Source organism: Hemiscyllium ocellatum, chromosome 6 (genome assembly GCF_020745735.1).
Source record: "Hemiscyllium ocellatum isolate sHemOce1 chromosome 6, sHemOce1.pat.X.cur, whole genome shotgun sequence".
NCBI lineage: Eukaryota > Metazoa > Chordata > Chondrichthyes > Orectolobiformes > Hemiscylliidae > Hemiscyllium > Hemiscyllium ocellatum.
In genome coordinates this window covers 62,361,412-62,497,782 of record NC_083406.1, presented here as the reverse complement: position 1 = coordinate 62,497,782, position 136,371 = coordinate 62,361,412, and the positions used below count along the sequence as shown (strand labels likewise).

The following is a 136,371-nucleotide window of genomic DNA, read 5'->3' as shown; positions in this document are numbered from 1 at the left end:
GTAAAGTGCCTGATAACCAACCAAGCAGGGCTGTGATTTCAGATCAGTCTGTGAATTCTTTATATTAAAAGCGAATACTTGTAAAGGAATTTTTCACAAGCTCTTTTTAAAAAAAAGCTGTCTGTCTCTTTAGTAGTGTTTCTTAATTCCCTTCCAAATTGTTTGGAATTTGTTGGTTTGAAATGGGGTGATTTTGTTTGTCAGATCTTGACATCTGAGGCTTGGAACTGTGAATGATAGCTTGCATTTATATTGTGCCTTTATTGTTTCAATATTTACAAAGAGCATTTTTAAACTCCGTTTGACTCTGAGCCACATAGCAAGATGTTAGGGCAAATGCACAAAAGCTTTGTCAAAGTAATTTTAAGGTGGACTGTAAAGGAAGAGAGGGGAATGAAAGCCAGAGCTCATACACTTGGTATCTGTAGGTGTGGTCGTTAATGGTGACAAATTTGAAAGGCTAATACACAAGGTCCTTTTTGGAAAGAGCATTTGCTGAGGAGACCACAGGATAGGGAAGGATGAGACCATGAAGGGATTCGTAAACCGGGATGAGCATTTTATCAAAGCATTAAAACTTAATCTGGAAGAGTGCAGTAGTATGCATGTGGGCACATTTAACAAAAAAAATGCAAGCAAAAGACAGAGCATGACGTTTTTGTGCAGCAATCTACTAACACAACTGCCATGGAATTTTGTACATATGGTTTAGCTAATGGGTGTTGGGTTTTATTTAGGCATACTGTCCTCTAGAACATAGACAAGAACAAAAGGATATTCTCATACCTAGATTTGGTCTCAGAATATGTTTTGGTAGTGTCCAACTACCAAGGTGAAATTCAAATGGTGCATAAGAGCTTCATAAATTTCCAACTTAGAACATCTTAGTCAGCCAGATAGATAAAGAATTGAGGCTCCTTTGAGAGCTGTTAAGTGACATGTAAATTTGCTCGCTAAGCTGGAAGATTCATTTTCGGACAATTCATCACCATACTAGACAACATCATCAGTGAGCCTCCAGTGAAGCACTGGTGGTCTGGTCCACTTTTTTGTTTGTGTTTAGGTTTCCTTGGATTGGTGATGCCAATTCCTATTCTTTTTCTCAAGGAGTGGTAAATGAGATCCAAGTCGATGTGTTTGTTGATAGAGTTCCAGTTGGAATGCCATGCTTCTCTGAATTCGTGCACATGTCTGTTTGGTTTGTCCTAGGATGGATGTGTTGTCCCAGTTGAAGTGATGTCCTTCCTCAACTATATCTAAAGATGCTAGTGAGAGTGGGTCATGTCTTTCTGTGGCTAATTGATATTCATGCATCCTGGTGGCTTGTTTTCTGCCTGTTTGTCCAATATAGTCTTTGTTACAGTTCTTGCAATGATCCACTCTCACTAGTATCTTTACATACAGATGAGGTAGAACACGACTTTGACTGGGACAACACATCCATCCTAGGACAAGCCAAACAGAGACACATGCACGAATTCAGAGAAGCATAGCATTCCAACCAGAACTCTATCAACAAACACATTGACTTGGATCCCATTTATCACCCCCTGAGAAAAAGAACAGGAAATGACGGCACTGCAGGAAATGACATTACCAAGCCAAGGAAACCTAAACACATAAATAAAAAGTGGACTGTACCACCAGTGCTTCATCCAGAGGCTCATTGATTATGTTAACCTAATATGGTGACGAAATGTCTGAAAACAAACCTTCCAGCTCAGCTAGCAAACCTACATCCAGAACCTCAACCCAAACTACAAATCTTCTCGAAACTCACCATGTAATATTTGCATCAGGCAGTGGACCAAATGATTCTAATTAATTCCTGGCCTCTTTAGTTTGTTCCAAAACAGTAGCTTCCACCATTTAGAAGAACAAGAGCAGTGAATGCTTAGAAAATCAACACTTGCAAATCATCCACCAGTATGACTTTGATGCATGTTATTGGTTCTTCATGATCACTACATCAAAATCCTGAAAACCCTGCCTAACTAACAGAACTATGGAACTACAGAGGTGCAGTAAATGGCCTTAGCTTCTCAGGGCAAATAGAAGTGGTAATAAATACCAGTCTTAGCCAATTATTGCCCTGTTACAAATTTTTTTCCACTTGAAAGTTAGGATAATGACATGACATGACATACAGAACTCTGGGGGGGCATGGTGGCTCAGCAGTTAGCAGCCTCACAGCGCCAGGAATTTGAATTCGATTCTGGCCTCAGGTCTGTGTGGAGTTTGCGCATTCTCCCAGTGTCTGCATAGATTTCTTCCGGGTGTTCCAGTTTCTAGGGCGGCACAGTGGCTCAGTGCCACAGCACCAGGGTCCTAGGTTTGATTCCTGCCTGTCTGTGTGGAGTTTGCACATTCTCCCTGTGTCTGTGTGGGGTTTCCTCCGGGTGCTCTGGTTTCCTCCCACGATCCAAAGATGTGGTCAGGTGAATTGGCCATGCTAAATTACCCACAGTGTTAGGTGTGTTAGTCAGGAGCAAATATAGGGTAGGGGAATGGGTTTTGGTGAGTTTCTCTTTGGAGGGACGGTGTGGACTTGTTGGGCCAAAGGGTCTGTTTCCACACTATAGAGAATCTAATCTAATCAAAAAAACTAAAATTTCTATCAGTAATACTGAAACTAACTGAGTTTGAGTGTAATTTATTGTTGTCACATGTATCATGATACACAGTGTTGTAGAATTAGTTTTTCTTCAAATATGTTTAAATATTTCCAATAAAGTAGTAGCAGAAACCTATCATTCAGTTTAAAGAATACAAAGATATGAGAACTGGTATGTGAGTTAGTAAATTGCCACTTAATTGGTAGTTTTATATCACACAAAAAAAAGGAATTAAAGGCAGAACAATCTGGTATCAACTTTACAACACTCGAAGCTTAATAGTCAAGTACCTACCTTGCAAAGATGATCTTCAGTTCAAATTATAGCTCTTGCATCTAATACACATCTTCATATTTTGGATAGAACAGGAAAAGAATTGTAGGACTGCAGGGAATGGATTACTTTCACAGAACTCCAACATGGATCTTTAAAATACAGTTGGTTCTGCTGAAACACATGTTTCTTGAACACAAATTGGCTTTAGTGTGATTGAAGAATTTAGACCATTATCTGTATTGGTTGTAATGTGATTCTGGCCCCATTTGGTGAAATGGTGTGGCTATTGCACAATTTTCTTATAACGCAAGATCACACAAGAACAGAACTATCGTGTTATAGTGAAATGAAAATATGAGAGACTACCCGGGACCTCCTGTTTCCGAGACAGGTGCCTTAACCAACTAAGCCACAGTGCTGCCAAACTCCTGAATGGACAATACAGGCGTAATGGCCATCACCCATGCTGTAATCTTAGACCATAAAACAAAGAATCAGAAGCAGGCCATTCAACCTATCAAGTCTGCTCTGCCATTCAGTGAGATCATGATCTCACCTGATAACCCTCAACTTCACTCTCCTGATAATCTTTACCTAATAACCCTTGATTCTTATACTGATTAAAAACTTGGCTGTGTCAACCTTGAGTATATTTAATGACCCAGCCTTAGCAGCCCACTACAGAATTTCACAAATCCACTATCTTCAGGAATAAGTTCCTCCTCACTACTGTCTTGCGTGTCGCTACTAATTTTGAAATCATGCTCTCTCGCCCTAGGTATTGCCACTAGGAGAAACAATCTCAGCTTCTAGCCTGTCAATCCCTTCAGAATCTGGTACGTGTCAACAAGGTTGTCTGCCATTTTTGTTAATTCCAGTAAGTACTGGCCCAACTTACTTAACCTCTCTTCATAAAGTCCATACTTCATATCAGCCTAGTGAATCTTCTTTGGAAAATTCTATTCTTTGATATGGTTCGCAATATTCCATCTGTAGTCTGACCCGTACCTTGTACGACATTCCATTTACCTTTCCTATTTCCTGCTGAATTTAGATGCTGACTTTGTGATTCATGCACAAATCTCTGTTCTGTAGCTTTTTGCAGTCTTTCTCTATTTAAATAATATTTACTTCCTCTTCTTCCTGAAACAGGCATAACCCCACCTTATTGCATATTATATTCCATGTACCAAGTTTTTGCCCACACACTTAACCTGCAAATACTTCATGTCAGCCTCACCAATTTCCTTTCCACTTATTTTCATGACATCTGCAAATTTAATTATAGTACTTTCAATTTCCTCAAGTCACAATTTATTGTAAATAATTGTGAGCCTGCCTTGATCCCTGTAACATTCAACAAGTTACAGATTGCCACCCTGAAAATGCCCCACTTATCCCTTATTTACAGGCAGCACAGTGGCTCTGTGGTGCCTCACAGTGCCAGAGCCTGAGACTTGATTCTAGCCTCAGGCGACCATCTGTATGGAGTCTACATATTCTCCCTACTTCTGCATGGCTTTCCTCCGGGTGCTTCAGTTTTCTCCCACAGTCCAAATATACATTCCTGCCGAAGAGCTTATGCTCGAAACGTCGCTTCACCTGCTCCTTGGATGCTGCAACCTTGTGCTTTTCCAGTACCACACGTTTTGACTCTGATTTCCAGCATCTGCAATTGTCACTTTCTCCCAGTCCAAAGATACAGCAGTTGGGTGGATTGGCTATGCTAAATTGCCCAGTGTCCAGGCATGTGTAGGTTTGGCAGAATAGCTATGTGAAATGTAGGGTGATAGGCATAGACTTGGTTGGCTGGATCTGGATGGGTCACCCTTCGGAGGGTTAGAAGGGACTCGATGAGTCAAATGACCAGTTCCACGATGTCGGGATTCTTTGATTCTATCCTGACTGTTTTCAATAAGTTAGACAATCCACTATTCATGCTAATATAGAGTCATAGAGATGTACAGCATGGAAACAGACCCTTGGTCCATGCCGAACAGATATCCCAACGCAATCTAGTCCCACCTGCCAGCACCCAGCCTATATCCCTCCAAACCCTTTCTATTCATATACCCACCCAAATGCCTTTTAAAATGTTGCAATTGTACCAGCCTCCACCACCTCCTCTGGCAGCTCATTCCATACACTTACCACCCTTTGGGGGAAAAATTTCTTCTTGGGTCTCTTTTATATCTTTCCCCTCTATAAGGTCACCCCTCAGCCTCCGACGTTCCAGGAAAAACAGCCTCAGCCTGTTCAGCCTCTCCCTGTAGCTCAGCTCCTGCAACCTTGGCAACATCCTTGTAAATCTTTTCTGAACCCTTTCAAGTTTCACAACATCTTTCCGATATGGAGAAGACCAGAATTGCACGCAATATTCCAACAGTGGCCTAATCAATGTCCTGTACAGCCGCAACATGACCTCCCAACTCCTGTACTCAATACTCTGACCAATAAAGGAAAGCATACCAAACGCCACCTTCACTATCCTCTATACCTGTGACTCCAGTTTCAAGGAGCAATGAATCTGCACTCCAAGATCTCTTTGTTCAGCAACACTCCCTACAACCTTACCATTAAAGTGTATAAGTCCTGCTAAAATTTGCTTTCCCAAAATGCAGCACCTCACATTTATCTGAATTAAACTCCATCTGCCACTTCTCAACCCAATGGCTCATCTAGTCAAGATCCTGTTGTAATCTGAGGTACCCTCTTCGCTGTCCACTACACCTCCAATTTTGGTGTCATCTGCAAACTTACTAACTGTACCTCTTATGCTCGCATCCAAATCATTTATGTAAATGACAAAAAGTAGAGGGGCCAGCACCAATCCTTGTGGCACTACACTGGTCACAGGTCTCCAGTCTGAAAAACAACCCCGCACCACCACCTTTGAGCCAGTTCTGTATCCAAATGGCTAGTTCTCCCTGTATTCCATGAGATATAACTTTGCTAATCAGTCTCCATAGGGAGCCTTGTTGAACGCCTTACTGAAGTCCATATAGATCACATCTACTGCTCTGTCCTCATCAATCTTGTTACTTCATCAAAAAACTCAATCAAGTTTGTGAGATATTATTTCCCACACACAAAGCCATGTTGACTATCCCAAATCAGTCCTTGCCTTTCCAAATACATGTACGTCCTGTCCTGCAGGATTCCCTCCAACAACTTGCCCACCACAGAGGTCAGGCTCACTGGTCTATAGTTCCCTGGCTTGTCCTTACCATCTTTCTTAAATAGTGGCACCACCTTTGCCAACCTTCAGTCTTCCGGCAGCTCACCTGTGACTATCGATGATACAAATATCTCCGCAAGAGGCCCAGCAATCACCTCTCTAGCTTCCCACAGAGTTCTCGGGTACACCTGATCAGGTCCTGGGGATTTATTCACCTTTAACAGTTTCAAGACATCCAGCACTTCCTCCTCTATAATCTGGACATTTTGCAAGATGTCACCATCTATTCCCCTACAGTTTATATCTTCCATATCCTTTTCCACAGTAAATACTGATGCAAAATATTCATTTAGTGTCTCCCCCATTTTCTGTGGCTCCACACAAAGGCTGCCTTGCTGATCTTTGTGGGGCCCTATTCTCTCCCTAGTTATCCTTTTGTCCTTAGTATATTTGTAAAACCCCTTTGGATTCTCCTTAATTCTTTTTGCCAAAGCAATCTCATGTCCCCGTTTTGCCCTCCTGATTTCCCTCTTAAGTATACTCCTACTGCCTTTATACTGTTCTAAGGATTCACTTGATCTATCTTGTCTGTATCTGACATAAACTTCCATCTTTTTCTTAACCAAACCCTCAATTTCTTTAGTCATCCAGCATTCCGTATACTTACCAGCCTTCCCTTTCACCCACAGGAATATACTTTCTCTGGATTCTTGTTAACTCATTTCTGAAGGCTTCCCATTTTCCAGCCGTCCCTTTACCTGCGAACATCTGCCTCCAATCAGCTTTTGAAAGTTCTTGCCTAATAGCGTCAAAATTGGCCTTTCTCCAATTTAGAACTTCAACTTTTAGATCTGGTCTATCCTTTTCCATCACTATTTTAAAATGAATAGAATTATGGTCACTGCCCCCAAAGTTCTCCCCCACTGACACCTCAGTCAGCTGCCCTGCCTTATTTCCCAAAAGTAGGTCAAGATTTGCACCTTCTCTAGTAGGTACATCCACATACTGAATCAGAAAATGGTCTTGTGCACACTTCGCAAATTCCTCTCCATCTAAACCCTTAAGACTATGGCAGTCCCAGTTGATGTTTGGAAAGTTAAAATCCCCTACCATAACCACCCTATTATTCTTACAGATAACTGAGATCTCCTTACAAGTTTGTTTCTCAATTTTCCTCTGACTATTGGGGGATCTATAATACAATCCCAATAAGGTGGTCATCCCTTTCCTATTTCTCAGTTCCACCCAAATAACTTCCCTGGTTGTATTTCCAGGAATATCCACCCTTAGTATAGCTGTAATGTTATCCCTTATTAAAAATGCCACACCCCCTCCTCTTTTGCTTCCCTTTCTATCCTTCCTGTAGCATTTGTATCCTGGAACATTCAGCTGCCAGTCCTGCCCATCCCTGAGCCATGTTTCCGTAATTGCTATGATATCCCAGTCCCATGTTCCTAACCATGCCCTGAGTTCATCTGCCTTCCCTGTTAGGCCTCTTGCATTGAAATAAATGCAGTTTAATTTATTAGTCCTACCTTGTCCCTGCCTGTTTGACTCACTTCTGTTCTTAGCTATACCTGGCTCAGATCGATCTCTTTCCTCACTATCTCCCTGGGTCCCACCCCCCCACCCCCACCTTACTAGTTTAAATCCTCCTAAGCAGTTCTAGCAAGATTCCCTACCAGTATATTAGTTCCCTTCCAATTTAGGTGCAATCCATCTTTCTTGTACAGGTAAAGATTCCAATGATCCAAAAATGTGAATCCTTCTCCCATACACCAGCTCCTCAGCCATGCATTCATCTGCTCTATCCTCCTATTCCTGCCCTCTCGAGCTTGTAGGAGTGGGAGTAATCCAGATATTACTACCCTAGAGAACCTCCTTTTTAAAATTCTCCCTAACTCTGTAATCTCCCTTCAAGAGTCTCAATCTTTTCCCTCCCAATGCCGTTAGTTCCAATGTGGACAATGACCTCTTGCTGGCCCCTCTCCCCCGTGAGAACATTCTGCACACTCTCGGAGACATCCTTGATCTTAGCACTATTTTGCTTTTTCTCTGCTAGCCACAGAAACGTGTCTGTACCTCGGACTACAGAATCCCCTAACACAATCAATCTCTTGGAAGCTGACATACCCCGTGTTGCATTTCAGCCAGTATCAATACCAGAAATTTGGCTGTTTGTGCTACGTTCCCCTGAGAATCCATCACCTCCTACATTTTCCAAAACAGCATACCTGTTTGAAATGGGTATATCCACAAAAGACTCCTGCTCTAGCTGCCTACCTCTGTTACCCTTCCTGAAGTTAACTCATCTATGTGACTGTATCTGAGACGTCCCCCCCCCTTTCTATAACTGCCATCCATCACAAACTGTAGCTGTTGCAAATTCCTCATCGCTTCTATTTGTCTCTCCAACTGATCCACTTGATCTGACAAGATTTGCATCCAACAGCATTTATAGTAGATATAATCTGCAGTAACCCTTAAACTCTTTAAACTCCCACATCTGACAAGAAGCACATATCACTGTAAAAGCCATTTTTGCTTCTTCACAATCTACAGACTCTAAAATAATACCATCTTATTCCTCTACCCCAGGTTAAATTAATAGCTATGGCTTATATTTTAAAGTTTTAATTAAGAGACTTATCTCCAAAAACAGAATCCACTGTACCCACTACTGCAGCCTTTCTATTGGACAGACTTAAAACAACAATTAACTTATCTGATTCTGTGCTGTGATACTGGCCTCAAACTTTTATCTGAAGTTGTCTTATAGTATATCAAACGTGTTCTAAATATATTAAATCCACTGCTTCCCCTTTATCTCTCCTGCTTGTGACCACCTTAAAGATCCCAATAAATTTGTCATACATGATTTCCCCCTCATTCAGCCAGATAGAGTCTGTTTAAAAAGGATGTAATAGCAGAGTCAAACATTTAATTTCCCAATAAGAGACATGAAGTACCCCTCGCTACCTGTTTTATGACTCCATTTTCAAAATAAACATGTTACTTTGGCAGTTTTTCAATCTAATTCCAGGATTCCTGGAAGATTACTATCAGTGCAACGACTATCGCTGCAGCTACTTCCTTCAATAACCCGGGATGCATCCCATTATAGAGTTATAGAGATGTATAGCATGGAAACAGATGTTTTCTTCCAACTCATCTATGCTAACCTAACCTAGTCCCATTTGCCAGCACTTAGCCCACATCCCTCGAAGTCCTTCCGATTCATGTACCCATCTTGATGCCTTTTAAATATCATAGTTGTGCCAGCCTCCACCACTTATTCTGACAATTCATTCCTTACACACCACACTCATTTTTCATGCAGAGGTTGTCCATTAGGTCCCTTTTATTTTATTTTATTTTCTCTTCTCACCCTAAATCTATGCCTTCTCGTTCTGGGCTCCCCCACCCCAGTAAAAATACCTTGTCTAGTTACCCTATCCATGTCCCTCAAGGTCCAGGGACCCAATTTTTAGTCTTATTGGTCTCTTTAGAACTTTTTCTCTATTGATAATTATTATATTTATTTATTACAGCTCTTCTTTTTGCCCCTTAATTATTTAGTAATTTCCTTGGAAGATTTGGTTTTATTCTATAATCACTTATTAAACCCTCCTTTTTACACATTTCCAGAGTTAACTAGCCTGATCCCTGTTTGGATGTAAGAACATTACTCTGTGCTTGCTGATAAATTGGCTCCCGGTCTGAAAATACCTCCGTTCTATAGAATTTATTCATGTTTCAAAATTCCTTTCACATCCACTATGTAACCTTCTATGATCCTCCATGACTTTGGCATTTCTACAGTTCTAGCTTCTTGCACCTGCCCCATGTTCATTGCCCCATTACTGTTAGCCAATACTCCAGTTGCCAAGGCTGTAAAGTTTGAAATTCCTATCTTTTGCGTTTACCGCTCTCTTCAAGACATTCCCTTAAACTTTAGTTTTTGACCATATAAACTGCCTTGTATTGCCTTTTGCAGATTGGTGTCACATTTTGTCTAATTATTTCCCATCATAATAAGCACTTCAAACCTTTATGCTTCAGGAGTTATACAAATGAAAATTGGCTGCGTTGTGTACTTAGTCCAAAAACTGAAAGAAAGGGATTCCCAATTAAACATGAGGAGCACAGTGTACTTGGGATTGAGATGAAAATTATAAAACAAAAGTTTAATCTGATCTCTATTTAAAATGAGAATCTCCACCTGGCCTTTAATGCTTGTACAAATTATTAAAGGAAATTTGTTCTCTGATTTTCTAATGTCATGGAAACAATGATCTGTACTTGGAATATTATTTTCTAATAATCACTGAATTCTTGGAGAAGAACCAGAGGGTTATCAATAGGCTATTTATCAGAACCACCAGCCACAACTGTTTATTTTTTCTTTCCTCCATGCCATAATACACCAATCCATATCGAAAGTCTATCAATTAACTCACCATTGGCCAATTATCAAATAAAAGAAAGAGTAAATCCCATAACAGACAAACAAAATAGCAAATGTGTAGGGGGAGTTGATAGGGAAATAACTATTAATGAATACTTCCCTATGTCTTCAAAGTTAGGGTGGAGGGAGTGATGCTGATTATATTAGAGGCATTGTGAAATATTGGATAAGTATTGAGAAATGAATTAGTGTTATTTAAAATTTGATAAGTCACTAGGATTGGATGATATGTATCTATGCAGGGAGGAAATGGAGGATTCTCTTACCATCATCTCTCAAATCCTCACCTGAATGTAGGGATAGCATCAGAGGACTAAATAACTTCTAAAGCTTTTGTTTAAAAATGGAGCAACCAATTTATTCTAGGCCATTATTGGAATCAATGCAGAGAGACAAGATGATTGGTCACTAGAAAGGCATGGATTATCCAAGTACAGTTAGCACAGAGTTTTTAAAGTGAAGATCGTGTCTACCTGATTGAATCTTTGAGAATGTAGCCAGAAGAATTCATGAGGATTGTGCAGTTAATGTAATCCACATGGATTTTGACAAGGTTCCACATGACAGACAATCTTAAAATCCAGGGGAATAAAGCAAGCTGGATATAGAATTGGCTTAAGTGTCAGGGAACAAAAGGGCAATGGTTCACAGAATTGTTATGGTGCAGAAGGTTTAAGAATTAGTGCCATTCTACCATCATCCTACTCTTTCCACATAACACTTCACATTTGATTGTTTAAATAGAAACATCCAACACCCTCGAATCAATTGTTCTTGCCTCTTTCACACTTCCAGGCAGTGTAAAAACACTTTCTCGTAACAACGCATTTACTTTTGCAAATCAGTTTCAATCCAAGCCCTCTTAACCTTTTGTTTTTTTAGGAGCATGAACTGTTTCTTCTGGTCTACTATATTCAGCTCACTCATGATTTTTAAAATTTTAATCAAGTGTTCTTTTGCCCTCCTCTCCAAGAAAAGCAGTTTCTACTTCTCCAATCTTTCTTTATTTACTCAGATTTCTCATCCCGGAGTCAATCTCAGCAGCCTCTTCTGCACTCTCTCCAACATGTTCACATTTTTCCTAAACGTGTCACACAGATCGGACCATTATACTCGAGCTGAAGTTTTAAGTATCTTAGAGGTTTAAATAACCTCCCACTAATATTACTCTGCTAATATTAACAAAGCCGTAGGAATGCCAAAGTCATGGAGGATCATAGAAGGTTACATAGTGGATGTGAAAGGCATTTTGAAACGTGAATAAATTCTATAGAACTGAGGTATTTTCAGACCGGGATATCGTATCCCAATTAGCTATGCTGTCCATCTGTCCTGTTATCTTTAAAAATTTATACACAGATGCACTCATGTATCCCTCCTCCTTCAAAAGTACTACACTTTATACACTTAATCAATGATTCTTATACCAAAGGCATCACATCACACTCCTCCATATTGAACTTCCTCTGTCACCTTTTCCTCTCACTCTACTAACTTGATGGGGTAGTTCTTTCAATTAAAGGAAGGTTAGTGAGGGAAATGTCATCGGTGGGAGTAAACTTTGGCCCCTAAAGAGTTGCCTCACTTTGTCCTGAATTGTCAATAAGGAAGTAATGGAGGCATGTATGTCAGACACTACAACAGTCATTGAATCACACAGCACAGAAATAGATTGTTTGGTCCAACTAGTCCATACCGAACATAATCCCAAACCAAACTAGTCCCACCTGCCTGCTCATGGCCAACATCCCTCCAAGTGTTTCCTATTCATGTATCCATCCAAATGTCTTTGAAATGTTGTAATTGTACCCACATCCAGCAATGCCTCAGGAAATTAATTCCACATGCGAACCACCCTCTGTACAAAACAAATTGCCTCATCTCTTCTTTAAATCTCTCTCCTCTCACCTTAAAAATGCATCCCTTAATCTCGACATTCCCTATCTTAGGGAAATGACATTGACCAGCAATATTCTCTACCTTATTATTTTATAAACTTCCATCATGGGTGATTTTAATCTACATGTTGTCTGAAAAAGTCAGACAGGCGAGGATAACATAGAAGACAAACTGTTGCTTGGAGCAGTGCATTGCAGGAACTCACTATTTTACATCCAGTAATATGGAATAATACAGGATACTAAGAGATCTCTTAAGTGAAGATCCTCTGGGCATAGCAGTCCTAACATGGTAGAACTTAAAACACAGTTAAGGGCAAGCAATTTGTGTATCAAACAAGTATCATCCAAGGAACAGGAAATTCGACGTTTCGGGCATAAGCCCTTCATCAGGAATTTCTGAAGAAGGGCTTATGCCTGAAACGTCGAATTTCCTATTCCTTGGATGCTGCCTGACCTGCTGCGCTTTTCCAGCAACACATTTTCAGCTCTGATCTCTAGTATCTGCAGACCTCACTTTCTTATCAAACAAGTATCCTCAACTTAAGGGGAATTATGGAGGTACGAAAAAAAAGTTGTTTAAAACCAGCTAGGAAAATACATGAAGGGGATTATCAGTACATGAACAGTGGCAGATGTTTGAGCATATATATTTCAAAACACTCAATTTATTTTGAACTAAAAGGGCTCCATGAGAAGAATGAGCCACCCAGGGATAACGAAGGGGAATAAAAATAGGTGTCCAATCAAAAATGAAAGTGTACAACACAGCAACGAGTGGTAGGCTAGAGGACTGGGATTTGTTTTAAAACTAGCAGTGGATGACTCAAAACCTAAAAAGGGAGACAATTGATTATATAAGTAAATTAAAACGTAAAACCAACATTAAGGCCTATATGCTATATAGAAAGTATCTTCAGTGAGAGAGTTTTGGAGGATGCAATAAGGGGAAATAATAATGGGGAACAGAGAAATGGCAGATTATTTAAACCTTTGCATCAATCTTCATATTAAAACATCCCAAAGATAATACAGAACCAAGGTGCTAATTGGAGGAAAGATCTTGTAACAATCTCTGTTGAGAAACAAAGTATTTGACAAACAAATTGGACTAAAAACAGATAAGTCACATGGTCTATATCCGAGGATTTTAAAGAAAGTGTTTGCAGAGATAGTCAAGCCATTGGTGAAATATTCCAGAAATCACTGGATTCAGAAAGGGGTCCATCAGACTGATAACATCTCTAATGTGTTGTATCTGATTATGAAAGCAGACAAAGCTAGAAACTATAGGTCAATTAGACAAAACATTGTCTTGGGAAAATGCTATAGTGTTAAAAATAGCTATTATTTAAGAGAGTGGAAAATTGATTGAGTTTTTGTCCAGAGTCGCTGAAGTATTGATACTATGGAGTTGGATTGGATTGTCCTGATGATTGATGGCTCACTACTGTCTAGTTTTGCATATGGAAGTAAATCTACTTGGCGATGCCAAAGGATGACCAGTAACTAAACAATAATATTAAGTTGTGTTTATATAGCACTTTTCACATAATGAAACATCCCAAGGAGTTTCACAGGAGCATTAAAAAATAAAGTATAACACCAAGCCACACAAAAACAAAATTGGATCAGGTGACCAAATTCTTAGTTCTAACAAAAAGTCACTGAACTCGAAATGTTAATCATTTTCTCTCTGCTGATACTGCCAAATCTACTGAGTTTCTCTAGCACACATTTTGTTCTTGGTTAAACAGTAAGATTTTAAGGAATTTCTTTACAAAAAAGGAAGAAGTGACAGATAGGGAAGAGAATGTTAGATCTTAGGGTGGCCAACTGAAAAGAACAGCCACTATTGATGAAGCAATAATTAGGAAAACAAGCAGCTAGAATTGAAACAACACCTTGCAAGTTTGAACCTTGTGGAGTTTTAAGTAAAAGAAAGGAGCAAAGGTGTTGAAGGAGTTTGAGACAAGAAATGATAACTTTTAAATTAAGGTATTGCTTGACCTAGAACCAATGTATGTCAGTGAGCGTGGCATGATAGGGGCAAGATGGTTTGCTGAGAGTTAGGGCACAGATTTTAGAATGATCTCAAATAACGGAGGGTTGAATTTAGAAAAAAAAACTAGGAGGCACATGAGAGTAATTAAATAGCAGCAACGATTGCATGAAAGAAAGTAAGTATCAGCAGCTAATAAGCAGAGACTGGAGCAAATTCCGACAATGTAGAAGAGGTGACAATAGGCTGGTTTAGTGATGAGAAGGGGATAATGCTTTTAAATGGGAGGAAAAAGATGGAAGTCATAATGATTTTGGCATCAGTCTTTAAATTTAAAAAGGAATCATACTCTTAGCTATTTTTGTGTAATTTTCCCTGGCACTCTGCTTAAAGAAAATCACCAATCACACCACTGGTAGAGTAATATCATTAAACCCCCTTTGTCTTTGTTGTTCAATCAAACCTTTGTCGATATGATCAGCAACTCACTGTGGAACATTTACTTTCCAAGTGTACAGCCAGGCCCAATAATTATCCGAAATAAAAAACCGAAAGAACTGCGGATGCCTTAAATCAGAAACAAAAAGTAGAAATTGTTGGAAAAAGCTCAGCAAGTCTGGCAGCATCTAAGAAGAGAAATCAGGGTTAATGTTTCAGGTCCAGTGACCCTTTCTCAGAATCATGACCTGAAATGTTAACCCTGATTTCTCTTCATAGATGCTGCCAGACTTGCTGAGCTTTTCCAGCAATTTGTTTTTATGACTAATTACCTTAGTGAGCCATGAAGAGCTTTAAACCGTTCTCCATCAAAAGACAAATCTTCCGTGTGTATTAAGTACTTAAATTATGCCTAAATTCATAATATAATGCCTAAAATGCAAAGTTTTGACACTTGTATATTGTAAATAGGTCTTCAATTTCAATACATACAATTAAAACTTGTGAAAAAAAAAGACAACACCAAGTGTGGCAAAAACATTCATTTTGTTCAGTTTTGTTTAACAAAGTAAACATTCTGTTCAAATTAATTATTACAAACTATTACTACGAACATACTGGCAGTTCTTTTATTCCAAATAACAGCACCAATAAGTACACAAGTGAAAGACATTTATGTATTTCTTAGATTACATCTATTTACTATTGGAATTATTACAATACAATATGTATAGTGATCGTTGTACTGATCTACCAGTCTGTGCGTACACCACTCTCAGCACTGCATTTAAAGTTTTGTTGTTGTTTCTGCACTCTTACCTTCAGTGCCATATCAAGAACATTGTTGTGTCAGTGCCAAAAGTAGAAACCAGAAAGTGTCATATAACTCGGCTGAAAAAATGTTCCTTCTATTTAAAAAGCAGGAGACCAACATTTTTGGAATGCCCCATGGGTTTTTAAGTCTTGGTGGGAAATTCTTCAGCAATACATCTCACTAGAAAAATTACAGCCTTTTATGTATTTGACCACATATATGTTTGGAGCTTTGCCATCTCTTCACAAGTAAACAATGTGACTGGATGCACCCAATTTGCTCTGCACATTAACAGCATTGACTGATATACAAATCTGTACTGTTGATGTCGTGTGAAAGATATTGCTGCACGCAGGCAGCATCATAAAATATTAAGCATCCTACCTTCCAGTTAAAAATCAGCAGCGACACCTTCATTCACAGTTGTTTGAGAGATATCAAAAGTTACGTTTTTTTAAAATTCTGTCTTTTCCTGGAAGCTGAACAAGATAATTAGAGTTTGAACAGCTTGATCCTGGTTTTTAAGATAATCTGACAAAAAGGAATGTAACCCTAAGTTATAGTGAACAGCAGCATTTCAATATTAGGCCCAGCATTTCTCATATGTAGCTGGTAGGGGGCAGTGGACAGTAATGAGAAGGAAACCAAGTGTCTGATAATTAACTGATTTTTTTGAATCAATATTAAAAGCATTTTTTTAAAAATGGATAAGTTATTTAACATGTTTATATATTCTTTTAAAATTTAAGCGCCATTCGGAAAAATAATGAGTTCTAATACAAAATAATTTCACCAGAATATTAGCACAACATTCAGGTACAGTTGTCAGGTATAGTCTAGCTAGCTCAGTTTTTCATTTGTCCAGTAAGGAATTAGTTTAAGTTATGTACAACTTTGACCTATATAATTAACATGATATCTAAAACAAATAATGTCAAAACACCTTGTGCAGTTTTTTGCTGATGAGCAAAACAAAAAAAACCAAATAGTCAACAATGAAATGGTTCAAGAAAAAAAAAGACTAATTTTCCCCACTTTAGGGGTAGATAACAAATTTGACAACCTATTTTGTGATACTTATAAGCATATGAAAACATATGAAATCAGAAGAGATTCAGGAAAAAAGGAAAACAAACAAGAACACTATACATTTTTTTTTAAAAAGTCCCATATGGCAGCCTGACAGGAAATGGAAGTAGAATGGAAAAAGGTTAGGACTTGATTGGGGAAGGTGAAAGTGAAGAAATTCCAGAAAATTAGTCTTTAAATTCTCTTCTGACCTCAAAATATTGTCTACAGAATAAAATTGGGAAAAACTTTTAAAATTGCAAACTATTTCATTGAAATCAATAATGATAAATTCAGAATTCATTACTTACTAATGTTATATTAGTTTGCAATTGCTGGACTAAAGTAAAAACTATTACTTTAGTTTTTCTACATTCCAACATGCAAATTGCCACAATTTTAATATTGAAAAGCAATGTTACTTGCAATTCAATAATACTGTATGCAAACTATACCAGAGTATGAGAAAAAAAATCATCTAGGAAATTAAACTTTAATTAATGGCAATGATTTAAAAGATCAATAACATTGGGAAAGTTGTGTGTCAGACTGTTTGTTACAGATATTAGAAAAAGAGTTCTACCATTACATTGTTAAAAATAACCCGCCAACGCTCACATTTGTCTGAAGATGTTCAGCCACATCTCACAGGGGTTGGAGAGTATATGAACAAACAAGCACAGCATTTGCATGTTTATACAAAAATATTTGCTTTTCCCTACAATAACCATTGGCATACTCACCCAAAACACATTTTTGGATGACTAAAATCATCTTGAATCAATGGCAAGCTCTCTCAAGCTCAGGGTGTAAGAAAGATTTCACGTCAATCATTTGGTGTTGAAAAGAAAATCACAATATGACTAAGAATTTTAGAGCTCATCATCCTCAAAATAATATTTATGTATAACAGGATTAACTAATTCACTGTGTTCTCCATGGTGTTTAGTCCTCAGGGGATTGGGGGAGATTTCCAATGAGGAACAATATTGTTAAACTAATAATAAAAAAAATTCTTTACACATGGAATAAAATTTCATTTGTATGCAAAGTTCTGTGACACAATGAGATCCATATCTCAGCTGCATATTGAGATGGTAGAGTGCAAAATTCCAGCATCAAGAGCAATTTGGAACAAGTCAATCCTGGAGCATTCTCACACAGCTTTCATGACCTGCTATCTATTAGCACTGGGAAATTTCCCTCAAAACAATTATTTTCTTTTGAGCAAGGTTAATGCCAGTGGAAAAACTAAAATAAGAGAAAGAAAAGAAATGCAGTGCTGAAGCTCAGGACTTTTTCTTTTAATTAAAATATTAGACTTAGTCAAAAATGTACAGACATTTAGTAACCTGTCTGTTCTACCAGCCAGAACACTTTTGTCATTGTATAAAAGGATCAAAATTCAATTCATTTGCAACTCTCAATTCATTGTAATGAGAATCTGAGAATCAAAACTACCTTTAAGTCTTGAATGATAAGTACATTTTAAAAGTACATTTTAAGAATAATATTCCTTTTGAAGGAAACAAATTTCTGAATAGAGTCATTTACTCCCAAACTATATCAGTATCTAGAAATACATAGTAAATACAACACAAGACAGGGTTGTATTTACTATGTATTTCTGTAAATAGTGACAGCACAACCAGTTTGTCACAATTTTCCCTTAACTGGCAAATAGTTCAAATCCCATTTACCATTCTGTTTTCAAGTTCCTTTGACACCCTTATCAAATGCTCATCTCTCTTTCTAACAGTTTCTGCCTCTAATCCTCAAAGAGTCTCTCAACTCTTCACATGAAGTAGTTTCTTTTGTCTTCAATCACTTGTATTTAATCTTATATTTGTGGCCTCTGTACCAGGCTGAGTTACTAAAGAGACTTTTTATCTAACCTACCCCATCTTGCATAAATTAGAATATCTCAAACATGGAACAATTACAACAGGCAACATTTGCTCTTTGAGAACAATAATATCAACTCTACATCACCAATAGTACTAAATGCAATGATTAAAAAATACACTTAAAAAATACCAAAAGTTACATTGGAAATTGACATTCAGGCCATGTTATTTACAGAAAACCATGAAGGACGGTTCTTATGAGAAAATTGAAAAGGGATCATTTTACTCTTCAATAGACAAATATCTTTCATATGAAAATGGATTTAAGCGGTGTTCCAAAAAGAAACCTATTCGTAGAATACATATTTGCATTTTTAAAATATATATACACACACACACACACACACAACACAAATTTATAGTAGAATGATGGTATTCACCTCAACTAATTTCAGCTCAGATAAAAGCAAATCAATTGTAATCAGAAATCTGTAATGAGTTCAAGTACTTGGCCTGCACATTGCTCAAATATCACAACAGTGACAGTCTAAAAATAAAGCACTATTTTCAACACCAATATTAATACAGGTAAAAACTGCAGTTCATTTCAAAGTACAATTTCAGAAAATTACCACAACAATCACTTCAGAGGAAGAAATAAAATAAACACTGCTGGAAAAGCTCAGTAGAGTCCAGTGTAACTCTTCCAGTTCTGAAGACGTCATATTGCACTTGAAACGTTAGCTGTTTCTCTTTCCATAGATGCTGCCAGACCTGCTGAGTTTCTTCAGCATTTGGTGTTGATTTCAGATGTCCTGCACCTCCAGCATTTTGCTTTTATCAGATAAACAGATGTTAGGTTAAATAATACTTTGGTAAAGCAACACAAGGTGACAAATAGCTGAATCTTGCTCTTAGGTCCCATATTCTCTGTTCTGGCTGCCAATATTTTTGCAAGGAATCAAAGTAGGTCTGGATTCATTAGTTTCCTCATTACTGTCTTCTGCCAAGCTACCACTGCAGCTGTGCTACACACAATGCAAAAGTGCTGTTTCCTTTTTAAAAAAATCCCTTTGCCATCATACATTACAGATATCAAATATAATAAAACATTTTAACTTTGAATGGTATTTTGTGATGGTTTATCACCTAGTTAATTAGTTTATTTTTACATTTAAAAGACCAAAAAGGTTCTGTGGAAAGTCCTGAATGACAGTATCCTATTCAACTTGCAGTGTAGAAGACAGAATGTAAAAAGGAATATAGCTTCTGCCATCAGCACAACTGAGAATACTTCATAATTGTCTACAACACCACAGCATGTAAAAATGATCAGTGTTTGTGAGTAAACTGCTAACATATTAACAACCACATGAGGCTGTTATGCTCAATGTAAAGTGCAATGATATCAAAACAAGTGTTGAGGGTACAAATGTCACTGCTGTGGTTATAACATTGGTAGAAATTGGTGCACAGTGATTACAAAAGTTGTGCTTTGTTTTGTAATGGTCTCCTAATTTCAAATGTATTATATTAAATAAAACCTTTTTTAAAAAACCAAATGCCTACCATTAGTTTCATTAGAAGAGCAAAGAGAGATTGGTACAAATCATGTTACAGGCTTGTAGAATAGATTGCAAACAGTTTTGTAATTAATAACCATATGCTTGAACCACTAATTAGTATATGATTTTCCATAACTGTCTTGGTATTAGAATTCTGAGTTTACTACAAATACACATTTTACTGAAGCTTTACATGTTGCATTAATCAGGACAATTTGCAAGCAACTCCAATGTAAAGGGATGATCTGGGAATGCCTGTGTTAGACTGGGATGGATAAAGTTAGAAATCACAACACTAGGTTATAGTCCAACAGGTTTATTTGGAAGCACTGGCTTTCGGAGCACTGGTTACCTGATGAAGGAGCAGTGCTCTGAAAGTTTATACTTCCAAATAAACTTGTTGAATTATAACCTGGTGTTGTGTGATTTTTAACAATGTAGAGGGAAAACATTTTTATAGCTTGCATACAAAAGATGACTTTCCATTTACATTGGCATAGTTTCCAAATTGTTCTAATGAGTGCAACACAGAAAGCATCAGCAATACGTGTCTTTTTTCAGTAATCCACTTGATGGAGAGATGTAAATATATTAAAATAAGCAAAACATGTGAATTTACCAACATGACCATCCAATTATGGGTACAAAAAAGCAATTGCACTACTCGAGTTGGTCCATCTCTTTACTAAATGGGTAACTTGCTAACATGATAAAATGTAATTGAACTATTTGAGGCATTTCTATCATTTAGAATCCTACTTTGACTAGGATATAAAAAGCCAAGCATAACAGATGAGTTTCCATGGTAACATTTTAAACAATGGTTCAGCATATGTCAGTAATGTTATTGTAATTCATAACTCCATTAGGACGTTTGGTTGAACTGGTGTCAGTAACACAATGGTGTAATTCATTTCTGGTGCTTTTCCTGTATTTTCAATGTTTGACAGTTAATACATTTAAAAATGCTTGAGGTAATTAACATTACAAAATAATTTCCACTCAGGAAAAAATATGGTGGTCCAGTGCTTTCCTCTAACCAAATTCCCACAAAATATTACATTCCATACATTAGAAGTGTGTTAATATTCACATTTAGCCCCATGGCCAGTACATAAATGCGGTTACGATGGCTTATCCAATTTATACAAACAAGGAAAAGTACAGATTTAATGCTTAGTCTGCACTGAGTTAAATCAGCCTCAAGAAGGTGACCTCCAACATTGGGTAAGACATAAACTATTTGTTCCTTCTCTTGGTCACTCTCTAGGATTGCTTCTGATAATCTTTGTGGATATATGAATGTCAGAGAAATAAGGGTGTCATCACACATCACAAATCCTGAAAAAAAAATAGTATACTGATAGTTCATAATCCCCTTTGGGCAAGAGAACATTCTATCAGTGAGAATGTTTCTCAGGATAAATCACTATTTACAGAAAGGATGTGGAACAGTTCAGAAAGAATAACCAAATATAGGGAAGATTTCTATGTATAGAAAACTCAAAATAATTCATTAAATGAAATGTTTTCTTTATCAAGTTAGGATTCTGCTTCATAACACAGACTACATCTTCCCTGATGTCTTGAAGCAAAGGTTTACAGAGGCAGACCTAAAGCTTAAGCTGAAATCAGAACTAAATGGTCACTGTACAATAAAATGAACCATGTAGTTCAATCAATAACTGATGTAAAATGAGTGGAAAAAAAACCAAGTGTTTGAGCCATTTGCATAAATTCTACACAATTGATGAAATGCATTGAGTGTGGGGAAACTGAAGTCAGCAAAATATCCGACAAGGGGCCTTTTAAAAGGGGCTTAGGTGATCACATGCAGTGCTTATAAGAAAATGCACAAATTTCATAAATTCCAGTCACCTCTATTCTCAAATGTCAATTAAAAACTCATCTAGCACCAATATATTATCTGAAGCATGGGATCATCAAGACCAAAAATAGTTTAAACAAATCAAATACAGAATCTACATTTTGTTAACTTTTTTAGTAAACTATTAATACTACCTTCATCAATAAGCAGCAGCAAAATGACTAATTCCGTACATCAAATAAGCATTTGGCAAAGCTACCTCAAAACACAGCAAAGTTGGTGATGATAAATGTTTTCAATATTCTAGATATTGTAGTGTTACTTTTACTTAGATACTCTGGAGCATAAAAGCTTTCTACATTTGTATGTTTTATTTTAAATATCAACCTGCCATGCTGAAGCTCAGGAACCACCTTAACCTTTGGTCAATAAGGTAAGAATTGCAGGAATCTTCTTCTCCATCAGATTACCTCGGCAAACCATCAGCTCTAGTTCATGGCTAATGTTCACATCAAATTAATTAAAATTGCAACAGTTCAAGTAGCTGATGCTTCTGCCTTCACCAGGCAAAGGAGATGCTACATTATTGACCAGCGTGTGCTGCTTTGCCTCTCCTATCAACTGACATGCAAGGTCAAGAAATAGTTTTTCAACATTGTCCGATTCTTTCGCTGATGTTTCCAAGTAATGCATATTCTGAGATTCTGAAAATTCTTCAGCCCTTTCTCTGGATACTTCTCGTTTCTCTGCTAAATCAATCTTGTTGCCTGTGAAAAAGGAAAGGGGTAGTGTTAGAACATAATGGCAAATATTTGTATCAGGACAAAGTCATACCATTTAGTTGAGGTCTTCCGATTTAGTCAATGGTCAGGCCCAAGGGGGTGCAAACAGAGTTAAGCTGGTAAGGAGACCAAAAGGGGAGGAGCACAGGACCAAGCCTCTAATTGTCCAGTAGTTCTAAAGGTTCTTCGGAGTTGTTCAGATGACAGTGCAACTTTAGGGTGGATGAGCAAACTGCCCATGGCACTGTGATACAGGAAATCATTCAAGAGAGGGAGCAGTTAGCAGTGCTGGGAGCTACTACAGTGATGCAGATTAATACTGTTCTCTGCAAAGAACAAGAATACATACTTGCAAAACCTACCCAGTCTCTGTGGAGGATCTAATTGTCATGGTCCATATAAGTACCAATGACATAAGTAGAACTGGCAAAGAGATTCTGCAGATAGGGAATGAGAAAGTAGGCACTGAACTAAAAAGCAAGATCGCAAAAGATAATAGTTCAGACATTATTACCTAAACCTTGTACAAATTGGCATAGGATAAACAAATTTGGAGAGATGAATACATTGCTCAAAGACTGGTGGGGGGTTGGGATTAGGTTCAGACACAAAGTAGACAATTGATAGCATACATTGAAGTAAATAAATGTGATTATGGGTGGCACTGGCTATGGGTGGTATAGTGGCTCAGTGCTAAGCACTGCTGCCTCACAGCACCAGGAACTCGGGTTTGATCCCCGCCTCAGGTGACTGTCTGTGAGAGTTTCCTTCGGGTGCTCTGGTTTCCTCCCACAATCCAAAGATGTGTCAGTCAGGTTAATTGACTGTGCTAAATTGCCCATAATGTTAGGTGCATGAGTCAGGGGTAAACATAGGATAAAGGAATGGGTCTGAGTGGGTTACTCTTCAGAAGGTTGGTGTGGACTTGTTGGGCTGAAGGGCCTGTTTCCATACTGTAGGGAATCTAATCTGAGAACTAGTACAGTGGTGTGGCTGCAGAGCGAAAAGGATTGTGAGGGTATTCAATGTTCAAGAGGAATAGGTAAAGATGGAAGGTTAATATTGTTAATCAATGGAGTAGTTAAAAATGAACTTGTTTCAAGAGATCAGATGTAGAATTAGTGTTGGTGGAGACTATGAATAATAGGAGATAGCAAATCACTAGTTGAAATAGTCAACAAATCCCCTAACAGTAACCACCGATTTTATACACAAAGAAATAATGGGGGCTTGTGATAAAAAGATGGAAATAGATCACGGATGATTTTAATCTACACATAAACAGAGGGGGAAAAAAAAATCAGACTGGCAATAGTAACTCTGAAAGAGGAGTTCATAGAATGCTTGTGAGATGGTTTCTTACAGTAGCATGTTAAATTGACAAGAGACTAGGTTATATTATGTGTGATGTAAAAAGACAGGATGAATTAATGACTAGAGTAACGACCACCCTAAATCACAACCACAATATGATTGAATTTTACATCGGATTGAAAGGGAGAAGATTAGGTCCAAAACGAGCATTTTAAACTTATGGGCACTAATGTCAGTATGAAAGCTGAGCAAGCTGAAGTGAACTGTCATACTAGGATAGGAAATCGATTAATACAGATGCAGTGGCAGATATTTCAGCAGTTTTTCACAACACTAAGACTAAGTGTATTCTTTCTATTAAGGAAAATGGTTAAAAAAAGGACCCATAAGCAAAAATGTTTCGGGAAAGTATCAAACTTAAGGAAAGCAGCATAACTGCACAAAGATTAGTGGCAGGTCAAATGATTGATCAGAATGCAAAGAACAGCAAGAAGTGACTAAACAGCTAATCAGGAAAAAGAAATATAAAAGTGAATAGCAAGATTTTCTACAGTTACTTAAAAAGCAGCCACCTGGAGAGTTAGAACAGAATCAATAATAGGATCAAAGTGAGGAAGTCAACAGAGTTGTTCAATATCTTGTAAAACATGTTTTTGGATATAAAAGCAATATTAACATTTTAAGTAGGAATGTTAGACAAACCAGCTTTAAATCTTTGAATCTGAAGCAAATATTTAATCTAAAAACTGCTACGTTCTGAAAGAAAAACATTACAAACATTCCGCAAGTAGAAATTCCCATTGTCTTCGAGTCTTTCCCTTTATATTTCAATGAAGGTGTCTATATTGCATAGAGCTGATAACATAACATGATATGTTAAGGTGATCTTGCTAACAGTACGGGCTACATGTAAACAACATTGGACAAATGTTTCTGTGGTGCTTCCAACCAATACATCAGTAAACAAGTTGATGCAGTAGGTTCAATACAATTGGGTCAACTTTAACAAGAAGGATTTATCACAAAATTTTACAAAAACACCACTATTATAGAAGTATATTCCTCTTTTAGAAGGACAACAGAATCTCAAGCAAGAATCAACTGATTAATTCCACACCTTCACCCTCCACCCACCATCTCACCTCACCCAGCCCACCCCAGAACTGCAGGAAAATGCAGAAAAATGTAAATGAAGGACACACAAGTTAGCTGGTTTCCTCTCAGTCATAAATTAAAATTTTTGTCACAACAGGCAAGTACAAATTCCTCGAGAACAAGAGGTAAAGAAAACACAGTTTGGGGATCACTGTTGCTTCACAGTGCCAAGGACTCAGGTTCGATTCCAACCTTGGTGATTGTGTGTTGAGCTTGTATGTTCTACACATTTCTGTGTGGGTTTCTGCCAAGTTCTCCAGTTTCCTCCCACGGTCCAAAGATGTGCACTTTAAGTGACTTAGTCACGTTAAATGCAGGGTTACAGGGATAGAGGAGGTGCAGATGTGGGTTGGATGCCCTTTGAAGGGTTCATGCAGACTCAAATGGTCCAAATGGTCTCTGTTACACTGTAGGAATTTTATGATTAAAAAAAACTCAAGAGGAATCATGAACTGGAGTAGGGGTCAACTGTAATCCATTCAGAATTTTTGAAGACCATATGAAAGAGGAGGAGTAGGCCACTCAGCCTATCAGGTCTGCTTCACTCTTCAATAAGATCATGACTGAGCTGACTGTCACCTGAAGCCCACCTTCCTGCCTGCCTTCTGTGACCATCAGTTCCCCCATAGATCATAAGTTAATCATGGGTATATTCAATGATACAATGTCTTAAATATTCAAATCATATGGTAGGAATGTGGAGTTGAAGCCAGAACCAGATCAGCAGCAACCTTACTGAATTAAAGAAAAAACTTCTGCTCTGAAATGTATCTGCCTCAACCTCCACTGCCATGAATTCCAAAGACTAAGGATTCTCAGTATAAATTTCTCCTAATATAAACCTTGAATTAGAAACATATTTTTAAAATTATGCCTGATAACATTATATCTCCCCATCATCTATTCAACCTTAGCAAGAAATGAAGAACAAACGATGCTTTAAACTCTTTAGAAATATGTCAAAAATATTAGATTTAATCAGACCTCAAACAAATAGAATTCCTAACCTTCCTGGAAAGGTCAGGAAGTATTGCATAGTTTACTATTAGTCACATGTATTGTGGTTATGACAAAAATCTACATTTTTGGGGCATTAGTATCACTTTGATCAGTGATGCATTTTCAATTAAACAACATTTGTTACTGGTGCAATCAAACCTCTTCCTATGTCTGGTTTTCTTTCTAATGAATCTTTCCTCTAATGTTTAAATTCCCACCCCTGTACCCCATGCTCTAATTTCCTACACTATTTTCACAAGCATGGCCCTATTCTTGAAATTTGGCATGCAACAGATATTGGCGCAAAATCAACCATTAGAAGTAAATGCAATAATGTGTAGAATTTAAGAGACAGCACATGGCCTTTAATAGAACCAACTAATTCTAGGCATCACCATTGACTAGAAGCTGATCTGACTCAAAACAGCATTTTGACACACGAGCAGGACAGAGACTCAATAGTCTGATGAGTGTCATTTCCTGATCTCTTCAGAGTCTTGCCACCATCAACATGGCTCAAATCAGGAATGTGATCATATTTAAATTTTATTCTTGGACCTTTATTAATATTCATTCTCTACAGCACTGGCATATATTACTGTAGAATATGCAAAACTAAAATTCACTGTAGCAATGTAATAATTTCAACATTAACTCCCTCCCAATGATCTCAGCAACCTAAGCAGTACTGTTATGGGAATCCAACTGCCTCCTAGAGACATACCATTTGGTTTTAGACATGTATCGCTGAGGTGTTACTGGATTGGAATCATAAATTCTCTAACATTGAAAGAATACCATCAAAAGGACTGTGGTTATTCAAAAGAAAATATGTTCCTTTTCAAGGTAGCAAAATGTACATTGCTAATTTGTTCCTTTTGATATGAACAAACAAACCAAGGCTCTCAGTTTTGCCTTATCAAAAAGGTTGATAATTCCAACATAGCTCTTCCTACTTACCAACTAAAACAGTGGTTACTTTATTGCTAGCGTACTGTTCAATCTCCCTTAGCCATTCAGGAAGACAGCGAAAAGATTCTTCACAAGTGATATCATAGGTCAATATTAAAGCATTCGCACTGCGGTAATAGCTTTGTGTGATGGATCGAAACCGTTCTTGACCGGCAGTATCCCAGATCTGGAGCTATGGGAAAAAAAGAAAATAGGAAAACAAATGATTCTCTGGAAAAAGACAACTTTGGACCTCATTTTCACCTAACCGGTCTAGAATGAAGATGAGGAGATTGGGTTGACTAGTTGTTACATTTCCCATTAGATTTGCTATGGGAGTAACTTGATTCAGTTTCTTCCAGAATGTGAAAGGCTAAAAAGTTACTCCCATTGTTCTTCCATTTTCTTTTGTAGGGATTCATATTAAAATGGATTTTCTTTACATGAACTCTTATTCTACACCCCATTTCACCAGAAGCGCTATGCCTTCCCAGTGTTGACTTGTGAAGTCTCCTTACTTCTCTCTACCACCCACACTATGAATCTTATCTTACAACTTAAGATTTTGTGAGGTACCTTGTCAAATGTCTTCTCAACGTCCAGATACCACACATCATGTTAACCTATCTTTCAGAGGAGAAAGAGATATTGGAAGAAGACTACGTTGACGCATGGAATATAAACACCTACAAGCAACTGGAACTATTGAAAGATAAAGCATAATAATAACAACATGAACTGTAGAAAAGGTTGAAAGTAAATAAAACACCCTGTACCTGCCAAACATGGCAGCTAATGATTTGCCAAACTAACATGGATCGTCCAACTCATTAGGGTCGTGTGAGGGCATCTATGAGAATGGGGACTGCAGCACACAACCTTCCTCCACTATAACCAAATTCTTCAGCATAGATTCATTTGTGAAATGTGAATGTCCATGCTAATCCTGCATCAAACTCTTCAGTCATGGGAGAGCCCACAGAAAAGAATAAATTCATTTGTAGCTTGGATATACTTGAACAAGATGGAATCAACAATGCCCAAATATTTATGCAGCGCATGGCTGAACAGTGTAATTTCAAAGTATCTGTCAGTTGGACAAACTTACAAAACTGACTAAATTGCAGTAAAAGGCATGCTGGTTGGTTTCATTTTGTGTTTTCAGACAAAAAGGTGAATGCATAATGCTTGTGGTAAATACTAGGTTCCACAATCAAGATATCACATTTTCTTCACACAATTGCATAATACTGTGAAGGCTGCACTTGCTTTATTTTTGGGGGGTTGTCCGTTACTATCGAAATAAGTTCTAACCAACAAGAATGCCAGATAATTGGCCCTTTGTAACAGAATGCACTGTTAATTCAAAGCAGAATAAATGAATAACAAATTTAATCATTCTTGCAGCAATCTGTTAGTTTAAATTCCCAGCACATATTGCCTGCAGTTTGAGTTAGTGTTCTTGTGCAGTTTTGCAGAAGCCAAATGGCCTCCTTCTGTGTTATATCCATTCCCTGATGATTCATTTTTATTTAATTCTACTATCCTTACAGTTTGAAAAAGTTTTCGTGGGAGGTATAGAGAGACAACAGAGAAGGAAAGAAAGTGCAAAGGAGTTAAAACAAAAACACTGCTATACTCAAACAAATATGAAACGCTGCAGCAAAATATTTAAACCCCTAACATGGCCCCATGCTCATTATGTATTGCAAAAACTTGGACTGGAGGGAAAAATATTAGAGAATAAAGTTATTTCTGAAGTTCCAAAGTCAATATGTAGTAAAGCAAAATTCATCTGGCTGCTCAGCTGGTCAGTGACACATTTCACTTTTACGGATTCAAACTTTTCAAGCACTGTCACTAAACAAGATGTCCTCACTTGAAGTCAGGGCTACAGTCTTGAAATTCAGGGACTTCAAGTGAAACATGTCTTCTCATTGGAATCATTGCTGAAGCCAGAATAAAAAAGGTTCCTGAAGACAATTTTAGCCTGGACAAAAATAATGTAAACAGTAGATTTTATACAGCATTGCTAGCTGAAATAACCTGCAAAACAACAGAAAATTACTGAATATAACAGGAATACTCCACAAGTTAGTATTAGGCAACACTTAAGAAGTGACTGCAGTGTCTCAGAATACAAATGCACATGAACGTCTGTGCTTATGCAAAGCTGTAACTTGTAAAGTTGGCATCAGTAAGCTCTGGCTACATTTTAATTAGGTCTACACAACTTACATACATTGAATTCAGAAGTTTCAGGAATTTACATTTGTAGCCAGTTTTCAACATCTGTGCCTAAAACCTGACTTTTGAGATCAGCTACATCACGAACTACCACAGCGAGTCAATCTAATTGCTAAGTCACTGAGGGATTTCACCTCAGACCAGAAGCTTGCACATTCCAGTCTTTGAGGCGCACTCATTCTAAATTCACTGGAGTTGGATTACCCAATTTTTATCATCAACCTCCCCTTTTCTCGCTGCATTCTCTGGACACCATTTCTTTGTCCACAATAAAAACTAATGCAAAACGTTCATTTCATATTTCTCCCATCTCCTGGGTTCAAAGATGACCTTCTTGATCTTCGAAGGGCCCTATCCCCTCTCTAGTTACCTTCTTGCTCTTAATGTATTTGTAGAATTGCATTGGATTATCCTTAACCTTATCTGACAATGCTATCTCATATCCCCTCTTTGCTTTCCTGATTTCTTTCTTAAGAACATCCCTACACTCTTTATATCTTTCAATTGAACCAAGCTGTCTCTATCTAAAATAGAATTCTCTTTTAATCTTGACTAGAACCTCTACCTTTATTCAACCATTGTTCTTTAATCTTACCAGCCTTACCCTTCACTCTAACAAGAGCATCAATGCCTCTGAACTCTCATCATCTCGCTCTTGAAAGCTTCCCACTTATCAGATATCCTTTTACCTGCTAACAGTCTGTTCCAATCAACTTTTGAAAGTTCTTGTCTTATACCATTAAGATTTGCCTTAATCCAATTAAAAATTTTGACTTCTACAGGAGGCTTATCCTTTTCCACAACTATATAAAAGCCAGTAGAATTATGGTCCTCTCCAATTCTAAAATACGTCTCCAGATGCTTCAGAACAGCAAATTACCACTCTTGGGAAAACAAACTGATCAGTCAAATGGAGGCAACCATTGAAATTTGGTTCAGATGCTTACAAAGACAATCTAATGCCAAACCTGGCAAATCTGACATATTCAGAGGTGGCATAGTTGAACCCATCAACAATGACATTAATTGCCAATTCTGGAAATCCATGCCAAACCTGTTTGGATCCTTCAGCTGAGGGAGAATCCAGAGAAGACTATGAAATGCATACAACCACATCACCCTCAAATCATAAAAGGAATCCACTGTGGAAAAAAATGCCTCGGTCACAAGATCAAACAAAAAATCCATTTCACTAATAAGTCAATATTTTATTTCCTCTCAAACATCCTGGAGTTTCCTTGATCAGGATTACCAAATTCAGAATAATTGTGCTGCAGATGCATGTTCGTTAGGAACAGGTTATGATTGCACAAACTTTTCACCTAATATTTTGATATCCACTCAGATATTCAGGAATGATGTTTTGCTGCACCAACCTACAGCACCTTGTATTGTCAGTGGTTACTCACTGACTGTCAGATGGGAAATAAATTATCTTTTTTCTCTCTGCTTTAAATCAAATTTGAACAGACATCCCTGTTAACAAAAATAAACAAAACTAAGTGACATGAACTTTTGGCTCAGTTTATTGGGCTCAGCTTTCAAATTGCAAAGGAATGCGATTTGTGAAACAGAGCATTCTGTTCTCTAAAAAGATTGTAAAACTGTCTCATGTTCAGCATGTGGCATTACATGACCAGGCACAAGTACAAGTTTCCAAAAACACTATTTTCAGAAACTGCCTCAATTTCACTATACCCTGTGATAGTTAAATCTGGTGCATTATCCCACCAAAATCCTGCAGGTTTTGATACAGCTGACCATGACAACTTTTGCCATTGACAAAACATGGAGCAGATTTTCACAGTCCAGGAAGCTATCCACACCTTTAAAACATAGTCAGCAGTATTTAGAAGCCAAAGTTCTGCCCCCATTTTGATCAGATCAACATTTAGCACAAAGGTGGATAGTATAATGTGAATCACAAAAGGGAGCAAACCCAAAATGAGCAGACTATTTAAATGTAACGCCAACCTTATAAACATCCCATTATAGCTGTTGCAAGGGCCTAATGAAGTGAGGGAATCACACATTGATGGAGGAGATTTAAATTTTCTTTATGGGGTAGATAAGATCTATATATCATGATCAGAAATAAAATAGGCTGAAGTGGTCAGAGAGGCTCTATATCTCGGACCAGAATTCTAAAGTATAAATTAAAAATAAAACATTACTGTCAAGACATGCAGTTTTAATAGAGTTCTTTACTGACACTTCCTCAAGGGCTAGTGTGTCATTATCAATGCTTGTCTGGGTTTCAAAAGCTGCGTTTATATCAGCAGGATTTTAGAGTTCATTGTTTGTGTGACAGTTTAAGAAGAGGTTGCCAAATGACTTGTTGTGTTTTGTATAGGATGGGAATAGAAATCTGTTTTAGAAAAGACAAACCACTTAATATGTAAAAGCTTTAAATGGCTTTCTAGAAATGGAAGCCTTTTTGCACCATGATCAGGTGTGTAAAATCTTGAGCTGTATTAGATAAGTCCACATCTTGTTTGTAGGACTCTGGAGATCCAGCCATAGAGATCATTGGTTAGTGGTTTTGGAGCTTGCATGGAGGGGACGTGAATGTGCTGGGCATGGGAATAATGGGGGTGTATAATTCTGCATGGAGGCAAGGACACAACAACTAACTGGGCAAACAATTTCTAAAACTACTGGGACAAGTCATCCTGAAGAAACTGGCCAAGCCTTCACATCAACCAACCTTGGCACTTGACTATCCCATTGCTAATGAACATCGGTTTCATGATGTAGTGACCCAACACAATCGCCCTCTACCTCACCTGAGAGAAAAAAAAAGGATTTAATGGAACCCTTTAAATAGAAGGCTACTGAGCCAGGAATTTACACAATTTCAAGGTTTCCACTTGACAGAACTGCAAACTATATGGAATTTGTTTAAAAAAAAAAGTCCATATATGAAACATTCCAAGCAGCATTAGTGCAAATGCAAGATTTTTACAGAAGACATCACAAATCAGACAGTTGTTCCTGAAGTCTGGGAAGATGAAGAAATGGAGTGGAACAGAATCACTCAAGTCCTCATGTGACTCAATGTATTTCTTCGGTTTTGCTGACATTGATCTGAAGGAACTTTTGACTCTGGAACTTTGTCAGACAAACAGAGAGATAGAAATGTAATAGCTGTGGAGACAGAAATACAGGCAAATAAACATACTTTGGTGTTATTAGATGTTGTGACATGTAGACAATGAGAGGACCAACAGCAGAGTTCTAGAGAATAGGACAGGATCCATTCAGGAGGGCTCTGAAAGTAGTTGGGCTCATGTTGCATTTCATTGGAACACAAAGAAGCTGATGAAAGAGACACTAGTGAGAGAACAAGATGAAGATTTGAAATGAGGCAGCAGCTGAAAGTTTGGGTGATGCAGCTGACTGAAGAGAGACATTCTTCAGGACAGTCAGTCTTCATTTGGTCTACCCAGTGAAAAGCAAACCAAAATGTGAGTAACAAATTTAGTAGAACACACATTTCCATTGCACCTGTAAAAGAGCTTTTTTCGGCCTCAAGTAGTGAGGAGAGAAGAGAATGGATAAGTGCATTGTCACAGTGCCACATTTAAAAAAAAGGCTAATCCTTCAACAAATCCTAGTCTCATCTTGCAACTCTCCATAAAAGTAATGGGACTGCAGCCATTTCACATTTAGCTCATCTCTCCTCACCGTTCATGCTCAAACACTTCCTTGATAAAGTAGTGACTTACTTATCCTTTCAAACGAGTATACTGGCATTTGTTCACAATACACACTCCGACACTGGAGAGAACTCTTCGCCCTTTGTCACTTCGAGTTCCCAATTAAACTTACAATAAGCTCGAAGAGCATGTCATCTTTAATGAGGCACTTCTCAGCCTTTCAGCCTCAATACAGAGTGCAACAATTTCAGATTTTACCTTCCAATCAACTTTAAATGTATTCTTATTTTCACATTTGAATGGCATCAACTTATCCTACTGTCATTTATATTGGCTTGAGATACATCCTTGGTTTCATTACCAATCCTATAGGCCTTGCACCATAAAACTGGGACATTTAATCTCTTTATTCTACCCTATCACAGACATTTTCTTTTCTCCCCCCACTTCTCCCAGACTAAATTGACTTACAACGTACCAGTTCTAATCCTTCTCAGTTCTGATGAATGGTTATCCACTAGAAATATGAATACTGTTAATCCTCAAAAGATGCTTTATCTATTTCCAATATTGTCTGTTACTTCCAAATCTTTCACTTATTCAAAATCTGAACTCTACAGCTTCACAAAGCAAGCAATTCTAAGAATACAGCTCAGAATTTCACAAAATCTCTGTTTGAATTAACAGATAATAAAATCAAGAATATTTAATTCTTGATTTTGAATATTTAAATCAAGACATGCACAACGTAATCCTTTCAATTTAATCAGATACTTGACACAAGGAACCATGAAGGCAAAAATAGCTGAAGCAAATACTTGTGTGCGCATGGCTTGGTCAGCAGGTTATTGTCGAAAGATACCATACAACAATTGCAACACCACTCATAGCACCACCGTTAACTATGGAAAACAGGCAGCTGCATTTTCATTGTGCAGCACATTAATTTTTTTATAGCAGTTTGAAGTGGGAGAAAATATTATCCACTTCTTTGTGCAGACTAAACAACAGAGTTTGGGTGGTAAAAATAATCCAAGTTTCTACACTTTCTCCTTATACCCACAGCCTACAATTGATCCTGCATATTTATATCATCTGAACATATTACCCTTATGTTTTATTTTATCTCATTGTCATGCTTTTGTCACAAAATGTGGCACTCCCTTGACACCCATTATAATTTCCTCTGTCTATAACTTGAATGACAATATGCAGTTCATCCACCATGTACATTTAAACTACTAAACGATTTCTCATGGCTTAAAATGTCAATTTATTTCTTAGAAGTAATCTCGCTTTTTGGATTGTGTAGTGCTGACATGAAGGTAGGTAGTAAAGGCAGCAGATAATGCTGATATCAGCAAAAAAAAAATGCCCTCTTCAGAAGTGCTTTGAGAAATCTACAAGCAGCAATTTTGTTCATTTTCTTTACAGCACTTGGTTAACATTGCTTCATACTGCTGCCAAAAAAACAGTAATGGATCTTAAGGGATTTGGCCCATTTGAACCAATTCCTTTCATATACTTCAGATACTTCTCTCACTGAAGATCGATTTTATCATTGTGCAAAATGATAAAAGTCAGATTTCACACCGTAATATCTTTTCAGCCTTATGATGTTAAAGATTTTATGGCATTATTCCAAGTACAACTTCTTGCAGCACCGCAAATAATCTGATATCTGCTGTCACATTGGAATGTTTTAATGATCATTGCAGCACGAGTGAAATGTCTGTGAATTTTAGTGAGGCAATGCTGAAGGGCTCAACTCAGCAACGTAGGGAGATTTGAGCAGAGCAAATTTTTTATCCCAAGCAGCTGCTCTTCCATTACACCAAAGCTTCTGTACATTTGTGCAATTCCTACACCCCTAAAACAGGGTGTTGACACTAATGCAGCCTTAAAATCTAATATTTTCTACTTTTAAAATTGATTGACTCACTTCTTCCAGAATCCAGTTGTCAGAAACCAGATATACACTGAAAGATGTGGTCCAGGACCTCTCAGAAGTCCCGATGCACTGACTATACAGTCATTGCCCATGAAGTTGAAATTTCAAAGTTACCCAATGTGCAAACTCCTACAAGACAAGTCTTCAACTCTAAGTTAGAATTGGAGCCTTTGCAGGGTCAGAACTCTCCAATTACACTGACTCCCTCATACTACAGATACTCGATCTCCAGGAACCTGATCTTTCCTACACACTTTGGTTAAACTCCTTGCACCCTATCACAGCCACCCACCTGCCACTTGCACACCTTCAACCTCAACCTGCACAACTCATAACTGCCTCTCACCAGCTTCTCTGCACCTCACTTACTAGTCTAGCCACTCATCTGCCTGCACCTAACTTCGCACCCACATACCTTTATTCAGTAACTGTCAAAAAGTGCTTTGAAACAGATAAAACATTTTATTGACTTGAATGCAACAGCTATTGGCCTGTTTCTACAAATGGTTCATGCTAATGTTACCTGCATGTTTGCTGGATCACATCTGTGGTGATGGATCATATATTGAAGGTCTGGCCAAACAGGCACGGGGCACACGTTGGCACAGGTGCACATGTAGGCAACTGCTCATCTAATTGCCCCTTAGTTAACATTTCCTGTTCCCTAGTTCCATTTGATCTTGGGCATCTCTCCCAGATCATTGTAGATGATGGAAGATTCCTTTTTCATCTTTTCACAAATTAACATACAAAAACAATTATGAAAAACAGACAAAAGCAGCACATGACAACATTATGTTCCTGTCTTTTATCTGAATACGCAAGTTCCAAATGTCCTTTTTGCCAGTATTTAAGTATTTATAAAGAAAGCTTCTTAGAACTTGATTTTTATCAGATAGCTGACTGCTACTCTTCACTAAATTCAATCCTAAAATTCTCCACTCTTCAGCACCTAATTTAAAACTCCAACATTCATACCCACTCTCTCAATGCATCCATCTTATTGCATCTATATTATCCAATAGTGAATTATTGTTGATGTAATATTCAATAGGCATTTCTGACTAATTTTTTTTTACATTTTATTTTAGTGCTTTTGCTGAGAATAGCTGATCTTTTCAGCATTCCATGCTAAAGTGCAACATATACCACGCTTGGCCAGAACAATTTTAAACCCTCCCACAGTTAACAATATATCACAGGATTTACATAAGAAGCATCACTAAAAACAAGTTTCAAGTTTCTGATACATTCCATTATGGAAATTTCAAAACAGCTTCAAACACTTGACATTTTCCAGGTTTTGTCCATCTGAATAATATCTTCCACCTTGGGATTTTTCAATTCTGGGATTCAAACTGATATCTGGCCTCATTTGGGTACTTAATCAATTCAGCTGTCCAACTAAACATTGCAATTCCTCCATTTCATTTATTATCCACAAATCTGAAACATCCACATCATGCAGCATTATGTTTTGTGCTTATGTTTATTACAATCTTGTGAATCATATGGATGTGGATATTTAGTTATACAGTACCTTCACTTTTTCTCCATTTATATCAATAGTTTTAATCATGAAGTCAACTCCAATAGTGGCTCCTTGACCCGGTGGAAATAAACCCTGCAAGAGTAGAAGAACACCTTCAATTATTTGAATTGATTCATTCTAAATATACCTTGATAAGTGCAATACTAGAACAAAAACACTAATTAATAGAGACGTTATGATCCTATATCCAGATACTTATTTCACATCCTAAATCAAGTTGCATTACTTATATAAAAGAAGAGTTTAAAAAATTGAAATCAGATAGAATCTCTACAGTGGTGAAAGAAATATTTGGCCCGTTGAGTCTGCACCAACCCTCCAAACTGCATCCCACCTTAGGCCCAACCCTCACCCTATGCGCGCAACCCCACATTTAGCCTGGCTAATCCACCTAGTCCACACATCTCTGGACACGATGGGAATTCAGCATGGCCAATCCACCTAACCTGCACATCTTTGTGACTGTGGGAGGACACCAGTGCACCAGGAAGAAACACAGAGACACGGAAAGAGTGTCTGTATGGAGTACGCACGGACACCTGAGGCTAGACCACTGAGTCGTGTTGGCCTATCATTAGAAAAACTGAAACTGAGGGCCAAGCTATTGCTCTCTTGCAAATTTAGAGCTATAAATATTTATTAACTAAAATAAATGAACTGAAAATATAAAAATGTACATTTAAGAACATACAAGATACATTTTTCTTGGCGTTGCAATGCTAAAAATGTCCAATACATTGATATTAAATTTATCCATGCTACCTTACTAAAGACCTTGACCTGTTTATTTAAACTAGCTTACCAGCAAAATTAAAAGTGGAGTAAGGAACTTGACAAAAGCATATCAGTTTGGACATGATCAATGGTAATCTCTACTCTAATGGAGTCACTTACACATGATGAAGATTATAAAGCTAATTAGCATTTTTTTTGACAGACAGAATGCTAGAACAGTAGAGGTTTCCCAGATGGTCAAATGAGCAAACACAAAACAGCATTGAGTTCAGTCTGAGAACCAGCTAGTCTAAATGTTGAGCTATCATCTGAAGGATCACAACTGGTCTGAGTTCCCTTAGCATTAATGATATCCTTAATGCTAAAAAGTCAGAGGAAAGAAAGAAAACAAATATAGGAGATAAATAATATCCAGTGTGTCTGTAGGCAGTCCAAATATGTTGAAAACAATAATAAGTAGATCCAATTTATTTTTGGGTTGACTTTGTAATGTATCAGATTTTGTTAAAAAATGGTTGCACACGAGCATTGATTACAGGAGTTGGGAGGTCACGTTGCGGCTGTACAGGACATTCGCTGGGCCACTGTTGGAATATTACATGCAATTCTGGTCTCCTTTCTATCAGAAAAATGTTGTGAAACTTGAAAGGGTTCAGGAAAGATTTACAAGGATGTTGCTAGGGTTGGAGGATTTGAGCTATAGGGAGAGGCTGAACAGGCTGGAGCTGTTTTCCCTGGAGCATCAGAAGTTGAGGGGTGACTTTATAGGAGGTTTATAACATTGAGGGACATGGATAGGATAAATAGACAAAATCTTTTCCTGGGGTTGGCGGGGCGGGGGGGGGGGGGGGGGGGGGGGAGAGGAGGAGTCCAGAAGATGGTGACACAGGAGGTGCAGTGGTTCGCACTGCTGCCTCACAGCACCAGGCTTCCAGGTTCAATTCCAGCCTCGGGCGACTGTCTGTGTGGAGTTTGCACATTCTCCCAGTGTCTGCGTGGGTTACCTCCGGGTTAAGGTGAGAGAGGAAAGATATAAAAGAGACCTAAGGTGCAACTTTTTCACGCAGAAGGTGGTATGTGTATGGAATGAGTGAGTGGTGCAGGCTAGTACAATTGCAAAATTTAAAAAAGGTATCTGGATGGGTATATGAATAGGAAGGGAAATGGGCCAGGTGCTAGCAGGTGGGACTAGATTGGGTTGGGATATCGGATCAGCATGGACCAGTTTTCTGTATCATATATAGAACATAGAAAAATACAGCGCAGTACAAGCCCTTCGGCCCTCGATGTTGCGCTGACCGAAGCCTACCTAACCTACACTAGCCCAATAACCTCCATATGCTTATCCAATGCCTGCTTAAATGACCATAAAGAGGGACAGTCCACCACTGCTACTGGCAGGGCATTCCATGAACTCACAACCCGCTGAGTAAAGAATCTACCCCTAACATCTGTCCTATACCAACCTCCCCTTAATTTAAAGCCGTGTCCCCTAGTAACAGCTGACTCCTTACCCGGAAAAAGGTTCTCACTGTCAACCCTATCTAAACCCCTAATCATCTTGTACACCTCTATCAAATCTCCCCTAAACCTTCTTTTCTCCAATGAGAACAGCCCCGAGTGCCTCAGCCTTTCCTCATATGATCTTCCTAACATGCCAGGCAACATCCTGGTAAACCTCCTCTGCACCCATTCCAGTGCCTCCACATCCTTCCTATAGTATGGCGACCAAAACTGCACACAATACTCCAGATGAGGCCGCATCAGAGTCTTATACAACTGCAACATGACCTCAGGACCCCAGAACTCAATTCCTCTACCAATAAAGCCCAGTACGCCATATGCCTTCTTCACAGCACTATTTAGCTGGGTGGCAACTTTCAGAGATCTGTGTACATGGACACCAAGATCCCTCTGCTCATCCACACTACCAAGTAGCCTACCATTAGCCCAGTAATCCATCTTCTTGTTACTCCTACCAAAGTGAATGACTTCACACTTAGCTACATTGAACTCCAAATATGACATCGAGTTCTTGGGAAAACTGAAGACGAGCATGACATAGCTTATGGCAGTGGCAAGAAAACATGGTCTTGACCCCAGGGTACTAAAGGGGGACTCTAAAATTACTGGATGCATTTATGGTCATCTTCAAGATTCTATTAGATTTTGGAACACTTTCTATAGATTGGAAGGTTACTAATGTAACCTCATTATTTTAAAAAAGGGAGGTAATGAGAAAATTAAGATATAGACCAGTTAATCTGATGTTGGTGATGGAGAAAATGCTGGAGTCCTTTGTAAAAAATTTTAACAGCAGACCAGTTCAAAAACAGTGACAAGATCAGACAGAGTCAAAATGCATCTATGAAAGAGAAAACAAACTTTAAAAATCTGAGTTACATGCTTGAATAATTCCAGTTGAGTTGATAAGGGGGAGTTAGTGGATGTGGTTTGCTTGGACTTTCAGAAAGTTTTCAATAAGATCCCACTCAAGAGACAAGCATGTAAAATTACCGCATGTGGGACTGGTAGATACTGATCTAGATAGAGAACTGATTGGCAGCCTGGAAACAAAATGTAGGAATAAACAGGGTCTTTTTCCAAGTGGCAGGCAGTGACTAGAAGTACCATAATGACCACTGTTTGGACCCCAGCTAAGGGTTTGATCAGAGAACTAAGTTTATAGACCACACAAAGCTAAGAGAAAAGGTGAGCTGTGAGGAGGATGCAGAGAACCTCCAGTGCAATTTGGACAAGTTGAGCGAGTCAGCAGTTAAATGGCTGATGCAGTATAATGTGGATAAATGATATTATTTACTTAGAATCAGAGATGTACAGCACAAAAACAGACCCTTTTGGTCCAATTTGTCCATGACAACCAAATATCCTAAATTAATCTAGTCCCACTTGGCCCATATCCCTCTAAACTCTTCCTATTTACATACCCATCCAGATGCCTTTCAAATGTTGTACCTACATTCACCACTTCCTCTGGCAGTTCATGCACCATCCTTTGCGTGGAAAAGTTGCCCCTTTGCTCCCTTTTAAATCTTTCCTGTCTCGCCATAAACTTATGCCCTCTATTTCTAGACTGCCCCAACACAGGGAAAAGACCTTGTCTATCTAGCCTATCCCTGCCCCTTCATGATTTACCCCTCAGCCTCCGATGGTCCAGGAAAACAGCTTCAGCTTATTCTTGATAACAGCAGAAAGAAAATATTTTTTTTTAAAGTGTCTCACAACTTCATTCGAATAGTCTAGTTATCTGTACAAGTTGAAAACAGCATTTTAAAAAGGTACATTACAACTGTGTAGACCAAGGTAAAGCTGGAGTGCTCTACATCTGGACAGTATTGTGTACTGGATACTCAACTAATAAAAAAAAGTTAAAAGATTTTATTTCCACTGGGAAACTAGCAATGATTCTTAATATCTTAATGTGCATCTTTTCTGATGATGAAATGAATGCAACTGAAACTAATTTGTTCAGGTTATAGTTCTCTTATCCCACCAACGTGCTGGTCAGTAAATTGTGTGTATTAATGATAAATAAGTTTGTGGCTGCAATATTTCAGAGTATCCTCTCAGTACAGTTACCTGAATAGCAACAGGGGATAAAGGCAGTAAGTGGTATATTGGCCTTCATAGCAACAGGATTAAAGCACAGGAGCAAGGCTGCTTCTGGCAAAGGACCTTGGTGAGACCACACCTGGATTAGTGTGTAGAGTTTTGGTCTCCTTACCTCAGGTAGAATGTTCTGGCTATGGAAAGAGTGCAACAAAGGTTTGTCCGACTGATTACTATGATAGCAGGACTGACTTATGAAGAGAGATTGGACTATATTCAATCAAGTTTGGAAGAATTGTGATGCATGGAGAGGGGTGGGAGACAGCAGGTGGGGAGGGCCTTATAGCAATATACAAAACTCTAACAGGACTGTTGTGGTTCTGCTCGCCGAGCTGGAAGTTTTTGCTGCAAACGTTTTGTTCCCTGGCTAGGGAACATCATCAGTGCTGTTGGAGCCTCGTGTGAAGCGCTGCTTTGATGTTTCTTCCGGTATTTATCTTCAATCAGATTCTAACAGGACTAGACAGGGTAAATGCAAGAAGAATGATGGGGTCCAGATCTAAGGGGTTACAATTTAAAGATATACAAAAGGTCATTTAAGACTGAGATGAGGAGGAATGCCTCATCCACAGAGGTGAGCCTATGGAAATTTCTGCTACTGAATGCAGTTGAGACCAAAACATTGATGGGTTGAAGAAGGAATTAAGATTCTCAGGGTTAAAGGAATGAACGTATGGGGGTAAAAATCAGAACAAGATGCGGAGTTAAATGATAAGCCATAATTATACTTAATTTTAGACTAAATTTTAGCTCGAAGGGCCAAATGGCCTACTCCTTTATGTTTCAATATATGTCAAATCAGCAAGTCATATGAACGCCTTATACATTTCAAATGGCATTAAACATGATTCTACCAAAATCAAAAGACATATCAAATATGCTTTTGCCACAAGACAAAGGTGACTCCATTTTTTCCAACTTTTTAATCCAATATTATTTTGATTGTAATATTTGCAAACAAAGCTCAGTCTCCTCTGAGATTTGCTGTGTAAAATGGCACCTTACATGTGCCAGGAACATATCGAAATCTCTCAAAAACAGAATTTTTTAGCAAACGTCCTTTTCAATGTTATAATCTTACCATGTTGGAAGTAGATGTATCCCAGAAAGGCTTGATATCATGACTTTGGAACCAAAGGCAAAAAGCTTGGTAAAATCCCTACGACAACTCAGTGAACTACTCAGCCACAGAATGGGAAACCCTTGATCTAGTTTTTTTTGGAATATGAAAAGGATCTATTCATACCTATTTAGCAAACATTTCATAGTTCATACTGACCATAAACAATTGGAGATCTGTTGAAAATCCCTGTCAAATGTACCTTGACAACTATGTACATTAGTAAAGATCCAAGGATATGTCTGAAGTACAATACAAACCAGGCTTACAAAAATACTTTTAAAAGAAAAGAAAATACTGCAGAGGGTGAATTTGAAGAAAGAATTTGCTGAGTTTGAGAGCGTCACTGGCTGAACCAGCAATTATTGCTCATCTCTAATTGCCCTTAAGATCATGGTGGTGACCTACCTTCTTGAAATTCTGCAGTCAATTTGCTGTAGGAAGACTCACAAAGCCATTTGGAAGAAGTTCCAGGATTTTGACCCTGGAGAAACTCAGCAGGTCTGGCAATATCTGTGGAAACAGATAGAGTCAACATTTCAAGTCCAATCCGAGTCTTCATACAGGACTCAGCAGAACAGAACAGAATAAGATGGAAACAGAAAGGAAAAAGTTAAGGATTCTGGCAAAAGGAAGAACAGGTAGCTGACCCATAGACAATCTACTAAAACCTATTGGAAATACACCTTGGGATAGGACGTCTTGGGATTGAGATTTGCCTACAATTGGTAAGCATATTGTGGTGATGGAATGACATGGGATTAAAACATAGCAAAATGTTGTCAAGTTATGCCTACCATTTGGGAAATTTAACTTGGGATAGTAGGGAAGGTTAAGATGGGGAACCAGATATGCCCTAAGGTGCCATGTAAAAAATCTACAGATGTATTTGACCAGACCTCTGCCAGGAGGTCAAAGGAACACCTATTGCTTGATAGTCATCAAGTTGAGAAGGGACATTTGCAGTTGGGAACTGCACAGCCAAAACTATACCTACATTATCTGCCAAAGAAATAATCCCCCAAGGGGAAGTACACTAGAAATAGAACGGGATCAGTATAGCTTGCCGTTTGTTGATCAGCATTGACATGGTGGGTCAAAGGACTGTTTTTATGCTGTATGACTGACTCAGACTAGGGAATTCATTTGTGGGCAGCACGATGGCACAGTGGTTAGCACTGCTGCCTCACAGCGCCAGAGACCCAGGTTCAATTCCCTACTCAGGCGACTGACTGTGTGGAGTTTGCACGTTCGCCCCGTGTCTGCGTGGGTTTCCTCCGGGTGCTCCGGTTTCCTCTCAGTCCAAAGATGTGCAGGTCAGGTGAATTGGCCCGTAGTGTTAGGTAAGGGGTAAATGTAGGGGTGTGGTTGGGTTGTGCTTCGGCGGATCGGTGTGGACTTGTTGGGCCGAAGGGCCTGTTTCCACACTAAGTAATCTAATCTAATCATTTCACTGGGAAAGTAAAGAAGTTGTAAGCTCAATCCAGCATACTACTACTTTTCTAGGGGTGCCCTGCTTTAGAAGGGATTGCAGGAGAGCTATCATTTCTGTGTTGCCTTCAACAAAGTTCTTACAGTAGTTAAATATCTCCAATTCCTGCTGTCCACCCCGATATTTGGGAAGTACTTCACACCAATGACCTGTTGTTTGGGATTAAACTAGTTTGACAGATGAGTGCGATACAGAAAGGAGATGCAATAGTAGATGATGCACAGACAAATGTCGAAGAAAAGCCAAGTCATTCAGGAGGTAGTTTGCATACATTCAGGCAAGTCAGGGAGGGATAGAAGAGAGGAGCTGGTATCACAACATTAATCAAGAGTCAATCACTACAAGGAGGTATGATATCTTTAAAGGCTTCTCAATTGAAGCCTTATGGGTAGAACTTTAAAACAAAAAACGGCGTGGTGATACAGTTTTGGGACTGTGCTATAGACCACTTAATGGGATGGTAGGGCAGAAATTTAATAACTTAAATTTCACAGAAGTGTAAAAATAATAGGTTAATAATGGTAGAGGATTTCAAAGTCCCTAATATTAACCAAGATGGGCAAAATGTGAAAGACAAAATTCTTTAAAAATGTATCCAGGAGAACTTTCTAAGCCAGCCTGTACTAATTTCTAAAGAGAGGGGGCAGCTCAGGACCTAATTTTAGAAAACAAACCTGACGAATTGGCAAAAGTGTCAATGAAAGCATTTCAGTGACAGTGATCATTATTCAGTAAGAATGAAGGCAATCATGGAAATGAACAAAGACTGATCAGGAAAACAGGATCTGGCTAAAATGGACTGAGCAGCTACTTGTAAGAAAATCTATTTTACACAAAAGAGCATATTAGAAAAGGAGAGAGGAAGTACAGGACATATTCCTGTGAAAGATGAAGAATGAAATCAAAAATTTCAGAGGATTCTGGATATTGAAGATGATACAGTTTTGTAACACAGCAAAAGGTGCAGGGTAGTCTCGGAGGACTCAGAAGATGAGGCTTACAGAAAGTGCAGAGAGTGACAAAAAATAAATTAGGAAAGCATAAAGAAAGCACGATAAAACAGCGGCAGATAAATGAAGAAAAAACCCAACAGTGATTCAGAATTACATGAGGAGCAAGATTACCAGGGAGAGAGTGAAATCAACTAGGGACACAAGTTTCTAATTATGGGTGCAGCCAGAAGACATGACTAAGGTTTAAAATTAATACTTTACATCTGTATTCGAAACAGAGAAGACATAGGTATGGAAATCAAGGAAGAGGATGTTGTATACTTGAATAAATTACAATTGAGAGGATGGTGGTATAAATGGTTTGAGCAGGCTTAAATTCCATAAAACGCCAGGCCCAGATGAGATGTGCTATGGAGTTGTAGGAGTCCTGACATTTCATTTTCAAATCCTCACGTAGCACAAAAGAGGACTGGGAAGGTCAGCTAATGCAGTGCCATTATTCAAGGAGGATGGTGATGGTAAACCAGGAAACTACAGACCAGTAAGTCAGTGGTAAGGAAACTACTGGAAAACTTTGAGAGATCAAATTAATCCCCACTTGGAGAAGCAAGAATCAATCAAGGACCATCAGCATAACTTTGCCAGGAGGAGATCGGGTCGGACAAGCTTAACTGGGTTTTCTATGAAAGCAACTAGATGTGCAAGTGAGCTTAATGCAGTGGATATAAATAAGGCATTTGACAAAGTCTTGCAAAGGAGACTGGTCAAGAAAGTAAGAGCTGTTGTGGTTCTGCTCGCCGAGCTGGAAGTTTTTGCTGCAAACATTTCGTTCCCTGGCTAGGGAACATCATCAGTGCTGTTGGAGCCTCGTGTGAAGCGCTGCTTTGATGTTTCTTCCGGTATTTATATTGGTTTGTTCTTGCCGCTTCCGGGTGTCAGTTTCAGCTGTAGTAGTTTGTATGTGGGGTCCAGGTCGATGTGTCTGTTGATGGATGTTCTTGCCGTTTCCGGGTGTCAGTTTCAGCTGTAGTGGTTTGTATATGGTGTCCAGGTCAATGTGTCTGTTGATGGAGTTTGGGGATGAATGCCATGCTTCTAGGAATTCTCTGGCTGTTCTGTCTGGCTTGTCCTATGATAGTGGTGTTTTCCCAGTCAAATTCATGTTGCTGGTTGTGAGTGCATGGCTACTAGAGATAGCTGGTCGTGTCGTTTTGTGGCTAGCTGATGTTCATGGATGCGGATTGTTAGCTGTCTTCCTGTTTGTCCTATATTAGTGTTTTGTGCAGTCCTTGCATGGTATTTTGTAAACTACGTTAGTTTGGCTCATGCTGGGTATTGGGTCCTTTGTTCTAGTGAGTTGTTGTCTGAGCGTGGATGTTGGCTTGTGTGCTGTTATGAGTCCTAAGGGTCGCCGTAGTCTGGCTGTCAGTTCTGAGACGCTCCTGACGTATGGTAGAGTGGCTAGTCCTTTTGGTTGTGGCATGTCCTCGTTCCTCGGTCTATCTCTTAGGCATCTGGTGATAAAGTTGCGTGGGTATCCGTTTTTGGCGAATACCTTGTATAGATGTTCCTCTTCCTCTTTTCGCAGTTCTGGTGTACTGCAGTGTGTTGTGGCCCTTTTGAATAGTGTCCTGATGCAGCTTCGTTTGTGTGTGTTGGGGTGGTTACTTTCATAGTTTAAGACTTGGTCTGTGTGTGTTGGTTTCCTGTGTACCCTTGTGGTGAATTCTCCGTTGGGTCTTCTCTCTACTAACACGTCTAGGAATGGGAGTTGGCTATCCTTTTCCTCTTCTCGTGTGAATTGGATTCCTGCGAGTGTGGCGTTGATGATTCGGTGTGTTTTTTCTATATCTGTGTTTTTGATGATTACAAAGGTGTCATCAACATATCTGATCCAGAGTTTGGGTTGGATTTGTGGTATGGCTGTATGTTCTAACCTTTGCATAACTGCCTCTGCTATGAGTCCCGAGATTGGTGATCCCATGGGTGTTCCGTTGATTTGTTCGTATATCTGATTGTTGAATGTAAAGTGTGTGGTGAGGCACAGGTCCAGTAGTTTAAGTATGCCGTCCTTGTTGATAGGTTCGGCCTCCTGTGTTCTGTTATGTATGTCCAGTAGGTTGGCTATTGTTTCTCTGGCTAGGGTTTTGTCAATTGAAGTGAACAGTGCCGTCACGTCGAATGATACCATGGTTTCTTCTTTGTCTATGTGTGTATTCCTGATGACGTCCAAGAATTCCTGTGTTGATTGTATGGAGTGTTTGGATCCGCTGACTAGGTGTTTCAGACAACCAGCAACATGAATTTGACTGGGAAAACACCACTATCATAGGACAAGCCAGACAGAGAACAGCCAGGGAATTCCTAGAAGCATGGCATTCATCCCCAAACTCCATCAACAGACACATTGACCTGGACACCATATACAAACCACTACAGTTGAAACTGACACCCGGAAATGGCAAGAACATCCATCAACAGACACATCGACCTGGACCCCACATACAAATCACTGCAGCTGAAACTGACACCCGGAAGCGGCAAGAACAAACCAATATAAATACCGGAAGAAACATCAAAGCAGCGCTTCACACGAGGCTCCAACAGCACTGATGATGTTCCCTAGCCAGGGAACGAAACGTTTGCAGCAAAAATTTCCAGCTCGGCGAGCAGAACCACAACAACGGATACCCGAGCTACAAATCTTCAATCAGATTTTAAAGTAAGAGCTCAATGGATCCAGGGCAATTTGGCAAATCGGATTCAAAACTAATTTAGGGGAGGAGGCAAAGAATATGGTCAAAGCGCATTTTTATGACTGGAAGCCTTGTGTGCAGTGAAATACCATGGAGCTTGATGCTTGGTCCCTTGCTGTTTGTTGAATATATTATTGATCTAGAACAAATATAGGAGATTTCATCACTAAGTTTGCAGTTGGGAGAATGGGTTTAGGAAACTTATCAGCCATGATCGAATGGCAGAGCAGGCTCAATGGGCTGAATGGCTTAATTTCTGCTCCAACGTATTATGGTCTTGATACAAAAATTGATGCTGTGATAAATCATTAGAAAAGCCATAAACTACGGAGCAATATAGTCAGGCTGGATAGTTGGGCATGATGTGGTTATGGAATTTAAACTTGAAAAAGTGTGAGGGGATTCGTTTGGGAGAACTAATAAAAGGTAAGGGAGTACCTTACGAATAGAAGAAGAACTCCAGGGTCAGAGAGACCTAACGAGAGAAGGGACGTAATAGTGGAGCTATATGAAATATTTTGAAACAGTTTGGCCACAGCTGAAGTGCTGCCTGCCGTTCAGGTCACTACACTGCAGTAAGGATGTGATTGCAGAGGAGATTCACAAGGATGTTACCTGGGATAGAGTGTTTCAGCCACGACGAGAGATAAGATAGGCTAAGGGGTTTTCCTTACAACAGAGAAGGCTGAGAGGACCTGATTGAAGTGTACAAAATTATCAAGGGCATAGATAGGAAGAAACTTTGCCACCAGGTTAATGATCCCTCCATGAAGGTAAGGAGCAGGAGGGTTAGATAGGATTTAAGGAAGAACTTTTTCATCTGGAGGTTAGTGGGCATCTGGAACCCGCTTGAAAGTGTGTGAACGGGTTGATTTGATTTGATTTATTTATTGTTGTAGCGGAAGGAACAGACAAGCCCCAGGCTCAGAAGGCCTGTTTATTGCCATTTTATCAGAATGATGGGAATCATCACGACATTTTATTAATATTTAGCTGATTACTGAAAGTATCATAGCATGCAAGGCTACTGGCCAAGTGGTAGAAAACAGGACTAGAAAAGATGGATGCTGGATGACCAGCATAGACATGATAGTCTGAAGGGCTGTAAAACTCTAATGACTTTCGTGACTCCACATGCCCTGCCATCTTCAATTGCCAGGAAAGTTAAGGAATGAATCAGACCCTGAAAGCAGCTTCAGCAAAGGCCATAAGAGATCAAGGGACTATGTGGGCAGATGCACTCCCAAGAGTTCCTGCAGAGCTAAGAGCATAAAACAGCCAAACACATTTATGTTAATGACAAGGAGAGCCATACAGTTGCCACCAGATTGGACTGTTGGGGGCAGATGTAGATCCCACCTATGGGAGTGGCACTGTGGCTCAGTCGTTAGCACTGCTGCCTCCCAGCACCAGAGACCAGGTTCAATTCCAGCCTCAAGCGACTGTGTGTGGAGTTTGCACATTCTCCCAGTGTCTGCATGGGTTTCCTCCCACAATCCAAAGATGTACAGGTTCGGTGAATTGGCCATACTAAATTGCCCACAGTGTTAAGGGACGTGTAGGCTAGATGCATTAGTCAGGGGTAAATATAGGATAATAAAAGGGTAAGGGAATGGGGCTGGGTGGATTACTCTGCAGAGGATCAGTGTGGACTTGTTGGGCTGAAGGGTTTGTTTCTGTGTATTCATCTCCATGATCTATGTATAAATGATATACCTGGGATCAAAAACTGATCAGGATCTGGAAATAGCCATTGCATCTTTAGAGGGATATGAAAAGATAATAGAAGATCTGATTATGAAGGCAAGTAGGGATAATGCTGAACCGTGAGGCCACACACTGGATATAATTTGGCTCTTCATTGATGGTCAGTGATGCCCAGTTCGGAGCTACTAGATTGGATTTGAAATGCTACACTACACACAGGAATATGTTTTCATTGTGAAGAGTGGACTTTGTGCAATCCTTGTGGAGACAGTGATCAATTCTATCAATACAGTCATGGACAGGTGCATCTGTGACAGGTGACAACAAGACCTTCCACTCATCTTCCTCACCAACTGCGACAAGTACATTCTGGTTGGTAAGACATCCAAGACTGGGACAGATCGGTCTTCAGCAGTGTTACCAAGTCACTCAGAGATGGATTTTTCAAATTCTCTAAATCTAAAGTCTATTTTGCACCCGAATCAGTACTGATTCATTGAAGAGATTTCTGCGTTCACGTTGACTGGATCTCAAGACATCCCAGAGGCTGGAGTTAATATTAAATACTCCCAGGGTCTCAGTCTCCTGACCAGATACCACAATGCTGCTACCTCTGGCAGGTCTGTATAGTCAGTGGAATAGGACAAAGGATGGTGATGGGGTAATCTAGAACATTATATGTATGTTATGTTTGATAGAATGTGGCAACTTCATGTTGTTATTTGATTGTTCTGTTAGACAAATAGACAATAGGTGCAGGAGTAGGCCATTTGGCCCTTTGAGCCAGCACCACCATTCATTATGATCATAGTTGACCATCCACTATCAGTATCCTGTTCCTGCTTTATCACCACAATCCTTGATTCCATTACCTTTAAGAGCTCTATCCATCTCTTTCTTGAGGAGAAGTCCTCATTAATTATCCACAAGGGCAGCATTGCTGCCACATAGCACCAAGCAACCAGGTTCGATTCTACCCGAGTGGCTGTCCGTGTGGAGCTTGTACATTCTCCCTATGCCTAAGTGGGTTTCTGCCGTGTGCTCCAGTTTCAAATTTGAAATAAAGCTCCTCCACTTGTCATGGTGATTTGAACTGGTGTTTTTAAACCATTATTCTAGTAATATTACCATTATGATGCCTTTGTCACTCATTCAGTAGTACAACAATAAGATATATGAAATAGAAGCCAAGAGGGAAAAAGACAGCAGTTGAAAACAAAACTAAATGTCAGCTCTGCGGGAGTTCTCAGATGCATTGGGGAATAGGTTCCCCTTTTCCAATTCCCTTCAGAATACATTTCCAAACTTAATGCCATTGATATTGGGTGAATGAGAGAGGCTGAAACTTACCTAGGGAAAAGAAAAAAATGCAAAACAAAGATCTCAAAAGACAAATTACTCCACAACCTAACTTGCAAACACTTCAAAAGATATTTAGGGAGGCGTTGGAGCAGATTACCTCCTCAACAGAGTTTGAGGATGTTCTTGATCCGAGACATAAAAACTAAACTACTTTGAAAGCTGCACTTAAGTGCTGCACCAAAAACTTAACAGAAGGATAATCACAGCACTTGGTACACCACTGTAAGCAAGTAAAATATCTTAAAATTGTATAGAAGCACAAGTTTACCCAGGAGGAATAGAATGCTCTCCTGACAGCAAATACAGAATGACTCACGTGATGCATGATTGTAACATGAGACAAAGGATCTTAGTAAATCAAGAGAACAATGAAATGAGAGAAAAAGAAATACTTACAAGCTAACCACCATATAGATAGACTACCGCAACATAAGTTATCAAATCGATTTCAATTAAGAGAAAGTGAGCACTGCAGATGCTGGAGATCAGAGTTGAGAGTGTGGTGCTGGAAAAGCACAGCCAGTCAGGCAGCATCCGAGCAGCAGGAGAATCAACGTTTCGGGCATAAGCCCTTCATCAGCAGTGAGGCAGGTGAGCTTGGTGGGGGGGAGAGAGGGGTGTTGAGAGATAAATGGGAGCAGGGTGGAGTTCAGGTTGGGAGCAGGGGGTGTGGTGGAGGTAGCTGAGAGTGCAATAGTTAGATGAAGGTGATGGGTTGGAAAGGAGGGTGGAGCAGATAGATGGGAAAGATGATGGACACGCCAGGAGGGCAGTGCAGAGTTGGAAACTTGGGACGGGGGTAATGTGAGGGAAAGGGAAAATGAGGAAACTGGTGAAATCCACACTGAACCCATGTGGTTGCAGAGCCCCAAGGTAAAATATGAGGCGTTCTCCCTCCAGGCATCAGGTGGTAAGGGTCTGGCAATGGAGATGGCCCATGACCTGCATGTCCTTGGTGGAGTGGGAGGGGGAGTTGAACTGTTCAGTCGTGGGGCAGTGGGGTTAGTTGGTTCAGGTGTCCCAGAGATGTTCTGTCTCCCGATGTAGAGGAGACCACATCGGGTGCAACAAATACAGGAGATGACAGTGGTGGAGGTACAGATAAATTTCTGTCCGATGTGGAAGGATCCTTTGGGGCCTTGGATTGAGGGGAGGTGGGGAAGAGACGTGGGTACAGGCTTTGCACATCCTGTGGTGGAAGGAAAATGTGCTGGGTGAAAGCTGGTTTGGGAGGGGGTGGTGGTGGATGATAGGATGATATTACAAGGGAGTCGCAGAGGGAATAGTCTCTCCAGAATGCTGATAGGGGTGGGGAGGTCAATGTATCTCTGGTGGTGGGGTCCATTTGTAGGTGGCAGAAGATGATGGGATGTATCTAGAGGTTGGTGGTGGTGGTGGTGGTGGTGGTGGTGGTGGGGGGGGGGTGGGAGATGAGGACGGGGGAAGGGGGGTTCTGTCCTTGTTGAATTGGGAGGGGAGGGGTTCAAGGGAGGTGGTGCAGGAAGTGGAGGAGTTGCGTTGGAGGGCATCGTTGTCCACTTGGGAAAGGAAATTGCCATTTTGGAAGGAGCTGAAAACACGTTGCTGGAAAAGTGCAGCAGGTCAGGCAGCATCCAAGGAACAGGAGAATCGACATTTCGGGCATGAGCCCTTGTTCAGGAATGAGGAAAGTGTGCCAAGCGGGCTAAGATAAAAGGTAGGGAAGAGGGAGTTGGGGGAGAGGCATTGGAAATGCGATAGGTGGAAGGAGGTTAAGGTGAGGGGGAATAGGCCGGAGTGGGGGCGGAGAGGTCAGGAAGAAGATTGCAGGTTAGGAAGGTGGTGCTGAGTTCGAGGGTTGGGACTGAGACAAAGTGAGGGGAGGGGAGGGGGGGTTGAAGTGTTGAGCCACAGGGTGGTTGGGTTGGTTGATCCGGGTGTCCCAGAGGTGTTCTCTGAAGCGTTTCGCAAGTAGGCGGCCTGGCTCCCCAATATAGAAGAGGCCACATCAAATGCAGCGGATGCAGTAAATGGTGTGTGTGGAGATGCAGATGAATTTGTGGCGGATATGGAAGGAACCCTTGGGGCCTTGGAGGGAAGTGGGGGGGGGGTGGGTGTTGGCACAAGTTTTGCATATCTTGCGGTTGCAGGGAAAGGTGCCAGGAATGGAGGTTGGGTTGGTGGGGGGGTGTGGACCTGACGAGGGAGTGGCCTTTTCAGAACACTGATAGGGGAGGGGAGGTGGTGGTGGGGTCCATTTGGAGGTGGCGGAAATGATGACAGATGATACGATGTACACGGAGGTTGGTGGGGTGGTAGGTGAGGACCAGTGGGGTTCTGTCCTGGTGGCGATTGGAGGGGCAGGGCTCCAGGGCGGAGGAGCGGGAGGTGGAGGAGATGCGGTGGAGAGCTTCGCTGATTACGTCTGGGGGAAATTGCGGTCTTTCAAGGAGGAGGCCATCTGGGTTGTATGGTATTGGAACTGGTCCTCCTGGGAGCAGATGCGGCAGAGACGAACGAATTGGGAATATGGGATGGCATTTTTACAGGGGGCAGGGTGGGAGGAGGTGTAGTCTAGGTAGCTGTGGGAGTCGGCCGGTTTGTAGTAAATATCCGTGTTGATTCGGTCCACGAGATAGAAATGGAGGTCTAGGAAGGGGAGGGAGGAGTCGGAGACAGTCCAGGTAAATTTGAGGTCAGGGTGGAAGGTGTTGGTAAAATGGATGAACTGTTCAACCTCCTCGTGGGAGCACGAGGCAGCGCCGATACAGTCATCGATGTAGCGGAGGAAAAAGATGGGGGGTGGTGCCAGTGTAGCTGCGGAAGATGGACTGTTCCACATATCCTATGAAGAGGCAGGCATAGCTGGGGCCCATGCGGGTGCCCATGGCTACTCCTTTGGTTTGGAGGAAGTGGGAGGATTGGAAAGAGAAGTTGTTCAGAGTGAGGACCAGTTCAGTCAGTCAAAGGAGGATGTCAGTGGAAGGGTACTGGTTGGTGCGGCGGGAAAGGAAGAAGCGGAGGGCTTTGAGTCCTTCGTGATGGGGGGGATAGAGGTGTATAGGGACTGGATGTCCATGGTGAAGATAAGGCGTTGGAGACCGGGGAAGCGAAAATCATGGAGGAGGTGGAGGGCGTGGGTGGTGTCCCGAACGTAGGTGGGGAGTTCTTGGACTAAGGGGGACAGGACCGTGTCGAGGTAGGCAGAGATGAGTTCGGTGGGGCAGATGCAGGCTGAGACAATGGGTCGGCCGGGGCAGTCAGGTTTGTGGATTTTGGGTAGGAGGTAGAAATGGGCGGTGCGGGGTTGTGGGACTATAAGGTTGGAGGCGGTGGATAGGAGATCCCCTGAGGTGATGAGGTTATGGATGGTCTGAGAGATGATGGTTTGGTGGTGGGAGGTGGGGTCATGGTCAAGGGGACAGTAGGAGGAGGTGTCCACAAGCTGGCGTTTAGCCTCAGCGGTGTTAAAAAGGTCAGTGTGCCAAACTACTACTGCGCCTCCCTTGTCTGCTGGTTTGATCGTGAGGTTGGGGTTGGAATGGAGGGAGTGGAGGGCTGCACGTTCCAAGGGCGAGAGGTTGGAGTGGATGAGAGGGGTGGAGAAGTTGAGGCGGTTAATGTCGAGGCGACAGTTGGCTATGAAGAGATCAAGGGCAGGTAAGAGGCCAGCACGGGGTGTCCAGATAGATGGGGTGTGTTGGAGGCGGGAGAAGGGGTTGTCAGAGGGTGGGCGAGAATCCTGGTTGAAGGGGCGATAGGTGCAGGGGCGAAGGTGGCAGAAGAATTTTTCGATGTCTCGCCACGTGTTGAACTCGTTAATCCAAGAGCGTAGGGGAATGAAGGCGATGCCTCTGCCGAGGACTGATCTTTCATCCTCAGAGAGGGGTAGTTCTGGAGGGATGGTGAAAATACAGCAGGGCTGGGAGTTAGGACCTGGTGAGGGGTTGGAGCTGGGGGTGGGGGTGGGGTGGGGTAGGCATGGGGGTGGGGTTAGGTGTGCGAACGGAGGAGGCCAACTGGAATTTTCTAAAAGGTGGAATTGGTCTTCCTGGGCACAGATGCAGTGGAGGCAGAGGAATTGGTAATAAGGGATGGCATTTTTACAGGATGTAGGGTGGGAGTCGGTGGGCTTGTAGTAGATGTCTGTGTTAATCAGTCACCAGAGATGGAGATTGAAAGGTCCAGGAAGGGAAGGGGAGGGAGGTGTCCGAGATGGTCCAGGTGAATTTGAGGTCAGAGTGAAAAAATTGTTAATGAAGTTGATGAACTGATCAACCTTCTCATGGGATCACGAGGTAGCACCAATACAGTCATCGATGTAGCTGAGGAAAAGTTGGGGGCTGGTGCCAGTCTAACTGCAGAAGATAGACTATTCCATATACCTGACAAAAAGGCAGGCATAGCTGGGTCCCAAGTGGGTGCCCAGGGCCACCCCTTTGGTCTGGAGGAAGTGGGAGGTTTGGAAGGAGAAGTTGGTGAGGATCAGTTCAGCCAAGCAGATGAGGGTGTCAATGGAAGGGCACTGTACAGCACGAGAAGAAAAGGAGGATTTGGAGGCCTTCGTCAGAAGCGGATAGATGTGTACAGGGACTGTATGTCCATGGTGAAGATGAAGTGTTGGAGGCCAGGGAAATGAAAGTCTTGGAGGAGGTGACAGGCAGAGGTGGTGTCCTGAATGTAAGTGGGGAGTTCTTGGACTAAGGGGGTCAGGACAGTGTCAAGGTACGCCGAGAGGAGTTCAGTGGGACAGGAATAGGCTGAGACAATGGATCGACTGGCAAGCCAGGTTTGTGAATTTTTCGGTAGGAGATAGAATCAGGTGGTGCAGGGTTCACAGACAATGAGTTTGGTGGCTGTGGATGGAAAACCCCCAGAGATGATGAGAATGTGGATGGTCTGGGAGATAATGGTTTGGTGATAGGAGGGGAGGTCGTGGTTGAGGGGGCAGTAGGAGGAGGTGTCTGAGAATTGGCGCCTGGCTTCAGCAGTGTAGAGGTCATTGCGTCAAACTACCACTGCGTCCCACCCTTGTCTGCGGGTTTGATGGCGATGTTAGGGGTGGAGCGTAGGCAGTGGAGGGCTGTATGTTGTGGGGCAGGAAGTTGGAGCGAGTTCAATTAAGTCTATTTTCTTTCTCCTGCAAGCACACAATTCACCATTAAAACCCTAACTGGTATGGCTTTCTTATATTTAAATACCACTTCATGATTCTGGTTATCACATTTAAGAAAATAATGCTCCCACACTTTGCAGCTCCACTCATTTTTACATACTTCATAATAACTTTAACTATGATGAAATAACCAATAAGTAATAGATCAGGTATGACACTTGCTAAGGATGGTCTACATCTGAACGAGACCGGAACCAATGTCCTTGGGGGAGTTTTTGCTGTTACTGTTGGGGAGGCTTTAAACTAATGTGGCAGGGTGCAGGGAACCAGAAGAGAAAACAATTAGGCAGCAAGGTGGAGACTGGAGATGGTAAGAATCATGAAGATAGCATTAATAAAGGGAAGAGTAGGCAGAGAGCAGATGAATGCAAAAAAAAACTGATGGCCTGAAATGCATCTACTATAATGCAAAGAGTATAGTGTGTAAGGCAGATGAATTTAGGATTGGTGTCTGGGAGTATGACTTTATTGCAATCACAGAGACTTGGTTGAAGGAAGGGCATGATTGGCAACTAAATGTTCCAGGATATAGACGCTTCAGACAGGACGGAGGGAAGAGAGTGGAGTTGCATTGCTGGTCAGGGATGATATCACGGCTGTGCTATGGAGGTCTTTGGTAGTGAGGCATTATGGATGGAGCTGAGAAATAAGAAGGGTGCAGTTACACTGTTGGGGCTGGAATGTGTTGCCAGCAGAGGTGGTTGAGGCAGGCACGGTAGATTCATTTAAGATGCATTTGGACAGATGCAGGAGTAGGTGGGGAGCAGAGGGATACAGATGCTTAGGAATTGGGCGACAGGTTTAGACAGTAGATTTGGATCGGCTCAGGCTTGGAGGGCCTGTTCCCGGGCTGTAAATTTTCTTTGTTCTTTTTTGAGTAAAATGTGAAAAAAAAGTAACATCTGCATCATATACCCATAAAAGATATGAGAGAGATAGGTAGTTTTACTTTTAAAGTAAAATACAGACAGTTTACCTAAAAAAAAATGGACTCAGGGTTGAACATGGGAGCAGTTGTGGCCCTTTGTTATGGTTTCAAATAGGCCTGACTCTCAGTTGGGCACATCTCTGGATAGCCATTAAGATGAAATAATCTTAGCCAGGTCCTGATGATTGTCCCTTTTCATTCTCAATTACAGTGGCTCAGTAACAATAACTGATAGAATTGGCAGCCTCAGAAATGGAAATACACATAAAAGACTTCATCCCACATTGTACGGACAACAGAAACAACATTGCCTTGGTCACATGATAGAAACTGGTTGATGACAGGAAGTACTTTATTAATTCACAAGGACAACCCACAGGAATTTGTCTAGGATGCAAAGATTAAAGAGGAGAGACATCTTGAATCAGAAAAAAAAAAGGACCATTACTCAATCGAAGACTGGTACAGTTGAGAACAGAAGTGAGTCAAACAAACAGTCAGGGCAGGTAGTGGCAAGGCAGGACTAATAACAGCACACAAACCAACAGCCACTATTAGACAACAACTCACCAGGACAAAGGACCTGATACCCAGCATGAGCAAAACCAACGTAGTGTACAAAATCCCATGCAAGGACTGCACAAAACACTACATAGGACAAACGGGAAGATAGCTAACAATCCGCATCCATGAATACCAACTAGCCACGAAACGACATAACCAGCTATCCTTAGTAGCCACACACGCAGATGACAAGCAACATGAATTCAACTGGGACAACACTACTATTATAGGGCAAGCCAAACAGAGAACAGCCAGGGAATTCCTAGAGGCATGGCACTCATCCACTGATTGAATCAACAAACACATCGACCTGGACCCAATATACCGACCACTGCAGCGGACAGCTGGAACTGACAACCAGAAGCGACAGAGACAAACCACTATAAATGTTGGAGGAAACATCACAGAAGCACTTCACAGGAGGCTCCCAAGCACTGAGGATGTCACCTAGACAGGGGACAAAACGCTTGCAACACAAATTCCAGCTCAGCGAACAGAACCACAACAACAAGCACCCGAGCTACAAATCTTCTCCCAAACTTTGAGGTTCATAGCTCCTTGAAAGTGGAATCACAAGTAGATAAGATAGTGAAGGCGGTATTTAGTATGCTTTCCTTTATTGATCAGAGTATTGAGTACAGGAATTGGGAGGTCAGGTTGCAGCTGTACAGGACACTAGTTGGGCCACTTGGAATATTGCGTGCAATTCTGGTCTCCTTCCTATCGGAAGGATGTTGTGAAACTTGAAAGGGTTCAGAAAAGATTTACAAGGATGTTGCCAGGGTTGGAGGATTTGAGCTACAGGGAGAGGCTAACCAGGCTGGAGCTGTTTTCCCCGGCGCATCGGAGGTTGAAGGGTGACCTTATAGAGGTTTATAAAATCATGAGGGGCATGGATAGGATAAATAGATAAAGTCTTTTCCCCGGGGTTGGGGAGTCCAGAACTAGGAGGGCATAGGTTAAGGATGAGAAGGAAAAGATAAAAGAGACATACGGGACAACTTTTTCACAGAGGGTGGTAGGTGTACGGAATGAGCTGCCAGAGGAAGTGGTGGAGGCCGGTATAATTGCAACATTTAAAAAGGCATTTAGATGGGTATATGAATAGAATCATAGAGTCAGAGAGATTCACAACATGGAAACAGACCCTTCGGTACAACCCAATCTAGTCCTACCTACCAGCACCCAGCCCATATCCCTCCAAACCTTTCCCATTCATATACCCATCCAAACGCCTTTTAAAATGTTGCAATTGTACCAGCCTCCCACCCTCTGCATGAAAAAAACAACATACTGGCTAATGATAACTCCCAGTAAGTGAAATGGACGAGCCAAATAAATATTGTGGCTACAAGAACAGGTCAGAGGCTAGGAATCCTATGATGAGTAACTCACACCTGACACCTCAAAGCCTATCCACGAAATACAAAGCACAATTCAAGAATGTGGCAGAATACTTACCAGTTTCCTGGATGAAATCAACTGCAATAAATACACAGGAAGCTCGATACCATCCAGGACAAAGCAGCTCGCTTGATTTGCATCCGACCCACAAATATTCACATCCCCCACCACAGAGAAGCAATGTGTATTATCTACAAGTTGCACTGCAGAAAATTCCTAAGGCTCCTTAGACAGCATTTTCCATATCATAACTAATACCATCTAGAAGAACATGGGTAGCAGATAGCTGGGAAAAGCATAACCTGCAAGTTCCCCTCAGGACCGCATGCCGTCCTGACTTTAAAATGTCCCTTTTCCTTTGGTGTTGCTCAGTCAAAATTCTGGAATTTCCTCCCCAACAGCTTGGGTGCACCTACACCAAATAGACTGTCGAAGTTTGAGGCAGTAGCTCATAGAGACCTTCTCAAGAGCAACTAGGATAGGCCATTAATTCTGACCCAGCCAGTGAACAAATGAGGAAAACAGTATAGAGGTAGCCTTACACATGTTTATAAGATATGATTCACTGAGTATAACTATATTAGGCTGTTACTTGTCTCGTCCATGGGATAGCTTTCTCAAATTTGTCACAAGTCCCCAAATGTTGGCAAGAAGGACTTTGCAGAGTCAAGAGATCATAGTTTGCCATTTTCATTTTAATCATTTCATCAGTCAAGTTTCATTCCTTTATGATTTTTCTGTTTGGTACAATTGAGTATTTTACTGGGCCATTGCAGAGGGCACGTAAGAGCCAACCATATTTTGTAGGTCTGTAGTCATGTAACACAAACAAGGTAATGAAACAGATTTCCTTCCCTCAAAGGCATTAGTGAACCAGATGGTCACCATTATGGGGTCTTTTTGATCCCAGATTTCTAAACTAATTTAAATTTCAGCAGCAAGTAAAATTTCTGTTCACAGACCATAAACCTAAGTACCAGTCAAGCAACACTACCATCTCATGTCAAAATCCCACAAGTGTTTTCACTTCTGGGAACATCTAAAACTAAGGGCTTTAAGTAATAGATGGTCCCCAACAATAAAATAGTCAGGACAATAATTTTAGCTGGAGCACGGTTACAAATACCACATGGAGTACTTGAGGCAATATAACATAGACCCTGTAAAGGGAAGATAGAGCGGGACATGAAAGATTAAGGAATAGGACAAAATGCAGATAGGATTTGATAAAGAAGCATGTGTGGAATTGAATGGCCTGTTCTTCGAATAGCATAAAATTTGTAGTTAATGTAATAAGAACAGCACTGAACAATTATACTCTAGGAATCAACAATCCAACACATGTGGCATTGTGTGAATTATATACAAACAGGTATAAAAATCAATATTGATAAACACAGGAAAAAAAAAGAATATTCTTATGTACAGCTCCAATTTTTTTAGATGACACTTTCTATATTTTACATTTATAAGCAAACCACTTTGCAAGAAAATTAATTCCTCGAATCTTAAAATTATGCCCTAGAATTAGATTGCCTGATTTCAGCAAGATGGTGGAAAAATAAAGGAGAAATAGCAGCTGAGAGAAAATCTGGTGCAGAGGTCAACCAAACTATCCTACCTTGACCTATAATTTAGTCCCCTGGTCTCCAACGTCTTACTACACAAATGATAGCAGAAAAACAAATTACTAAATACTAAACTAATTTGCCTACTTTCTTGTACTGACCTCAACCCAAAAAGACTAAAAAGACAGACTACAGATAGTTGTCCTTTGAATGACTACGATGGCCTGCTGGACCCCTTTAAAAAGGGAGGGGAAAAGGTGTCAAGCCAACATCCATCTCCTTCAGTCCCAAATACACTGTCTGGTCCAAAACCAAAATGAAAATACTGAACACAGATTCAAAGTTATTACGAGTTCAAATTGTGCTCTTTTGAAGTGCTGAAGAGGCATTTCTACATATTCAGGTTTGCATCAGAAGCCCAACATACATTTTCAGGCAAGCTAGATCAATGCTATGTTTTAGAGCTTTTCCAATCAAGATTATAGAAGTACAACATCAAAACCACACAGTCATTAAATACTCAGTATTCATACTCTTATGTGAAGTTAACCCAAATTGACCTTTAAAAATACAGCACACTCCCCCCAACGTTCTTACCTGAGTAAATCTTCTTACTAAGCAAGTCTTTCCTACGCCAGCATTTCCAATCAAGACAATTTTAAATAGGTAGTCATAATCTTCCATACTCATTTACACACCTAGAGGAGGACAAGAAACTTTGGTTACATCTGAAGCAAAGTCTGAAGTGTTCTGTTCTTCAGCTATCTGACATGAATAAGTAAAATGATAGTAGTCATTGCGTAAATAAGTTCTCTCAAGTTAGCAGCTATTGTCAGCCATATTGCTGGGAAATGAATTGCCAATAATGGGAATTGTACTGAAATTATATTGGCTCAAATCTTCCAATCAGAGTCAGAACCTCATTGAAGACAAAACGTTGCTACTTCATTCAGAGAACTTCTCCGGCTGAACTTCTAAGGCAAAAGCCTTCCCAGACAAAACCCTGTCTTTTACAACAGCATGATTAAAAGATCTAAAAGTCATTGTGAAAGCACTTGAGAAAAAGGGCAAGTAAATGGCAGAATTTTTTTGCAAGGGTAGGGTTGTAGTGGTGTTGATGAGGGTCAAAAGAGTCAAACCAGATGGGTTCAGCAAAGTGTGAACTTGGCAGAGATGGGGTTGGCCAGTTTTATAGTTGTTTGGGAGTTACAGCCAGTATTGGTTTTAATCCCTCTAATATTACCTAGGATTCTGTCAAGGTAATTAGGCACAACACTACAGATGCTGGAAATCTGAAAAGAAAAATGCTCTGTTTTCTTCTCTACAGATGCTGCCAGACCAGGTTAGCTTCTCCAGCTTTCCAAAGGTATTTAAACTGGAATCCTCTGCAGTAACAACTCTAACTCAGAATGGGGATTTGGGAGGATTCCAAACAATTGCCTGTTGGAACCTTCAATTTCCAGGGCAATTCCTGCAATGTCAGATACACCAGGATCTCTGTTATTCTGACACTGATTCTCTAATCTATGCTTCAGCAATGACCATATTGGAAGACCTGGGCTATTAGAATGCTTTTTGCTGATTTATAGTTTATAGTTTTATCATCACAGAAAAAAATTCTCAAGGGGTCAGATTAAAATGTTTTATCTATTCATTAGTCATTTCTAATCTTGGCCAGAGTTTTATTTTATTTAAATTAGAGAAAGTAAATATTTCAATACAACTTGTTTGTCATGATGCAGATTTTAAAAAAAAATGTCCAGGCAAATGTGAACTTTGGGTTTTACTCAAGTTAAAAAGAAGTACAGTTCACCTAGGTTAACTTTTAAATTTCAGAGTCTCAAAAGTAAACAAAGAAAACACAACAGAAACAAAGTCAATGCAACAGCATTTGTGGACAGAGAACTCTGAAGAGTCAGATTGAACTCAAAGAGAAACTCTTTCTGTTTCCACAGATACTGCTGAGTTATTCCAGCTCTCTGCTTTCTGAAATCCTGGATGCTGGGTTAGGATCTGCACGTTGCAACTGTGTATCAAATATTTTACACAAATAATTTTATCCATCACTTCAACAGTACACAGAAATCTGCATTGACATATTTGTCTATTTCCAAAGCGTTTTTGCTTAGCCTAGTGTTCCTATGTAATGCTAATCCAGTGACTGTAGCATGACAGACATCTGTAGGTCGGAGAGCCTACTTTCAGACATCTGAAAGACAGATGGTGTAGACATCTGTAATATGGGCTAGCTTGCATAAAGGCAACCATAGGGGTGCTGATTGGAAGATGAATGTGGTCACCCACGAGGAAACTGTAGGATTGAACATAGGAGTTACTGTCACTCCTCCAGGGTGTGGCATCCACTATCGCAATGGCCAGCTGGATCAGGCTGTAACGCTGCTAAGAAAGTGTGAAAGACTCTAAGCACTAAAATCTACAAGAATGATTGCAGCAGTCAAACCTGCAGAGCAACCAAACACAAATTTCAAATTATCTCAGTGAGTTTCCACCGCAGTACTCAGAAAGGATAGCTTCTACCTGTGCTGCAAGGGAAACAGAGTTATGCACTTTCAAATGTTGTGACAAATCTGGACCTCAAAAAGGGAGACAGGTAAAGATTTGGATGTGAGCTAAATTTGAAGTTAGGCTCAATAAATAAACAATGCATTTTAAAAATGATCACAAAGTACTGAAATTGCCAAATCATGCTGACAGAAACATTTATACAAAATTGCCAGATACCCATAAATTTATAATATGTCTGAAGAATTAATAATGAAAAGCAATTTTGTGATTGGTCTTTTCATGCAAAAAGCAATTTTTTTGCTTAAATTTTCAAAATGATTTAAGATAACAGCATGTAAATAAGCTGGCAAAATAGGAAAACTCCTTCCTTGCACATAGTTTTTTTATTCCAAAAAGACTTACATATGGTACACATACTCTAAAACCAGAGTTTTGAAAGAGTGAGCCTATCACAATATGCAGCTTGAGGTCAGTCAGCAAATAGTGCTAACCTGTCAGTAGGGGCTCTTCTGTATCCAATCACTTCATTTGCTTACGCTAAACAGGTAACAGTTGTGTTGTGAACAAGACAGTCAAGGCATTTGTTTCTACATAGAATGATCTATTCATCATAGACTGTATGGCACAAATTAGAACTATAAATTTATTTGATCTTTGTTTTCTTTTTCTTCTTCCCCAGTTAATGCCCAAATTTCCATTCTTTCCAAGTCAATGTGCCTTTCTGCAACCAATTGCCATTCCTTTCCAAAATTTGTACATCTCCTTCAAATGCTACAACAGTGACCTTTCTGTTCTTTTGTATATTCAGGTTCCTTCAATTCTCAATACCGTTATTTCAATTTTCTTGTATCATTATTACACACAAGCTCAGGTTATTCACATAAACCTGAAGATTGCACTTTTCATTAGTAATCTGTGTTAAGATGGGGATATTAGAATATATCAGCCCCATTATGTTAGAAAAATGCAATAAATCCTACATTTAAAAAGAAATTATCAATCCTGCCTCAAATTAACAATGCTGTATTTCTGCATTATGTTAAAGTCTGTATCAAAAAGATCAGCTCCTTCAACAAAATAGTTCACTATGTCTAACATGGAGACAGACCAACAGTTTTCAAGAAAACTGATCAACAGTCTGGTAAGAAATCGGATTTCTGTAATCATCTCAACCAAACCCAAACTGACCCTTTTCAAAGTCCACTTATACGCATGTTTAGCAGAGATCTCCCAGTAATTTGTGGGATGTGATCCCCAGTTTGTTCTGACCTTCCTAATCTGGGCCACACAACCAACTTTTAGCACCCCAAATAAGAGGAGTAAAGTCACAGTAAAGCAAGAATGGAACCAGAGGTCTTAGTGATCATATAAAATCAGCCACCAGATAAACTGCAGATCTACAGGAGCTCCACGTTATTTTGCATTCAGAAACACGCACACTAAGACATACAGTTTATTTCATCCAAAACAACTACATTATGGTCCATATAAAGACCATGTCTGTGAAATAAACTACCGTTACAAACTATATTTTAGAAACACAAGCGATTTAGACTAGTCGTCAGACTATGCTTGGTCCACAAAGCACAAGTGTTGTTGCTGGGCAACAGGCATTTATCTGGAGATTTAGCTCTATATTTCTCACTAAAATCTAGGCAAATGGTCAAAACTGAATGTTGTACTTCTCTCAGGTTCAATATCAAATATATACTGTAGTTTCTTAAAATTGTTCAAATTACTGTTTTGAATCAGTTACATACCCATTTTTTCAGCCTGAATGATATTTTCTGATGCAGAAAACTTGAGAGAGAAGAAACCTTCATTTATAAAATGCTAAATATACTACTCGTTTGACACAGCAACATTTCACTGTTGTAGTTCAATAAATCAGTTTCATTTGTGGTTAGATCACACTTTAGACGTGAAGAGAAGCTGAGATGATTCGAAATAAATACAAGGTACAAACAAATACAGTATCAAAATGCATTACCAGCTTCAAATCCTTCCTCAATTTCACTGGTCAGAGACATTTAGATGTGAAGAAAGCAGCAGCAGGTCTTTAGTGACAGATGAAATGCAACAAAGTCATTTTTGTGTCGCAAACTGTCTTATTTAACAGTGCTATTTAAACATGAAAATTGTGTCCCAAGATAAATTGTGCTGCCTTTAATACATCATTGGTGTGGCTGGAAAAGACAGAAAATTTGGCTCATGCCATTGAACTCGCTTTACTTGTTCATTCCGCTCTCTCAATCGTTTTCAAAAGTGTCAGCAACAGCTCATGAAAGCAGAAATTGCTAGCAACTCTGAAAAAGTCTCCATCGTAATTGTCACTTTAAATAATAAAGTAACGGATGGTTTTGATGATATTACAGAGACACTCTTCCTACACTTGCAGGGGTGGTGCCTGAGAAGCCATTACCAACAACAATCCCAGGCAGGTACCTGCAAAGGTCACAGACCATAATTAGTTAGAAAAACAAATACCATGAATTGAAAACTCCAACTATGCTATAGAGTCTTCTAAGAAGTAAACAAAAATTGGTTCCAATTAAAAAGGTTGGGTCCATCAATTATTGCAGGAATCATGACAATTCTGGGGAGAACCATTTCAAGATGGAAAGCTGCACTATTCTTACCTCAGAGGATTTGTAGACATTTTGACAATTTTAATGGGCAGAATCCTGCTTTAATCTGTTTCTAATCCAGTATCATTCCTGGGTGCAATAAGGCACCTGCTGCTCCAACTGGAACTGAAGAAGGTAGCAGGCAAGGGCTCAAGCAAGAACCAACACCAACTTAGGAAAGGGATGACAAGAAGGAGCCATCATGTGAAGTGACAAAGGCTTTGGATGGCAACAGAGAGGACAGTACAGACATCAGCTGGCTGGTGCACACACTGACAAGAGTAGCAAGAGAACAAGCTGCACTTGTGCTAGCACTAGGTGAAAAAGTGCAATTGTTCCTATTACAGATGTTAAATAACTACAGCATGGACTCCTTTGTATAAAATAATCTAAGTATTTGGGAGATAAGAATTTTACATTTAAGAATGTAAAACCCATCACTTTCCTAATCTTAACTATGAATTCCAAATTAAACTCTGCAGCCTCAAATTTCTTCTACAGTATAGTATGGGACAGAATCATCCCAGACTCTAAACAATGTAGTCATTGATGAAAAAGTCGGGAGAATCATGCAAGATTGGCAATGAGGAGGTTTCTGGGGTCCTGACTAAAAGTACCATTTTCTAATCAAGTGTTGAACAGAAGTGGCGATTCTCGCAAGTGAGCGACAAGAGGTTTATTAGCCAGTGTTAACAACCTAACTATTATGTCATCTCACTTAATTGATAGCAGTGTCCCATTCTCCCACTCACCACAGAAACTAACTGACAAAAATGATTGCACAAAAGTCACAGCATTAACCTGGTGACCCCAGATCATTACTTTTTCCATCACAATCAGATTATCATTTACCAGCATCTCAGGGTGTGCTCCATCTGCATTTGTGCAGCAGGGCCTCCAGGGTCCCAATGGCAAAGTAAAATGGCATTTACTATCGGTCTGACACTTGCAGGGCAGCTGGGGATTGCCAACCATTGACACGTGCATGGCTGGTCTTTAAAAATGGCACCAGTCCAGGAATCCTGAGAGGCCCTGGAACTGGGGAGCAAAGCCTGTAGCAAGTGAGAAAATACAGTGAAGCACCAAGAGGGTATGGTGCATAGGTCACAAGGAGGGTTTGGGAAGACAGTGCAAACAAAAAACTTGGGAGGGCCCATGGGAGAAACCTTCCATAAAACTCAGAAATAACATTATTTTTGGGACGATTCAGTTCATGGAAATTGATACATTTAAAATATATCATATTGCATATGCAAATGCACTGAACGATTGAGTTTTTGACATGAACCATGCAACACAAATGTAAAAGATCATCTAGTTAGGAACCCTAACATTCTTTTTAAAGAAAACTGAACGTCTCACTTCAACTAATGAAACTGTGCCGCAAGATTTCACTTGTTTTTAACAAAACATTAAGAACATGACTTGAAGAACAAATTAATCAAATAAATTATGATTAGAAGTTAACACTATAGCCCATGCCCACATATGTTTTATGCTCCCAAAAGTATTCGCTAATTTTACAATGTATTAAAATTATTCCCTGCAGAAATAAATAATCATGTGTGTCACAGTATTTTGGATACATTTGTTTCAAATCCTCAATTCCATTTATTATCAAAGGTAAAACTTTCATTTACCGTCCCTTGGCAGCAAAACAATCTTTTGTTCTGATTGCTCTTCAATACTACCAGACTAATCTGTTTCTTTTTATCTCTGTACAACCAGTGGAAATCATTTTCTAATTTTAAACTAGTGGAAGAAACAATCTTCCAACAGTGTTCAAACTGAAAAACTCTCAAATCAAATTCAACATGGTAAATGAAGTTAGCATTTTGCTCTACCTTCAGAGGAAGTCTATCTAATCATCATATTATAAAGTAGCTAAAGTAAGTGATAATTAGATAGACTCCTATCTATCTATCTAAAGTAATTACTTTGATGGTTCTGCTTCACTTTTTATAGTCTCAACCAGATTCATTCTGCTCAGATATTCTGATTTTCCAATCCTCCAGGACAGATTTTGTTTTCCCAGGGAAACTCAGAGGGTCAGTTTCTATTCTACGTTTCCATTTTCTATTTTCAGTTAGGTCACGCATTGAAGTTTCTCCTTCCTTTTGTTTTATATTTTTCTCTTCTGATCTACTAAGCAGAATAGTCTCGCAATTTGTTTCTGTTCGAATACCTGATTTTCTCCAGTTAAAAATGTAAATTATACATTATATTCTACAACGAAAGAAAGATTTATTCTAAAACATGAACAACGAATGAGAGGTCAGCAATGTTATCCTCTTTAGACGTTTCTAAAATGTTGAAAGGCCTAGAAACATCAACAGTCCTAGAAGACTCAGAAGTACATATACAAAGATCATTAAATGTTATAAACAAAGATAAAGGAACAGAAGGAAGTTGGCCATTATATCTACAAAACTAGATGACAAGTAGCAATCATGCTATCCTGTTGTCATGGTCACAGATACGAAAAGTACAGTATTTTAAATTGTTAAAAAAGATACTTTCATTTACAAAAAATACTTTGCTGGTCATTTAAAATGGCAGCCACAGATTACACGACTTACGTGATAGACATTTCCAGAAGCTTTGACCTAGCAGTGAATTGCAGAGAGACGTGGCTACAAAGTTTGTTGTTCTGGAGATTTCTAACCTCTTACTGTATGGACATGCTGTAAAACAAAGAGCTCAGACTCCTAGTAAAAGCAAAATACTGTAGTTCCTGGCCCAGGGATAAATAACAGCACCTCAGAATTAATTGTGCTTTTAGCAATGCCAAATGCAACTATTCATATCCTCAGGTATGCCCCTTAGACCTGATTGTTGGATAGGAACATGAATAATGCATCTGAGTTATAGAGCTGCACAGCATGGAAACAGACCCTTTGGTCCAACTCATCCATTCCAACCAGGTAGCCTTAATTAATCCAGTCCCATTTGCCAGAATTTGGTCCATAACCCTCTAAACCCTTCCTATCCATTTAACTATCAAGGTGCCTTTTAAAAATGTTGATATTGCACCAGCCTCCAACACTTCCTCTGGCAGTTCATTCCATACACACCACAACCTCCATGTGAAAAATTGCTCCTTAGGTCCCTTTTAAATCTTTCCTCTCTCATCCTAAATCTTGACCTCGAGTTTTGGACTCCTTCACCCTGGTGAAAAGACCTTGGTTATTTAACCTATCCATGCCCCCTCACGATTTTATAAACTTCTATAAAGGTCAACCCTCAGCCTCCGAAGCTCCAGGGAAATCCAGCCTCTTCCTATAGCTCACCTGCAACTTACTAACCATACCTACCATGTTTACATCCAAAACATTTATGCAAATGATGAAAAACAGTTTTTCCAGCACTGATCCTTGTAGCACACTGCTAGTCAAGGCCTCCAGTCTGAAAAGCAACCCTCCACCACCACACTTAGTCTCCCATCTTCAGGCAAATTCTATATCCAAATAGCCAATTCTCCCTATATTCTAGGTGTCTAACTTTGCTAACCAGTCTATCACGAGGAACCTTGCTGTATGCCTTACTGAAGTCCATATAGATCACGACTACTGCTCTGCCCTCAATCTTTGTTATTTCTTCAAAAAAAACACATCAGTGAGTCACGATTTCACATACACACAACCATCCCTAATCAGTCCTTGCCTTTCCAAATACATGTAGACCTTGTCCCTTCGGATTCTCTCCAACAACATGTCTACCAATGATGTCAGGCTCAAATGATTTATAGTTCCCTGGCTTTTCCTTACCACCTTTGTTAAATAGTGGCACCACATTAGTCAACCTTCAGTCTACTTGCACCTCATGTGTTTATCAATGATACTGTTGATGACCAGCATCACATGGCTAAAACTCCAATAAATTTAATAAGTTCCATCAGATATCCAGAACCTTTTCTGCTTTCTTGACTGGTCTCAAACGGATTCAGGCTCCTAAGCCTGCCCTGAGAACTAGATACTCAAATGTTTTGGAACTCTCAAATTCACGAGAAACCAGAAGTGACTCTTTTTCTACTAATAGTACCAGGAAGGGAGATAGAATAGCAAGATGAGATGGCATAGTTTGAAGGATTTTTTTCAATTTGTATTTTTCTTGTTTGTATGTGAAGTCATGCAAGACCACTCTGATTGAAGTGAAAATAACAACACTACTGGTTTACATCTAAGACAGCTGACTGCAAATCACATTTAAAGCTGACTTCATACAACTTGGGATTTGAGAAATACCTCAGTATATTCAAAGTTAAAATGAACTTTAGACACAAATGTAAAGAGAAGGGGGTTCTGTTTGCCTCGGTCCTTGTCCATAACATTATACAAGGTTCCGGTGAAACTACATCGGAAGTATTTCTGCAGTTCTTTGCACCAGACCCTGGGAAGTTTACTGACCTTGGTGGAAAGTACAAGTTCGAGAGTTTACAAAATGATAGCTTCCCTCCACAGACAAGCTATGTGGAGAAATTAAATAAACCAGAACTGAATCTCTTGGAGTTTAAAAGTTTTAACTTGCAATTTGATGGAGGTTTGTATTATATAAATGGAAAGAGCATAATTTTATTTCTGGCAACTGAGTAGTTTAGGATTAGGTGGCATGGCTAAAAACTATAATCAAACCTCTTGAGCATGAGGAAAAACGTTCACACACAACAATATTAAAAGTCTAGAATCATCTTTGTATCAATTATTAATTAGAAGTTCAAGATTCAAAAGGTTTTCATTGATGGTCAAAGGCCTATATATGGATTGAGATCATAGTCAGGTATGATCTCATTGTATGATAGACAGAGTTTAGGAATTAAATGGCCCACTCCAGTTCCAGTAGGTTTGCAGCAATTTAAAAGATAACAAAAAGCAATTATGAAGATGCAAATGAAAAGTATTTAAGGGGTATCAACACAAACAGAAAATATTAACTTTCCTTTCTCAAAATATAAAAGGTCAATGAAAGCCCACTAAAGAGGAAGCATAATGAGATGCTATGCTCCCAATTCCTCCATCTGCTCCCAGGAGGATCAATTCCACTTCAGAATACCCCAATTAGTCTCCTACTTCAAGGACCACAATTTCCCCTCCCAAGTGGTCAACAAGGCCCTCCAGCACATCTCCTCCACTCCCTGTACCCCACCCAACTACAGCAACGATAGAACCACCTTGGTCCTCACTTTCCACCCCAACAATATCCAGATACAATGCATCATCCTCCACCACTTCCACCACATACAGTCAGACCCCACCACCAGAGATACATTTCCCTCCCCATCCCTATCAGCTTTCCACAGGGACCATTCCCTCCGCGACTCCCTCGTTAGGTCCACGTCGCCCATCAACCCACCCTCCACTTCCGGCACCTTCCTTTGCTGCCGCAAGAGGTGTAAAACCCGCACCCACACCTCACCTCCATCCAAGACCTAAAAGGATCTTCCCACATTCAGCAGAGCTTTTCTTGAACCTCTAAACACCTCATCTACTGTATCCTGTCTTGATGTGGTCTCCTCTACACTGGGGAGATAGGATGCCAACGTGTGGAACATTTTAGAAACATCTCTGGGACACACGCACTAAACAACCCCACTGCCCTGTGGCTGACCATTTCAACTCCCCCTCCCACTCCCACTCCCACTCCGCCATGGACATGCATGTCCTGGGCTGCCTCCACCATCAAATCCTAGCCACCTGACGACAACTGGAGAAAGAACACATCTTCCACCATGGGACCTTCCAGCTACATGGAATCAATGTCGATTTCACCAGTTTCCTCATCTCCCCTCCCCCCACCATATCAAAGATCCAACCCTCCAACTTGGCACTGGCCTCCTACCTGTCCACCTTCCTTCCCATCTATCTGCTCCACCCTATCACCATCACCACCCCACCCTTCATCTACCTATCGCCTTCCTGGCTACCTTCCCCCAGTCCTACCCTCCCCCATTTATCTCTCAGCCCCCTTGGCACCCCTCGCCCATTCCTGATGAAAGGCTTATGCTCAAGACGTCAACGCTCCTGCTCCTCAGATGCTGCCTGAACTGCTGTGCTTTTCCAGCACCACATTTTGATACAGGAGATGAACTTTGGTGGTGATGGTGAAACTACTGGAAATGTTTGAAATATAGAAATTATTTCAGATAGAATTAACAATCACATGAACTAATGTGCGTTACATCAGAACAGCCATCATGGATTTGTTAAAGTTAATCAGACATAACATTCACTTACGTCTTTTTGAAGATACAGAGAGGGTTAATGAAAATAAAGTAGTTGATGTGGTGTACTCAAGAGACAACAGCATTGTGAAACAGGTTATAGTTCATGGAATGAAAGCATCAAAAAAGGGTAGTACAGACAACTCTGGTAATTACAGACCAGTGAGTCTCACTTCAGTTGTTGGTAAAGTGTTGGAAAAGGTTATAAGAGATGGTTATAAATCCTATCTGATCAGGGACAGTCAGCATGTATTTTTGAAAGGTAGGTCATGCCTAACGAATCTGGAGTTTTTTGATAAAGTGACCAAACAGGTAGATGAGAGTAAACCGGTTGATGTGGTGTATATGGATTTCGGCAAGGCGTTCGATAAAGGTTCCCCATAGTAGACTATTATACAAAATGCAGCAGAATGGGATTATGGGAGACACAGCAGTTTGGATCAGTTATTGGCTTGCTGAAAGAAAACCGAGGGTTAAAGTTGATGGAATATGTTCTTCTTGATGTCCAGTTACTAGCGGCGTACCGTAAGGGTCAGTGTTGGATCCACTGCTGTTAATCATTTTTATAAATTACCTGGATGAGGGCTTAGAAGGGTGGGTTAGTAAATTTGCGGACGACACAAAGGTCGGTTGAATTGTGGATAGTGACGAAGGATGTAGTAGGTTGCAGAGAGACATAGATAAGCTGTAGAGCTGGGCTGAGAGGTGGCAAATGGAGTTTAAATGTGGATAAGTGTGAGGTGATACACTTTGGACAGAATAATTGGAATGCAAAGTACTGGGCTAATGGTAAGATTCTTGGGAGTGCAGATGAGCAGAGAGATCTTGGTGTCTATGTACACAGATCCCCGAAAGTTGCCACCCTGATTAACAGGGTTGTTAAGGCGGCATAGTGTTTTGGCCTTTATTAATAGAGGGATTGAATTCCGGACCAGGGGGTTATGCTGCAGCTGTAAAAGGCTCTGGTACGGCCATGCTTGGAGTATTGTGTACAGTTCTGGTCACCGCATTATAAGAAGGATGTGGAAGCTTTGGAAAGGGTGCAAAGGGGATTTACTAGGATGTTGCCTGGTATGGAGGGAAGGTCTTACAAGGAAAGGCGGAGGGCCTGGAGGCTGTTCTTGTTAGAGAGAAAAAGGTTGAGGGGCGACTTAAGAGAGACATACAAGATAATCAGAGGGTTAGATAGGGTGGACAGGGTGAGCCTTTTTCCAAGTGTGTGAACGGCAAACAGGAGGGGAAACTTTAAAGTGAGGGGAGATAGGTATAAGACAGATGTCAGAGGTAGTTTATTTTCTCAGAGTAGTAAGGGTATGGAATGCTTTGTCTGCAACGGTAGTAGATTTGCCAAGTTTAAGTGTATTTAAGTAGTCATTGGACAGGCATATGGACGTACATGGAATAGTGTAGGTGGGACGGGCTTCAGATTAGTATGACAGGACGGCACAACATCGAGCGCCGATGGACCTGTACCGCGCTGTAATGTTCTATGTTCTATTAAGAGAGCAAGAGAGCGCGAGCCCATGTACAAAAGAGCGCCGTTTACAAAAAAAAGGGACAAATTTATCCTCTCAGTTAGTGCTGAGCAGAAACAATAGAAATCAATAATTTTTCATGATGTCCAGCCACTCCAAATACTTTACAGTCAATGAAGTACCTTTGAAATGCAATCACTGTTTTAAGGTGAGAAACTGCCATCTAGTCTCACATAGCAAACCCACACAAACAGCAATACTATAGTGGCCAAACAGTTCTTCATGATTTAAAGAATAAATCATAATTCCTCTCCTTTTCAAAAAGAATATCATGGGATTTTTTTTAAATTGAGAAAACATCCACTTGATAGGACCTCCAATCATGTGTAGATGTTCTTACAATTGCTTCTTCCCATATCTTTGGAATCCTTCAGTAATCTACTGGTGTCCCTTTTAATTTCTCAGCTGCAGACTGCTCCTTGGCAAAGTTCTCCCAAGGCAGAATTGGAAGGATGGGAAGACCACTTGCATTTGTGAAGTGGTTTTGCATTATCTCATGATGTTGCAAAGTACTTTACTACATGTTAAGTGCATTTTTAAGAGACAGAAGCAAACCAGTGAATTATAGACCAAAAAGTTGAACAACTGTTTCAGCAGATAGCCAGAGTCCATAATTCATGGTTGTGTGACTGAACATCTTGAAGCTGACAGAGAGCCATAATGTCTTTATAAAGATTAGGTAATGCTTGACGGAGCTAATCAAATATTTTGAAGAGGAGGCTGAAGTAACAGTCAGAAGAATGTCTATGGAAGTTATTTACTTCATCTTCCAGAAGACAAATATTTGATTTCTTAGAAATTCCTTAGAAGAGCTTAAGATGAAACTCCGGGATTTGAAGGCAAATTCTTCTTCTCATCATGAAATTAGCTAAGAAGGGGTTAGAGAGCAGGGATAATGGTCCACTGATTTGAATTGACAGGGTGGATGACTGGAATCCTTCAAGGATCCATAGTATGGCTTCAACCCTGGGGAGGTAGATGCATGGTGACATTGTGACTGAACTAATGTGGACACATTGAAGTAGTGCTCTCAGAACATGGGTATGAACTCCATAACAGGGAGATGGTAAAATATGAATTCGATTATTAAAATCTGTAATTAAGAAAAGCTAGTTTAATGGTGACCATGAAATCGCTGGTGAATGAGATGAGTTTTTGACTTCAGGGAAGGAAACATCTGCCATCTTCACCTAGTTTGACAAGATCCACATCGACCCAATAGACTTCTAAACGCCCTCTGAACTTGCTGACCAGTTACTCTGTTGTATCTAACTGTAAATCGAACTTAAAAAAAACATTGACATCTTGATGGAGTGAGGGATAGGTTCCACATGAAATTCAGTGCAGAGAAGTGGGAGGCAATACACTTTGTATAACCACATGCAGAAACAGCATAAAATAAAAGGGTATCATTTTAAAAGGAAGTTAAAACTCAACACCAGGTTATAGTCCAACAGGTTTAATTGGAAGCACACTAGCTTTCAGAGCGACGCTCCTTCATCAGGTGATAGTGAAGGAGTGTCGCTCCAACAGCTAGCACTTCCAATTAAACCTGCTGGACTATAACCTGGTGTTGTGTGATTTTTAACTTTGTACACCCCAGTCCAACACCAGCATCTCCAAATCATTTTAAAGGAAGTGCAGGACCAAAGTGGATGTACTCACGATTAAGCCAAGACAGACAGCTACCTGTTGGTAAAGAGCTGCTAATAAAACATCCTGTATATTTAGCTTTATTAATAGGATATACAGTACAAGAGAAAGGAGACAAAAAGGTGCAGGAGAAACTCTGGCAGCATCTGTGGAGAGAGAATCAGAGTTAACATTTCAAGTCCATTATAATTTGTCTTCTCAGATTCGAAACGTTAACAGTTTCTCTTCCTACATGCTGCGACACTTGCTGCGTTTCTCCTGCATTTTATGTTTGTTTCAGATGTCCAGTATCCACAGTATTTTGCTTTTACAAAAAAGGACGTTATGCTGAACCTATAAGATATTAGTTTGTATTCTAGCTAGAATACAGTTGTAGGCATCACACAGTGTGTGTGTGTGTGTGTGTGTGTGTGTGTGTGTGTGTGTGTGTGTGTGTGTGTGTGTGTGTGTATAGATGAGGTTTATGAGAACGGTTCCAAGCATGAGATACTTTAGTTAGGAGGAAAGATTTGGGAATTTATTACTGTTTCTCTTGGAGAGGAGCAAGCCAAGAAGAAACCTGATATCAGTGTTCAAAATCATAAAATGTCTGTACAGAGTAAATAAGGAAAATCTGTTCCCACTCAAGTTTGAGAACCAGATAACAAATTTAAAGTACTATTTTCTAAAAAAAAGCAAATGAGAGGTGATGAAAAAAGAGAAGCTTTTTCATGTGGTTAGGGTCTTGAATGCAATACCTCCATGTAGCAGTGGCAGGTTCAACTGATGTGGAGGTGCCAGACAATGGGTCAGCCAATGGCTGTGTCTTTGAAACCCATTGTACAGGGTATCCCCAGCTTCTGTCACTATATGACAAATTTTGTACAGGAACTCAGCACCCACTGACTAGGCAAACCAGATAAAAACAATGACTGCAGATGCTGGAAACCAGATTCTGGATTAAAGCGGTGCTGGAAAAGCACAGCAGTTCAGGCAGCGTCCGAGGAGCAGGAAAATCGACGTTTCGGGCAAAAGCCCTTCATCAGGAATACAGGCAGAGTGTCTGAAGGGTGGAGAGATAAATGTGAGGAGGGTGAGGGTGGGGAGAAAGCAGCATAGAGTACAATAGGTGAATGGGGGTGGGGATGAAGGTGATAGGTCAAAGAGGAGGGTGGAGTGGATAAGTGGAAAAGGAAGATAGGCAGGTAGGACAAGTCATGGGGACAGTGCTGAGCTGGGAGGTTGGAACTGGAGTGAGGTGGGGGGGGGGGGGGAAAAAGGGAAATGAGGAAACTGGTGAAGTCCACATTGATGCCCTGGGGTTGAAGTGTTCCAAGGCGGAAGATGAGGAGTTCTTCCTCCAGGCATCGAGTGGTGAGGGAGCGGTGGCGGAGGTGGTCCAGGACCTCCATGCCCTCAGCTGAGTGGGAGGGGGAGTTGAAATGTTGGGCCACAGGGCAGTGTTGTTGATTGGTGCGAGTGTCCAGAAACATTCCTCATTACAATGGATGTTTCCCATGGTGAGGAGTCACTGAAACAACTACCGTGATAACAACAAGTTTCATCCCACCATCAGACTTATCAAGAACTACTCTTTAGAACCTGTCTCATTCTTGGGCGCACACATCTCCATCACACCTCAGTGTCTCACTCTACCGCAAACCCATGGATAACCTCATGATGCTACACTTCTCTAGCTTCCACCCTAAACATATTAAAACAGCCATTCCCTATGGACAAGCCCTGCACACACACAGGATCTGTTCAGATAAGGAAGACGACGGACACCAAAAGGTGCTGAAGGACGCCTCATAAGAACAGGCTACGATGCTCAACTCATCAAGAAACCATAACGTCCTCCTCAGAAAACAGACAAGGGATGCAACCGATAAAGGTACCCTTCATTGTCCAGTTCATCCAGGGAGCGGAGAAACTAATGTCAGGTTCTTCGCAGCCTGCATCATATTATCGATGTGGATGAGCACATCATCAAGGTCTTCCCTACGCCTCCAACCGCTTTTAAGCAACCACCAAACCTTAAACAGACCATTATTCACAACGAACTGCCCAGCCTTCTGGACATCAACCACAACACCATAGAACCCTGTCACGGTGACCACTGCAAGACTTGTCAGAGTGTCGACATGGATACAGTCATTCCATGTGGAGACACCACCCATGTACACAGCAGATACTCATGAGAAGTTGTCTCTCTCATACACTGCAGGCAAAGATGCCCTGAGGCATGGTACTTTGGCAAGACCAAGCAGACGCTACAACTGATGACTGGACACTACACAACAAATTGCCAGACAGGAATGAGCCCTCCCAGTCAGGGACCACTTTAGCAGGGACATTTGGCCTCTGATCTTCATGAGACTATCCGCCAAGGCAGACTTTGGGATACGCAACACAGAGTGGCCAAGCAGAGGCTGATAGCCAAGTTCGATACACAAGGATGACCTCAACCAGAACCTTGGGTTCATGCCACACTACAGGAGATCCCACTGCACTATACATTCACACAATCATGCAGACCCTATCAGTCACACCCACACACTATCACACTTGTGCACACATGTAAACACACGGTCTCTCTCATGCACACAAGTATGTGGGGTGAATTCACATTTGCAGACATTCTATTTTTGTTCAAAAAGCATACAATCTGCAGGCAGTCAATCCATGTAACATTTTCTAAATTCCTACTTTGGAAATAGAACCAAATCTGTCTCAAGATTGGGATACAGACAGACTCTAACCTCACACTTTTAATGCCTTGTCTGAGCTGAGATATCACCTTTTTTTTAAATAAAACCTCAAGTTATCTCAAGAATGTGACTTAAAAGAAGTTGTGGAATTTACATATTAATGAACCAAAACCTACGACCAATTCTAAAAGATGAAAGATTTAACAGCAAGCTAGGTTTGTTCAATATATCGTTTCAGTTGCATGACACTAATTTTTGCTATAAATTCTGTGTCTTATGATCCTGCTCCACAGCTACCTGATAAATGAGCAGTCCAAAAGCTACTACTTCCAAATAAAACTGTTGGACTATAACCTAGTGTTGTGGGATTTTTAACTAGGTTCAACTGAGGCATTCAAGAGGGAATTAGCTGATTATTTAAAATTAACATGCTTTTGTGCAAAGGCAGGACATTGAGCATTGTGTCTACAATGGCTCTCTGGCACCAAGTCAAAATGGATCTAATGGCTTTCTTTTGTACCATCACAATTCTGAAAGAAGGAATGAAACCAGAGTGACCAAATAGTGATTCAGGCACTGGAAACCATCGCCCCCACCCCTCCACCACTCTCAGCCCTGTCAAGCCTACAGACATCTTGTGCCAAAATGAGGGCAGCTGTCCTACATGCTCTCTGATTATGTCAGGTATTTTTCATAAAAGGATGATTCCATGCAAATGACTATGTACCGGACACCACCACCACCCGAGCACATCCTATGCCACTGTTAGTGGGACACAGTTGGGAACAAGTTGCTGAGTGTGTCCTTAACATTGATTCTTGATCCTGAAGCCTCATGGCATCAGCTCATGATTATGTAACTGGGCATGCAACAGGTCATAAGGAAACCAAAAGAGGCAGAAACCAAGCATCCCAACCAACCTATCGATGTGCAGCTGACAGCTCTGTCCATGACATCATCACGGGGAAAGACTACAGCGCAGTCCTTGCGGAGGTGAAGTTTCACCTTCATAAGACGTCACCATGACGTTGTGATGTATCGCCACACTACTGAATGGAATAGATTTTAAAGTAACCTAGCAGCTCAAAATTGGATATCAATGAGATGCTGTGAGCCATTCAACTGCAATCTGTAACTTTAAAACCCAACATAAATCCCACTCTCCAAGTACTACCAAACTACGAATCATGTCTAGTTCAATGTAAAGTGCAAGTACATTTGCTAAGCACACCTAAAAAACAAGGGGTCAATTTGGTGAAGCTGCAATGCAAGATTACTTGCATGCCAAACAGCACAGAACTATACAGTGCTGCAGGGGTTTTTAAACCCGTCTGCCAAAAACATGCCGCCTCCCGTATTAGTGCCACTTTCTTACACTAGGCTCATAAACTTGAATGTTATGGCATTTCGAATGCTTATCCAAGTACTCTTTCAATGGTTGAGAGGTTTCCCAATTCAACTACCCTCCCAGACCTCTCACATCTCCCTGGAGGAGACGGTTTTTCCTCAAATCACCTCTGAACATCCTGCCTTTCACTTTAAAATTATGCTCCCTTGTCATTGACTCTTCAATTAAGGGGAACAGCTGCTTTCTATTCACCCTGTCCAGATGCCTCATAAATAGAGTCAAACGAACAGAATGGAAACAAAGCCTTCAGTCCAACCGTCCATGCCAACCAGATATCCCAACACAAATCTAGTCCCACCTCCCAGCACCCAGCCCATATCCCTCCAAATCCCTACTATTCATATACCCATCCAGATGCCTTTTAAATGTTGCAATTGTACCAGCCTCCACCACTTCCTCTGGCAGCTCATTCCATACACGTACCACTCTTTGCATGAAAAAGTTGGCCCTTAGGTTAAGGATGAGAAGGGAAAGATATAAAAGAGACCTATGCTCTCTATTCTGGATGCCCCCAATGCAGGAAAAAGACTTTGTCTATTTATCCTATTCATGCCCCTCATGCTTTTATAAACCTCTCAGCCTCTGGCGCTACAGGGAATGCAGCCCTAGCCGATTCAACCTCTCCCTATAGCTCAAATCCTCCAACCCTGGCAACGTCCTTGTAAATCTTTTCTGAATTCTTTAAAGTTTCACAATATTCTTCCAAGAGGAAGGAGAACAGAACTGCACACAATATTCCAACAGTGGCCTGACCAATGTACTGTACAGCCACAACATGACCTCCCAACTCCTGTACTCAATACTCTGACCAATAAAAGAAAGCATACCAAACGCCTTCTTCATAATCCTATCTACCTATGGCTCCACTTTCAAGAAACTGTGATCTTGCACTCCAAGGTCTCTTTGTTCAGCAACACTCCCTAGGACCTTACCGTTAAGTGTATGAGTCCTGCTAAGATTTTCTTTCCCAAAATGCAGCACCTTGCATTTATCTAAATAAACACCATCTGCCACTTCTCAGCTCATTAGTCCATCTGATCAAGACCCCATTATAATTTGAGGTGACCACGTTTGCTGTCCACTTCACCACCAATTTTAGTGTCATCTGTAAACTTACTAACTGTACCTCTTATGCTCGCATCCAAATCATTTATATAAAATGACAAAATGTTATGGAACTAGCATCAATTCTTATGGTACTCCACTGGTCACAGACCTCCAATCTGAAAAGCAACCCGCCACCACCACCCTGTCTTCTACCTTTGAGCCCAGTCCGATGTCCAAATGTTAAGTTCTCCCGTATTCTATGAGATCTAACCTGGCTAACCAGTATCCCATGGGGAACCTTGTCAAACACATTACTGAAGTCCATATAGATCACGTCCACCGCTCTGCCCTCACGAGTCCTCTTTTTTACTTCTTCAAAAAGCTCAATCAAGTTTGTGAGACATGATTTCCCACTCACAAAACCATGTTGACGATCCCTGATTAGTCCTTGCCTTTTCAAATACATGCGCATCCTGTCCCTCAGGATTCCTTCCAACAACTTGCCCACCACTGAGGTCAGGCTCACTGGTCTATAGTTCCCAGGCTTGTCCTCGCCACCCATTTTAAACAGTGGCAGCACGTTAGCCCACTTCCAGTCTTTCGGCACCTCACCTGTGGACTATCGATGATACAAATACCTCAGCAACAGGACCAGCAGTCACTTCTCTAGCTTCCCACAGAGTTCTAGGGTACACCTGATCAGGTCCTGGGGATTTATCCACTTATGTGTTTGAAGACATCCAACACTTCCTCCTCTGTAATATGGACATTTTTCAAGATGTCACCATCTATTTCACCAGGTTATATTTCTTCTATGCCCTTTTCCACAGCAAACACTGATGCAAAATACTCATTTAGTATCTCCCCATTTTCTGTGGCTCCACACAAAGGCCACCTTGCTGATCTTTGAGGGGCCCTATTCTCTCCCTAGTTACCCTTTTGTCCTTAATGTATTTGTAAAAACCCTATGGATTCTCCTTAATTCTATTTGCCAAAGCTATCTCATGTCCCCTTTTTGCCCTCCTGATTTTCCTCAAGTATACTCTTACTGCCTTTATACTCTAAAGCAATCACTTGATCTATCTTGTCTATACCTGACAGATGCTTCCTTCTTTTTCTTAACCAAACCCTCAATTTCTTTAGTCATCCGACATTCCCTACAACTACCAGCCTTTCCTTTCACCCTAACAGGAATATACTGTCTCTGGATTCTCATCTCATTTCTGAAAGCTTCCCATTTTCCAGCCATCCCTTCACTTGCAAATATCTGCCCCCAGTCAGCTTTTCAAAGCTCTTGCCTAAAACCATCAAAATTAGCCTTCCTCCAATTTAGAACTTCAACTGTTAGATCTGGTCTATCCTTTTCCATCACTATTTTAAGACTAATAGAATTATGGTCACTGACCCCAAAGTGCTCCCCCACGAACACCTCAGTCACCTGACCTGCCTTATTTCCCAAAAATAGGTCAGGTTTCGGACCTTCTCTAGTAGCTACATCCACTTACTGAATCAGAAAATGTTCTTGTACACACTTCACAAATTCCTCAATAACTATGGCAGTCCCAGTCTATGTTTGGAAAGTTAAAATCCCCTACCATAACCACCCTATTTTTCTTAGGGGTAACTGAAATCTCCATACAAATTTGTTCCTCAATTTTGTTCTGACTGAGAGGATCTAATAATACAATCCCAATAAGGTGACCATCCCTTATTTCTCAGTTCCACCCAAATAACTTCCTTAGATGTATTTCCAGGAATATCCTCCCTCGGTACAGCTGTAGTGGTATCCCTTATCAAAAAGGCCACTCCCCCTCAATGCTTGTCATCCTTTCTGAAGCTTTTATATCCTGAAACATTAAGCCGACAGTCCTGTTCATCCCTGAGCCACATTTCTGTATTGCTATGATATCCCAGTCCCATGTTCCTGAGGTTCATCTGCTTTCCCTGCATTGAAATAAACTAAACTGCATTTATCAGCCCTACCTTGTTCTCTGCTTTGTTCCTGCCTGCCCTGACTGTTTGACTCACTCCTTTTCTCAACTGTACCAGTCTCCAATCTTGTACACAATCAGGCTTTCCCCTCAACCTTCTCAGCTCTGAAGAAAACAATCCCAGCTTATCCAGCCTTTCATGTTCCATCTCAAGCAACATCTTGGTGAATGTCCTTTCCATTCCCTCCAGTGCAATCACATTCTTCCTATAATGTGACAACTAGACCTGTACACAGCACTCCAGTTGTGGCTGAAAAATTTGTACTGCTCCGTCAAGACTACCATGTTCATAACTATTTTCTAAATCAACCTGCTCCGATTCCACTGCACTACAAGAGCCCCTCACTACACTTAAAATCCATGCCACAATTGAAGGTAACGTGGGTCCCCATATGCCTCAACTAGGCAATTAAATTGTCCTAGCACATAAGCAATCCCATAATTTCGTAGGTCAGACCCAAGCTCTGCAGTCTTACCACACCCAGTTCAGACACGTCTGACGTATGCTCCTGTCCACAAAAGCAGGAGAAACCAAACCGGCCAATGACCATTCCAACAGTCTGCTCTCAAATCAAAGTAACGTAGGATGTCATCAATAGTGCTATCAAGCAGCATTTATTCAACAATACTCTGTTGGAATTCACTCGGCTCAGCTAGCTTCTGGTCTCCTTACTGCCTTAGTCCAAACTTAGCCAAAAGAGCTAAACTCAAGAGGGAAAGGAGTGTAACTGCCACAGACATCAAAGCAGCATTTAACTGTATCAAGGAGAACAAAAAGTGGTTAAATGGGAATCAGAAAGAACTTTACACTGGTTAGAGGTGTACTTAGCACAAAAGCAAAATCGAGGTGGGATGTGGGGAGGAGAGTAATCTCAGCCAAAATACAATCACCATTGGAGTTATTAAGCCATATCCTAGGCAGGACCATCTTCAGTTGCTGCAATGACCTTCCCTCTACCATAAAATGAAAAGCAGAGATGACCATTAATGGATTGCACAATATTCTGCACTAGATGTGAATTCTCAGACACTGAAGCAGTCCATATTCAAATACAGAAAAACCTGGTTTACGCTGACAATTAACATTTGCATCACACAAATGCCAGGCAATGACCACCTTCAACAAAAGCAAATCTAATCACCTCCACTTGATTTTCAATGGCAATAGCATCTCTGAATCCCAAATGAACTTTCTATGGGTTGTCATTTCAAACTAGACCAGACAATAAATATTTTTACAGCAAGTGCGGGTTAGCAGTTCGGAATTCTGCAGCACACAATTCACCTCCTGTCTCTCCAACGCATGGCACAAGTCAGGCATGTGATAGAATACTGCATTCTCCAATTACCTGAATAGATTCAGCTCCAGCAAAGTTCAAGAAGCTCAAAACACTTGACTGGCACCTAATTTAACACCTTCAACATTCACTCCCTTCACCATTAATATACATTGGCACCAATATACACCAATTATAAAGATGCATATCAGTATTTCACCAAGTAGGAGTAAATTACTGCAGATGCTGGAATTTGTACTGAAAAAAAAACCACTGAAAAAAAAATCACAGGGGTCGGGCAGCATCAATGGCATCATCTTCAGACCAGGCACTTTCCAATCTTCTGGACTTAATTTGGAATTCAACACCTTCAGACTGTGAACCCACTCCCATCTTTTCCCTTTCTTTTAGCTTTACTTGTTGAATCCTTTGCCACCACGTCCTCTCCCCTCCCCCAACTCCAGTGGGACCATCTGTTCTTTCAGTCTGGCAGATGAATACACCATTGTTCTGCCATTCTCACGTTCCGATCACTTAATCTACATGATCAGTACCCTTTCTTCCCCAGAACTCCACACCCAAACTATAGCATAAATGCTGCCCCTCCACACTTATGTCAGTTTTGAAGAAGAGTAATTTAGACTTGAAACACTTGCTTACTCTCTCTCTCTCTCTCTCTCTCTTACGGATGCTGCCTTACTCACTATGATTTTAAGTATTTTTACTTTGTGTTTTGCCAAGGCCCCTCTATAACAGAGCCTTCAAACACCTAACCTCCACCATCTAGAAGGAGCACCACTACTTATAAATTTCCCTAAGTAATACACCATCCTGATTTGGAACTATAAATCACCATTCCTTCACTGTCATTGGGTCCAAAATTGTGGAACTCCATTCCTAACAGTACTTCACGGTGGGTGTTCCTACACCCACAAGTGACTCACCACCACCTTCTCAAGGACAGTGAGGGGCAGGTAATAAGTGTTCACCTCATGAATGATGTTCCTATTTCATGAATGTATTTTTTTTAAATTCATTCATTCACAACTTAAGTGCAAATCCAAATATACTTATGATTCAGCATTATAATCAGTGAAATCAGAAATGAAACAAAATGGCTTTTAGTGTATATAAATGGGAATAATATATGTTAGACTTAAATGGAACTGGATACAATGCTTCAAAGAGAATATCTCCAGCAATTTAAAATAAGGTTTAAGACAACTTTTTTTCTCTGCTATGATTGATTTGTCAAGAAAGAATGCTGCAGGTATTTTTAAAACAGCTTTCTCAACTTCAAAGCCTTATGCATGCACATGCATGGTGTCTGCAAATACACCCCTTAAATATGGTATCATCTATTTGATATTGCTTTGCCACTTTCTACCTGCCTAATGCATTACTAGACATAGCTAAATTAAACTGCATCTGCCATATTTCTATCCATTTCAGCAGTTAATCTATATGTCCAGACATTTGGTATTCATTTTTAAACTCCATTTTTTTTGTGTCATAAGCAACTTTTAAATTTTACCTTGCATACCAAAAGTTTGGTTACGAATACATAATAAAAGTGACCCCAAAATGGACTCCTGGTGGATACCACATATACTTGCTTCAAGTCTTGAAAACAACCCTTCACCTCTACTACCCCATAGACTATATTCTATGTATACAGCCACAGCATCTTTAAGTCCAGGGCTTTCAACTTAAGTCTATTATTTGGAAGTTCAGTAATTACTAACTGTGCTACCTTTAAACCCTTTGAATTGATAAGATTTCAAAATTTGCTCACTACCTTTTCTTGAGAAACAAATTTGAAAAACTGGAAAATAAAAATCTGCTGTAAAATAAAATTCACTTGACTGAACAATACTGGGCATCTTGGAGGAGAGAGTGAGGATTGCAGATGCTGGAGATCAGAGCTTAAAAATGTGTTGCTGGAAAAGCGCAGCAGGTTAGGCAGCAAAGGAGCAGGACAATCGACGTTGCGGGCATAAGCCCTTCTTCAGGCTTATGCCCGAAACGTCGATTCTCCTGTTCCTTTGACGCTGCCTGACCTGCTGCGCTTTTCCAGCAATACATTTTTAAGCTCTAAATATGGGCATCTTGGCAATTCAATACACTTGTTCATACTCTCACTATTAGAATCCAAACTCATCTCTCACTACCATAACTCAAAAATATCAGGCCACACCATGGACATTTGGGACAGACTATGGCCTTCAAGTTTTTTTTTAAAAAAAACTCATCGGAAATAATTTTCTAGTTTTTTAAAATTTTAGGCACAGTATTGCCATGTTACTGAGAAAATATAGTGTTTAAAAAAAGAAATCAGAATATATTAAAAACAAAATGCTCATTAGATTACACCCAGAGAACTGACTTTTTGAAGGGAGTGTCATATTGTTTTACGAGAATAATAGCTGGACACGAATGGTTAAGCTACTTCATGAAATTTAAAGAAACTAAAACTGTGTTGCCCAGATTTTAAAAGGAAAAGGAGGTGAATTGGTCGGATCGGTTTCTCCCAATTTACCTATTGCCATTAGCTGAACAGCCTACATTTTGGGAAGCATAACTAAAACATTGCCAAATCTTCCAGAAATAAAATTAGGGAAAATTTCTACAACACTCTAGAGAATATAGGAGATTTGAAATTCCTTTACATATGCCTATTCATGCTAGACCAATCGTCAATTTTAAAAAAGAAGATTGATGAATTTGTGTAAATTGATAAATATGGGAAAGGTGCATGTTTGTGGAATTAAGTTGCTATCTCCCCTACAGATTCAAGAATCTGAATGGTTTATTCCTGTTTTTCCATTCTTATCAATGTTGTGGCCAAAAGACAACATCTTTAATGGAATCAACGGGGTTCTCAATTCATATTAAATCTCTGGAGATAGGCTTCAATCCATGACCTTTTACCTTCTGGTTAGGATGTTCCTTGTTAGCAGACACCTGAAGAAAATATATGCTGACAACATTCAGTTCCACTGCCCTTATTGAAAATGACTTCTCCCAATATCAAATCCGACATGAACCAAAATTTCCTTTAAGTAAATATCAAGATTGAAACCATTGTTTTCTGGCTTTGCCACAATTCCCAACTGTAGCCCACTCAGATCATGGTTATAGCTGAACCCTACAGTTCATATTTGGAATTCTATTTATCTTGACTCAAGTATTCAATCCCATATTCTGTCAAAAACAAAAAATGCATATTTCACTTATGGAATATCACTGCTTCTACCTGTCTATTGCTGGAATAATGATAAATGTTTTTATTACCAAGACTCAACATTTCCAGTGCCGTCCCAGGTTGCACCCTCCAGAAACTGCAGCTCAAAAGCTTGGCAAGCCATCTGCTAATCCAATTAAGATCCCCTGGCCAATTAATCCTGTGCTCGTTAATTTACACAGACATCCAGTCCACCAGTGCTTCAAATATAAAATACTTTTCCTCTCTAAACTTCATAACTTTGCCATTTCCCCTGTCTCTCACCATCTCCAAACCGATCACCTTCCAAAACAAATAGAAGTTCAATTTAAATTAGCATCAAGTATGATTACAAATTCCAATTTTAAATTCCACTTCACAACTTGGACTGATCTCAGAGAATCTAGTCCATAGTTCAACACCTTAGACTACTACCAACAGAATTGTTAACTTCACTGCTATCTTAAGAAACTGCCAGACCAAAGTCCACTTTCATAAAAGATTGGCACAACAATACTTTCAAATTACAGCTATCAAATTCCACATGATAAAACCACCAAGAATACAACAGGATTATATACATCCAGTGAAAAATATACAGTTTCAAAGAGAAAGCTCATATGTAAATCATGGTTCCACCGGAAAGGAGCATTTGAAGTCTTGAAAAGTGATAAGGGAAGAGGTAACAGAGCAGCTGTTACACTAACAGTACATAGAAAACGTAGCTTAGGAAAGTGAGGTGGTGTTGGGAGCAACTGTGGATTCGACCAGACTATCAATGGAGGGGTCAATCTCTGGAACAAAAGGGCACCTTAATAATGGACTCACTGCAGTACCAAAAGTGACAGGGGACGATCCATTGAACATGGAGGCTGGTAGAGTTCAAGGTAAGAGAAAGGAGGAAACATTTTATGGTTCTGGGAAAGAACAAAAGTATTAGAAAAAAGTATGGAAGGTAGAGAAAAGGACAGAAGATCTGTCAACTGACTTGGAGGAGGGAAATCTTTCTTCCCAATCCGGAACTCACCTACTAGGGAAAATATCCTTTTCATGTCCTCTTTGATAAGGCTGTTCAGGACCAGATATACTTCGATCAAGCACCTTCTCACTCTAAACTCCAGTGAAAACAATTCTGTTTGTCCAACCTTTCCGAGAAGATACTAGTTCATATGACTTCCTTTGAGCTGCCCCCAATGCATATGCATTCTTCTTAAAATAAGGCGGCCAAAACAGCATGCAGTATTAGAGTTGTAGTCTCACCAATGCCTTGCAGAATTTGGAGGAGAACATCCTAACTTTTATATTCAATTCCTCTCATAATAAAAAGGATAACATCCCATCAGCTTCCTTAATTACTTGCTATACTCAGTCTGCTTTGTTATTCTTCCTGCCAAAGCAAACAATTTCACATTATACTCCATTTTCCCAATTACTGCCCTCGTCTACCTGTTCCTGTCTGGAACTTTGTCATACCATGTTCACAAAATATTTCCCCACTTATCTTTGTCACCTGCAAATGTGGCAACCATGCTTTGCTCACCTTCTTTAAGTCACAGAGATACTGTAGAGTCCTACCTGTCACACCCTGCCAATCAGAAAAAGACCCATTTTTCCAAACTCTATGAAAGTACGAACAAGGAACACGACTAAGCCACTCGGCCCTTTGAGCCTGCTCCAACATTCAAACGTATCGTGATTAATCTGATTTTAACCTTAACTGTACACTCCTGCATGCCCACGGTAATCTTTCAACAATCTACCTGTCTCTGCCTTAAAAATATTTAAAGATACTGCATCTACATTTGAGTCCAAAGACTCAACTCAGAAAAAAAATGTTTCCTCATCTCAGTTTAAAACAAAAATCAATGGGCAACATTTAAAACTATCATTCCAAGTTATGGATGCTCCCATAAGAGGAAACATGCTTTCAACATCCACCTGACCAAGTTCCTCAGGAACTTATTTTTGGCTGACCAATCTTCTACGCAGTGTTACTTTTGGTATTTCAGTATTGGTTGACACGTTTAAAGCTTCATTAGCCTAAAAAATATAACACTCTTTATTGTTGCATTAACACAATCTTAGCAGGACTTATACTTGATGGGTTGCTGAACAAAGAGACCTTGGAGTGCAAGTTCATAGCACCTTGAAAGTAGAGTCGCAGGTAGATAGGATGGTGAAGGCGGCATTTGGTATGCTTTCTTTTATTTGGTCAGAGTATTGAGTACCGGAGTTGGGAGGTCATGTTGCAATGTACATGACATTGGTTAGGCCATTTTTGGAATATTGCGTACAATTCTGGTCTCCTTTCTATCGGAAGGATGTTGTGAAACTTGAAAGGGTTCAGAGAAGATTTACAAGGATGTTGCCAGGGTTGGAGGATTTGAGCGACAGGGGGACGTTGATTTGGCTGGGGCTGTTTTCCCTGGAGCGTCGAAGGCTGAGGGGTGAACTTATAGAGATTTATAAAATCATAAGGGACATGAATAGGGTAAACAGACAAGGTCTTTGCCCTGGGTGGGGTAGTGGGGGCGGGGGGGGGGGGGGGGGGGGGGGGGGGGGTGAGTCCAGAACGAGAGGACATAGGTTTGGGGTGAGAGGGGAAAGATATAAAGGAGATCCTAGGGGCAACTTTTTCATGCAGACGGTGTTGTGTGTGGAATGGGCTGCCAGACGAAGTGGTGGACGCTGGTACAAGTGCAACATTTAAAAGGCATCCGAATGGGTATACAAATTGGAAGGGTTTGGAAGGATATGGGCCAGGTGCTGGCAGGCAGGACTAGATTGGGTTGGGATATCTGGTCGGCATGGATGAGTTGGACCAAAGAGTCTGTTTCCGTGCTGTACATCTCTATGACTATGACATCAGAAGCTTCTATTTTGAGCAATACACTGAAAATGAATTATGAAAATTAAGTACAGTACATCAATGGGCTCCCTATTATCCATTACGGTTGTTACATTTTCAAAGTCGTCCTATAAACTTATTAAATGTTATTTTCCTGTCACAAAATCATGTTGACTATTCTCCTCACAGTTCCTCTTTACCTTCCACTGCCAGTTATGACTGGCATTTTTTTGTATCTTTTATGAAGAGAGAATCAAAATTTGTTCATTCTTTCATCCAACATTTCCTGGTTATCTACTTCTAATTCTCCCCTGTAACTCGAGGACTAAAACACACTTTGCTAGTTGTTTTCCTTTTTAAATATCTATCCGTAGAAACGTGCAATTTTTAAATTTCTAGCAAGCTTCTTCTCATACTCTAATTTCATTTTCTTGATTAACCTTTGTAATTTTTCACATTTGTTTATATTCTGAGCAAAATCATCATTCTTGCCAGTTAATTTGCATATTTCTATGTACTTTCATTAAGCATCCTGCTCTCCTTAGCTTTTTAGTTAGCCATAGATGGCGAGTCAGAAAATCACTGGGCGGCACGGTGGCACAGTGGTCAGCACTGCTGTCTCACAGCGCCTGAGACCTGGGTTCAATTCCCGACTCAGGCGACTGACTGTGTGGAGTTTGCATGTTCTCCCCGTGTCTGCGTAGGTTTCCTCCGGGTGCTCCGGTTTCCTCTCAGTCCAAAGATGTGCAGGTCAGGTGAATTGGCCATGCTAAATTGCCCGTAGTGTTAGGTAAGGGGTAAATGTAGGGGTATGGGTGGGTTGCGCTTCGGCGGGTCGGTGTGGACTTGTTGGGCCGAAGGGCCCGTTTCCACATTGTAAATCTAAATCTAATCTAATCTAATCTACGTGTGGAAACAGGCCCTTCGGCCCAACAAGTCCACACCAACCCTCTCAAGAGTAACCCACCCAGACCCATTCCCCCACCCCATATTTACCCCTGACTCTATGGGCAATTTAGCACAGCCAATTCACCTAACCTGCACATCTCCGGAAGGAAACCGGAAGCTCACGCATAAACTGAGAGAACATGCAAATTCTACACAGACAGACAAGGCTGGAATCAAACCAGAGTCCCTAGCGCTGTGTGGTATCAGTGATAACCACCAAGCCACTGTGCCGGCTGCTGGTGCTGGAGCTGACTAGGGAGAAGGCAGTTCTGGATCTGGTATTGTGCAATGAACCAGAATTGGTCAGGGACCTCGAAATGAAGGATCCATTGGGAAGTAGTGACCATAATACAATAAGCTTCATTCTGCAATTTGGAGGGTACAATCGGAAGTGGCAATATTTCTGTTGAATAAAAGGGAACTATGGAGCTATGAGGGAGGAGCTGGCCAAAGTTCAATGGTGCAATACCTTAGCAGGGATGACAGTGGAGGAACAATGGCGAATATTTCAGTGTATAATGCAGAAGTTGCAGAATCAGTTCATTCCAAAAATGAAGAAAGATCCGAGGATGAGGCATGGGTGGCCATGGCTGATGAGGGAAGTTAAGAAACATATAAAGTTAAAAGAGAAAAAGTAATAACATAGCAAAGATGAGTGGGAAAACGGAGGACTGGGAAGCTTTTAAAGAACAGAGGATTACTAAGAAAGAAGTACACAGAAAAAAAATGAGGTACGAGGGTAAACTGGCCAATAATATAAAGGAGGATAGTAAAAGCTTTTTTAGGTATGTGAAAGGCAAAAAGATGGTTAAGACTAAAATTGGGCCCTTGAAGTCAGAAACAGGGGAATATATTACGGGGAACAAAAGAAGAATTGAATTGGTACTTCAGATCTGTGTTCACTGGGGAAGACACAAGAAATCTCCCTGAGATAACAGTGGCTGAAAGACCTGAACTGAAGGGAATTTATATTTGCCAGGATTTGGTGTTGGAGAGACTGTTAGGTCTGAAGGCTGATAAGTACCCAGGACCCGATGGTCTGCATGCCATGGTACTGAAGGAGGTGACTCTAGAAATTGTGGATGCGTTGGTAATTATTTTCCAGAGTTCGATAGATTCGGGATCAGTTCCTGCGGATTGGAGGATGGCTAATGTTATACCACTTTTTAAGAAAAGTGGGAGAGAGAAAGCAGGAAATTATAGACCAGTTACTTCTGACCTCAGTGGTGCAAAAGATGCTGGAGTCTATTATAAAGGATGAAATTACGGCACATCTGGATGGTAGTAACAAGATAGGTTAGAGTCAGCATGGATTTATGAAGGGGAAATCATTCTTGACTAATCTTCTGGAATCTTTTGAGGATGTAACTCTGAAAATGGACAAGGGAGATCCAGAAGATGTAGTGTACCTGGACTTTCAGAAAGCTTTTGATAAAGTCCCACATAGGAGGTTAGTGAGCAAAATTAGGGCGCATGGTATTGGGGGCGAAGTACTGACTTGGATTGAAAATTGGTTGGCTGATAGGAAACAAAAAAAAGTGTAGTGATAAACGGCTCCATTTTGGAACGGCAGGCAGTGACCAGTGGGGTACCACAGGGATCAGTACTGGAACTGCAGTTTTTTTACAATATATGTTAATGATATAGAAGATGGTATTAGCAATAACGTTAGCAAATTTGCTAATGATACGAAGCTGGGTGGCAGGGTGAAATGTGAAGAGGATGTTAGGAGATTACAGGGTGACCTGGACAAGTTAGGTGAGTGGTCAGATGCATGGCAGATGCGGTTCAATGTGGATAAATGTATGGCTATCCACTTTGGTGGCAAGAACAGGAAGGCAAATGACTACCTAAATGGAGTAAAAAGTGAGTCTGCAGATGCTGGAGATCAGAGCTGAAAATGTGTTGCTGGTTAAAGCGCAGCAGGTCAGGCAGCATCCAAGGAACAGGAGAGTCAACGTTTCAGGCTAAAGCCATATCCCATATTCCCAATTCCTTCGTCTCCGCCGCATCTGCTCCCAGGAGGACCAGTTCCAATACCGTACAGCCCAGATGGCCTCCTTCTTCAAGGACCGCAGATTCCCCCCCAGATATGATCGACGATGCCCTCCACCGCATCTCCTCCACTTCCCGCTCCTCCGCCCTTGAGCCCCGCCCCTCCAACCGCCACCAGGACAGAACCCCACTGGTTCTCACCTACCACCACACCAACCTCCGTATACAGCGTATCATCCGCCGTCATTTCCACCACCTCCAAACAGACCCCCACCACCAAGGATATATTTCCCTCCCCTCCCCTATCAGCATTCCGCAAAGACCACTCCCTTCGTGACTCCCTCGTCAGGTCCACACACCCCCACCACCCAATCTCCACTCCCGGCACCTTCCCCTGCAACCGCAGGAACTGTAAAACTTGCGCCCACACCTCCTCCCTTACTTCTCTCCAAGGCCCCAAGGGATCCTTCCGTATCCACCACAAATTCATCTGCACCTCCATACACATCATCTATTGCATCCGCTGCACCCGATGTGGCCTCCTCTATAATGGGGAGACGGGCCGCCTACTTACAGAACGCTTCAGGGAACACCTCTGGGACGCCAGGACCAACCAACCCAACTACCCCGTGGCTCAACACTTCAACTCCCCCTCCCACTCCACCAAGGACATGCAGGTCCTTGGACTCCTCCATCGCCAGAACATAACAACACGACGGTTGGAGGAAGAGCGCCTCATCTTCCTCCTGGGAACCCTCCAACCACAAGGGATGAACTCCGATTTCTCCAGTTTCCTCATTTCCCCTCCCCCCACCCTGTCTCAGTTGATTCCTTCGAACTCAGCACTGCCCTCCTAACCTGCAATTTTCTTCCTGACCTCTCCGCCCCCACCCCACTCCAGCCTATCACCCTCACCTTGACCTCCTTCCACCTATCATATCTCCATCGCCCCTCCCCCAAGTCCCTCCTCCCTACCTTTTATCTTAGCCTGCTGGACACACTTTCCTCATTCCTGATGAAGGGCTTTAGCCCGAAACGTCGAATTTCCTGTTCCTTGGATGCCGCCTGACCTGCTGCGCTTTAACCAGCAACACATTTTCAGCTACTACCTAAATGGAGTCAAGTTAGGTAAAGGGGCAGAGAGATCTGGGTGTTCTTGTACACCAGTCAATGAAGGTAAGCATGAAGGTACAGCAGGTAGTGAAAAAGGCTAATAGCATGCTGGCCTTCATAACAAGAGGGATTGAGTATAGATGCAAAGAGGTTCTTCTGCAGCTGTACAAGGCCCTGGTGAGACCACACCTGGAGTACTGTGTGCAGTTCTGGTCTCCAAATTTGAGGAAAGACATTCTGGCTATTGAGGGAGTGCAGCGCAGGTTCACGAGGTCAATTCCTGGAATGGCGGGATTACCTTACACTGAAAGACTGGAGCAACTGGGCTTGTATACCCTTGAGTTTAGAAGACAGAGGGAATCTGATTGAGACATACAAGATTATTAAAAAGGATTGGACACTCTGGAGGCAGGAAACATGTTTCCGCTGATGGGCGAGTGCCGAACCAGAGGACACAGCTTAAAAATACGGGGTAGACCATTTAGGACAGAGAATGGTGGCTGTGTGGAATGCTCTGTCTCAGAGGGTAGTGGAGTCTGGATTCATTTAAGAAAGAGTTGGATAGAGGTCTCAAGGATAGTGAATTCAAGGGTTATGGAGATAAGGCAGGAACAGGATACTGATTAAGAATGATCAGCCATGATCATATTGAATAGTGGTGCAGGCTCGAAGGGCAGAATGGCCTACTCCTGCACCTATTGTCTCTCCCCCACACACACCCTCCCCCCACTCCCATGCAGGTCCTCCCACATGATTCATTCTTTAAGAGTAGGAATGTATTTTTTCCCAAAATATTCTCTTAAATGTCTGCCATTGCTTCTCCAAATATCTTAACTCACTTCAGCTATCTCAGATTTGATGCCCAGATTGGTGCACTTAAGGTTAAAATACTAATCTCAGACCCACTGTTCTCCCTTTGAAGCTGTAAAATTCAACTACTGTATGTTGTTGCTCTCCCAAGATACCATACTCTGGGGCCATCTATATATCCTGTCTTATTACTCAAATACAATGTTTCATGTAGCCTGCTCTGTGGTTAGTTCCCATACTATGCTCAACCCCTTTCCAAGCGAAAAGCAACATAATTAGTATTAAAAACAACTTAGTTTGTAAGGGAAGGAAAGGAAAGGAAAGGAAGGAAAAGGAAAAAGGAAAAGAGTTTTTAGACATTTGGTTATCATACCATTCCTCAATGATTCAAAGTGAATTAACATTGATGTAGCCTGATAAAATCTATTACTGCTTCATCAGTAATACAATGCATTGGCCGCATTCAAAAACAGCATAAAGAATGCAACTCAAATTTGAAAACATAAAAAGGTACTTAAAGCAGAAAAAAAAAGTCAAACTACTAAAAGAAAATTTATGAAAGTAATTCAACTTTGGGTGCTTCCTTGCTTTTTGGGAGCAATTATAAATCACTCAATTGCATTGTAATGAGTTGGCAGTCATTAAGCTGACATACACCCATTCTTTGAAGATGAATAACATGAACAAAGCACCTCAAAAAGACAATCCATTTATCAAGATACTATGACACATATATGATTGATAGTTCAGTGAATGTGATAATTGCAATAACATCATCGTGTTGTTGGACAGTTTTATCTTTTATTCATTCACAGGATGTGGGCATTGCAAGGCCAGAATTTATTATCCATCCCTAAATGCTTTTCAGGCTGTGGTAGTGAACTGCTTCTTGAACCATTGCAGTCCATAGGATACATTTGCACATGTTGTGCTGTTAGATAAAGTGGGTCAGCAAATTCACCCAACAACAGCGAAGGAATATCAATATAGCCTCAAGTTCAAATGCTGCATGAATTGCAATTAGTACTGTCCCCTTGTGTTTATGCCCCTTGACTTTCAATGTTGTGGAGATCATAGGTTTTGAAAAGTGCTGTCGAGGAGGTCTGGACAAGTTACTGCAGTGTATCTTTGAGATGGCACACAAACACAGTACACTGATATTGCAGACATGGAATGTTTAAGGTGGTAGATGGAATGCCAATAAAGTAGTTTAAATTGATGATATTGAGTGTCTAGTGTTATTTGAGCTGTACTCATTTCAGAAAGCAGCATTATTTAAATCATATTTGTATTATATCGTGGAGATGGTAGAGAGCTTTCAGTTATGAGGAGATAAGCTACTCACCACAGAATTCCAAATCCCTGACCCACGCAGAGTCAAGTTTTATGTAATAATTAAGCCCAAGAACGTTGATAGTTATGGTAATGCTGTTGAATGTCAAGTGGAAATGATTAGATTCTTTCCTGTTAGAGTTTGTCATTGAACGAGTGCCATTTCCTGTAAAAGCGTCAGGCAGACAGCCGGGTCATATATGATAAGTTGGCCAGCATCCTCTGCACTATAATAATTGTGTGTGTCTTACCACTTGGTGCAGTCCAGTCTGGCAGCCAAGTCATTCAGAACTCAGTTTAGTCAGTGGTGCTTCTGGGCTATTGTTCACCATGGACATTATGGTTCCCCAGCCAAATACATTTTGTTTCCAAGCTAACCTAGTGCTTTCTTCGATTGAAATTCAACATAGAGAAGTAATGATTTATCTACTGAACTAGTGTATCAAGTGTAATCAAGAAAAGATTTCCTTGCCATATTTGACTGGACACCATGAGACTTCATGGGGTCTGGAGTCAAAGTTAAGGACTTCCAGCATCACTCTGTTGCTGCAACATCTGGCAAGACTGAATAGCAGTGGGATAGCACATAGACCAGAACAGAAATAAAGAAGAATAAATTTTGCTTCGAAAAGTAGGATGTGTCAAGACAACCATCAAATTGTTGCTCAACAAATCTATGGAACAAGTCTTCAGTGTCAACAAAGAGAAGTGAACTTTGCAGGGTCAGCTAGACGGACTGTTGTAGGTAGTGGAAAGAGCCTTGTAAATAAAATAATAGCTCTCTGGGGACACTGAAACCAACATTGACTAACTGAATGGCATAATCAACTAAGAGAAAGTGAAGACTGCAGATGGTGGAGATCAGATTCAAGAAGTGTGGTGCCAGAAGAGCACAGCTAGTTAGGCAGCATCTGAGGAGCAGGAGGGTACTTTTCCAGCACCACACGTTTTGACAACTGAATGGCATGCCGAGTATTGGATCGTGCCAGCCAATTACGCAAACTGGTTACCATGATTGATCATATTACACAGGGGGTTAATGAGACACTGGAACTGAGATTTAAGCCAGGAAGCTTGCTGCATTCATTGTCAAGTTTGATCAAGCGAGACAGATACCCAACTTGATTGCCTATTAGGCAGAGGGGGAGAGGTGGGAGGAGGAGGGTATATATAAAATAATCTTCTGTTTCAAAAATAACAAACTCAGTCTCACGGTAAACCAAATCTCATTATCAGTGTAAAACGAATCCCACGTAAGCAAGTAGATCAGATCATACAAAATGAAGCTTACAATGTGTATTTATATCTAATGCCTAGGATTAAAGGCAGGTGATCTGTCAGGTTTCAGGGCATGGCCAAAGTTTTGGATGGCTTTACATTTATGGAGGGTGGAATATAGGAGTTAGGCCAGAAGTGTTTTGAAATAATCAAGTCGAGGACATAAAGAGGAATAACAAGGACATCAGCAGCAACAAGGGGGTTGGGCAATATTGTGGAGGTGAAATTAAACAATGTTAAATAATGGCACAATTGTATGGTCAGAAGCTGATTTCAGAGTCAAATATGACACTAAGGTTCTAAAAAGGCTGGCTCAGCCTCAGTGAGAGGCACAGTTGGTCACCAGGGAATGCAGGTCTTGCCAGGACCAGTGACAATTGTTTCAAGCATGTGAATACTGAAGTGAAGGAAATTCTGTTCATCCAGTACTCTAAGTCAAACAAGTAGTCTAAGCAACCTGGAGATAGAATCACAGGATCCCTACCTCATGGAAAGAAGTCACTTAACCCATCGAGTACGCATTGACCCGCCAAGAGCATCCCACCCAGACGCAACCCCCACCCTATCCCTATAACCCTGCATTTACAGTGGCCAATCCACCTGGCCTGCACATCCTTGGACACAACAGGCAATTTAGCATAAACCATAAGTTAGCCTGGAGCACTGTTTTTTAACAGCTAAAAGACAGTGCTATTTTCTGGGTCTGTAGATTGTGAAGGAGCAAACATGGCCTTTAGTAGAGTGACATGCTCTTCCTGTTGGATGTGAGAGTTTAAGGATAGTTTCTTTGTTTACTGATATTATGTCTGCAGGAAGTGTCTTTGGTTGTAAATGCTCAGATCACATGGATCAGTTGGAGCAGCAGTTAGAGGCAATAAGGAGTTTACAAGAACTGGGGGTGTGATGGATGGCAGTTATAGGAAGGGAAAAAAGTTGGCAGATACAGTCAGGTAGATGGGTTAATGCCAGGAAAGGTAAGAGGTGTTGGCAGTTAATGTAGGAGTCTTCTGTGGCTATCCCATTTCAAACAAGTGTGCTGTTTTGGAAAATGTAGGGGATGATGGACTCTCAGGGGAATGTAGCACCAACAGTCACGTTTCTGGCATCAAGACTGGCTCTAATGAAAAGAGGGGTACATCGAGTTCCAAGCAATTGATTGTGATAGGGCACTCTCGAGTTAGAGGTACAGACAGATGTTTCTGCGGCTAGCAGCGATAAATCAGAATGGTGTGTTGCCTTTCTGGTATCTGGATTAAGGATCTCTCAGAGAGGGTGCAGAATGTTCTCAAAGGGGCCAAGGACCAGCAGGAGGTCATTGTACACATTGGGACTAACGACAAAGGAAGGGAAAAGGATGAGATTCTGACGGGAGAATATAGAGTTTGGCAGGAATTTAAAAAGAAAGCCCTTGAGAGTAGTAATATCTGGATTACTCCGAGTGCTATGAGCAACTGATGGTAGGAATAGGAGGATAGAGCAGATGAATGAGTGGCTGAGCAACTGGTGCAGGGGAGAAGGGTTCACATTTTTTTGATCATTGGAATTTCTTCTGGGGTAGATGTGACCTGCACATGAATTGACTAATATACTGGCTGGGAGATTTGCTAGAACTGCTTGGGATTTGAACGAGTAAGATTGGTTGGTGCGACCCATGAAAATAATGAGGAAAGAAATCAATTGGAGACTGGTACAGTCGGGAAAAGGAGAGAGTGAAAACAAATCAGCGCAGGCAGGAACAAAGCAGAGAATGAGGCAAGACTGATAAAGTAAACTGCATTTATTTCAATGTTTTAGGCCTTACAGGGAAGGCAGATGAACTCAGGGCATGGTTAGGAACATGGGACTGGGATATCATAGCAATTACAGAAACATGGCTCAGGGACAGACAGGACTGGCAGCTTAATGTTCCAGGATTCAAATGCTACTGGAAGGATAGGGGGATGGGGGGCAGGAGAGGAGGAGTGGTGTTTTTGATAATGGATAGCATTACAGCTGTACCTGGGGAGGATATTCCTGGGAATACATCCAGGGAAGTTATTCGGGTTATGGTAGGGGATTTTAACTTTCCAAAAAAAAAGACTAGGACAGCCATAGTGTTAAGGGTTTAATTGGTAAAGAACTTATTAAGCAGTTGTCAGGAAAGCTGGATGACTAGAGAAATTGAAGTTTTGGTTAAGAAAAAGAAGGAAGCATATTTTTGATATAGACAGGCGAGATCGAAAGAATCCTTAGATGAGTATAAAGGCAGGATGAGTATAAATAAGGGGGCAATCAAGGAAGGCAAAAAGGGGACATGAGATAGCTTTGGGTTAAGATAAAGAGGGTAAGAAGAACCCAAAGGGATTTTATAAATACACATGTATTAAAGGACAAAAGGGTAATTAGGGAGAGAATAGGGCTAGTAAAATGGCTCAGGACTGTGGACCAGAGAATAGGCGGTCTTTGTGTGGAGCCGCAAGAAGTGGCAGAAGATACTAAACGAGTATTTTGCATCAGTGTTTACTGTAGAAAAGGACATGGAAGATGTAGAATGTAGGGAAATAGATGGTGACATTGTGGAAATTCTCCATTTACAGACGATGTGGTACTGGGTGTCTTGAAACGCATAAAAGTGGATAAATTCCCTGGACCTGATCAGGTGTATCCTAGAACTCTGTAGGAAACTAGGGAAGTGATTGCTAGGCCCCACGTTGAGATATTTGTATCATTGATAGTCACAGCCGGAAGACTGGCGGTTGGCTAACGCAGTGCCACTACTTAAGAAAGGTGGTAAGGAGAAGCCAGGGAACTAAGTGTGACTGACATCAGTAGTGGGTAAGTTGTTGGAGGGAATCCTGAGGGACAGGATTTACATGTATTTGGAAAGGCAAGAATAGTCACCATGGCTTTGTGGGAAGTCATATCTCGAGCTTGATTGAGTTTTTTGAAGAAGTAACAAAGAGGATTGATGAGAGCAGAGTAGTAGACATGACCCACACAGACTTCAGTAAGGCATTCAATAAGGTTCATCACAGGAGACTGGTTGGCAAGGTTGGATCTCATGGAGTACAGGGATAACTAGCCGTTTGAATACAGAACTGGCTCAAAGATACAAGACAGAGGGTGGTGGTGGAGGGTTGTTTTTCTGACTTGAGGCCTATGACCAGTAGTATGGTACAAGGATCGTGCTGGGTCCACTGCTTTTCATAGTCATTTATATAAATGATTTGGATGTGAATATAGGAAGTATATTTAGTAAGTTTGCAGATGTCACCAAAATTGGAGGTGCAGTGGACAGGGAAGAAGATTACCTCAGATGACAACAGGACCTTGATCAGTTGGAGGAGTGGCAGATGGAGTTTAATTTAGATAAATGTGAGGTGCTGCATTTTGCAAAAGCAAATCAGAGCACGTCTTGTACACTTAATAGTAAGGTCCTGGGAAATGTTGCTGAACAAAGAGACCTTGGAGTGCAGGATCATACTTCCGTGAAAGTAGAGTCACAGGTAGATAGGATAGTAAGAGGAAGAGTTTGGCATGCTTTCTTTTATAGGTCAGAGTATTGAGTACAGGAGTTGGGAGGTCATGTTGCAGCTGTACAGGACATTGAATAGGCCACTGTTGGAATATCGCGTGCAATTTTGCGTCTCTACCATCACTACCCATACTTCCAGGCTACAAGTTGTACGTTTAAAGAAAAAGTGTAGATTGCTAAGCAGCTGAAACTCACTGCCTGAATCATAACACATTAGTATCACATGTTGGGTTATAGGAGGGTTGTCCTGACATGTAGGAACAGTGCAACAGGGATAATTGGTACACAGTTCTTCTGAGCCATTTTTACTAGCTGAAATACTGGAAGTAAAGTTTAAGGTATAGAAGCAGTAAAGGAGACCAAGATGCATCAGGATGTGTGGGCTTCAGAGAGAAGAAAAAGAAAGAGAGATTTATTAACAATTAAGCTTTTCCGTTGTATCCATAGCAATATCCTTAGTTGGCTCAAAGTTTGGGAGAAGATTTGTAACTCGGGTGATCATTGTTTTGGTTCTGTTCGCCGAGCTGGGAGTTTGTGTTGCAAACGTTTCGTCTCCTGTCTAGGTGACATCCTCAGTGCTTGGGAGCCTCCTGTGAAGCGCTTCTGTGATGTTTCCTCCGGCATTTATAGTGGCTTGTCTCTGCCGCTACCGGCCACTGCAGCAGACAGCAAGAACTGACAACCGGTAGTGGCAGAGACAAGCCACTATAAATGCCGTAGGAAACATCACAGAAGCGCTTCACAGGAGGCTCCAAAGCACTGAGGATGTCACCTAGACAGGGGACGAAACATTTGCAACACAAATTCCCAGATCGGCGAACAGAACCACAACATCCTTAATTGACCATTAGAAGGTCTTGATACATTTCATTTAGGAAATGACCCAATATATCAAACACATTTTGTAACATATGAAGATACCAGGACTCTAATATCTAACTATTTGCTTTCTCCAAGCTGTAACTGATCCCAAAAAATTAAATGTCTCAATTATATAGAGTCATAGAGATGTACAGCATGGAAACACACCCTTCGGTCCAACCCGTCCATGCTGAGGAGATATCCCAACCCAATCTAGTCCCACCTGCCAGCACCCAGCCCATATCTCTCCAAACCCTTCCTATTCATGTACCCATCCAAATGCCTCTTAAATCTTGCAATTGTACCAGCCTCCACCACTTCCTCTGGCAGCTCATTCCACACATGTACCACCCTCTGCGTGAAAACATTGCCCCTTAGGTCTCTTTTATATTTTTCCCCTCTCATCCTAAATATATGCCCTCTAGTTTTGAACTCCCCGACTCCAGGGAAAAGGCTTTGCCTATTTACCCTATCCATGCCCCTCAATTTTGTAAGCCTCTAAGGTCACTCCTCAGCCTCCGACGCTCCAGGGAAAATGGCCCCAGCCTGTTCAGCCTCTCCCTATAGCTCAAATCCTCCAACTCTGGCAAAATCCTTGTAAACCTTTTCTGAACGCTTTCAAGTTTCACAACATCTTTCCGACTGGAAGGAGACCAGAATTGCACGCAATATTCCAAAAGTGGCCTGACCAATGTCTGTACAGGCACAACATGACCTCCCAATTCCTGTACTCAATACTCTGACCAATAAAGGAAAGCATACCAAACACCTTCTTCACTAACCTATCTAGCTGTGACTCCACTTTCAAGGAGCTATGAACCTGCATTCCAAGGTCTCTTTGTTCAGCAACACTCCCTAGGACCTTACCATTAAGTGCATAAGCCCTGCTAAGATTTGCTTTCCCAAATTGCAGCACCTTGTATTTATCTGAATTAAACACTATCTGCCACTTCTCAGCCCATTGGCCCATCTGGTCCAGATCCTGTTGTAATCTGAGGTAACCCTCTTCGCTGTCCACTATACCTCCAATTTTAGTGTCATCTGCAAACTTACTAATTGTACTTCTTATGCTCACATCCAAATAATTTATGTAAATGACAAAAAGTAGAGGACCCACCACCGATCCTTGTGGCACTCCATTGGTCATAGGCCTCCAGTCTGAAAAACAACCCTCCACCCTCTGTCTTCTACCTTTGAGCCAGTTCTGTATCCAAAAGGCTAGTTCTCCCTGGTAAAAAAAAAGACTGCAGATGCTGGAAACCAGATTCTGGATCAGTGGTGCTGGAAGAGCACATCAGTTCAAGCAGCATCCAAAGTGCAGCGAAATCGACGTTTCGGGCAAAAGTCCTTCATCAGGAATAAAGGCAGTGAGCCTGAAGTGTGGAGAGATAAGTTAGAGGAGGGTGGGGGTAGGGAGAAAGTAGCATAGAGTACAATGGGTGAGTGGGGGAGGGGATGAAGGTGATAGGTCAGGGAGGAGAGGGTGGAGTGGATAGGTGGAAAAGGAGCTAGGCAGGTAGGACAAGTCTGGACAAGTCACTGGGACAGTGCTGAGCTGGAAGTTTGGAACTAGGATGAGGTGGGGAAGGGAAAATGATGAAACTGTTGAAGTCCACATTGGTGCCCTAGGGTTGAAGTGTTCCGAGGTGGAAGATGAGGCGTTCTTCCTCCAGGCGTCTGGTGGTGAGGGAACGGCGGTGAAGGAGGCCCAGGACCTCCATGTCCTCAGCAGAGTGGGAGGGGGAGTTGAAATGTTGGGCCACAGGGCGGTGTGGTTGATTGGTGCGGGTGTCCCGGAGATGTTCCCTAAAGTGCTCTGCTAGAAGGTGCCCAGTCTCCCCAATGTAGGGGGAAGACTGCATCGGGAGCAACTGATACAATAAATGATATTAGTGGATGTGCAGGTAAAACTTTGATGGATGTGGAAGGCTCCTTTAGGGCCTTGGATAGAGGTGAGGGAGGTGGTGTGGGCACAGGTTTTACAGTTCCTGGGGTGGCAGGGGAAAGTGCCAAGATGGGAGGGTGGGTTGTAGGGTGGCGTGGACCTGACCAGGTAGTCACGGAGGGAACGGTCTTTGCGGAAGACAAAGGGGTGGGGAGGGAAATATATCCCTGGTGGTGGGGTCTTTTTGGAGGTGGCTGAAAAGTTGGCAGATGACTGTATTCCAGGCGATCTAACCTTGCTAATCAGTCTCCCATGGGGAACCTTGTCAAACGCCTTACTGAAGTCCATATAGATCACATCTATTGCTCTGCCCTCATCAATCCTCTTTATTACTTCTTCAAAACACTCACTCAAGTTTGAGAGATACAATTTCCCCACACACAAAGCCATGTTGACTATCCCTAATCAGTCCTTGCCTTTCCAATTACATGTACATCCTGTCCCTCAGGATTCCCTCCAACAACTTGCCCACCACCGAGGTCAGGCTCACCTGTCTATAGTTCCCTGGCTTGTCTTTACCGCCCTTCTTAAACAGTAGCACTACGTTTATCAACCTCCAGTCTTCCGACACCTCACCTGTGACTATCGATGATACAAATATCTCAGCAAGAGGCCCAGCAATCACTTCTCTAGCTTCCCACAGAGTTCTAGGATGCACCTGATCAGGTCCTGGGGATTTATCCACCTTTACCCGTTTCAAGACATCCAGCACTTCCTCCTCTGTAATCTGGACATGTTGCAAGATGTCACCATCTATTTCCCTACAGTCAAGATCTTCCATATCTTTTTTGTAAATACTGATACAAAACACTCATTTAGTATCTCCCCCACTTTCTGCAGCTCCACACAATGGCCGCCTTGCTGATCTTTGAGGGGGCCCCCTTCTCTAATTTGTTACCCTTTTGTCCTTAATGCATTCATAAAAACCCTTTGGATTCCCCTTAATTCTATTTGCCAATGCTATCTCATGTCCCCTTTTTGCCCTCCTGATTTCCCTCTCAAAATGTACTCCTACTTCCTTTACACTCGTCTCAGGATTCACTCGATCTATCCTGTCTATACGTGACATATGTTTCCTTCGTTTTCTTCACCAAACCCTCAATTTCTTTAGTCATCCAGTATTTCCTATACCTACCAGCCTTCCCTTTCACCCTGACAGGAATATACTTTCTCTGGATTCTTGTTATCTCATTTCTGAAAGCTTCCCATTTTCCAGCCGTCCCTTTACCTGTGAACATCTGCCTCCAGTCAGCTTTCTAAAGTTCTTGTCTAATACCATCAAAATTGGCCTTTCTCCAATTTTGAACTTCAACTTTTAGATCTGGTCTATCCTTTTCTATCACTATTTTGAAACTAATAGAATTATGGTTGCTGGTCCCAAAGTGCTTCCCCACTGACACCTCAGTCACCTGCCCTGCCTTATTTTCCGAGTAGGCCAAGTTTTGCAACTTCTCTAGTAGGTACATCCACATACTGAATTAGAAAATTGTCTTGTATACACTTAAATTCCTCTCCATCTAAACCCTTAACACAATGGCAGTCCCAGTATATGTTTGGAAAGTTAAAATTCCCTACCATAACCACCCTATTATTCTTACAGATCGCTGAGATCTCCTTACAAGTTTGTTGCTCAATTTCCCTCTGACTATTAGGGGGACTATAATACAATCCCAATAAGGTGATCATCCTTTTCTTATTTCTCATTTCCACCCAAATAACTTCCCTGGATGTATTTCCGGGAATATCCTCCCTCAGCACAGCTGTAATGCTGTCCCTTATCAAAAACGCCACTCCCCCTCCTCTCTTGCCTCCCTTTCTATCCTTCCTGTAGCATTTGTATCCTGGAACATTAAGCTGCCAGTCCTGCCCATCCCGGAGCCATGTTTCTGTAATTGCTATGATATCGCAGTCCCATGTTCCTAACCATGCCCTGAATTCATCTACCTTCCCTGTTGGACCCCTTGCATCGAAATAAATGCAGTTTAAGTTATTAGTCCTACTTTGTCCGTGCCTGCCCTGAGTGTTTTGACTCGCTTCTGTTCTCAGTTGTATCAGTCTCAGATTGATCTCTTTCCTCACTATCTCCCTGGGACTCCCCCTTCCCTACTAGTTTAAATCCTCCTGAGTAATTCTAGCAAATGTCCCTGCCAGTATATTAGTTGGTGAGCTATATTCAACCGAAGCATTAGAAGTGTGCAACATTATTGTTGTAATCTCATTCTAATATGGAAATATTTGCCTCATTCTTAGACCCCAAGATGGATAATAACATATTTACCAACCATACTGAAGGCTAACTAACAACCAAATCGTTACGATTCACAATGGAACAGATTTGCAGTTCCTAGGAGGAGTCAAAATGCAATTTTTAACAAAGAAAATGCTAAAGATACAACTGTTCATCTAGTATGCGAGTTTGTTTTGATAGATTAAAATACTGTATATCAAAACGGATAGCACATATCCTTTACCTTTCCATATGTAACTCCATCAGCTAAATTTTCCTCCTCATTTTCATAAACCTCCTCATTTTTAGGTAGACACTGATCTGTAGATATTAGCTTTGACTTTGATCCCATTTTTATTTAAACTAAGAAATCTAAGTAAAGGATTAACATGCACTTTTATAAATGCCACAATATTTGCTTGTGCCCTGTTAGTTGACCAGTTAACAGGTATTAACAGTCTGGAAAGAGTTGAACCAAAACAAGCCAATTCCACTTAAAAACCCAAGCATCTACATACGATAATCAGAAGCACAGATCCTATTATATCAAGTTTCGCAATACAATGTGCATTAGTGGCTGTTAGAACATGACTGACAGTCAGAGCATTGAGCAGCAAAATAGTAATGAATAGAAAATAAGTGGTTAAAATGGACTGAATTCAGTCATATGAGACCCATACTGCTAAGGTATAATATGCCACTAATCCCACATTGTACAATGTCACAGTCAAACAGGCAAAGAGTTCACACTGGCACTACCTCGAACATAAACAAACCTTGAACAGAAGGCATAGAGCAAAACTACTCCTTTGACAATAACAGATAAGGGAGGTTAAAAAAAGCTGAGCTATTGTTTTAGTTTTGCAATACATATGGCAGAATAACATTAGCAATGGACTAGAATAAAAGCTGTCAGCCTAGAGCTGTTCTGCCACTTTATATCATCTAAACACTTGATAAAATAAGAAAATGTTCATTCTTTCATCATTTTACTTTTGATTACTTGCACCTTTTGTCAGAGATTCATTAACCAGTCTCCTGCTGGACAAAATCATTTACTATTTAATGTATACACACAACATTTTTGAATGAGGTTTACAGTGCTCAAATTTTCTTATAATCTCAGGATGCAGAGAACTCCAAAAAGTTAATTATTACACAAAAAGAACAGCTCCTTCAAGACTCAGCTAGTTTCCCAATCAGTAGCTCAGCTACACGGATCAGAGAGGTCACAAGCTCAATTATTAACAAATTTGCTAATATAGCAGGTAATAAAAAACAAGATAAATCACAACCTCCTAAAAGTTGAAGAAGGAACTAAAAATTCAAGGTTTACATTTGTTTGCCAACCAGCACTTGTAGGACCATGAACAGGTTTGCAGTACAAGTGGAGGCCAGTTGGTCTTTTGCATCCATTTTGGTTCTTTAACAACTAAAAGCTAATCCTAAGAATGCGCACTCTTCAAACAAAAAAAAGACACTATATTTTGCTCAAATGGTAGATTTACCCAGTTTTCCTCCAAAGGATGCAATGACCTCTGCTTCAACCACTGCCCGACAACTCTTGCTGAAAGTACCTGTGGTTAACGAGAAAGTGGAAAAAAAAAGTAGGTAAAATCATAACAAGACATTTTCATGAAGTATGTATGCACATTAACAATGATATTCGTTTCACTGTTTCAGCCAATACAGGGTTTATACCACTCCAAGACAGTAATATAACAAATATTACTGAGAGAATACAATATAAGCTATTTAAATAATTCCATGACATACTTTCAAACCCTGTTGGAATATTGTTTGCAATTCTGGTCTCCTTCCTATCGGAAAGATGTTGTGAAACCTGAAAGGGTTCAGAAAAGATTTACAAGGATGTTGCCAGGGTTGGAGGATTTGAGCTATAGGAAGAGGCTGAACAGGCTGGGGCTGTTTTCCCTGAAGCGTCAGAGGCTGTGGGGTGACCTTATAGAGGTTTACAAAATTATGAGGGGCATGGATAGGATAAATAGACAAAGTCTTTTCCCTGGGGTCGGGAAGTCCAGAACTAGAGGGCATAGGTTTAGGGTGAGAGGGGAGAGGGGAAAGATATAAAACAGGCCTAAGGGGCAACATTTTCATAGAGGGTGGTATGTGTATGGAATAAGCTGCCAAAGGAAGTGGTGGAGGCTTGTTCAATTGCAACATGTAAAAGGCATTTGGATGGGGATATCAAAGGATCTATTTCCATGCTGTACATCTCTATGACTCTAAGACCTTTGGAACAGATTACAGCCTTGCAATTCAGAGTATGTGTTTATACCTGTACTAAATCAGCTGGCCTTTTTCTAAAGATAACACATAAAATTACTCAATTGCTGGTAATGTTATTTTAAGTGATGCATTTATTTATCTTCTGAAAATCATGATAAAGAAATTATTTGGAGTGTGAATTTGTTAATTTTGGCACCCACATAGAAATTTAAAAAGTCTGCCATTTAGGATTTGAAATATTTGTATGCATTTCAGTCAGTGGCTTTTGGTCAAACAAGATACACACAGTTGCAAAACAAACATTGTACTTTGTCCTTGATTCCAATACAACTTCTACACCTCCACTGACTATAACCACGTCATCTGAGTGAAGGTGGAAGTTTTTACACCTCAACAAGATGCATGCTCAACAAAATTAAGTTTATTCAGCATTATATCAAGTGTGTAATTGGCAGAAATGATCAATTCGTCCCTAAACTACTTTCACTTAAGTATATTGTCACCTAAGTTAGCATTACTCTGGGATTTGTCAAAACATTTCAGGCCAATATATATTTTTAAAAATATTTTATGAATTCTACATCGACTAAAGTCACAGTCCAGGGTGAATCCAAGATAATACCATAGTACAGGAGAGTATAACACTGCAGCACATTTAAAAGAGGATGGAGATTAGCAGTACTGGGAGTTAAAGAGGTAACTTTCAAGAAGCTTTGAAGAAGAGGAGAAATAATAAGATAATTATTTCGATACTAGAATTTAAGGGTGTGTAGCTCTGTGCAATTGTGTATAGCTAGCAGTAACTTGATACTGAAGAGAACAATATTTGGGTAAATACACGTTTCAATACTTGGCAAAATAGTGACCCAATTGTGTAGAGATTGGTAGCTCGAATGCTGGTTGTTGTGGGTATGTTCATTGAGCTGAGAAGTTGGTTTGCAGACATTTTGTCCCCTTTCTAGGTGACATCCTTAGTGTTGTGGAGCTTCCTGTGGGAGTGCTGCTGTACTGTGTTGGTTGGAATTTACGGGTTTCATTCCCATTGCTTCCGGTTGCTCGTTGCAGTGGTCAGTATATTGGGTCTAGGTCAATATGTTTATTGATGGAGTCTGTGGATAAGTGTCATGCTTCTAGGAATTCTCTGGTTGTCCTGTGTTGGCCTATCCTATTACTGTTGTTTCATATTACAGTCAAATTTATGGTCCTTGTCGGCTGTGTGTATAGACACTAGAGATGTCTGGTTGTGGCATTTAGTGGCTAACTGATGTTCCTGAATGAAGATCACAAGTGGTCTGCCTGTTTGTCCTATAGTGTTTCATGCAGTCTCTGCATGGAATGGTGTACACCACGTATGTCTAGTACATGATGGGTATTGGGTCTTTTGTTCTGGTGAATTGTTGTCTGAGCGTAGCTGTCGATTTATCTGCTGTCATAAATCGAAATGGTTGGAGGAGTCTGGCTGTCAGTTCTGAAATTGTTTTTATATAAATGTAGTGTGGCAAGTGTGTTGGGTTGTGACATGTCCTCATGACACTTTGTCTGCCAGGCATCTGTGGATGAAGTTGCAGGGATATCCGTTCTTGGCAAGGATTTTGGAGAGGTATTCTTCTCTATGCAGCATACCCAACCTGCAGTGTGTTGTCACCCTTTTGAACAAGGTCCTAATGCAGCTTCTCTGGTGTTTAGGTGGTTGCTATTATAATTCAGGATCTAGTCAGTGCAGTGACATTCCTGTACACTTTTGTTGTGCATTCTCTCTTTTCTGCTCTATCATCATATCAGGAATGGGATTTGCTCATTAATTTCCTGAACTCAGACTATGGTGTTGACAATCTGGTGTGTGCTCTTGATCTCTATTCTTTTAGATATTACAAAAGTGTCATCCATGTATCTGATCCAAAGTTTGGATTGGGTTTGTGAGAGGGCTGTTTGTTCCAGTGACCCAATTATTTAAAAAATTATTAGGACTATATTAAGATACTACTAAATAGGGTACCCTACAAGTTATGAATATTACATCTCAATGCAATCACCGTAGAATTGAACTCTCAATCACAGCATGTATAAACTAAACCATACGGATTTCATTCCAAATTCAGTCTCTGTATTGATCACAATGTAAGATTACATGCTACAATAAAAAAGACCTCCAAGACAATTTGCAAATGCACAAATAGGTCATTTTGTGTACAATTAAATTTGACACTAGATTAGGCTGCTTCAAATCAGGAATGTGTACTAGCTTCATGTACACCATAACAACCTCTGCAAGATATTTTCTAATCAGACTGTTCAGAGATATTGTTACACATTTCTATAGCAAGTAGAATTATACTCAGGACTCCTGGCTCAGAGGCAAGGACACTAGCACAACACAATAAGGTGCCTTCAAGGACATATTTATCCTACTTTGAACCAATATATGCATTAATGGTTGAATTGTAACTGTGTAGCTACTCCCCAACTAATCTGTTTAGAGATGTGGCGACACACCTCTGGAGCAGATGCCTCCTGGTTCAGAGGTATGGGTATTATCAATGTGCCACAAGAGGTCTAGGGATGCATCTAGATGTCAGATTCAAAATTAGCAATGGTTGTTAAATAGACCCTAACTCTACTTCAGAGTCAAGTTGATAAAAACCAATTAGAGTGAATGGAGTATCTTAGAACCTAAACTACTGAAAATAAGGCTCTTTCCTTCCAAGTGGAAGGTATTTCAAGGTTCTGGATGTAGGTTTGCTCGCTGAGCAGGAAGGTTCATTTCCAGAAGTTTAGTCACCCTACTCGTTAACATCTTCAGTAGGCCTCTGGGTGAAGCACTGCTGATGATTCCTGCTTTATAATGTTTGGGTTTCTTTGGATTGGTGATGCTATTTCCTGTGGTGATGTCATTTTCTATTCTTCTTAAGTGGGGGGTTAACTCAATGTGCTTGTTGAGAGTGTTCTGGTTGGAAAGCCATGCTTCTAGGGATTCTCATGCATGTCTCTGTTTGGCTTGTCCTCGGATGGATGTGTTGGCCCAGTCAAAGTGGTGTCCTTCCTTATCTGTATGTAAGGATACTAGTGAGAGAGTGTCATGTCGTTTTGTGGCTAGTTGATGTTCATGTATCCTGGTGGCTAGTTTTCTACCTGTTTGTCCAATGTAGTGTTTGTACAGTTCTTGCACGGTATTTTATAAGTGAATTAGTTTTGCTAGTTGTTTGTAAAGTGTCTTTCAAGTTCATTAGCTGCTGTTTTACTGTGTTGGTGGGTTTGTGGGCTACCATGATGCCAAGGAATCTGAGTAGTCTGGCAGGCATTTCCAACAGGTCTTTGATGTAGGGGAGAGTGGCTAGGGTTTTTGTACGTGTTTTATCTGCTTGTTTGGGTTGGTTGCTGAGAAAATCAGCAGACTGTGTTCATTGGATACCCATTCTTTTTGAATACACAGTATAGGTGATTTTCCTCTCCTCTACGTCGTTCCTCAGTACAGCAGTGTGTGTTGCTCATTGAAAATGTTCTGATGCAGCTTAGTTGTGGATGTTGGGATGATTGCTTCTGTAGTTCAATATTTGGTCTGTGTGTTGTTTGCCTGTAGATGTTGGTTTGAAGTTCCCCATTGGCTGTTCGCTCTGTGACATCTAGGAATGGCATTTTGCTGTTGTTTTCCTCCTCTTTAGTGAATTGTATGCCAGTAAGAGTATTATTGATGGTCTTTAAGACCATCCCTAGATGTCACAGTAGAAATTCCAAAAGATTTCTAAAAGGTTTGCCAAGCATGACTCCCCTTTGAACAAGCTATGTTGACTTAGCCTTATTTTACCACGTTCTTCCAAGCACTCTGCTGTCTCGTCCTTAATAAATGGAGTCTAAAATCTTACCAACAACCGAGGTCAGGCTAACTGATCTATAATTTCTTGTCTTCTGTTAGTGCTGAGCAGGGAGGTTACTTTATCCATTTTCCAGTCCTCCGGGACCCTCACCGACTTGTGATTCTTGAAAGATCAGCACCAATGCCTCCAGAAATCTCAATCAACTTCAAAACTCTGGGGTGTAGTCCAACTTCTTTATTTCTCTTCATAACTTTCAGCTTCCGCAGCACTTTATCCTTAGTGCTTGCTACTACACTCATCTCTGCCCCCAACTCTCAAAGCTCTAGTATGCTACTGGTGCCTTGCAGTTTTACATTGTGTGCATTTGAGTCAAAGACTAAAGTAGAATGGGAAACCCAGGCAAGGTAAACAATCATGAAAAGTTGACACACTTTTGAAACTTCTTTAACTTAATCACATCAAAAAAAAACAAAGATCCGCAAAAAAAGAGGAACAGTCCATTCAGACTTCAAGCTGCTCTGCTAATTCATATGAACACAGCGAATCATCTAACTTTGGGTACTATACCCTATAATCCCTTTAACCCCAAGACCTATACATAATTCCTTCTTGAAAACATTCAATGTTTTGGCCTCAACCACTTTCTGCAGCAGAAAAGAAAAGAGACCATTTTGCTGGCCCAAATGGGGACCATCATGCAAATGTTAGCGTATCCTTAAAACTGTAAAGTTTAATCGGTCAAAATTATTCTTGTCATCTAAAAACACACCACTTCAAGTTTGGCAAGATATTATGCAGTGTTTAAATAGGTCAACAGAAGTATTTTTGTTTAGTGCAAGGTAATCAGCATTTAAGGAGAAACCCCCTCAAGTTGTACAGAAGCATTCATGAGTTTTGAGAAGAGGCAATTTAAAGTCTTGTGAAATAATTGTACAAGACACACAGTACTAAAAAGGCATTTTTCATTTTATCCACTGGAGCTACACTAGTTTAATTTGTTTACATTATCTATGACAAAGAAGTTGCATTAACCTCCTATTTCTTGTATGATCAAGGTAAATTTGGACAAAATGGGGTTACCTTTTCCAACAAAGAAACAAAATGAAACTCAAGTTGTCTTCTATTGCCTTTCCCCAGCACCACCAGCCCCCACCAACCAATCACAAATTAAACATAAGACTTAATTTAGAAAAAGTTGAAATCTTAAAAGGGATTTTGTAAATAAACTATTTTTGTGAGATTTCATTCAGGATAAATCACAACTTTATGAAATGAAACTTCAACGTTAAAATAAAAAAAATTGAATATTTAATAATAAATCACATCTTCTCACTTTAGGAAACTAAAAATAGCTGTTAGCGTCTGCAAACAATAAGCTGCAATGCTGTAACAACTTAGAAATCATGCAAAACAATAGCAAATATGTCAATATCAAAATCAACGAATGACCAATCAGTCCGGAAACCAGGACCACTTCTGTCTGACTTCCATGAATTGTGCTGGAAGTGGAAGAAAACACAAGCACAGGAACGATGGAAATAAGGAGAAGTCATTCACAACACAAAAACCACCTCGAAATAAAAACTTACTTGTGTCGGTTTTTCCCCTCTCCTGTCGGTGTTATTGAGAAATGTTGAGTTACAACGTATCTCAAAGTGCAGCAGTCATACCCTGCTTATGACTGTGTCCAGCGCTGCACCACAGGCACTACATTGCACAATGCACCCACTTTCTGGGAGCTTTAACAATGACGTAATTTCTTTTGGAGCGGAAGCGAGTCCTGGAATTAAGGCGCGATGCTAGCCGGGAATTGTAGTCCTGATCTCGTTTGCGCACGCGCACCAGCATGATTCTACAGGGTTTTTGTCTTCGAGGAGTTCTGCGGGCAGTGAAATTTGAGACATTACTGTCAATTTTGTTGTGTGTTTTTTCTGCCTTGTGTTCTGCAACTCTGAAGATGTTGAATTTTGTTATGGTGCAAACTTCTCGTCACAGGATATCTTTCAAGAGCATCTTAAAATTCGATGCTTTGGTGAATTAAGTTTTGGTTGGATATCAAACTCTAGCGGATTTCAAAGCCCGCAAAATCTGGTCCCCATTCAGTAACCATCATCTGAGGTCTGTAGTTTGCTTCCAGTTGTGTGACTACTATTCAAGATTAGAACAACTATTCAGATTTATAATTGGTGATTGAACTTTAGCTGTATTAACATAATTAATTCAACTATTCAGATTTTTAACCAGCTGCACTCATTACCTTTTATACCTGTTGAGAAATAATAGTTTTAAAAACGCAAATGTACCAGACTCATTCATGCAAAAATCTGATGAACTATATTGAAGATAAATTAGCAAATTCTAGAAATCTAAAACAAAACTGAAATGTTGGAAACACAACAGATCAAATCAACAAAACTGAAGGGAGAACATTTTGTGCATCACAACTGGAAATTACAGTATTATTTGCATTACATCAAGTTACAAAAAGTCCTTCATATAAGCATAAGTAAGAAAGATGTCAAGAGGAATGACTGAATGTTTGATCAAAGGTTTGACTTTTCAGAAGCATTTTAAAGAAAAAATCAGAATGGTTTAAGAAAGGGGGGTAAATGCAATGCAATCAATGATTTAATCATTAAACCCATGTAGCTGCTCTTAATATCAACAAGATATCCTGAAAAAGGGTTAAACCCGAAATACCGACTTCTACAAAACCTCCTGATGCTGCCTGGCTTGCTGTGTTTTTCCAGCCTCCTGACTGTCTACTTTGGATTCCATCATAAAGTCATAGAGATATACAGCATGAAACAGACTCTTCAGTCCAGCTTGTCCATGCTGACCAGATATCCCAACCCAATCTACTCCCACCTGCTGGTACCTGGCTCATATCCCTCCAAACCCTTCCTATTCATATACCCAAATGCCTTTTAAATGTTGCAATTGTACTAGCCTCTACAGCTTCCTCTGGCAGCTGACTACATGCATGTACCACCCTTTGAAAAAGTTGTCTCTTAGGTCTTTTTTATATCTTTCCCATCTCACCCGAAACCTATGCCCTCTAGTTCTGAACTCCGCCAGCCCAGGGAAAAGACTTTGCCTATTTACCCTATCCATGCCCCTCATGATTTAATAAACCTTTATAAGGTCGCCCCTCAGCCTCCGTGCTCCAGGGAAAACAGCCCTAGCCCATTCAACCTCTCTCTATAGCTCAAATCCTCCAACCCTGGCAACATCCTTGTAAATCTTTTCTGAACCCTTTCAACTTTCGCAACATCTTTCCGATAGGAAGGAGACCAGAATTGCATGCAATATTCCAACAGTGGCCTAACCAATGATCTGTACAGCCGCAACATGACTTCTAACTCTTACATGCCACATTATTTCTAACTTCTGACCTGCTCTTGTAGTCCCTGTGTTTGTGTGGCAAGCCCAGTTGAGTTTCTGGTCAATGATAACCCCCCAGGATGTAGATAGTGGGCTTTTCAGTGATTGTAGCACTATTGAATGACAAGGGGTGATGGTCAAATTATCTCTTATCAGCGATGGTCATAGCTTAGCATTTGTGTGGCAAGAATGTTGCCACTTGTCAGCCCAAGCCTGGATACTGTACAGATCCTGTTGCCTTTGAACCTGGACTGCTTCAGTATCTGAGAAATGTGGTGCTGGAAAAGCATAGTCGGTCAGGCAGCAGGAGAGTTGGCATTTTGAGCATAAACCCTTCATCAAGAATGGGACAGGGTGGCCCAAGGGGGCTGAGAGATTATTGGGAGGGGGGTATGGCTAGGGGAAAAGTAGCTGGGAATGCAATAGGTAGATGAGGATGGGGGTGAAGGTGATAGGTAGGAGAAGAAAGTGGAGTGGATATGTGGGAAGGAAGATGGACAGGTAGGACAGTTCAAGAGAGTGATGCTGAGTTGGAAGGTTGAATCTGGGATAAGGTAGGGGTACAGAAAATGGGTAAACTGGTGAAACCCACATTGAATCCGTGTGGTTAAAGGGTCCCAAAGTGGAAGATGAGGAGTTTTCTGCAGTTCTCACTTTCTCCTGCTTCAGTATCTGAGGAGTTCAAATGGCGCCAAACTTATGCAATCGTTGGTGAACAACTCCACTTCTGACCTTGTAATGGAGGCAAAGTAATTGATGAAGCAGCTGAAGATGGTTGTGCCAAGGACACTACCCTGAGGGATTCCTGCCGAGATGTCCTGGAGCTAGAAATGACTGCAAAACCACAACCATCTTTCTATGTGTTAGGTATGACTCCAAGCACTGGAGAGTTTGCCCACGATACCTAACTAATTCCAGTTTTGCTAGGGCTCCTTAATACCATACTCAATCGAATGAAGCCTTGACTTCAAACGCTGTGACTCTCACTTCATTTCTGGAATTCAGCTCTTTTGTCCATGTTTGAACAAACATTATAATGAGGTCAGGAGCTGAGCAGCCCTGGCAGTGTCCAAACAGGGCATCACTCTTGCAGGGCAGGTACTGCCTGATTGTACTATTAACGATACCTTTCATTCTTTACATATTATTAAAAATAGACTGACATGGCAGTAATTAGCTGGATTGGATTTGTCCTGCTTTTTGTATACGGGGCATACCTGGACAATTTTCCATGTTGTTGGGTAGGTGCCAATGTTGTAACCGTACTGGAAGAGCTTGGCAAAGGAAGTGGCAGGTTCTGGAGCACTAGTTTTCAGTACTATTGTCGGAATGTTGTCAGGGCCTGTAGCCTTTGCAGTACCCAGAGTCTCCAACAATTTCTTTATATCACATGGAGTGAATCAAATTGGCTGTGGACTGGTATCTGTAATGCTAGGGATCACTGTAAGAGACCAAGGTGAATCATCCATTCGGCACTTATGGCTGGAGATTGCTGCGAATGCTTCAGCCTTATCTTTTGCACTGATTTGCTGGACTCTTCCACCATTGAGGATAGGGATATTTGTGGAGCTTCTTCCTTCAGTGAGTTATTTAATTGTCCATTACCATTCATGGTTAGATGCAGCACGACTGCAGAGCTTAGATCTGATCTGTTGGTTGTGGGATCGCTTAATTCTAACTATCACTTGCTGTTTATGCTGTTTGGCATGCGAGTTATTCTGTTTGGTGGCTTCACCAAGTCTTTTTTGTAAACATATTTATTAGCAAATTTTTTTAACTTCACAAACATAAAATTATTGTAAAAAACAATCAATAACAAGTATCAGTATAATAAAAAGAAAAAGAAACACAAATTACAATACAACTACTATCTACTAACTACTAACCTACTCTACAGTACAAAGCAAACCCTAACACTGTGCAAAGCAACACCAAAAAATGGAAGAAAAGCAAAAAAAAACTAAAAAACCACAAAATACAGAACAGCTATGTTCAGCGCAAAGCTCCCAAACAAAGGAATGGGAGCATTGTATACATACCCGTATTAACTCGGGAGATCCCCTCCAGGGCCCAAGGCTTGACAAATCTAATCATCCTGGTTAAAAAAATGCCCTAGTTAAGATAACTGACAAATCTATATCCAAATAACTCAAGTAGGGCTGCCATGTCTTATAAAAATTGTCTGTTGTGTGGTGCACCATGCTTATAAAAAAGTCCAAAGGAATGTGCCCCATAATTAATTTCTGCCATTCCAACAAGCCTGGCGGGTTCTCAGACATCAAATTCATCAGAATATTCTTCCATGCACAGTATGCAAGAATATTAAATAGTTTCTTCCCATGTCTGTCTAAAGATGGTAAATTCGACAGACCTTAGAGGAGAGATATTGGGTCTACTTTGACTTCAGTCCTCAATACCCTCCCTAACTCTCCCGCCACAGCGCTCCAATAAACACGGAGCCTGTGGCATGTCCAGAAGCAATGGGTAAGAGTACCTACACTTATTTTACATTTGGTGCACATTGAAGATGCCACTTTTTTTAACTTCACCAGACGGTCGAGTGCCAGATGAGCCTTATGCAGAATTTTTAACTGTGTAGTGCATGTCCTATTAGCTTCACCAGGTTAACATCTCACCTTCAGCTGTGCCCGGTGCTGTTCCTGGCATGCTGTCCTGCACTGTCCACTGAACCCGGGTTGATACCCTAGCTTGGTGGTAATGGTTAAATGGAGTTTATGCCAGGCTATGAGGTGGCATGAAGACAATTCTGCTGCCCACAGGATCTCATGAATGTCCAGACTTGAGTTCCTAAATTTGTTTGAAGTCTGTACCATTTAGCATGATGATGATGCCATACAACATGATGGAGATTATTCTCAGTGTGAAAGCGGGACTTCACCTCCACAAGGATTGTGTGGTGGTTGCTCTTACAGATGCATCTGTAGCTGGAACGTTGGCAAGGATGAGACCAAGTATGTTTTTTCCTCTTGTTGGTCCTCTTGTTGTAGACCCAGTCAGACTATTTACTGAGTGTGAAAATATTGTCCATTGTGCACTTAAGTAGATAGTTGATAGATTTCTCTTTTTTCAATTGTTTCAAACCACTGCAAAAGTAGAAATGATGCAGTGGGCAAAATATTAAAACAGTATTTTGTATCAGAGATTGTAACCATGCACTGTTATACTCAGAAAGGCAAATATACTCAGAAAGGTTAATAGATAAACTGAAATTAACAAAAATTGGAAACTTGAAACAGAAACAGCAAATATTGTAAACACATCGATCAGCATTTGTGGATGGACTGATTGAGTAACACGTTGGACAATATACTTTTTTAGAACTGCCGAAACATAATGTGGGTTTTGTAATTTTATTGAAGGTATTTTGTTACAATCACCAGGGAGGGTTGATGCTTTTGAATATGTTGAACAATTCTTTATAAACTGTTACAGTGACAATTTTATTTTTATATATGAACAAAAAAATGTACTTCTTTTACTTAAATAACTCATTTCATTTTCAAACAAAACATCCAGAAAATTAATTTCAAAACTATTTTGGTAAGTATGTCAGTATCCACCCCAAAATGCTGCAACATCACTGAGTTTCTCTCTGCATAATTTTGCTTAGATTGTAAGTATAGTTCATTAAGTAACTTCTGCATCCTATTTGTTTTTTAAAAAAGCAGACATTTTTGTAATCAATGTAACATTCAGCCACATCTTTCTTATTTTCTATCATAAAATTGTAGATCAGAGACAATTTTTGAGATAGTAAGTAGCTTAAAGATACCCCATGCAACATTACAAATGAGAAGCATCCCCCATGATTAACGGTACCAATCATAGCCATTATGAAAGCATAACTTTGCAATATAATTTGCATCTCTATACCAGCTACTAACATCATAAGAATTCCCAATGCATGCACAATACAGATTGAAGAGACTCCTTACGGGGAATACAACATATCTCAGTCTTGGAGCTTTCAAGATTGATATAAGTATTTGTTAGACAATGTTATCAAGAGATATGGAATAAAGACGGTTAAACGGAGTTTATCTAATGCAATGGCAGCTAACTGTTGAGAGACAAAATGACCTATTCCTGATCTAATATTTCTCAACTCTTAATAGCTGTGAACTGAAGATACAGAAGTTAAGAAGTTAATAAAAAAATTGTAATCTTTGCATTGAAGTAGACAGTGAAATACATTCCAAAGCCAATTTATCCTTGGAGATGGCCTCAATGTATGACAGCATGTAATTCTTTAACCTTTAACCTAAATACCAATTACTCTAAGTTTCTTCATAATGTTCTTCAAATGCTAAAACGTCTTACTTACTAAGTCTAGCTGGAATGAACTATACTATCAGATTTGATTTCCTTCAGCAAACAATCAATTAAAAGTGTCATCTCAACGTGATAATATTTTTTGTCTTTCATAACAAGTCCACACTGCAAGTAATCTAATCAAGATGATTCCAGTACAAGGGCAGGAATGTCTTGCTGCAATTATGCAGGGCCTTGATTAGATTAAACCTGGAATCATTTGTACAATTTTGGTCTCCTTATCTGAGAAAGGACATTCTTGCTTGGTGTGGAAACTCAGGGACGTGGCTGACGTCCCTGACTCTTACACTTGCAAGAAGTGTTTCCTTGACTGCATGACGGCTCTGGAGTTGGGGGTGGACTCACTCTGGAGCATCCGCGATGCTGAAGAGGTCGTGGATAGCATGTTTAGTGAATTGGTCACACCGCAGATTAGAATTGCTGAGGGAGACGGTGAATGGGTGACCAAAAGGCAGAGAAAGAATAAGAAGACAGTGTTGTTGTCCCCTGTGGTCATCTCCCTCCAAAACAGGCATACTGTTTTGGATAATGTTGGGAGAGATGGCTCATGAGGGGAGGGCAGCAATTGCCAGGATCATGACACTGTGGCAGGCACTGCTGTTCAGAAGGGTGGGAAAAAGACTTGTAGGGCCATAGTCATAGGGGATTCTATTGTAAGGGGAGTAGATAGGAGGTTCTGTGGCCAAGAACAAAACTCCTGGATGGTATGTTGCTTCCCAGATGCTCGTGTCAGGAATGTCACCGATTGGCTGCAGAGCATTTTGAAAGGAGAGGGTGAACAGCCAGTTATTGTGATGCATATAGGCACCAATGATATAAGTAAAAAGCAAGATGAGGTCCTGAAAGTAGAACAGGGAGATAAGAGAGAAGTTAAAATGGTGGACCGCAAAGGTAGCGATCTCAGGATTGCCATGTGCTAGCCAGGGTAGAAATGAAAGAATAGGCAGGATGAATGGCTTGAGGGATGGTGTAGGAGGGAGGGGTTCAAAGTTGTGGGAAATTGGGACCAGTTCTGAGGAAGGTGGGACTATTAGAAATTGGATGGTCTGCACCTGAACCAGACTGGAACTAATCTCCATGGGTGAGTTTTTGATACTACTGTTGGGGAGGTTTTAAACTACTGTGACAGGGGACTGGGAATCAGAGGAGAAGACCACTAGACAGTGAGGTGGAAACTAGAGACTGTAAGGATCATGAAGTTAGCATTAGCAAGGGGAAGAGTAGGCAGAGAGCAGATGAAAACAAAAGAACTGGCAGCTTGGTGTACATATACTTTAATGCAAGGAGTATCGTGAGTAAGGCAGATGAAATGAGGGCTTGGATTAGTGCCTGGGAGTGTGACATTATTGCGATCACAGAGACTTGGTTGAAGGAAGAGCATGATTGCCAACTAAATGTTCTAGGATATAGATGTTTCAGACAGGAGAGGGAGGGAAGTGAAAGGTGGGGGAGGAGTTGCATTGCTGGTCAGGGATGATATCATGGCTTTTCTAAAAGAGGACACTATGGAAGGCATGAGGCATTATGGATGGAGCTGAGAAATAAGAAGGGTGCAGTTACATTGTTGGGGCTATATTTCAGGCCTCCCAACAGTGAGCGTGAGGTTGAAGAACAAATAGGTAAACAGATTATGGAAAGATGTTGAGGTAACAGGGTGGTGGTGATGGGAGATTTTAATTTTCCCAACATTAACTGGGATACACTTAGTGTCAGAGGTCTGGATAGGGCAGAATTTGTAAAGAGCATCCAGGAAAGTTTTCTAAAGCAGTATATTAATAGTCCGATGAGTGAAGGGGCCATATTGGACCTGGTGTTGGGGAATGAGACAGGCCAGGTGGTTGACGTTGTAATGGGGAATAGTGGGAATAGTGACCACAATTCTGTAAGCTTTAGAATATTCGTAGACAAAGATGAGAGTGGTCCGAAAGGAAGAGTACTAAACTGGGCCAAGCTGAAAATGTGTTGCTGGAAAAGCGCAGCAGGTCAGACAGCATCCAAGGAGCAGGAGAGTCGACGTTTCAGGCATGAGCCCTTCTTCAGGAATGAGGAGAGTGTGCCAAGCAGGCTAAGACAAAAGGTAGGGAGGAGGGACTTGGGTGAGGGGCGTTGGATAGGTGGAAGGAGGTTAAGGTGAGGGTGATAGGCCGGAGTGGGGGTGGGTGCGGAGAGGTCAGGAGGAAGATTGCAGGTTAGGAAGGTGGTGCTGAGTTCAAGGGTTGGGACTGAGACAAGGTGGGGGGAGGGGAAATGAGGAAACTGGAGAAATATGAGTTCATCCCTTGTGGTTGGAGGGGTCCTAGGCGGAAGATGAGGCGCTCTTCCTCCAGCCGTCATGTTGCTATGGTCTGGCGATGGAGGAGTCCAAGGACCTGCATGTCCTTGGTGGACTGGGAGGGGGAGTTGAAGTGTTGAGCCACGGGGTGGTTGAGTTGGTTGGTCCGTGTGTCCCAGAGGTGTTCTCTGAAATGTTCTGCAAGTAGGTGGCCTGTCTCCCCAATATAGAGGAGGCCACATCGGGTGCAGCGGATGCAGTAAATTATTGCAGGTTAGGAAGGTGGTGCTGAGTTCGAGGGTTGGGACTGACCTGACCTCTCCGCCCCCACCCCCACTCCGGCCGTATCACCTTCACCTTGACCTCCTTCCACCTATTGCATTTCCAAAACCCCTCCCCCAAGTCCCTCCTCCCTACCTTTTATCTTAGCCTGCTTGGCACACTCTCCTCATTCCTGAAGAAGGGCTCATGCCCGAAACGTCGACTCTCCTGCTCCTTGGATGCTGCCTGACCTGCTGCGCGTTTCCAGCAACACATTTTCAGCTCTGATCTCCAGCATCTGCAGTCCTCACTTTCTCCTAAACTGGGCCAAGGCCAATTATATCAAAATTTGGCAGGGGCTGCGAAATGAGGGTTAGGAGCAACTATTTGAAGAGAAGTCCATATTTGATATGTAGGAGGCTTTCAAAGATAGGTTGAAAATAGTGCAGGACAGGCATGTCCCTTTGGAAACAAGGGATAGGAAAGGCAAGATTCATGAACCACGGATGACAGGAGTAATCGTGTGACTAGCCAAGAGGGAAAGGAAAGCATACATAAGGTCCAGACAGGTAAAAACAGAATGGGCCTTGGAGGAATATCGGTAGAGTAGAATCAATCTTAAGCGAGGAATCAAACGGGATAAAAGGGGTCATGAAATAACTTTAGCAAGCAGAATTAAGGAGAATCCCAAGGCCTTTTATTCATATATAAGGAGCAAGAGGGTAACTAGAGAAAATGTTGGTCCACTAAAGGATAAGGAAGGAAGGCTGTGTGTCGAACCTGAGAAAATGGGTGAGATTCTCAATGATTATTTTGCATCACTATTCACTGAGGAGGGGGACATGATGAATGTTGAGATTAGAGATAGAAGTTTGTTTACTCTGGATCACGTTGACATAAGGAGGGAAGATGTGTTGAGTAGGCTAAAAGGGCATTAAGGTGGACAAATCCCCAGGACTGGATGGGATCTATCCCAGGTTGCTGAGGGAGGCAAGAAAGGAAATAGCTGGGACCCTAACAGGTATCTTTGTAGCATCCTTAAACACAGGTGAAGTGCCGGAAAACTGGAGGGTTGCTAATATTCTCCCCTGTACAAGAAGGGCAGTAGGGATATTCCAGGTAATTACAAACCAGTGAGCTTGACATCAGTGGTGGAAAAGTTGCTGGAAAAGTTGCTGGAGAAGGTACTGATGGATAAAATCTATTTATATTTGGAAAAGAATGGGCTTATCAGTGATAGGCAACATGGATTTGTGCAGGGAGATCCTGCCTAACCAACTTAATAGAGTTCTTTGAGGAAGTGACCAAGTTGATAAATGAAGGAAGGGCTGTAGATGTCAAATACATGGTCTTTAGTAAGGCATTTGATAAGGTTTCCCATGGTAAACTAATGTAGAAAGTGAAGTCACATGGGGTGCAGGGTGTTCTAGCTAGGTGGATAAAGAACTGGTTGAGCAACAGGAGACAAGGAGTAGTAGTTGAAGGGAGTTTCTCGAAGTGGAGAAAGGTGACCAGTGGTGTTCCACAAGGATCAGTGCTGGGGCCACTATTGTTAGTATTATACATCCATGATCTGGAAGAGGGCATTGTTGGTCTGATTAGTAAGTTTGCAGATGACACGAAGATTGGTGGAGTAGCAGAAAGCATAGGGGACTGTCAAAGAATACAGGAGAATATAGAGAGACTGGAGAGTTGGACGGAGAAGTGGCAAATGGAGTTCCATCCAGGCAAATGAGAGGTGATGCATTTTGCGAAGTTTAATTCAGGAGCCAACTATACAGTAAGCAGAAGAGTCTTGGGAAAAGTTGATGAGCAGAGAGATCTGAGAGTTCAAGTCCATTGTACCCTGAAGGTGACTGCACAAGTGGACGGAGTGGTCAAGAAGGCATATGGTATGCTTGCCTTCATTGGACTAGGTATTGTGTATAAGAGCCGGCATGTCATGTTAAAATTGTACAAGACTTTGGTTTGGCCACACTTAGAATACTCTGTACAGTTCTGGTCGCCACATTACCAAATGATTGTGCATACTTTGGAGAGGGTGCAAAGAAGGTTTATGAGGATGTTGCCTGATATGGAAGATGCTAGCTATGAAGAGAGTTTGAGTAGGTGAGGATTGTTTTCATTAGAAAAAAAAAGATTGAAGTCTACAAAATCGTGAAGGATATAGAAAGGGTGGAAGAGATAAGCTTTTTGCCAGGGTGAGGGATTCAATAACGAGAGGTAGCATGCTCAAGGTGAGAGGCGTAAACTTTAAGGGGATACACATGGAAAGTACTTTACACAGAGGGTGGTCGATGCCTGGAACGTGTTGCCTGCAGAGGTGGTCAAGGCAGGCGCGGTAGATTAATTTAAGATTTGTCTCGACAGATACATGAGTAGGTGGGGAGTAGAAGGATACAGATGCTTAGGAATTGGGTGACAAGTTTAGATAATAGATTTGGATCAGCTCAGGCTTGGAGGGCCGACAGGGCTGATCCTGGGCTGTTAGTTTTCTTTGTTCTTCTTTGTTCTTTGCTATATATAGAGCAAGTGCAGTGGAGGTTTACTGATTCCCGGATTGGCTAGACTGATATATGAGGAGAGGTGAATTGGTGACAATTTTATTCACTAGAGTTCAAAATTGCGAAGAGGGATCTCACAGAAACCTACAAAATCTTAACAAAACTAGACAGGGTAGATGCAGGGAGCATGTTCCCAATGGCAGGGAAGACCAGAAATCACAGTCGAAAGATATGGTAAACCATTTAGGAGTGAGATGAGGAAAAATGTTTTCACCCAGATGGTGGTGAGCCTATAGAATTTGTTCCCACAGAAAGCACTTGAATCCAAAACAATGTCTGATTTCAAGAGGGAGTTGGATATCGCACTTAGAGCTAAAGGCGAGAAAGCATATGCGTGAAAACCAGGAGCAGGCTATTAAGTTCAATGATCCGTCATGATCATAAGGAAGGGCGGAGCAAGCTCAGAGGGGGCAAGTGGCCTTCATTTGCTTCCATTTTCTATGTTTCTATGTTTTCCATGCTTTGATAAAACATCTGAACTTGTATGTAACTTATTTTTCTTTAATTGAGGTCAGAAAATATGCAGCAAAAAGTTCATGCTTTATTTCGCAATTTAAGCATTACTGCTTCCTGCAACAGTCTGTAGTAACTTGGGCTGTGGATATCTACATATACACTGTTTCTGAGGCTGCTTGCTCTTTATCTCTACATAATGCTCTTCAACTCTTTATGTCCTGCAGCACTCATAATTAATCCATATGTAGGAGCTTATTAAATTCAACTTTTCAGTCTATTGTTTAAGACCTCTAAGTTCACACGCTTACTCTAGATTGCTGGCTCCTCTTTTATTGATGTCAGAGTTGTTTGATCAATTACATTATTGTGGTTTATATGAATCTCATTATATTATTTCTCCTCATGTTTCATTCAATTAGTTTATATTATTCTACATCATACACATAAAAGTAGTTTATCTGCACTAATTTATATAGGGTGAATCTAACATTTTTTCAGCTAAGTGCCATTTGCATGAGGTTTGTGGAGAGATTCTTACCATGAGGCCTAGCAGGTTGACCTACCTACTCTGCCACTATGGTGCCCTCTGTCCAAATTTAGCCCCACCTAACCATATGTCATTCCTGGAGGTCATGCTGGGCAGGGTGCTGCATAGGTGGGATAGCCTCTTCCCCAAGGATGAGCAGAGCAGTCTACCACACCAGACCACAATTTGGAGGTGCCAGTGTTGGACTGGGGTGAACAAAGTTAAAAATCACACAACACCAGTTTATAGTCCAACTGGTTTATTTGGAAGCACTAGCTTTCAGAGGACTTCTCCTTCAGGTGATTGTGGAATATACACCACAACCAGACCACCCCAACATACGCTGAAATTTCCACTCAGCTCAGTGCACTCTCAGCCTTTTGGTGGAAAGTTGGTCAATAACCTTCTCCATTCCACCAGCATAAGTATTACCGTCTTACCTCATACTTGCTGTATCTCTGCTACTATCCGCCTTCCACTAAGGCTCATGTTCCACCACTCTCACTACTGCCCACACTCACTGTCACTCACCCTTCAACCTCTGACACCAGAAAAACTACATGCCCTCTTGTGCTGTCTGCACATTCGTTCAGGACACATCTGCACCTGCACCAGAAGTAACAGCTGTGCCACCCACATTCGTCTCCCACCTACATCTCTCCCAGTCCAGGAGGTAAACAGTTCAAATTGGGGCAAAAAAGTCACGTTGGGTGGGAGACTGCATGACATTCAGCTCCTTACCCTTATGTGGAGAGCATCCTTACTAAGTGACTGACTGACCACAACCAAACCCTGGGCTGGTATTAGAGGCTGCTCTTGACTTACTGTACAAGGCTCCCTGACAGAAGACTACCTTCCTTGTCTTGACTGAGACCTGTTGACAACCATGACAAGCTTCCTGGCTTTCTGTCTGTGCTAAGTGATGTCACAATGTTGCAGCCTGTGAGTATGCTTTCTCTGGTGAAGGGCAAAATGTAAAAAATCAAGGAAAGGCAAGTAAGGGATGCTGTGAGCATCTGGGTAGGCTCAAATTGAGTGAGCATTATGGCAGCATGTGAACAAGCTAGGCATGAAGCCTAGACCAGTCCATGAGTTGGATATGTGTTCCTAATTACGCAATGTTCTTGCAACAGAATTGCAATGATAGTTGCTGGTTCAGGCCAAATTGCAGCTTTGAAGTGCAGAAGCATACTTTAAGTGGATCAGAGCTGTGCCATGAGATTCTTGGAGGCTGGCACATAGTGGATGTCAATGTCTGTGAACATGGGTTACAGGTGGCTGCTGGCTATGAAATGTGCCCTGAGACGTTGGTGCCCAGTATACTTCATGAGGTCCTTTGGAACAAGCAGTGAGCTGAAGTTGCCAGGTATCCATTCTGATTCTCTGAATGATCCTTTGGCATTCTAACAAGTTCTTGGTTCATCTGTTTATGGTTGATGACTATGATTTCTGACCTCTTGCTCCTTAACGAGATTTCTTGCCTTGACTTTAAGGTTGAATTAACTCTCTGGGATTGTATTTGAATCTGCTGCCATTTGCTGTGGCATTTCTGTAGTTATTTTACTTGTTCATATTCTTGAGAGGTTATGTTCTAAAAGTTTTTAATCCTCTCTCCAACACAATTCTGCTAGTGAGTACCTATTATTCAATGATGCTGCTCTATACTGAGCACTGCTATTTCTCAGTCTTTGGATTATTGTGCACGCTGACTTTGCGGTTTTGGAAGCTCTTTCTGTCTCTCCATTTGACTGAGGATGGAGTGAAGAACTTGTCAACTGGTTGATACTTGCCACCTCCAAAATGAACTACATTTTCATGAGTTGAGATCCATTGCCCAATATTAATTCTTCCAGGAAACTGTATCACAAAGTTCCTTTTCAGTGATTCCTTCACTAAGTGATTGATTAAAGTCTTGGCAATTTGATCCACCTTGAATAAAAGTCAACTACGATTAAATACTTTATCACTTTGAAATCAAAGAAAGGTGGCCTTTCCAGAAATCATAGAATCCTTACAGTGTTGAAGGAGCCATTTGGCCCATCAAGCCCACAGCAACCCTCTGAAGTGCATCCCCCTACTCTATCCCCGTAACCTTGCACTTCCCATGGCCAATCCACCTAACCTGCACATTTTTGGACTGAGTGAGGAAACTATAATACCCAGTGGAAACCCACGCAGACATGGGGAGAATGTGCAAACTTCACACAAACAGTCACCAGAGGGTGGAATCAAACGCAGGCCCCTGGTACTCTGAGGCAGCAGTACTAATCACTGAGCAACCATGTCACTCCATTTTATTTCTTCATGAAATATTTGGCTCCGCAAGCATTTGACACACATTTGGCATAGCAAAATATAATCTTACATATCTTTTGAAATGCCTAGTCATCATCTAATTGTTGTGCTTTTGTTCTGCACTTTCTGATATTTGAGTGATTCCCATGGAGTTTCTGCAGGATTTATTTTTACATCAACTTTGAAATAAATATTCTGGAGCCTTAAACCAGTAAATCTTCCATTATTGTCAAGTGTTATTTCTGTTCAGGGTTCCCTTTCAGCACTTCATCTACTGACTATATTTCAACTGCACAGAGTTGTCTGACCTTCGTATAATCTTTGTCAGGTTTTTGAGCTGTACAAATTTCTGAGTTTTCCCTTGGCTGCTAGTAAAGTGTTGGTTATAGCCGTTGAATAAGATTCTAATTCCTGTACAAGACTAAGATCTTCTTTACCTGCTTAATCCACTATTGCTCTTGAAAGTGCATCTGCCATTATTTGCACCTTGTCTGGAATACAGACCAAGTCACATCTCATCAGACTGGGCCTAAATCTTTGAAAGGGTAGAGGAATTGTTTCAGTCTCAACAATGATACTAAAGTCTTGTAGACCTTCTCAATCTAGAATTTACATCCCATGAGGTAGTCTGCAAACCTTTAACTTCTCTATGTAACTGATAATGTTTTCTTCTCTATGGTTGTGTACCTTTGTTTAAATCTCTGTCAAATCTGTCAGTGTAAAATAGACCAATTTTCATATTCTATCAGTTTATGCTTGAATAAGGACAGCTCCTAGTCCTGTGGATGCTACATCTGTGTCTACTATATGATTTAACATTGATTGTTATGTACTAAAGCACCAGCAGAAATTAATTGCTCTTGAATCATGATGAAACTGTAATCTGTTCCTGACACTAATACCATTGCTGGCCTTTTCTCAAACAATATCTTTAGGATTAGGTAAAACTGACTGGGTTTGGAATAAACTTTTCCATTTCATTTATCATGAAGCACAATATTTCTGTGCTTCAGTGTCAAAAGTTCAATGAAAGTACTCATTTTCCTTAGTTCCTTTATGGTGCCTCATTCTTGTCAGTTTGTCTTAGAAAAGTCATTGTCATTCTTAAGAATAGGCATTTAGTGCAAGGTCTGCATTGGGTTGTATCTGGTCATGTTCCTTCATTGTTTTCCCATGCACTAATGTGTCATCCGTATGGTAACTAGTTCCCTGTTTTCCTCCAAGGAATCTAGACTTTGTCCTTTAGAAAATGCCTGGTAGGCGATACAAGATGGCAGCGATCTAGGAGGATCGTTTTGCTGGGCTTCACACTATAACATTGGCAGGACAGGGCTAGAACCCATCTCAGCATATTATCATTGGGGGGGATTTAATTGTCTAACAGATCCTGCAGTAGACAGATTGCCCAAAGGACCCTCGATATCTGCTTTATGATCTAAGAAATTAAGGGATTCATGTGGAGGTGCCTTCACCGTACTGGCAGGGATTTTAAGTTTTTCTCCAATCCACACAAATGCCTTACCAGGATTGATCTCTTTTTGACTCCTGCAGCACATTTGGGCTCGGTGATGTCATGTATAATTGGCAATATCACCACTTCTGACCACGCTCCAGTGTATCTAATGGTCAAGGGTCAGGATACTATGGTAGATTCGAGGCACTGATGACTGGCTCCCTTCATCCTTGAGGATAGCAAGTTTACTGAATTCTTTTCTACTGAATTCAATGCTTTTTTAGACATTAATTCAGGCTTGGCCAGTAATCCATCCATTCTCTGGGAAACTGCTAAAGCCTATGCTAGGGGTTAGTTATTTCTTATTCTGCAAGTAAGAAACGGCAGAAAAGAGAGCAGCAACGCTTGCTCAAAAAATGACTGAAGGAAGCTGAAAAGGCATACTTTGATTGGCCCTCGCTTGCTAAATTGTAGAGAATCACAGCACTTCGGTCCACACTGAACTCCATGCTCACACAGACAGCTAAGAAGGAGCTTACTTTTGCAAAACAAATGTTGTTTGAGCATGAAGATAAACCAGGCAGGTGCTTAGCATATCTTGCCATGAAAAGTGCTCCCCAAGCCATTACCTTGATCAGGAAAGATACTGGAAATTTAACCTATGATTCTAAAACGATTAATGCAGCATTTCGGAAATTTTACTCTGAACTATATTAATCTGAATGTTATGAGGATGGGCGGGTGAGGATGGAGCATTTTTTTAAGAATTTCGACGTCATGGGTGTGACCCCCAAGCAAGAGTCTCTCCTTAATGCCCCACTGTCAATTCAAGAGATGCAAGAGTCTGTGAGGCAGTTCTAGAACAGAAAGGCGCTTGGCCCTGACAGACTTCCCAGTGAGTTTTATAAGGAATTTATAAATGTACGATCAGGACTGATGCTTAGTATGTTTAACAGTTCACACAGTCATGGCTTCCATCCACTATCTTTCACTTCCTTCCACTCCAAAAATGTGCAGGTTAGGTGAATTGGCCACGCTAAATTGCCCGTAGTGTTAGGTTCAGGGGTGAATGGGTCTGGGTGGGTGCGCTTCGGCGGGTCGGTGTGGACTTGTTGGGCCGAAGGGCCTGTTTCCACACTGTAAGTAATCTAATATAATCTAATCTTTAAGGGAGGCAAACATTTCTCTTATTCTTAAAAAAGGGAAGGCCCCAGAGGTCTGTGCTTCATATAGGCCCATCTCACTCCTGAATGTTGATTTCAAAATCCTATCTAAAACTTTTGCACTGAGACTAGAAACTGTGCTGCCCTCCATCATTAAGGGGAAATCAGACATGTTTTATAAAAAGTCGCAGATCATCTAATAATGTCAGGAGGTTACTTAACATGATCCAAGTATGTCAACAATGATCGGTACAGGGATTAATGATCTCTCTAGAAACAGAGAAGGCATTTGACCAGGTTGAGTGGCCATATCTTTTTTATACTTTAAAGCAGTTTGGCTTGAGTGAGGTTTTTATCAGATGGGTAAAGATTCTTTACAGTGACCCTGTTGCTGGGGTTGTCACCATGGTGTGAGGTCAAGCAATTTTAATATTCTTAGGGCCAGTTAACAGGGCTGTCCCTATCACCGTTGTTTTTCACACTGCTGACTGAACCATTGGCGGAGGCAATATGTAGGGATCCCAATATATCTGCTCCACAAGTGGGGAAAAAGTCACATAACTTTGCATTGTATGCAGATGACGTTCTTGTCTTTTTATCAAACCCAACAGTTTTGGTGCCTCATCGGATACAATGCATTAATTTGTTTGGCTGCTTTTCGGGTTACAAGATCAATTTTGCGAAATCGGAGGCCATGCCCATGGATGGTCTCCCGAAAATTATTGGTCCTGAGGGCGTATCTCGATTTCCCTTTAAATGGTCATAGGAGGGTTTTCTCTACTTAGATACATTCATTATTCTCGTCTTCAATCAGCTATTTAAAACCAATTTTGCCCATTTATTCGACAGAATCACACAAGTCCTTCAAAGATGGGAGGCACTTCCGATCTCTTGGTTACGTCAGATAGCCTTCATGAAAATGAACATTCTCCCCCGCCTGCTGTACCCTATGTGAATGCTTCCTTTGATCTTTACTAAGCTAATATTTAGGACTGAACGGCTGGTCCAGTTCTTCCGTCCAGCATCGCAAGTGACCCCTAATTTAACTAATTAAATTACAGTTACCCCACAGACTGGGAGGAGTGGATCTCCCAGATATTAAAAACTATAAATTAGCTTGTGAATGACTGGGGTTGGGAGGGGGAGGGGGAGGGGGCCTCACTCATTATGTTGAGGGATCCCCCGTTACATCGAAACTACTCAGGCGGGTGCCCCCTAACTAGCTTACTGTTCTTGAACAAAATAAAGACAGATAAGGAATACTGCCATAGCCCAATAGTTATTAATACTGTTAAAGCATGAAGGGCAATGCGTCAGAGTGAGGCAATATTGCCAAAACTTCATTTTTTACACCCATAGTTTTTATGCCAGGTTTTCAGCTGGAGATAATGGACTCGGAGTTTAAACTGTGAGTAGCTAAGGGCATGTCTTCCCTGAGTGGCTTATTCGAGTTGGAATTACTGATGTCTTTTGAACAGTTGGCTCAGAAATACAAAATATAACCACACTTCTAAGTGACTCTTCTAGGTCTGGCACGGAGAAGAGGGTGCTGAATGCTGAGAATACGCTTTCTGTCAGCAATGTCTATCACCTATTGGGAGAGGGCCTCTTGGATGAGTCTGAGTGGCTCTAAGGTATGGGAGAGGGAACTGGACGTTGAGATCTCTCCTGAAGTATGGGATAATATCTGGGAAAATGCAAGAAGAATCTCTATTTGCAGTAGGCCGCCTTGCAATTGGAGAATCTTCATTTGATCCACTTTGCTCCAGACTATCTCTCAAAATTTAAAGTGGGAGTATCTCCAATGTGTCCTAAATGTAAAATAAGTATGGGAACACTCACTCATTGTCTATGGTCCTGCCACAGGCTACAGGCATACAGAGTACTGTGGTAGGCAACATAGAGAGCGTCTTGGTGACAGAGGTGGAGATGGATCCGATATGGCCAAATTAATCTACTTTCATTAGACACGCACAAAAGAAAGCTTTTCAGTATCCTCACTTTTGTGCGAGAAAGAACATTCTGTTAGGGTGGGTGTCTGAAAAACCCTGGGATTGTCAGGCTGGCGTAAGCTAGTCATGGAACACATCGCTTTGGACTTTCTTACAAGTATGTTGCACCATAAAACTGAGAATTTCTGTAAGAAGTGGCTGTCCTTTTTGGACTACGTGGGTACAGATTTGTCTGCCATACCAGTAAGGGCCTTTTTATAGCCGTGATAATTCCGTTTAATGAATCTGGTATCCACGTAGGAAGAATTACAAATGCATGAATATGGATACATTTATGCTTTATTATTATTATGTTATTACTATTACTGACATGATTTATTAGTTAGTTGTTAGTTATTAGTTATAATTTATTTATTTATGTAATTAGTGGGTTTCTTTGTGTTATTTGAGTTGTTTTGTTGCAATACTCAAAAAAATTGCCTTTTTTTCAATAAAAATATATATAAAAAAGAAAATGCCAGGTGCAGAGGTGATCGAAAATGGTAGACATTTTAAGAAATAATACTTGAATAATATAATAAATATAATCAATAATGTTAACTGTTGGTCTAAGGGTATCTGGCAAAATTCAACATTGCCAATTTGGCCAAAAATATTGTAAGGAGATGAATTGGAATGGATTTCCCTCTGAATTATTTTGTTTAGCTGAGTGAAATCCATACAAAATCTTAATTCTCCATTTGTCTTGGAAACTGATACAAGCCTTAAGCACCATTTTGGAGGTTCTGCTTCTGATAATATGGCCCAACTTTCAATCATGCTGTCCAAGTAATTATACTGTTCCCATCAAAGCATGCAGAATTTTCCTGGCAGTGTACAGGCTGATAGGTGTAGCATCTTCTTAAAATAATTTGATATTTCTGCTTTCAACTTGTCAAATCTTTGAATAACGTTTGGAAATCATTCCAAAATTCCCTCCTGTCTTAATTCTGAATTATTGTATTCACTCCCTGTAAGAGATCTAGATAAATATATTGCTGGTCAACAGTGAAGTATTCTGATTCCTCAGTATCCATGATGTTTCTGTGACATTTTGTCCTCTACAACTAATGTTATGACCTCAGCTGATGCTCATACTGGACAGGTGTGATCTCAGACAGAAACTTGGCTTTGCAGATCACAAATTTCAGTTTTATAGTTTGGCTACCTTGTGGGGTCCATCTCTGAACATATTCATATGAGACTGCCGAATTCTTTTAACAAAAGAATACAATTTTATGACACAATAGAGAAAAATGCTATATAATGTAAGATCTTAACATAGATAACAAAAAAGTTCAACACTTTTTCCAGTAATGTGTTTGACAGTCACTCAATCCCAGTGAAGAATCACTTCTATCTTAATATTTTAATTTCCTACTGAACTAATGATGATGATGATACAGGCATTTCCTTTTGACATTTCTATACATTCATCAGATGTCATTCTCTCTATTATTGTCTGTCCCCAACATACATGGAGGTCAGTGTTGAGTGGGGTCCTGTAGGGCTTTGTTCTTGGGTCTCTTATTAGATTAGATTAGATTACTTACAGTGTGGAAACAGGCCCTTCGGCCCAACAAGTCCACACCGACCCGCCGAAGCGCACCCACACCGACATTTACCCCTGCACCTAACACTACGGGCAATTTAGCATAGCCAATTCACCTAACCTGCACATTTTTTGGACTGTGGGAGGAAACCGGAGCACCTGGAGGAAACCCATGCAGACACGTGGAGAATGTGCAAACTCCACACACAGAGAGTCGCCTGAGGCGGGAAATGAACCCGGGTCTCTCGTGCTGTGAGGCAGCAGTGCTAACTGCTGTGCCACCGTGCTGCTCTTTGAAGTTTTTATAAATGACTTGGATGAGGAGGTTGAAGGGTGGGTTAGCAAATTTGCAGATGACACAAAGGTTGGAGGTGCCGTTGAAAGTATCAAGGGCTACTTCAGGATGCAGAGCTCGGCTGAGAAATGGCATTTTGAGTTCAACCTGGATAAATGCGAAGTGATGCATTTTGGAAGGTTGAACTCGAATGCTGAATATATGATTAAAGACAGGATTTTTAGCAGTGTGGAGGAACAGAGGGATCTTGATGTTCAAGTACATAGGTCCCTCAAAGTTGCCACACAAGTGGATAGGATTGTTAAGAAAGCATATGGTGTTTTGGCTTTCATTAACAGGGAGATTGAGCTTAAGAGACGTGAGGTTTTGCTACAGCTCTACAAGTCCCTGGTGAGACCACACTTAGAACATTGTGTCCAGTTCTAGTCGCCCAACTAAAGGAAAGATACAGAGGCTTTGGAGAGGGTGCAAAGAAGGTTTACTAGGATGCTGCCTTGACTGGAGGGCTTGCCTTATGAAGAAAGGTTGACTAAGCCCGGGCTTTTCTCTCTGGAGATTAGGAGGAAGAGAGGTGACCTGATTGAGGTGTACAAGATAATAAGAGCAATGGATAGAGTCAATAGCCAGAGACCTTTCCCCAGGGCAGGATTGTCTGGCACGAGGGGTCAGAGTTTTAAGATATTAGGAGAAAGGTATAGAGGGGACATCAGAGGAAGGTTCTTTATGGAGAGAGTTATGAATGCATGGAATGCGTTGCCAGCGGTGATGGTGGAAGCAGAGTCATTAGGGACATTTAAGTGACTGCTGGACATGCACATGAATAGCAGTGAATCAAGGGGTGGCGTAGGTTAAGTTATTTTATTTTACATTAGGATTAATGCTCAGCACAACATCTTGGGCCAAAGGGCCTGTTCTGTGCTATACCTTTATATGTTCTATGTTCTATCCATAGATATCAGCTATTTCACTGGCTAAATACTTCTAAGACTTCTTTCTAATTCTGAAATCCTGGACTGTTAGAAACTAAACTGTTCTTTTGCGAACATGAAACTATATTTTGCAACATAAAACTGTTTTTGGTTCCAGTCTATCTTTCTGTATGTCATGGAACTTCAAACATTTTGTCAAGTTACTCCTGGGATAATTCCTTGTCATGTGCTTTATTAGAAATAATATTTGAATTCAATGTTCAAGTTAACTTCCTGATCACTTAAAAAGAGGTCTCCTTAACAGAACACAAAACAAAGAAACATTTATCTCTACTTTAAAATCCAATTTGTCAAATGATTATAATATATTATCAACCTAAATTGCAGTAAGTTTCATTATGATTTTCCATGGACCTAAATCTGTACCTCCTGGATATTTATGGTATCTAATCTGACCCTCACAGACTTCAACCACGGTATGCAGTTTGGCAGTATTGAAACAGATGCTGCTGTGCCTTTACTTTCTGTTTCAAACACTTACATTTTCAATCTGATGGTCCAGAGTCCATCTTGACTGGATTTGATGTTCCTCAGAAATGTTGCATTTCTCTTCTACTCTGTGTAGAGTCACAGAGTCATAGAGATGTACGGCATGGAAACAGACCCTTTAGTCCAACTCGTCCATGCCGACCAGATATCCCTACACAATCTAGTCCCACTTGCCAGCACCTGGCCGATATCACTCCAAATCCTTCCTATTCATGTACCAGATGCCTTTAAATGTTGCAATCATACTAGCCTCCACCACTTCCTCTGGCAGCTCATTCCAAACACGCACCACTTTGTGTGAAAAAGTTGCCCCTTAGGTCTCTTTTCCCTCTCACCCTAAACCTATGCCCTCTAGATCTGGACTCCCCCACCCTAGGGAAAAGACTTTGTCTATTTATCCTATCCATGACCCTCATGATTTTATAAACCTCTATAAGGTCACCCCTCAGCCTCCGACACTCCAGAGAAAACAGCCCCAGCCTATTCAGCCTCTCCCCATACTTCAAATCCTCTAAACTTGGCAACATCCTTGTAAATCTTTTCTGAACACTTGCAAGTGTCACAATATCCTTCCAGTAGGAAGGAGACCAGAATTGCACGCAATATTCCAGAAATGCCCGAACCAATGTGCTGTACAGCTGTAACATGACCCCTCAACTCCTGTACTGAATACTCTGACAAATAAAGGAAAGCATATCAAACACTTTCTTCACTATCCTATCTACCTGTGACTCCACTTTCAAGGAGCTATGAACCTGCACTCCAAGGTCTCTTTGTTCAGCAACACTCCCTAGGACCTGACCATTAAGTGTGTAAGTCCTGCTAAGATTGGCTTTCCCAAAATGCAGCACTTCGCATTTATCTAAAATAAACTCCATCTGCCACTCCTCAGCCCATTGGCCCATCTGATCAAAATTCCGTTGTAATCTGAAGTAACCTTCTTCACTGTCCATTACACCTCCAATTTTATTGTCAACCCCAAATTTACTAACTATACCTCTTATGCTCACATCCAAATCATTTATATAAATGACGAAAAGTGGTGGACCCAGCACCGATTCTTGTGGCACTCCACTGGTCACAGGCCTCCAGTCTGAAAAACAACCCTCCACCACCACCCTCTGTCTTCCATCTTTAAGCCAATTCTGCATCCAAATGGCTAGTTCTCCCTGTTTTCGATGAGATCTAACCTGGCTTACCAGTCTCCCATGGGGACCCTT

The 136,371-nt window shown here is 40.9% G+C and overlaps 1 protein-coding gene across 1 annotated transcript; it reads right to left on the bottom strand.

Annotated features, from left to right (window-relative positions):
• Positions 1 to 20,841: 20,841 nt before the first annotated feature.
• Positions 20,842 to 112,842, bottom strand: rab30 (RAB30, member RAS oncogene family). Its single transcript, XM_060826609.1, has 6 exons — positions 112,698 to 112,842; positions 106,555 to 106,623; positions 60,579 to 60,679; positions 36,596 to 36,679; positions 27,208 to 27,391; positions 20,842 to 22,764 (listed from the first exon to the last, which is right to left on the bottom strand). Exons 3-6 carry the CDS (start codon positions 60,669 to 60,671, stop codon positions 22,514 to 22,516), a joined length of 612 nt encoding a protein of 203 aa, XP_060682592.1. The 5' UTR covers positions 60,672 to 60,679; positions 106,555 to 106,623; positions 112,698 to 112,842; the 3' UTR covers positions 20,842 to 22,513.
• Between the last annotated feature and the right edge of the window lie 23,529 nt (positions 112,843 to 136,371).

Excerpts from the sequence above, each read along its gene's own strand:
- rab30 (XM_060826609.1), bottom strand. The coding sequence starts at position 60,671 with ATGAGTATGGAAGATTATGACTACCTATTTAAAATTGTCTTGATTGGA. Across the intron at positions 36,680-60,578 it reads TAGTAAGAAGATTTACTCAG|GGTTTATTTCCACCGGGTCA; the intron begins GTAAGAACGTTG and ends CTACTCTTGCAG. Across the intron at positions 22,765-27,207 it reads AGTAACCACTGTTTTAGTTG|GCAACAAGATTGATTTAGCA; the intron begins GTAAGTAGGAAG and ends CCTTTTTCACAG.